At 35.6% G+C, this 144179-nt stretch overlaps 11 protein-coding genes and 1 long non-coding RNA gene across 13 annotated transcripts in view; 10 read left to right on the forward strand and 2 right to left on the reverse strand.

Moving 5' to 3' along the window:
* The window catches only part of LOC116142956, a 17302-nt gene extending 16618 nt beyond the window's left edge, over positions 1 to 684 (reverse strand). For both annotated transcript variants that reach the window (XM_031428370.1, XM_031428369.1), the window contains exon 1: positions 351 to 684. In XM_031428370.1, the coding sequence (XP_031284230.1) occupies positions 351 to 546 (196 nt within the window). In that variant the 5' untranslated portion in view covers positions 547 to 684. The remainder of the gene's footprint in view (positions 1 to 350) is intronic.
* A 17495-nt stretch (positions 685 to 18179) lies between these two features.
* On the forward strand, positions 18180 to 21181 carry LOC116142974 (trafficking protein particle complex subunit 1). The gene is made up of 5 exons (XM_031428389.1): positions 18180 to 18397; positions 18543 to 18771; positions 19058 to 19172; positions 20324 to 20442; positions 20931 to 21181. Exons 2-5 carry the CDS (start codon positions 18548 to 18550, stop codon positions 20992 to 20994), a joined length of 522 nt encoding a protein of 173 aa, XP_031284249.1. The 5' UTR covers positions 18180 to 18397; positions 18543 to 18547; the 3' UTR covers positions 20995 to 21181.
* A 3279-nt stretch (positions 21182 to 24460) lies between these two features.
* LOC116142989 (aspartate--tRNA ligase, chloroplastic/mitochondrial) lies at positions 24461 to 53425 on the forward strand. The gene is given in 21 exon segments (XM_031428410.1): positions 24461 to 24539; positions 25838 to 25892; positions 28077 to 28131; positions 39274 to 39577; positions 39580 to 39609; positions 39612 to 39652; positions 40173 to 40316; positions 40407 to 40516; positions 41535 to 41646; positions 41755 to 41836; positions 48021 to 48045; positions 48047 to 48100; positions 48438 to 48558; positions 49131 to 49253; positions 49381 to 49576; positions 50941 to 51128; positions 51233 to 51304; positions 51457 to 51555; positions 51656 to 51736; positions 52353 to 52410; positions 53051 to 53425. Coding segments are annotated over 21 exon segments (2217 nt in total). The 3' UTR covers positions 53239 to 53425.
* Positions 53426 to 57516: 4091 nt separating this feature from the next.
* LOC116142990 (agamous-like MADS-box protein AGL62) lies at positions 57517 to 58458 on the forward strand. Its single transcript, XM_031428411.1, has 2 exons — positions 57517 to 57834; positions 58117 to 58458. The coding sequence occupies exons 1-2, from the start codon at positions 57517 to 57519 to the stop codon at positions 58456 to 58458; spliced, it is 660 nt and encodes a 219-aa protein (XP_031284271.1).
* A 1346-nt stretch (positions 58459 to 59804) lies between these two features.
* Positions 59805 to 60434, forward strand: LOC116142991 (agamous-like MADS-box protein AGL62). The gene has a single exon (XM_031428412.1). The coding sequence runs from the start codon at positions 59805 to 59807 to the stop codon at positions 60432 to 60434; it is 630 nt and encodes a 209-aa protein (XP_031284272.1).
* Positions 60435 to 69529: 9095 nt separating this feature from the next.
* Positions 69530 to 70153, forward strand: LOC116142992 (agamous-like MADS-box protein AGL62). The gene has a single exon (XM_031428413.1). It carries the CDS (start codon positions 69530 to 69532, stop codon positions 70151 to 70153), a length of 624 nt encoding a protein of 207 aa, XP_031284273.1.
* A 13316-nt stretch (positions 70154 to 83469) lies between these two features.
* LOC116142968 lies at positions 83470 to 85419 on the forward strand. Its single transcript, XM_031428383.1, has 2 exons — positions 83470 to 84142; positions 84306 to 85419. The coding sequence occupies exons 1-2, from the start codon at positions 83523 to 83525 to the stop codon at positions 85036 to 85038; spliced, it is 1353 nt and encodes a 450-aa protein (XP_031284243.1). The 5' UTR covers positions 83470 to 83522; the 3' UTR covers positions 85039 to 85419.
* A 12419-nt stretch (positions 85420 to 97838) lies between these two features.
* LOC116142993 (ergosterol biosynthetic protein 28-like) lies at positions 97839 to 98994 on the forward strand. Its single transcript, XM_031428414.1, has 3 exons — positions 97839 to 97973; positions 98600 to 98800; positions 98957 to 98994. Exons 1-3 carry the CDS (start codon positions 97883 to 97885, stop codon positions 98992 to 98994), a joined length of 330 nt encoding a protein of 109 aa, XP_031284274.1. The 5' UTR covers positions 97839 to 97882.
* A 9971-nt stretch (positions 98995 to 108965) lies between these two features.
* On the forward strand, positions 108966 to 110401 carry LOC116142960 (ergosterol biosynthetic protein 28-like). Its single transcript, XM_031428372.1, has 3 exons — positions 108966 to 109100; positions 109727 to 109927; positions 110084 to 110401. Exons 1-3 carry the CDS (start codon positions 109010 to 109012, stop codon positions 110119 to 110121), a joined length of 330 nt encoding a protein of 109 aa, XP_031284232.1. The 5' UTR covers positions 108966 to 109009; the 3' UTR covers positions 110122 to 110401.
* A 2276-nt stretch (positions 110402 to 112677) lies between these two features.
* LOC116142969 (myb-like protein X) lies at positions 112678 to 116180 on the reverse strand. The gene is made up of 2 exons (XM_031428384.1): positions 116069 to 116180; positions 112678 to 114768 (listed from the first exon to the last, which is right to left on the reverse strand). The coding sequence occupies exon 2, from the start codon at positions 114715 to 114717 to the stop codon at positions 112933 to 112935; it is 1785 nt and encodes a 594-aa protein (XP_031284244.1). The 5' UTR covers positions 114718 to 114768; positions 116069 to 116180; the 3' UTR covers positions 112678 to 112932.
* An 18494-nt stretch (positions 116181 to 134674) lies between these two features.
* Positions 134675 to 136015, forward strand: LOC116142995 (probable xyloglucan endotransglucosylase/hydrolase protein 10). The gene is made up of 4 exons (XM_031428415.1): positions 134675 to 134864; positions 134957 to 135057; positions 135218 to 135411; positions 135507 to 136015. Exons 1-4 carry the CDS (start codon positions 134675 to 134677, stop codon positions 135907 to 135909), a joined length of 888 nt encoding a protein of 295 aa, XP_031284275.1. The 3' UTR covers positions 135910 to 136015.
* Positions 136016 to 137648: 1633 nt separating this feature from the next.
* LOC116142985 lies at positions 137649 to 139543 on the forward strand. Its single transcript, XR_004130074.1, has 5 exons — positions 137649 to 137797; positions 138300 to 138456; positions 138537 to 138635; positions 138994 to 139064; positions 139160 to 139543. It is a non-coding gene; the product is annotated as an uncharacterized LOC116142985 (long non-coding RNA).
* Positions 139544 to 144179: the final 4636 nt, after the last annotated feature.

Raw genomic sequence — 144179 nt, forward strand, 5'->3', positions numbered from 1 at the left:
ATTCATTTACATTTCTTTTCATTTTCTTTTCTTTTCATTTCATTTTCTTGGCATCCAAACATATGATTATCACAAAAACAAAAGAATTTCAAGAGTGTAAGATAATTAAAGAAAAATATTGTTTTCCTAGAAAATTCTCCGGTAAACCATTTTCCATCAACAGATTCAACTTAAAAAGAAAAACAGTTTTTAATCATGTAAGTTAATTTCCTGAAGTACCCAGAAACAAAACATTCATTTACATTTCTTTTCATTTCATTTCATTTTCTTGGCATCCAAACATATGATTATCACATAAAACAAACAAGAAAGAATACAAAAAGACAACGGGAAATTAAAGTAAAACTGACCTGAAGGACTGTTGGCAGGAGTGTTGGGGTTAAAGCCACCTCTAGAATTAGGCACAATTGAGGAGGGTTTGTTAAACGGATTACCAGTGAAACTCCTTCTCATGGGATCTTTAGTTTCAGAGTTTCTTGCACTAGGGTTTGGTCTAGTTGACGGTAGTGGTGAAGAAGAAGAGGGCTTGTTTGTAATTGTAGCCATTGTTAAAATTGAATCGATTTGTCAGATTGTGGAATTGATGGGATGGCGGTGTTTCTGAAATATGGAAAGAAAATGAAAGCTTTTGAGCATAAATGGTTCGGCTTTGAATGTGAAGGATCTTGAAAGATTTGGCGAGAAGAAAGAAGTGGTGTAGTAACGGCTAGTTTTTGAAATGGGGAGATATAAATGGTGGAAAATTTTGACCGTTGGGATAAAATAATTGAATAGTCAAAAAGTTTGGAGCCGTTGGATTATGTACTCGTTTGGAAGGTGGGGATTGAATTTGCAAAACCTAGCCGTTGAGGATCTTTTACTTGATTCTGGGGTTTAATTATATTAATCCCCTAGGTTTGACAAAATAACAAGAATTCCCTGAGGTATAATATAATAACACAATTCCCCATTTAGGTTGTAATTGTTAAAATAAACAATAAGTGGGTAATTTGGTAATATTTATTAACTCATAATAAAATAAATTTTAACGGCTTACTAATAATTTATTAACTACAAGATGATTTTTATTATTTTATAAACTTAGATAGATTTTTGTTATTATATCATGTTTTAGATTAATTAATATCATTAATTTTAAATTTTATAAGATGAAAAAGTAGAAAGAGGTTTTCCTTTATACGAACAAATCCAAATTTTTAAGAAAAACGTCAGCTGATATAGTCACTAGCCAGTACTTAAATAACATATTTGATGAAGGTTGAACCATACTAATTAATGGAAACCTTGATTATACTAAACTAAATATATTACTATTCCAATCATGATAATTGATTTTAATTGTAAATAAAATTAAACTACCAAACTTAGTTTTATTTTTAAATTAAAATAAAATTTGTTAGCTGTGGGTATAACAAATATTATGTGAATAAGACTTGTTTTCATTTGGATCATAAACTCGAGAGAAAACCGGAGATCAGTTTGTTAAATATTGTCATAGATAAGTTAGAGCTTTTGACGCAGAAGCTTGATAACTTAGACAAAAGAGTGAATTATACGGTGTATCGTATATTTACTCAAGAATTGACTCAGATAGGAAAACAGATTGAAAAGGTCAATTCTGCACTTCAAAAGGTCAAGACACTGGAACACATTCTAACTATTTTACTAAGCCAGTAAAATAGGAGATGTCCTTGGTTTTAAGTGACATTGAACAAGTGTGGCCTATTGAAGGGTATACGGAACAAGAGGTAAAACGGGTCGTGTTAGACCTCTATAACGGAAACCCAAATATTCGAGAAGAGTATCTGACTTGGCTAGGAGTAAAGTGACTTTTGGATGTTATCCAAAAGGCCTTTAGTCAAGGGTGCACAAAGATTATGCTTTATCTGCCGAATTTCAACCATTGAAGTTGCCAAGTTGGAACTTCAGAATAAGTGGTTGGAAAAGGCTGAGGCGGTAATTCCTTATTGGTACAACGAATCCCATCCGGATCCAGATCCTGAACCATATAAAGAGTCCGACTTTGCAGCTAGCTTAAGGATTGATTCAGATTGACCATGGGTGGTCAAGACATTTTGGATCAGTTTACGGCAAGTCTACAGGAAAAATATCTTGGATTACCTCTAGGGTATGCATAGTTCGTGGCCAAAGAAACCCAAGGTGATTGGGAAAAGGCAAACAAGCTCTTTACGAAATGAGTAAAGGAAGAAGACTTTGTTTCTAAAACGGATGGCAAACAGAAGGTTGATATTCCAGAAATTTCTACCTCTAATGCTGAAAGAATTAGCAGGTATTATGAGGAAGAAATGAAGAAACAAAGGAAAGGGGAAGAAACTAGAGGTTTGAAAATTACTCCAGGACCTAAAAAGGCGGAGCTCGATGAGCTAATTTCTAGACTCAGGGAATCTGAGTTTAAATATGACCCGCGTGAAGGAATTCGTAACCCTTTAAATTCTTTTGAAGGATTCCTTAAGGAAATCTCCAAACCCGAATATAAACAAACTTATCCCACAAAGATAAGGTTGGAGTTTATACCTAGGGGAATATCTAGAATGGTGGAGATACCGTCTAGTGGTAGTTTCTTGAACATCGATTGCGTCACAAATGTTACTGATGCAATTGAAGCATGGGAAACTGTTAATTGGGTTCATGTGCAAAATAAGGCTTTTGGACTTAGTGATACTTATATATTTCTAAGATCCACTCTATAGGGAGCTGTAGGAAGCTTCTAGAGAAGTTTAGAAGCTGGTACGGGTCTGTTAGATACTGTAAGGGACTTGAAGAATGTAGAGGCTATTTTTGCACTCTTCAAGGATATGCTCTGTCGAGAATTTACTAGGATAACCATAACTAGTAGGAATCTCACAGAGGTAGTTTCCATAGAAGCTTTGACAGAGCTTAGGCTTTGTGACATGTGTCTGTTTGAAAATTTTGTCTACGAATATAGACGATATTTCTATCAGTTGCCTGGTGGCACACAGGAAGTCATGAAGGATAAGGCAGCAAATGAGGCGTTTAAGCTTCTAGTCGAAAAGAATTAGGTTGTTGATTCTTTGGGAGGAAGAATAGAAGCTGTTTGACAACTCGTGAGAACAAGATGTTTGAACGCCAAATTGGATAAAAAGGCCAAAAGACTTGAGTTCAATAAATTTTGTTGTCAAAACTTTGATGGAGTGCCAAGACAATATGGCTGTGAGTCGAGAAATTCGACTAAACATCAAAGTTGGGAAAACCATATGAAATAGAAATGATCATTTGGTAAAAAGAATTTTAAGTCGAAACATTTCCGTAATATGGTAAAAAGACCTGTTACCAATAAATGGAATCTTCCAGATCATGGAAGGTTTATTAGGCGAACAGGGAAGGGTAGACTTAATGCTAAGGAACACAGAGTGTGTAAGTATTGTGCTACCTGCCCATCTGGCAAAAACGCAAAAGATTGTAATTGTTGCTGGATTTATGGTGACAAAAATCATTTTGTGGATAAATGCCCTCATAAGGGAAAGAAGAAGGCAACGATAAGATTTTTGGAATTCAAAGCTGAAAGCCAAACTTCTGAATTTGAGCCAGTGTGGGGATACAAACTTGATTCAGATGACGAGGTTTATGAATTAATTTCAGATTACTTTGAATGTTCGTATTCTTCGGAGGATGACTCAAAAGGTATGACTTTTGAGGAACAATCTTCAAATTTTCAATGCATAGGTATATTTATGCAAAGGACTAGAAGTCTTAGTGAATATCCTAGGAATAGCAGAATTGGTGATGAGGATGATCTTATCCCAATTAGAAATGAAGATGAAAATCCTAACTCAATAATTAGTTCGTCATCTAATTACAAGGATCACTCGGGTAACCTGGATAATTGGGTAATTCCGAGGTTAACACCTAGAGAAGTTTTCAAGAAACGCTCTAAGTGGTTATTTAAAGTTGAAGGCTTGGAAGATGTACATGAAAAACCTGTTCGTGTAGCTTTATCTCAATCTCAAGAAGGTGAATTGGTACTCTCGAATGATGAGTGGCTACGGAAGGTTAACAATCTTGCCAAACGGGCAAATGGAAAGTATAATTATGTACAACTTGGTGTTGTACAAATACGTGTACAAGGATTATTCCGTGGAGGAATGAATGTACTTGTTTAGGTTGCTTTACTGGACAGACGATGGCTTACGTTTAGAAAAGCTTTAGTTGGTAGTTTTCACACTAACCTGGCTTTAGAAGATGCATACGGGACTGTTACACCAGGATATATAGTTAGTCTCCAAGATCCAAATCTTAAACGGATTATGGTTCTTTGAATTCATACTTCAGGGCTAGAAGACTTAATGCCTTCTAGTGACAGAATAGCAATCTAGTATAGGTTAATTTATCGATTGATAAATTATGTTAATCCTATACGAATGAATTCTAGTGCAGATACTGAGGTTCATGGCCTGGGATAGGATTCTATAATTCCAATTTGACCTACGGTAGTCAATGCTAAGGCTCTTACGTGGCCGAAACGATGGGTTTTAGAATATTCGACGTAGCCCAACGTGGTGGAATTAAACCCAAATCGGGGAATTCAAATCCAGGAATCATAATGAGGTTGAGGTTACTCTTCCTACGCCTAGAAACTCGGTGTCTTTGGAGCAAAATAAGGAAATTCAACCCATCATATCAAGGAAAAATATACTGGAAACAGATGACACTACTAGTGATGTTGGGAGCAGCAGTAGCAGGAAAATAGTTGGATATAAATATGTACAAATTCCAGTATATGAAGACGAAACTCCGAGCACGAAAATGATGATGAGTTATGAAATGCATTGTCATGCGCTAGTTCAAGGAACTATTAACATTTGCATTCGTGCTAAACTGTGTTTTCCAGAATATGAGGAATATACTCTAGATGTTCTTATAGATACAAGAGCAACCAAATGTATTGCAAGAAAACAATGTTTTCCAGAAGAGCTTTGGAAATCATTGGAAAGACCAATCCTAAATACGGTTGCAGATGGAGGTCAAAGTATGATCACGGACGTGGTTGAAAACGTGGTTATACTGTTAAACGAGAAAAAATTTACTCTAAGGGAAATCTTAATAGTAAATTACTTAGAAGTAGATTTTATTCTCGGAAATAGCTTTCTATGAGGACAAGCAGAAGTTAGACTATTTACTCAGGATAATGACTACATTATCCTTGGAGGTCATAAAATCCGTATTCTTGCTAAGCCTGAAGTTTCAAAAATTAGAAATGGTTTTAGACCGGTGAAACTAAGGCAAGAAGTAGATCACATTGTTTTCCAAATTTTGGAAAAGGAAAATGGTAGTTGAAAACTTCTGAAGTAGAAGGAGTGGATAATGCTTGTAATGTTTTCTTTTAGAGATTATATCCTAGTTATCATACAAACCAGATCGCACGGGGTATATTGTAGGAGGTTAGTCCCTCTGGTGCATGCCCTAAGAGCACGGATAAATCAACACATAAGGAGATAATCTTGAAGGTTGAAAACAAGAGTCAAAAGAACTCTTTAAGGATTAAGGAACTTGTAAAATCCTTTAAAGAGGAACATTCTCCATGTTTTGATGATCAACCGTTAAAGCTATGAGAAATGAACGGTATATATGCTTCGCTTAAATTAAGGAAGGATGATGATACGATAACTACTAAATCCTATCCTTATACTCTTGATGCAGAGGAGGAATTTAGCAAGCAAATACCGGAATTGCTGGAAAAGCAACTCATACACGCTAGTGAAAGCCCACACTCTTCGCCGGCATTTGTGGTTATGAATAGAGTTGAGCGGGAAAGAGGAAATGTGTGGATTGTTATCGATTATAGGCAATTGAATGATAAAACTATTGATGACGCCTATAAGAGACCAAACAAATCAGCTTGTTTGAATAAAGCTAGATTTGGAAAAATCTTCTCAAAATTTGATCTAAAGTCAGGTTTCTAGCAGATCAGAATGGAGGAGTCAAGCATTCCTTTAACGACTTTCACCTATCTGAAAGGATTGCTTGAATGGATGGTTCTGCCTTTTGGGCTAAAACAGGCACCATCAATATTCCAGAGGAAAATGGATAAAGTCTTTGGAGACTTATTTAACTTTTGTGTAGTCTATATTGATGATGTTCTAGTTTTTAGTAAGACCAAAGAAGAACATGTAAGTCATCTTAGATTGGTGATCAAAAGGTTCCTTGATAATTGAATGATTCTATGTGAAAGAAAGGTAGAATGGTTTTAAGAACAAGGTGAAGTACTTAGGCGTTGAGATAGGTGAAAGAGGTATTCAACTCTAAGAACATATCTCGAAGAAGTTGCTGGAATTCCTAGATGTGCTGGAAGACAAGCACATGTTACAGCAATTTCTTGGATTAGCCAATTATATGAGCGAGTATGTTCCTAATCTCGCTAATGTAATCAATGGCTTGATGCTTAAGGTTAGTGATAAAATGCCCTGGGTTTGGACACTTGAAGATACTAACTGTGTTAAGTGGACCAAAGCCTTGACAAAGCAATTAAAACCTTTAAAACTCCCGAAAGGTGAGGATGCGCTTATTATAGAGAGCGATGCGTCCCACTTATACTGGGGAGGTGTGCTTAAGGCTAAGGGTACTGATAATATTGGATGGATTGTTCGATATGCATCAGGAAAATTCTCTCCTGCTGAGAAAAACTATCTTGTTCATGAAAAGGAAGTTTTACCAGCGAAAGAATGTATTGACCGATTTCAATTTTTCGTAATCAGTCAGGAATTTACTTTAAGGACAGACTCTAAATATTTAAAAACTTTTATGAAACTGCCTTTAAAGGATGACAAAGCTAGACTAATCAGATGGCAAATTTGGTTTGCAAATTATAGAATCAAATTTGAGTATATTTCTGGTAAATCTAACTTTGTTGCTGACTTTTGTCCAGACATTTCTCTGAAGAATTACAGGATGATGGCAGACAAGAAGGAAACTGAAAATCACTTCTCATGTTCTAAGTGTAAACAATGAGGACACTTGAGAAGGAATTATCCCTTGAATATAACTTCGGCTCTAAGGGTTATTGCTAAAAAGGAAAAATTTGCGGATAAGCAGGTGATCTCTACTCCTAAGCAGGTTACTATAGCACAACAGGTTAAAGAAGGAAAGAGTTGAGGCTATGACTCTGATACTTCGGAAAGAAGAAACCCAAAGTTTTAACGCTTGAAGGATACTTCTACAAAGGAAATTACTTCTGAAAAGGAGGTTACTCCTAAGAAGGAAAAGCAGAAAACTCAGAAGAAAGCAATGGTTTGCTGGTCTTGTAAACAGGAAGGACATGAACGGGCTTATTGTCCACTGCCAAAGACAAAAACTTCCGCGGATTCATCCTCTAGCACTGCAAGCGTGGTGATTCCACATGAGAGGTTTAACTTTCCAGAAGGCTTAAGATTAACTTCGGCTAGTCAAACACTCTAGGAGGATTTGGAAACCCAAATTAGAATCGCATTGGCGACAAGTCAAGGGGAAGTACAATTGCAGCGGTGTTTAGAGAAACTAGCAAGAAGGTTAGCTTGGCTGGAATCTGATAAAATGTTTTATGAAGACAAGGAGTTTAGAGGAACTGCTCTACTTTATGAAGCAGGAATTCAAAAAAATCGAGGTAATGAGAAAATGTCATTTGTTTGACATGATAAATCTCAAACTCGAGAATTTAAATGATTTAATAGTGAAATTAAGAAAAACTGACTTGGCGAATTTATGGAATTGTATCTTCCATGGAAAATCTTTAGAAAATGTTATTGCAAAAACTTTTTAAATAGAGGATGGATTGATACAATGGAAATTGATGTACAGGAAGCGATGGTGGACCCAAATATGCCAGACGCAGTTAAACAAACGCTCTGTGTATTGAATAGAAAGGTCGACACTTCCACTTGCATGATTACTTCCTCATTGCAAGAGAACTATAATGTTCAACCTGTACAGATATGGGAATTTCTTGTAGGAGAACCGTGGTACCGAATTATGTTAGATAACGAGGTAAGAATGGGATCTTACGCGCTAGAAGAAATTCAAAGGAAAGAAGAGGAAGATTGGACCAGGTTGTATATTGCAAAATTGCTACTGGTTAAATCCAAGCTGAAGGAGCTTGTTAAAGCAAATGCTACTGTCCATATCCATAATGGGATAGTGGTAGTTTTACCAGAAAAGTATGCGACAATCCAGGATATACTCTTCAAACATAACCAAGCCCAGTTAAGAACGCTACTAGAAGGGTTTGATTTAGCCCATTTATCAAAGGAGGCTTTAATGGCAAGGTCTATGGATCTTTTGAGGTTGGGCTTAGCCCACGACCAAAAATCTCAAGAAGATGAAACTCTAAAGGATTTTATTGATCTTTTAGAAGTGATAACTTCAAAAATTGATAAAATCTAGAGGATGGAATTTGGACAACTGAAAATGTCCAACACTAAAATGCGCTGACGTTATCAAACAAGCGAAAGATAAGTGTGGACATCCAGATTTTTAGACAAAATTCAACGACTAGATTAAAAAAAGCATTGGATGTTGTGTATTGTCGTTTGTAATAAATATATTTTGATATATAAAACGTGTAATGTAATAATTATATCTTTGTAAGACACGTGGGAGACATGTGGAACCCAGTGTCATTTCTTTGAGATAGGTGCTATTTCTTATTAGTTTATTAGTCTTTGTTTATAGTTAGTACCTTTAGTGTGTGTTGATTAGACTTTTTTTTTTGTTTTGGTTTACGGACTAATTGATTTGAAATCCAGACTTCTCTATATAAAGAGAAGCTTATGTACCTTTTATTTGAAGAAAAATCAAAATATTTCAATTTGTGAAAAAATCATTCTCTCAATCTCTTGTTTTACTTTTGAATTGCATACTCGAAGCAAAGAGAAAGGTTCATTCAAGAAGATCATTCAAGAAGATTGATACCCAGGTATGAATTAATCTTAAAACTGAATCTATGTGTTTTCTTTTCATTAATCAAGTAGGTGTTTAGTTTTAATTGTCATAATAGTTGTTAGATTGGTTATATTTTAATCATTAGAAATCACTATGGGTTCCACATCATATTCAACCGCATTCATTAGCAGTTGACAATTTTGTTACACATCATTTATTTTCTCCAACTTGTGTAGTTCAATCACATGATGTAAACTTGACTAAATGAAATGAGAGTGAACGACTTTTTCCCACCCAAGGTTGCCTAATGACACTTTCTCACCAAAAAAGTTTCTAAATAACACTTCCCACCAAAGTTTTATTCCGTTAATATCCAAAATACACTTTACTTTCTCAGCCGACGTTCAATGAGTTATTAGGAACCGAGGTAAGAGGTTGTAGAGTGGAGGCTGCTAGATCGAATGATGGTGATCGATTCAATATTTGCGCTGGAATCAACCGAAAATCAGTTAAGAATAGGAAACCTTAGCTTTGTGGTAACCGGCAATCGGTGAGAAATCAAGTGTCGGAGTGAAAGGGGTTTTAAAGAGGAGACGGAGGTTAAATAGCCGTGATGGATAGAATTTTTGCTGTCGAAATAGGCTAGAATTAGCTTTGGGTAGTAACGAAATATAAACCTTGGAAAGAAAAGTGGTATTTTGAAACTTTTTGGGAAGGAAAAAGTCATTTATCTAAAAATGATGCTAACTTTGTGAATTTGGTAATTAGATTTGAATTCTTGTTAAACTGCCCGTGAGGAGCCATAATGTGTGAAGGTCAACGAAATCAAACCGTGGTGTTGAGTCCATTGTTGTCGCTACCATTTTCAATCATTTAAAAAAATTATTTAAAGTAAATAAAATACTTATACAAGGGTATATATGTAATTTACATACAAAGCCAGCTTTGTAAATAATCTGATTTGAAATCATTTATAAATGTGATTATTTATAATTCAAATTTAATTAGTTTTAAAAATTGTTTATTAAACACTTTTATTGTTAGGTTAAAAATAAATGATTATTTTTTAAGCTACAACAATCCAAACACTAGGGTGTTCAAAAAAATGCAAAAACGAACCGAACTGAAAAACTGGTTAACCGAAAAAACGGTTTGGTTACCGGTTCGGGAAAAAATAAAAAGGTTAACCGAAACCGGTTTTTTGAAACGTTTACAATGATATATAAATAAAAATAATAATAATCTAACAAAATCCCTAAATTCACTCAACCTAAATCCCAACCAAATTCTGATATCCCTTCTCACTCTCAATTTCCAAAACTCTCCCACGTCATCGCATCACGGCAGCTTCGTCATCTCTTCCAGGCTTCGGCAACTTCGTCGTTTCTTCCAGCTCCAAGCTTTGTCGTCTTCTTCTAACTCCGGCAGCTCATCATCTTCTCTAGTAGATTCGTCGTCTTCTTCCACTCTACCAGTTTCATAATTTTCTTCGGCAGGCGTAGCTTTCTGTCTTCTTCTAGCAGCAGAACAAGTCATTTCTTCTCTGTAGTTTTCCGGCAGCGAGGAAAAGCCTTGATCTTCTTTAGCTTCGCTTCTTTGAGTTCTCTCTAGATTCGTCACACTTAATCACTCACAGAGACACACACAACAATCAGGTATCAGAGCAACTCTATCTCAACTTTCACTCTTTCAGTGGTTGATGATATGAATGTGTGATAAGATCTCATCTTTATGGTATAACTTCAGTATTTTATTGTTTTTTCATAATTATTTCCAAGAAAAAATTAAGAAACTTTATAATGTTTGCTTCAACTAAGTTAAATTTGTAGGGTTGTTTGTAGATTCGGTATCTGTAGAATGTGGACTTTTTCTTACATGTTGACGTTGCCTATTTTATGCTTTGTTTCTTGCAATCTTAGACTTGTAGGCTTGTTCTTTGAATTGCTAATCTAGTTAAGTTCACTTGTGTGTTGTTTATTTCTACCAGCTGAATTTGATGTGGGTTGGATTGTGTTTTATTTAGTTTCGGATGTTTGCTTCTTGAACAATGCGGCTTTTATTTAGTTTCGATGCTTACTTTATTATTCTTAATTTTCTGCCCAAAGATATGATGATTTATTCAGGAACTTGGTTTTTGGTTTTGGGGGAAAACTCAATTCATTTTTTTAGTTATAGGCATGTTCTTTGATCTACATAATGAATAAATAAGTTACATTTTTTTTAAGTAGAGATAAGAGGGTTGTAAGATACTTTGATTGGATTGTTTATTTGTTTATTATTTATTATGTTGTCTTTAGTTTTAATCATTTTCAATATTTCTTCTTTGTTGATGTTGCAGATGTCCAAATCCAATCCCATGGTCGTTGACCATTTTAATCTAATAAGAGTCCTGAGACACTAACTAGTAAGAATCCAACTCCAAAATCATTGTAGCCCCACAACCTTCTACGGATCCTGATCCACAACCACGACCCACGAGTCCCCAAACGTGTAAGTTTTCTAATACTCAAAGAATACTTTTGACATGTGGGATCACTTTTTAAATCCTTGTGAGTATAGATGTAGGACATCAACATGTGATCATTGTGGGAATGTGCTTGCATGTCTAAGTAAAAGTGATACCAGTTGTCTACGGAATCACTTAAGTCGATGTAAAAAGTACCATTGAATGTGATGGATACAAAACAAAGGATCTTAGTTTTTCAAAGAACACATTCACATGACCAATCAAGCGGTACTGCTGCCACCTCCACACATCTTCACTTACAACTTGGAAATTCAATCCATAGGCTTAGACGGTCTCTAGCTAGAAGTCATTGTTGATGAGTTGCCCTTTAGGCATGTAGAGCAGAGGGCGTGCGATATGTGAAGGATGCACAACCTCTATTTCAGTTCCCTCTCGTATTACTGTGGCGTAGAGATGTTTTAATATTTATGTTGAGAAGAGAATAAGTTGAAGCCTTTTTAGTAAGTTTAGTCAGAGAGTAAGTCTTACCACGGATACATGGACATCTTGCCAAAACCTAACTATATGTGTTTGAGGCTCACTTCATTGATGATGATTGGAAATTCACAAAAAGATCTAAACTTTTGTCCAATTGCTAGTCACAATGGTTTATTGATGTAAGGCAATTGAGAGGTGTTTGTTTGATTGGTGTATTTTAAGGTTTTCACGTTACGTTGATATGCATGTTTTGATGTTGGAATGAAATATCTCTAGAATTGGTTAAAGTTAGAAGGGTAGTTTTGAATGGTGACTTTCTGCACATGAGGTGTTGTGCACATATATTGAGTCTCACTGTAAAAGAGGGGTAAAAGACATGGAGGACTCTATTTGTAGCATTTGCTCTGTAATGAGATATGTGAGGTCTTCTCCAGCAAGATTACAAAGGTTTAAGGAGTGTGTAGAGCAAGAAAAGATTGAACAAAAAAATCTTTTGGTTCTTGATGTAGAAACATGGTGGAACTCTACGTAATTAATGTTAGATGTGGCTTTAAAATTTCAGAAAGCATTTGAGTTGTTGGAAATCTAAGACATTAAGTATAGAGATGAACTTACTAGAGGGGAAAAGTCAAGGGGTTTGCCTATGCCTAGTGATTAGGAGTATGCCCATTACTTGTTACCTTTTTTAAAAGTTTTTTATGATGCTACTCTACATGTGTCGGGCTCACTTTTTGTTACCAACAATGCATACATGTGTGAGATATTTGCCATTGGAATGCAGATTTCAACATGGTGTAGAAGTAATGATGTTGGCTTAAGTATTATGGCTAGGAGAATGAAGGGAAAACATGATAAATATTGGTCAAATATTGATAACATCAACTTAATGTTATTCATTGTAGTGGTGTTGGATCCTAGATTCAAGTTAGGATATGTGAATTAGGTTATTAGTAATTCATATGATGATGTTAATGCTAAACTTTTGAAGACAAAAGTGCATACGACTTTGTACTCTTTATTTGACCAATACAAGCTCATTTATACTTCTCCAAGTGGACAATCTAGTCAACAATCTCAACAAGCAAGTTAGGTTAATGTTGAAGATGTAAATGTTGATCTTGAAGAATTAATGTATTGTATGTATGATAAGGCAATGGCTGGACAGGAAGTTATGGTGACCAAATCTGAGATGGATAAATATTTAGAGGATCAATGTGAGTAGCGTCACAAGGACAAAATGTTTGATATCTTGAGTTGGTGGAAAGTCAATTCAAATAGATATCCAATTCTCTCTTCGATAGCAAGAGAGGTGTTGGCTATGCCGGTTTCTACTGTTGCATCTGAGTCAGTGTTTAGCACTGGGGGTTGTGTATTAGATCCATTTTGTAGCTCCCTCACTTCTAAGACGGTGGAGGCTCTTATTTATACAAAAGATTGGATTTAGGCTACACGTGTGTTAGTGTATGCCCTAGGAACCAATCGTGTTGTCGGTTTAAGGACATTATATCTTGTAAATGTATTATGAATAAAAGAAAGTGTTCTTATTTCACATGTTGATTTATTGCTTCATTTATATTATAATTAATATTGCATGTGAAATGTTTGGATGACACGGATCTTCAGAAGATCAGATCATCGAAGAATTCCCTACGCAAGTAATGTTAATTGGGCAATAACATTGCATAGTAGGCATGCTGAATGTCTCNAAGTAGGTGTTTAGTTATTAATTGTCATAATAGTTGTTAGATTGGTTATATTTTAATTCATTAGAAATCACTATGGGTTCCACATCATATTCAACCGCATTCATTAGCTAGTTGACAATTTTGTTACACATCATTTATTTTCTCCAACTTGTGTAGTTCAATCACATGATGTAAACTTGACTAAATGAAATGAGAGTGAACGACTTTTTCCCACCCAAGTTTTGCCTATATGACACTTTCTCACCAAAAAAGTTTCTAAATACCACTTTCCCACCCAAAGTTTATATCCCGTTAATACCCAAAATACACTTTACTTTCTCAGCCGACGTTCAATGAGTTATTAGGAACCGAGGTAAGAGGGTTTTGTAGAGTGGAGGCTGCTAGATCGAATGATGGTGATCGATTCAATATTTGCCGCTGGAATCAACCGAAAATCGGTTAAGAATAGGAAACCTTAGCTTTGTGGTAACCGGCAATCGGTGAGAAATCAAGTGTCGGAGTGAAAGGGGTTTTGTAAAGAGGAGACCGGAGGTTTAAATGGTCGTGATGGATAGAATTTTTGCTGTCGAAATAGGCTAGAATTGGCTTTGGGTAGTAACGAAATATAAACCTTGGATAGAAAAGTGGTATTTTGAAACTTTTTGGGAAGGAAAAAGTCATTTACTCATAAAATGATGCTAACTTTGTGNGATCAGGACCATATGAAATATGAAATAAATCTGGATTATTGTCTGGTAGTCTGAACTGGTATGCTTGCTTGGGCACACCAATAGAATTGGTTTAGGTGTATGCTTATTTAATTTCCTGTCTGGTGGCAGCCAATTTCTGTTAAGACAGATTGTGAGGAGAGATTCTATCATTTTTAGTCGTTGAGAAAGAAGTTATGTTCATGCATACAATTTTTTAAAGTATTTTAATTCCTTGCCCTTATATATGATGAATTTGCATTGACGTAGCCTATTGTTCGGTTAAACTTCCATCCCAGGTTACAAGGATGGAAGCAAAACCCCATCTATGAATCATTAGATATTTTAAAATTTGGATAGCTTCGATATGTTTGGTCAGTTAATCAATTGCATCTCTTTATTTGGTTGTTGAGGTTGATGATTGATTATAAATCCTTCGTAGGCAGTTGGCATGGGTTCTATCTGATTTTTGGTCTTTCTATTTGATGAGTAATTATACATTTACACCTTTAATTAAATGTTTTTGTTTAAATGAATAATGAAACATAACCCATCCAATACTTTCTCTCCAAACAAATTGGTAAAATTGCATGTGTCTTTCAAATCTCCCAACACCAAGTTCATGCATTTGATTTGATTTCAAGTCTCTCAATAAGAAGTTTTAAGTAGTGTTAGAATTGGAGCGCTCTTCCTCCAAATTTGTTCGATAAAAAGTGCCAAAACCACTGGGGTTGGAGCGTACTACTGTATTAATAATGCTAAACACTTTAAATGTCTTGATAAATTATAAGGTTTTTTTTGGATAGTATCAATTGAGGGACTTTCCGAATTTTTATTTTTTTTAATTAAATTTGTTTTCTAATTATTGATATTTTAATATTACTTTTATTTTATTTTTTGGTGACTTATAAATATTTTTGAAATAATAAAAGAAATTCAAATACTATCAAATCAATTACCAAATTACGTACTTATCCTTACTAAATGTTATGTCTAACTTATTATTGGATTATATATATATATATGTCAATATTTTCTCTTTAGTTTGACTGGGAGGTAAGAAAAGCAACCTTTTGGTTTAAATAATTTGAAAAATGTTATCTTTACAAAGACTTATACAAAGAGAGTTACAAAGTGACATGAGAGAGAAGAAAAAAACAAAGAAAGAATGGAAAAAGAGAGAGAGAGAGAGAGAGAAATTATGAAGATTAAGGGTAGTAATTGTCTTTGTATGTCTCTTTGTATTTGTCTTTGTAAGCCTAGCAATTCTCAAATAATTTTGTCCAAACGTCAAAACATAATGACATTTTTTGGGAGGAAATTTAACTCCGCGGACTTCCCAAGTTTGCATGTGGGGCTTTACATTTCACTGTCTTTTCTTTCAAACAAGCAGGCTTTCATTGAGTTGTACCATAATATTTTCATGGGAATCAAACAATTGGGATATGAAAATTATGGATAAAAATCAGATTTGACTAGCTTCCCATAGATAGAACAGATCAAATATTTATCATCAGATAAGGGGACATCCAGTGTGGCGTTGAACCTGCCCAGCAAATTTTTGGATTACCAAACTGCCTATGGATTCAGTCAGCTTTATAAATGATGCTTTGCCTTAAAGAAGTTCAAGGAAATTAGACGAAGAATTTTGGTATCTAATTAATTCCTTAGAATAAATAATTGATTTCTACAATGGGGATACATAGGAATCTGCTTAATCTTTAACATATCTGCATATTTTGGAATTGTTTTTTGGCTGGAAATCTTCAAGTCTTAGGTTGAACATTAAGGATGTGATTCAGAATTTGCTTTGTGGTCTGCTAATTGCTGGAAATTAAATTAAATTGGCAGAAATCCAGAAAGACCAAAATAAATTTGGTGAATAGCCAGCGCTTTTTATCTCAAACTTTATTGTTTTGGGTTTGATTGGGAAGAGTTGAGAAAAAAGTGCCACCTTGCATGAATAAATTAATTTGGAACTATTTAGTTTGTTGTAATAGCATCAGGATAACCACTTGACATTTTAGTAGTAGTTTTGTTGCTAATGATTCATATCAGGAATTTTGTCCACATATTTCTTAAGCTTTGTGCTCTTTAAATTTATGTTACATCATGCACATTCTCTTCGATGCAGCTTATATTGATCACCTATCCAGGACTGGTGATCTACGACAATCCCTAAAGTAATTTACATTATATGTTGAATGTGGTGCAAGAATCCTCTGTATACACAGGAGCTCCAATTAGGAACTTGGTAAATTGTTTTTAGTGGAGATTGAAATATATTATGGATTTTGATATGTCTCTTTTTACCAACACCCATCAACTCCCTGATAATGATGCATTTATAATTGTCAATTTGTTGAGCATGTCAAGTACATTGGCAGCTAGAGCAATTAAAAAGATTTAGGAAGTATTGTTATTATGAATCAATTGTTTAGAGATTTCCATTGGGAAAAAAAATCCTGCAAATGACATGTAATGCATCATTAATCTGGCTGAGTACGCTAGACTGAGGTTCTTTCAAGTTTATTTTTAGACTTTTTTGTTTTCTGACTCCTGATGCTCTTAGACACCTAAAAGTCTTGTGATATTGTTGGTAGCACTTTTTTTTTTTTTTTTTTTTTCTTTCTTTCTAATTTTTCATATTCAGACATGTTTTAGAAAGTAGAATGGCAGTTTATTTTATTCTTATGATTCAATGAATGATAATAAACTAATTACTTGCAGGTGTGAGCTGTTTAATACATCTCTGGATCAATATGTAAGGAGTATTGCCTAGTATTTCAGGTAGCATCCATGATCAGTTGAAGGTTTTGCAGCATTTAATTGAGGTTTGATTTCTTTAACAGTTTTGTTATTACAGGCAATGAAAAAAATATGATTTAATTTTTATAAACTTCTAACATTAATTTTTATTTGGGCAGAAATTGGGAGATCTACTTGTATTGACTTAATGTTGGTTTCCGCTTTCCACTTGTGGAGTTGTATTTACACAATTTCTTTTTTTGTTTTCCATTGGGACATATTTAGTTATTTTGTTGTTTTCCATTGGGACTTATTTAGTTATTTTGTTGTTTTATTATGAAATTTTATTTTTCTTTCATTTCAAACTTTTATTTGTATCAATTTTTAATGTATTGTTTGTAGTGGTCAATGATATGTATGAATGTTTAATTTTTATTTTGGATATGTATTGTTTATGTTTACAATTTAATCTATGAAAAAAAATAAGTTTTATCCCAAAAAAAGGGAAAACTGGTTCAAAACCGGTTAACCGGTTTTTCTCCTAAACCGATTCGGTTTAGGTTCAGGAATTTTCTTGAACCGAAAAACCAGTTTGATTAAGAAAAAACAGTTAACCAGTTCGGTTAACCACGTTTGAAAACCCCTACCAAACACACTCTTGATCATACCTAACCTAAAGCTTTTCTAAATTTTATTGCAAGTAATTTATCCTATGGGCTTTTTTATTGTCATACATGGCAAGTGTTTTTAAATATAATTAGGGTTTGTTTCTTATGCAACTCATTTGAATAAAGCTTATAAAAGAAGAGTTTTTTAAACTAGAATTTATGAAAATACATCTTTTATGAAAATTTTGTTAATCATTTGATTAGAAAGATGTAATTTTTTTCTATTATTAATTTATTTAAACATGTTTCGATATAAAGAATAGATCGAGTCAAAACTACAAAATAGAAAAAAAATTATTTTTATAATTTTAACGCTTTAAATAAATTCAAAAAGAATTTAGGAAAGAAATTTAAATATTTAATAAGCCATAGAATAGCTTTTTTTTTTTTTTTAAATTCGTATAAGACACTTTTAAATACAACCAATTAACTTAAAAAAAAAAAATAAGTGTAAGACAGCATTAAAACCGAGAGTGGCCGCAAGGGTACAACAGTAAAATCACGGTTGATTTTATCTACTTCTGTAAATTTTCTGAAATCCCCTCCTTCGAAGCGTCACCGGCTAAATCAATAAACAGTCGTAATTAAAGACAACCTTCTTAGCATTCCCTAATAATTTCCACAAAGTAGCTGAATTTGAGACCATTTAATCCCCAATCTTCACCCACGATCTCTAAACCCCAATCACTTGTTGATAATTTGAGTGATCTCAAACCTAATCACCACTCAAAGTAGACTCAAATTTCGGTTTCGGTAAGCATCGATCTCTGTTCTGATATAAATTAGACTTTCAATTATTCTGAAATTTCAATTTATCAATCTCTTATGTGATCTGGTTCAAGCGAAATCACCATTTGAGATATTATTTAGCGGACTTCTGAAGAAATTTATCGAACAGGCAAAATGCAGTTCTTTGGAAGCGCAGAGATCAGTCCATCACCGCCAGTGCCGACGACCTCCGGCAACAATGCTCACATGATGTACGTGTTTAATAGGAACGGTGTGTGCTTGCTTTACAGGGAATGGAATCGCCCTCTTCGCACACTCAACGCCCAACAAGATCATAAGCTCATGTTCGGTCTCCTCTTCTCTCTCAAATCATTGACGGCCAAAATGGATCCCACAAGGTATTTGTTTCTGTTTCCAATGAAATGGTAAATATGTATCATTTACATGTCTCTTAATCTACCAATTTATAATTTTCTGCTTCTAAGTTTAATTTTCTGTTTAGATTGATAAATGTTCATATACTTAGGATGATAGATGAGTGCTATATTGGTTTTATCTTATACCTCGAAGCTAATTATTGAAAACATCATGGACTTTATAATTTATGGATTCTTTGTATGATATTGGTATAATTTACTTCATCATTATCATCATCATCATTATTATTATTGTTATTATTTTCAGTGCAGAGAGGGGAAACCTGGGGGTGCCTCAATTACCTGGACAAGGTTGTTCGTTTCACAGTTTTCGTACTAATACATACAAACTTAGTTTTATGGAAAGTCCATCTGGTCTAAAGGTTAGTTGTAATATATCTGGTATTTATTACTTTTTATCAGAAAGAAATATATCTATTTTTTATTATTGAATCATAGGATGTGCTTAACTGTTGATTAATTTTTTGATATGATAATGTGCTTCAAACCTTCAATTGAAGATCTCAATTATGTGGGATTTACTGTTGTGCTTTTGTAGTTGAAACAGATTTGGGGCTTGATATTGGTTGAGATGGTGTCTGAAGAAATTTTAATATTTGAGTTGGGCTTGAAATTGTTAAAAAGTCAGTTGCTTTAGAGGAAGGGTTCTCCAATACCAGTGTTCTTGGCTATCTGCTTACACGATATTCCTAGTAATGCATTGTACAACTATTAAAGTTGGCTTTACATTTCACTGTCTTTTCTTTCAAACAAGCAAGGCTTTCATTGAGTTTTACCATAATATTTTCATGGGAATCAAACAATTGGGATATGAACATATATGGATAAAAATCAGATTTGCACTAGCTTCCCATAGACTAGAACAGATCAAATATTTATCATCAGATAAGGGGACATCCAGTGTTGGCGTTGAACCTGCCCAGCCCAAATTTTTGGATTACCAAACTGCCATATGGATTCAGTTAGCTTTATAAATGATGCTTTGCCTTAAAGAAGTTCAAGGAAATTAGACGAAGAATTTTGGTATCTAATTTAATTCCTTAGAATAAATAATTGATTTCTACAATGGGGATACATAGGAATCTGCTTAATCTTTAACATATCTGCATATTTTGGAATTGTTTTTTTGGCTGGTAAATCTTCAAGTCTTAGGTTGAACATTAAGGATGTGATTCAGAATTTGCTTTGTGGTCTGCTAATTGCTGGAAATTAAATTAAATTGGCAGAAATCCAGAAAGACCAAAATAAATTTGGTGAATAGCCAGCGCTTTTTATCTCAAACTTTATTGTTTTGGGTTTGATTGGGAAGAGTTGAGAAAAAGTTGCCACCTTGCATGAATAAATTAATTTGGACTATTTAGTTTGTTGTAATAGCATCAGGATAACCACTTGACATTTTAGTAGTAGTTTTGTTGCTAATGATTCATATCATGGAATTTTGTCCACATATTTCTTTAAGCTTTGTGCTCTTTAAATTTTATGTTATCATCATCGCACATTCTCTTCGATGCAGCTTATATTGATCACTCATCCTAGGACTGGTGATCTACGACAATCCCTAAAGTACATTTACAATTTATATGTTGAATATGTTGTCAAGAATCCTCTGTATACACCAGGAGCTCCAATTAGGTAACTTGGTAAATTGTTTTTAGTGGAGATTGAAATATATATTATGGATTTTGATATGTCTCTTTTTACCAACACCCATCCAACGTCCGTGATAATGATGCATTTATAATTGTCAATTTGTTGAGCATGTCAGGTACATTGGCACTAGAGCAATTAAAAGATTTAGGAAGTATTGTTATTATGAATCAATTGTTTAGAGACTTTCCATTGGAAAAAAAATCCTGCAAATGACATGTAATGCATCATTAATCTGGCTGAGTACCTAGACTGAGGTTCTTTCAAGTTTATTTTTACTTTTTTGTTTTTCTGACCTCATGATGCTCCTTAGACACCTAAAAGTCTTGTGATATTGTTGGTAGCACTTTTTTTTTTTTTTTTTTTTTCTTTCTTTCTAATTTTTTCATATTCGACATGTTTTAGAAAGTAGAATGGCAGTTTATTTTATTCTTATGACTCAATGATTTGATAAACTCATAATTACTTTGCAGGTGTGAGCTGTTTAATACATCTCTGGATCAATATGTAAGGAGTATTGCTAGTATTTCAAGGTAGCAATCCATGATCAGACCATATGAAATATGAAATATCTGGATTATTTCTGGTAGTCTGAACTGGTATGCTTGCTTGGGCACACCAATAGAATTGGTTTAGGTGTATGCTTATTTAATTTCCTGTCTGGTGGCAGCCAATTTCTGTTAAGACAGATTGTGAGGAGAGATTCTATCATTTTAGTTCGTTGAGAAAGAAGTTATGTTCATGCATACAATTTTTTAAAGTATTTTAATTCCTTGCCCTTATATATGATGAATTTGCATTGACGTAGCCTATTGTTCGGTTAACCTTCCTCCCAGGTTAAGGATGGAAGCAAAACCCCATCTATGAATCATTAGATATTTTAAAATTTGGATAGCTTCGATATGTTTGGTCAGTTAATCAATGTGCATCTCTTTATTGGTTGTTAGGTTGATGATTGATTATAAATCCTTCGTAGGCTTTGCGGGGTTCTATCTGATTTTTGGCTTTCTATTGATGAGTAATTATACATTTACACTTTAATTAAATGTTTTTGTTTAAATGAATAATGAAACAGAACCCATCCAATACTCTCTCCAAACAAATTGGTAAATTGCATGTGTCTTTCAAATCTCCCAACACCAAGTTCATGCATTTGATTTGATTTCAAGTCTCTCAATAAGAAGTTTTAAGTAGTGTTAAATTGGAGCGCTCTTCCTCCAAATTTGTTCGATAAAAAGTGCCAAAACCACTGGGGTTGGAGCGTACTACTGCTTAAATGCTAAACACTTAAAATGTCTTGATAAATTATAAGGTTTTTTTTGGATAGTATCAATTGAGGGACTTTCCAATTTTTATTTTTTTTAATTAAATTTTTTTTCTAATTATTGATATTTAATTTACTTTTATTTTATTTTTTGGTGCTTATAAATATTTTTGAAATAATAAAGAAATTCAATACTATCAAATCAGTTACCAAATTACGTACTTATCCTTACTAATGTTATGTCTAACTTATTATTGGATTATAATATATTTATTCTCTTTAGTTTGACTGGGAGGTAAGAAAGCAACCTTTTGGTTTAAATAATTTAAAAATGTTATCTTTACAAAGACTTATCCAAGAGAGTTACAAAGTGACGAGAAGAGAGAAAAAAAAAGAAAGAAGAAAAGAGAGAGAGAGAGAGAAATCATGAAGATTAAGAGTAAAATTGTCTTTGTATGCTCTTTTGTATTTGTCTTTGTAGCCTAGCAATTCTCAAATAATTTTGTCCAAACGTCAAAACATATGACATTTTTTGGGAGGAAATTTACACTCCGCGACTTCCCAAGTTTGCATTAAAAAAAATGACCTGAAATACTTTTCATTTTTTTTTTTAGTAAAAACTGACGTGCACACTTAGGATTCATTAAACATGTAAAACGGCTAAAGTGAAAGGATTTAAACATATGGGTAATACTATAATTAATGGAAGTTTGTTTAATTTTGAAAATAAAAAACCCCACCTTTCGAAATCACTTAATCGAGCAAATACCAAAAAAGACGAACGAACACCTTTGATTTCTCTACCATTTCCGACGACGAAAGTGCCTTATTCTGGCAAATATTCAATTCTAAAGCTTCCTTACACAAAATCATAGCTGTATTCAGAAGAGGAGGAAAACCCAACCCCACTCCAAATCCTAGACTCCGAGGGCGCGGCAGTTTCAAAGGGTGGATCATCCGATGAGTGAAGGTGGTCCAGATGCAGAGGAGATGACAACGAAACAAGAACAGAGAGAAGAATAAGAAAACGGTTTTGAAAGGAGGACGCCGACGAGAATTCAGGAGAGGAGAAGGATGTCGTGAAAATGATACGTTTTTTACTTGTTTTTTTTGAATTGGATGAGAAATTTGATTGATTTGTGCGAATTTGGGGAGATATAGTTAGTTTTATTGTTATGGTGGTTGTAGCGTTTTGTTGAGTAGTTGGCGGGCATTGGGGGTGCTTTTTTTGTGTTCAAGGATGAAGGAAAGCAAGGGAGGCCGTAGGGAGGTTGTTTGTGGGAGGTTGTGGGCTGATGGTAGGGGTGGCAAAATAGGGGCGCTAGACGGCTGCCCTACATATTGGCAAGGCTGGCCACGCACAACGTGCATACGCTGCGCGCGTTGTTCGTGGCAACCTTGCAATATGCAGGGCGCCCTCCAACCCCCCTATTCCGCCACCTCTTGCCCCATACCCCGGAAGCCATATCCCCCAAATTGGTAGCCTATTAGTTTTTTTTTTTTTTTTTTTTGCTGATATTTAGTCTATATTGATTGTGTAATTTTCCGAAGCGTAAATTACAAAGACTATGGGTTGGAGGTTGTAAGCGAAGGTACCGTACTTCCCTGTAAGGGTGATAGTTAAGTTGAGTTGGCAATGTTTTACGAAAATATTGTTTTTAAGGGAACAGAAGAAGGGTTTAGACTGATTCAAAGAGATTGATTCGTGTCATAATTGTGAACATCGAAGAAATTGGAAAAAGGCGTTCTGGGGCAAGGATCATTATATGTTGCTGCACTCAGTTAAAGCCAAAAAAAAAAAAACAAAAAAAAAAAAAAAAAGAAATGTGTTCTGGTGGATGGAAACCCACTACGTTTTGGGATGATGGAATATGCCCTTGATAGGCTTAAGATATGGGGAATTTCCAGATGCGGCAGAGCAAGAGAGAAAATAATAGTAAGGCAGCCAATAACTTTGCTAAAAGGTTTTTGGGGGGAAGGCGTTTATTATGGCGCCGCGTTTGGAGGAGAGTTAGAAAAAGGTGGGTATACCTCTTTAGAGAGGTTCAAGATATGTCTATTATGGTTCGTGCATTCGATCTTAATGGCTCCTGACTCAATAAAAGCCGGTAATATGGATGGGGTGAAGTTTGCAAGCAACAACTTCTTTAATGCTTATCCGTGGGGACGGGTATCATTTCAGCTACCATAGACTCCGTGCAAGAAGGACATGGCATAAAGTAGCGCCAATCTGTCGAGAAGAATAGACCAAGCATGTACAATTTGTTTGGCTTCCCATGGGCAATGCATGTAAATATTATAGTTTTTTGTTATATTTTTTGTGTTATATGTGTTTTAATTATGATATGACTTTGTTTTTTTACATATATACTTGGATGTATGAGGCCGTCCTTGTCTTGGCTAAGGCGGGGGGGGGGGGGGGGGGGGGGGGAGGATGAAGACTTCGGATGAGCGACCGCAATTTCCGTTTTTAATATGCATTGCTTTTTTAAATGTGGCTTAATTTGATTGATTTTTTTTTTCTTATTGCAGGGAGTGGTCCATCCCTTTCTCACCGCTACTAGGAGTGAAGCGAGAGAGGAGTATGTACATCATTCAAACCACTAGGGATGAAGCAGATGAGGATAGACCGCCTAATGAGAGCTAGAAGGGTTGTAGGCCACTGCTTGAGAATGTTGTTGACACCAGGATGATGAAGCTCCAATCGCAGGAGGGAGAGGAGGAGGATGATGAATAGGTATGCTGGAAAATCGGTACAACAAGTACCGCTTTGCCGAGGCGTTGGGGTCGGAGAATGAGGCAGTTGACCTCATAAACGGTATGTTTGAGAGTTTTACAACAACTGTTATGAGAGGTTTGAGAAGATGGAAAGCGAATGAAATGGTGGAGGAAAAGTTGTATGGGCGGAGAAAGTTAGTAGGGTGGAGGAATTTTGTGGGGTATTGAAAGTGGTTGAAGTGCAACCTAAGCATAAAGAGAGAGCCGAAGAGTAAGCATGTAATTTTTCCTTACACGACAGTAACGTAGGGAAAGAAGAGGAAAACGAAGAAAAAACAATGAAAGTTCGTGAAAGTGGAGAAGCAAAAATGGAGGCAGAGGGTAAGGAAAGGCGGAGGAAGTGGGGAAGTGAAAATGGAGGAGGAAGGCGGAGGAAGTGGGCAAGTGAAAACGGAAGAGTTAAAGGTCGATTTGTACAGTCAATAGATGAGGAAAAGAAAAAACTCTTCTATGCCTATTACAATGATTTGGAAGTGATGGGCATGCGAAGTGCAAGATCGGATTATCCCCGCAGTGGTTTGAAAAGATGTTGACAATGGGTAGGTGGGCTCGACAACTCGGTGAGTTATTTTCCCTTATTTTTCTTTCTGTTTTCTATGAGTATTGTATCTTATCACGTATTTTTATTGATGGCAGCACATCGTGTAATCCCACTTGAGGTACTTATTTAAGAGTTGTTTGTATTAGTTAAAAGTTTATGTTTTAACTTAAATTAGTTTGTATGTTGATTTGGTTGATTGTTGCCTTGAAATGGGTTGAGTTTTGGTGAAGTTGAAATTTAAACTTCGCCGGGGCGAAGAAGAAACTCGCCGCGGCGAGAGGAGATGTCATTGCGTAGGTTCTGCCCTATTTCGCCGAGGCGTCGAAAAGGCTTCGCCGCGCGAAGAGCCTAAAACAAAGATTCTTGAGTTTTCTAGGAATTCTTCTTTTGGGACACAATGACCATTCTACCCCTAATTAGTAGGAAAAGGTGGGAGTAAAATGAAAGGAAATTTAGTAGAGATTGTGTTTGAATGGGGGTGTAGTTGTAAAGAATCAAAGGATTAGATGGAATTTCCAAGAAAGGGCAGGGCAAAATGGAAATGAAGCTTTTAATATGAACTAAAAGAGTAAATGTAAGAAGCCCTTACTCATCTTTCATTCCCCTCTTCCATTGCCCATATTCTCTCAATTTCTCCACCCAATTTTCCAAGAGTTCTAAGGATTTAAAGGGGTTTTGAGTAGAGATTTCATCTAAAGCTTCCTAAGGTAAAATTCATGCTTTAGAGTGAATTTTCTTGTATTTATAGTGAGGTCTTATTGTGTTGTTGCTGCCCTTGTGGTTGTTTTGAGTTGTAGAGAAGAGACAAGTCCACAAAGGGAAGAAAATGCTAAGGACCCCATCTTGCACAAGGTAAGTAAATCCAACCATTGAGTTATGACTAAGCTTGAGTAGAGACGTATTTTAATTATGTATGTACATGGTATACCTACTGAAAATTGAGATGAGATGTGTGCTTGTCTTAGTAGTTGGGATTGATTAAATATGAGAAGTGTTTTGATATGTGTATTGAGAATGGATTTGAGATGAAGTTTGAGAGTTGTTGTGTAATCCTTTTGGAGTGCTTTTCTTGACAGGGATTATGAGTAATTGAGTGGTTTTTCCCCAATTTGGATGGCTAGAAAAATGAAGTTTAGTAGTATTTTTGTAGGGTGTTTATATGCACAGATGTTTTGAGGAAATGCCTAATGAAATCTGCCCTGTCACTGCCGTAACCTTTTCAGTAATTTTGAGTATCTTCGTTTCGAACTGGCTGAGACCAAAAAGAGAAGTTGTAGCCCTGTTTCTAAGCTTTGAAACGAGACGAAACCGTAGTAATCCGAGTGTATAGCATAAGTTTGGCCGTTTTAGTGTGACTGGTGCAGAATGACTGTTTTGAGGAAATCTTGTAATTGCATTTCATTAGTGCATTAGGGAGCAGTGATATCCTCTACACCTTTGTTTATACACTTGGAAGTAGCTTGAGATATATGTGAGAATGATATCAGCTACTTTAAGAGTTAGAGAAAGAGAATAGAGTAGGTTGTGCGATGGGGAACCCGTGAGTAATGGGTAGAGTATTCCGCATGTACGCCGCATTGAGGCGCGGCATGATACCAGATAGAGAGTGGGTGTAGCCCGTGAGAGTGCATGCGATGAGGGCTATACCCGAGTACCCGAGAGAGAGAGTTATACACTCACCTGCCAAGGGTTCGAATCCTGCATAACCGTTCGCGGCTAGAGTGAATGAGTCACGTAAGTGGGAGTGAGTCCCGGCCGTGCCCCCGGTAAGATGGGGTCGTTGATTCATGAAAGGTTATGATAAAACAGGAAAAAGAGAGAAGTGCCCAAAGAGAATTGAACGAGGAGTTGTAAGGAAGAATTAGAGAAAGAGAGTTACGGGGCTAGTATGAGTAAGAGGATTTACTTACTGAGCATTATTTTAGTGCTCACCCCGTTGTTTTCCCCATGTTTTGCAGGACCTAGGTGAGGCACGTCGTGGATGTCGGCGTGCGAGGAGATGGCTACACTGTCCCTGATTTTTTGATGACTTTTGTAACGTTACATACTTTTGTGTAAAAATTAAAGTATGTAATATATTTAATAAAGAAAAATTTGGGCCCATTTCTTATGTTATTTTATATGTATTTCATTATAAGTTTTTGAGGAGTATGGCTATTACACATCGATGATGTATTGGCACTTATGAGGCGAGACAGAGCAATAATTGTGATATTCTGTATTCGCACTGTGCCATCACTAATGTGGCTTTTGGCCAACGCTAGAATTACATATACATTTTAATGAAAAGACCATTGGTAGGTGCAACAAGGGAGGCAAGTGAAAGATTGGCCATAGATGACTTCGACGGTGTCCTTGATATTTTCAGTTTGTGACAGGATGATGCAGTATTTACGGGGAAAGGCCCAAACATGGCAACAGTTGGGCAAATGTTAAAAGTATACTGCATCATGAGCATCAAGGAATGCATTGGATAACCGTCGTCGCGTACTAGAGAGGCTTGCTGTAGATCTTTGACTGCAACCCTAATATTGTCGAGAGGGCAGTTGGAGATGGATGTGTAGCCACTGTGTGTATTGTTCCTACTACGTTGCACGACAGCGGGATGTTTCAACACCTCGGTGATGAACTATGGACGGGAAAGTGGCTACTCGAGCGCTTTTCCCGTCCCTACAAATGAGTCAAGGTAAATTTTGTATAAAACTCATAATACAATTGTTTATAAGCTGATTATAATGCTAATGTCTTCCTCCTATTGTAGTGCTGATTGCAGGGCATATGCACTGAAATTATTGAGTTCAACATGACTAACACCCTGATGGATGGCTTGAAGACAAACAATGAGTAACTGTCGGGAGCGTTAGGCGGTTAATGCTTCCTGGGCATATGAATCCCTTTTATAACCAGAACCTAATCCAAGTCATTGTTGATGCTGTCATCAAAGGTATGAAGTTGGACTTAGAATTTTGTAGTTTAGTGATGCTGCTATTGGTTGTCTTAATAATGGATTACTGAATTGATCACTGGTGTTGTTAGGCGTCAGGCTGTTGATACTTGGGTTGTGATGTTGTTGCTGATGTTGATGCTGAAGGTGTGTCGATAATTTTGGAGGATAGAAGTGGCTGAAGAGAATGATGAAGAGGGGGATGGACTACTGGCCCTGCTTTTTTTCGGTGTATATAGGAGATTTATTTGTTAATATAATGTTGTATTGAATGTGACTGACCAATTTTCATATTAATACAAAAGCAGTTCAGTTATTTCTCTCCCTTTTTTAGTTTGAGTTTATTAGTATTCTTTGTTACATGACATTGATGTGTTGATCAATTAGGTTGTCAAATTCAGAGGAAATATGGAATTAATATGTGTGGTGATTTTAGTTTGTCAAAATTCGGAGAAAAGCTGGAAAAAAATATGTATTGTCCATGATCGCTTAAGCGATATATAGCAACTACATATATCGCTTAAGCGACAAAAGGTTTTCTATAAGGATCGTTTAAGTGAGACAATAAATCGCTTAAGCGATCGTGCATCTGGATAGATTTTTTATACTGTCATAGACTAATCGCTTAAGCGACCAAAGTAAAAGCAAAGAATCGCTTAAGCAAGACCATAAATTGCTTAAGCGATCGTGCATCTGGGAAAATCTTGATTCTGCCTCGGACTTGATCGCTTAAGCGATTTGGTATCACTTAAGAGATCAATGGTAAAAGCGAAAATCGCTTAAGCGACCAAGGTAAAAGCGAAAATTGCTTAAGTGGAAAGTAAATCGCTTAAGCGATCGTGCATCTGGCATATTTGATTTTGCCTTTTACATGATCGCTTAAGCGACTAAGGATAAAAGTGAAGCTCGCTTAAGTGATCCTAATCTCGCTTGTATGTGATCGCTTAAGCGACTACATCTGAACATACTGGATTACTTAAGAGAGACCTAGGATCGCTTAAGCGATCCATTGTAGTCGGATTACCTTTATTCTCCTTTGACAAGATCACGTAAGCGATTATAATCGCTTAAGCGACTAAGCTAAATAGATAGGACTCTTAAGTAAACCCTATATCACTTAATGACCAAGGCTAAATAGACGGATCACCTTAAGCTACACCATATATCACTTAAGCGATTAAGGGTAATTTACTTGGTACTTTAAAACATTCTATAGTTTAATACTCTTTCCATGTTTATGTTACCATATTTAATACAGACGTAAAAGAACTAATTTAATTAAAATATAATTTTAAAAAAAATTGATTAAGTGATATAAATATCAATAAGTTGACACAAGACAGACCATGGTCCACTGAACTAATTACCAGTCAAATTGAAGCTTATTTCAATCTAATCATTCTTAATCTCATCCATATTTATGAAATCAGGTACATTTCTACTACATGTCATACTAGTGCGTTATGACATTCATCCATATATCATACGGTTGTAACCTTAATATGTGTTGATGGAATTAGGTTGCAAATAATCCTTCTTAATTGGCCTTAATAAGTGTTATTAACCGATGTCGCTTAACATTAACGTTAATAATTATGTGATGTTGTGAGCGTCTGAAGTTCACATTAACGTCACTTAATATAGGACAACCTATTCCAAAAAATAAATAAATAAATAAAAGGAATCGTTTAAGCGATCATGTCATCGCTTAAGCGATCCAATGTTGATAAGCTTTCATCGCTTAAGAAATAGTGTTAATCGCTTAAGCGATCTTATGAAAGGCAATAAAAATAATCCATATACATTGGATCACCTAAGAGATTTCATTTCTAGCTTAAGTGATCCTGTGTATTTAGCCTTAGTCGCTTAAGCTATCACGTACAAGCAAAACTCAAGATCACTTAAGCGATGCTTCACTTTTACCCTTGGTCGCTTAAGCGATCATGTACAAGGCAGAATCAATACCTGCCTAGATGCACGATCGCTTAAGCAATTTAATTTCTTGCTTAAGCCATTGTTCGCTTTTACTCTTGGTCGCTTAAGCGATCAAGTCTAAGGTAAAATCAAGATCTACCTAGATGCACGATCGCTTAAGCAATTTACGGTCTCGCTTAAGCGATTCTTCGCTTTTACCCTTGGTCGCTTAAGTAATTTTGGATCACTTAAGCGATCAAGTCCGAGACAGAATCAAGATCTACTCAGATGCACACTCGCTTAAGCGATTTATGGTCTGACTTAAGCGATTGTTCGCTTTTACCCTTGGTTGCTTAAGTGATTCTGGATCGCTTAAGCGATCAAGTCCGAGACATAGTCAAGATCTGCCTAGATGCACGATCACTTAAGCGATTTATGGTCTCGCTTAAGAGATTTTTCGGTTTTACCCTTGGTCGCTTAAGCGATACCAAATCGCTTAAGCGATCAAGTTCGAGGCAGAATCAAGATTTGCCAAGATGCACGATCGCTTAAGCGATTTGTGTTCTCGCTTTAGCGATTCTTTGCTTTTACCCTTGGTTGCTTAAGCCATTTTGAATCGCTTAAGCAATCAAGTCCATGACAGTATAAACATCTATCCAAATGCACGATCGCTTAAACGATCCTTTATAGAAAACCCTTTGTCGCTTAAGCGATATATGTAGTCGCTTATATATCACTTAAGCGATCATGGGCAACACATATTTTTTCCAGCTTTTCTCCTGAATTTTGACAAACTAAAATCACTAACATATATTAATTCCATATTTTCTCCTGAATTTGACAACCTAATTGCATCAACACATCAATGCCATGTATGAAGAATACTAAATAAACTCAAACTCAAAAAAAGGAGAGAAATACTGAATTGCTTTTGTATTAATCTGAAATGTGTCAATTACAACATTATATACAACAAATAAATCTCCTATATATATCAAAAACAAAAGCAGGGCCAACTGATGCCTAACAACACCAGTTGATCCAATTATTCAAGACAACCCAATAAGCCAGCATCACATAAACTACAAAATTCTAAGTCCAACTTCCATACCTTTTGATGACATCATCAAGAATGACTTGGATTGAGTTTTGGTCAGTCAAAAGGGATCCATATGCCCATAGAAGCACTCAACAGCCCAACGCTTCGGACAATTACTCATTGTTTCATCAATCAAGCCGTCCATCGGGGTGTTAGTCATGTCGAACTCAATAAATTTCAATGCATATGCTCTACAATCAGCACTACAATAGGAGGAAGACATTGGCATTATAATTAGCTTATAGAATATTTGTATTATGTAAGTTTTATACAAAATTTACCTTGAGTCATTTGTCGGGACAAGAAGGCGCTCGAGTAGCCACTTTCCCATCAGTAGTTCATCACCCAAGTGCTAAAACATCCCGCTATTATGCAACAGCCGCAAGAACAATACACACAGTGGCTGTAACTCCGTCTCCAACTGCCTCTCTCAACAAATACTGGGATTGCAGTCAAGGATTTGCAGCAAGCCCTCCTCTAGTAGCATGACGACGGTTATCCAATGCATATCCTTGATGTTCATGATGCAGTATACTCTTTTAACGTTTTCCCAACTGTTGCCATGTTTGGGCCTTTCCCCTCGTACATACTGCATCATCCTGTCATCAAAATTGAAGCTTATTTCAATCTAATCATTCTTAAATACATCATCCATATTTATGAAATCAGTACATTTCTACTAACAGATTTTAGTGCTCACCCCGTTGTTTTCCCATGTTTTGCAGGACCTAGGTGAGGGCACTGTCGGATGGATGTCGGCGTGCGAGGAGGAGTGGCTACACTGTCCCTGATGTTTTGATGACTTTTTGTATACGTTATATATATTTTGTGTAAAAATGCATATGTTTGTAAAGAGTATATATATATGTTTAATAAAAGAAAAATTTGGGCCCAATTTCTTTATGTTATTTTATATGTATTTCATTATAAGTTTTTGAGGAGTAGTGGCTATTACACATCGATGATGTATTGGCACTTATGAGGCGACGACAGAGCAATAATTGTGATATTCTGTATTCGCACTGTGCCATCACTAATGTGGCTTTTGGCCAAACGCTAGTAATTACATATGACAGTTTAATGAAAAGACCATTGGTAGAGGTGCAACAAGGGGAGGCAAGTGGAAAAGATTGGCCATAGATGACTTCGACGGTGTCCTTGATGATTTTCAGTTTGATGACAGGATGATGCAGTATTTACGGGGGAAAGGCCCAAACATGGCAACAGTTGGGCAAATGTTAAAAGAGTATACTGCATCATGAGCATCAAGGATATGCATTGGATAACCGTCGTCGCGTTACTAGAGGAGGGCTTGCTGTAGATCTTTGACTGCAACCCTAATATTTGTCGAGAGAGGCAGTTGGAGATGGAGTTGTAGCCACTGTGTGTATTGTTCCTACTACTGTTGCACGACAGCGGGATGTTTCAACACCTCGGTGATGAACTATTGACGGGAAAGTGGCTACTCGAGCGCCTTCCCGTCCCTACAAATGAGTCAAGGTAAATTTTGTATAAAACTTACATAATACAATTGTTTTATAAGCTGATTATAATGCTAATGTCTTCCTCCTATTGTAGTGCTGATTGCAGGGCATATGCACTGAAATTTATTGAGTTCAACATGACTAACACCCTGATGGATGGCTTGAATGACGAAACAATGAGTAACTGTCGGGAGCGTTAGGCTGTTAAGTGCTTCCATGGGCATATGAATCCCTTTTAACTAACCAGAACCTAATCCAAGTCATTGTTGATGCTGTCATCAAAAGGTATGAAAGTTGGACTTAGAATTTTGTAGTTTATGTGATGCTGCCTATTGGGTTGTCTTAAATAATTGGATTATCTTGAATTGGATCAGCTGGTGTTGTTAGGCGTCAGGCTGTTGATACTTGGGTTGTGATGTTGTTGCTGATGTTGATGCTGAAGGTGTGTCGGATAATTTTGGAGGATAGGGAAGTGGCTGAAGAGAATGATGAAGAGGGGGATGGAGGCTACTGGCCCTGCTTTTGTTTTCGGTGTATATAGGAGATTTATTTGTTATATATAATGTTGTAATTGAATGTGACTGACATATTTCATATTAATACAAAAGCAGTTCAGTATTTCTCTCCCTTTTTTTAGTTTGAGTTTATTTAGTATTCTTGTTACATGACATTGATGTGTTGATGCAATTAGGTTGTCAAATTCAAGAGGAAATATGGAATTAATATGTGTTGGTGATTTTAGTTTGTCAAAATTCAGGAGAAAAGCTGGAAAAAATATGTATTGTCCATGATCGCTTAAGCGATATATAAGCAACTACATATATCGCTTAAGCGACAAAAGGTTTTCTATAAAGGATCGTTTAAGTGAGACAATAAATCGCTTAAGCGATCGTGCATCTGGATAGATTTTTATACTGTCATAGACTTAATCGCTTAAGCGACCAAAGGTAAAAGCAAAGAATCGCTTAAGCAAGACCATAAATTGCTTAAGCGATCGTGCATCTGGGAAAATCTTGATTCTGCCTCGGACTTGATCGCTTAAGCGATTTGGTATCACTTAAGAGATCAATGGTAAAAGCGAAGAATCGCTTAAGCGACCAAAGGTAAAAGCGAAAATTGCTTAAGTGAGAAAGTAAATCGCTTAAGCGATCGTGCATCTGGGCATATTTTGATTTTGCCTTTTACATGATCGCTTAAGCGACTAAGGATAAAAGTGAAGCATCGCTTAAGTGATCCTAATCCTCGCTTGTATGTGATCGCTTAAGCGACTACATCTGAACATACTGGATTACTTAAGAGAGACCTAGGATCGCTTAAGCGATCCATTGTAGTCGGATTACCTTTATTCTGCCTTTGACAAGATCACGTAAGCGATTTATAATCGCTTAAGCGACTAATGCTAAATAGATAGGATCTCTTAAGTAAAACCCTATATCACTTAAGTGACCAAGGCTAAATAGACGGGATCACTTAAGCTACACCATATATCACTTAAGCGATTAAGGGTAATTTACTTTGGTACTTTAAAAACATTCTATAGTTTAATACTTCTTTTCCATGTTTATGTACCATATTTAATACAGACGTAAAAGAACTAATTTAATTAAAATATAATTTTGAAAAAAATTGATTAAGTGATATAAATAATCAAATAAGTTGACACAAGACAGATCATGGTCCACTGAACTAATTATACAGTCAAAATTGAAGCTTATTTCAATCTAATCATTCTTAAATACATCATCCATATTTATGAAATCAGGTACATTTCTACTAACATGTCATACTAGTGCGTTATGACATTCATCCATATATCATACAGTTGTAACCTTAATATGTGTTGATAGAATTAGGTTGCAAATAATCCTTCTTAATTGGCCTTAATAAGTGTTATTAACTGATGTCGCTTAACATTAACGTTAATAATCATGTGATGTTTTGAGCGTCTGAAGTTTACATTAACGTCACTTAATATAGGACAACCTATTCCAAAAAAAAAAATAAATAAATAAAAGGAATCGTTTAAGCGATCATGTCATCGCTTAAGTGGTCCAGTGTTGATAAGCTTTCATCGCTTAAGCGATAGTGTTAATCGCTTAAGCGATCTTATGAAAGGCAATAAAAATAATCCATATACATTGGATCACCTAAGAGATTTCATTTCTAGCTTAAGCGATCCTGTGTATTTAGCCTTAGTCGCTTAAGCTATCACGTACAAGCAAAACTCAAGATCACTTAAGCGATGCTTCACTTTTACCCTTGGTTGCTTAAGCGATCATGTATAAGGCAGAATCAATACCTGCCTAGATGCACGATCGCTTAAGCAATTTAATTTCTTGCTTAAGCCATTGTTCGCTTTTACTCTTGGTCGCTTAAGCGATCAAGTCTAAGGCAGAATCAAGATCTACCTAGATGCACGATCGCTTAAGCAATTTACGGTCTCGCTTAAGCGATTCTTCGCTTTTACCCTTGGTCGCTTAAGTAATTTTGGATCGCTTAAGCGATCAAGTCCGAGACAGAATCAAGATCTACTCAGATGCACACTCGCTTAAGCGATTTATGGTCTCACTTAAGCGATTGTTCGCTTTTACCCTTGGTTGCTTAAGTGATTCTGGATCGCTTAAGCGATCAAGTCCGAGACAGAGTCAAGATCTGCCTAGATGCACGATCACTTAAGCGATTTATGGTCTCGCTTAAGAGATTTTTCGGTTTACCCTTGGTCGCTTAAGCGATACCAAATCGCTTAAGCGATCAAGTTTGAGGCAGAATCAAGATTTGCCAAGATGCACGATCGCTTAAGCGATTTGTGTTCTCGCTTTAGCGATTCTTTGCTTTTACCCTTGGTCACTTAAGCCATTTTGAATCGCTTAAGCAATCAAGTCCATGACAGTATAAACATCTATCCAAATGCACGATCGCTTAAGCGATCCTTTATAGAAAACCCTTTGTCGCTTAAGCGATATATGTAGTCGCTCATATATCACTTAGGCGATCATGGGCAACACATATTTTTTCCAGCTTTTCTCCTGAATTTTGACAAACTAAAATCACTAACACATATTAATTCCATATTTTCTCCTGAATTTGACAACCTAATTGCATCAACACATCAATGCCATTTATCAAGAATACTAAATAAACTCAAACTCAAAAAAAGGAGAGAAATACTTAATTGCTTTTGTATTAATCTGAAATGTGTCAATTACAACATTATATACAACAAATAAATCTCCTATATATACCGAAAACAAAAGCACGGCCAGCCTGATGCCTAACAACACCAGCTGATCCAATTATTCAAGACAATCCAATAAGCCAGCATCACATAAACTACAAAATTCTAAGTCCAACTTCCATACCTTTTGATGACATCATCAAGAATGACTTGGATTGGGTTTTGGTCAGTCAAAAGGGATCTATATGCCCATGGAAGCACTCAACAGCCCAACGCTCCCGACAGTTACTCATTGTTTCATCATTCAAGCTGTCCATCGGGGTGTTGGTCATGTCGAACTCAATAAATTTCAATGCATATGCTCTACAATCAGCACTACAATAGGAGGAAGACATTAGCATTATAATCAGCTTATAGAATAATTGTATTATGTAAGTTTTATACAAAATTTACCTTGAGTCATTTGTCGGGACGGGAAGGCGCTCGAGTAGCCACTTTCCCATCAGTAGTTCATCACCCAAGTGCTGAAACATCCCGCTATTATGCAACAGCCGCAAGAACAACACACACAGTGGCTGCAACTCCGTCTCCAACTGCCTCTCTCAACAAATACTGGGATTGCAGTCAAGGATTTGCAGCAAGCCCTCCTCTAGTAGCACGACGACGGTTATCCAATGCATATCCTTGATGTTCATGATGCAGTATACTCTTTTAACGTTTTCCCAACTGTTGCCATGTTTGGGCCTTTCCCCTCGTACATACTGCATCATCCTGTCATCAAACTGAAAATCATCAGAAGCTATTAGGATCGAATGCACGAACCATACCAGCACATCTTGAACCTTTCTAAAGAGGTATACCCATATTCTTCTAACCTTTCCTCTAAATCGCATCCCATAATAGATGTCTTCCTCCCCCTCCCCCACGCCCCCCCCCCCCCCCCCCCCCCAAAAAAAAAAAAAAAAACCTTTTTAGTCAAGTTATCGGCTGCCATACTCTTCTTTATTCTCTCTTACTCTGCTGCATCTGGAAATGCCCACATCTTAACCTGTCATCAGGACATATTCCATCATCCCAAAACGTAGTGGCTTTCCATCACCCACGAACCACATTTTTTTTTTTTTTTTTTTGGCTTTTACCTAAGTCAACACATATAGTACACTCTTTGCCCCTAGAATGCCTTTTTCTATTTTCTCCAATGTTCACAAAATGACCTAAACAACTCTCTTTGAATCATTCTATACCCTTCTTATGTTCCCGTAAAATCTCCATTATTCTCGTAAAAACTTGCCAACTCGACCTAACTGTCACCCTTACGGGGAAGTACGGTACCTTATCGCTTCAACCTCCAACCCATGTCTTTATTATTTACGCTTCAAAAAACAGCACAATCATATAAACTAAATATCAGCAAAAAAAAAAAAAACCAATATGCTGCCAATTTGGGGATATGGCTTCGAGGGCATCGGGCATGAGTTTTTTTGGCCTTGAGAGGACTGGGGAAGCAAATGCAAGCCCTACAAGGCTATTGTGGTAGGTTCCATGAGGTTAGAGGGCTGAGGATGGAAGGAGGTGGCGGAATAGGGAGGTTGGAGGTTGCCTTGCATATTACATGGTTGGCCACGCACAGCGCATGTAGCGCTAAGCGTGCTGTCGTGGCCAGCCCTGTAATATCACAGCAGCCCTCTAGTCCCCCTTTCCGCCCCTATTTCCATCACCAACCCACCAACCTCCCACAAACAACCTCCTTACGGCTCCCCTTGCCTTTCTCCCATCCTTTGGAACCCAAACAAAGCACTCCCCCAATGCTCGCCAACTACTCTGACAAAACGACACAGCCACCATAACATAAAACCAACTACAATATCTCCCAAATTCGCACAAATCAATCAATTTCTCATCCAATTAAAAAAAAAAAAGTAAAAACGTACCCTTTTTTCACCGACGTCTTCCTCCTCACTTGAATTCTCGCTGGCGTCCTCCTCTTTAGAACCATTTTCTGATTCTTCTCTCTGTTCTTGTGCCGCCATCATCTCCTCTACCTCTAATCACCTTCACTCATCGGATTCAACTAGAGCTTCTTCTTCGACACCTTTGAACTGCCACTGCCGCCAGAGTCTAGGATTGAAGTGGGGTTGGGTTTTCCTCCTCTTTCTGATATCAGCCATGATTTTGTATAAGGAAGCTTTAGGATCGAATATTTGCCGAATAGGGCACTTTCGTCGTCAGAAAAGACAAAGAAATCAAAGGTGGTCTTTAATCGTTTTTTGGGTATTTGGCTTGATTAAACGATTTTGAAGGGTGTGGGTTGTTTTTATTTTTCAAAATTTAACGAACTTCCATTAATTATAATATTACCCACATATGTTTAAATCCTTTCACTTTAACCCGTTTTACATGTTTAATGAATCCTAAGTGTGCCACATCAGTTTTTTCTAAATATAAAATATTGAAAAATATTTTTAAGGTCATTTTTTTAAATCCAAACTTGGGAGGTCTAGGGAGTTAAATTTCCTCCATTTTTTTGGATGACGATGTTTAGACAAATTTAAGTATATCTCAACTAATCTTCGAGATCTATTAACACGCTACATACTAATGTTTCAAAGTAAGTCACAAATATGATAGGTGGTCCCAAAGAGTTCGAACCCAAGAAATCAATGAAAGGAGAAAACTTTCTTGACTGCCAAACCACCTCCTTGAGGTTCTCCTTGGTTCATAACGACATTTTTTTCAAAGGTGTCTGACATTAGTCTAATCTATCATATGCAGCGATAAATTGAAAATTGTGAAAATTACACCAATATAAACCAAATTATTATATTTAGGGAGGGAGTTTTGTTCTTTTTGTTTATTTTGATTACATTATTTTATTTTACTTTCTTATTTTATAATTTGCATCTCTTATATATTATTTTTAATATTATATCATAAAATTCTATGATAAAGATTTCTTTGATTTAAATACTTATAGTTTTAATTTATTAAATAAAAGATAACACTATTATGAAAAGCATTTTTAGGATTTTTCTTATATTTTTACACCTAATTTATCTTTTGCTCTTTATTTATAATGAAATGAAAAAAGGGCTTTTATGTCTTTTTACAAGTTTTTATGGGTTAGATAACGGTTTGAGTAACCACTTGCTTTTAGAAGAAAATATCGGCTCTGTTTGGTTCACATTTTGTGTTTTTAGAAAAAGTTTTTTGAAAAAAGTTAAAAAAAGTTGAATTGGGCGTGTATTACGATGTAGGATTTACAAATTAAAATACCCCCTATGTTTGTTTTTTTACAAAACACCCCTTATAATAAAACATTAAAGTTAACAAAAACACCCCCAATCCACCCTCAAATAGGACAGCCGACCACCACCCGCCGGGGTGGCCGGAGTCGCCGTAACAAAAACATTAAAAATATTTAAGGGTATTTATTGAATTAACAATTTGGAGTTTTAAAAATATTGAATAAAGTTGAATAATTTGGTGTTTTTGAGTATTTTACTATTTAACTTTTTGGGAATACTAAAAGAGTATTCCCAAAATCCAACCAACGAGCCATCATATTTGGACTTATAAGTTACTCTTTAATTGAACTGAAAGCCTTAACATCTTAGCAGTCTGAGCACGGTAGGCCACGCTTTCCTGGAACTCAACCATGTCCCTCCTCATCAAATCTCCTCCTCTCTCTCTCTCCGCACCACGAGAACTCTCTCTTGCTTTCTCTTCAAACCCTCCGCAACAACAAAAGCACTTCCAGAAAACAAAAGATTTTCTCCTCTGTTTCTGCTTCCGCTGAAACTACCACCAACGCTACTGCCATTAAGCCACAATTGCCTCTCAATGACGCCGCCCTCGATTGGGTCTCCCCCCCGGGTACGGGGGAGTTAACGCCTGATGATGGGGGTAAACGGGTCAGGCTTTGCGGTGGGTTGCCCTCCACCGGGTCCATGGTGGCTCACTTTTCTTAACCTCAGAGACCATACTGGAATTGTCCAGGTACTATTAATCTTTTGTTTTTTTATTTGTTTGTGTGCTTGTAAATTCTTTTTAAGAAGGGTAGCGTTATTGTTATGAAAATTATGAGAATTTTAGTTTTGGGGGCGGTTTTATTTTGACTCTATTAAAATTTAAATATTCTTTTAGATTTTCCCAAGTGTTTTTTTAGGTGCTAGAGGTTTAAGAAATCAATTTTTAGATACAATGCGCTTGAAAAACTGTTTCTTTTACCAAAATAACTTTTTTACCATGTGATATTTTTCATATAGGCACATATTGATGTTGCTGCAATGATTAGAAACCACTTGAAATAAAGGCTTGGTTTATTGAAATTAAGTGTTTCCAGGGGCCATAGGTCTTTTTTTTTTTTTTTTTTTTTTTTTTTGTTTTTTTTTTTTTTTTTTTTTAAAGAAATGTGGACGGGGTGATTTTCTAGTAGGCATGTATTGAATTTTCAATTTTCCTATTTTTAAAATATTTTTTTAGTTAAAATTTTGTTGTTTGTATTGTTGAATTATAGGTTACGACGTTGCCTGATCAGTTTCCTGATGCTCATTCCACTGTGAATGATTTGAGGTTGGAATATGTGATTGCTGTGGAGGGTGTGATTCGGTCCCGGCCAAGTGAGTCGGTTAATAAGAAAATGAAAACTGGCTTCATTGAGGTATTTTATTGCTTGTCGTTACTTCATTGGCTCCATTTATTTTGGTATATAGTCCAATTTGAATTATGTTTCTGACTACCTGTGCCTTAGGTTGCTGCAGAGGATGTTCAGGTATTGAATTCTGTGAAATCAAAGTTGCCCTTCCTAGTTACTACTTCTGATGATGCAAATGATTTTGCCAAAGAGGAGATTCGCTTGAGGTGATTGGTTTTAAGACTATTCAAGTGTTTTTGATATTGTCTTAGGTTGGACTAGACTGGATAGAAAGGTATTCTTATATTGTATTCGGTCCAGTATTATATCAAACAAGATTATACATGAAATCAATAAGTTTAAATTTTGGTCATGCAAACTAAATTAAGCTAATTTAAATAATTATTAATTAAATATTTAAATATCAATTTAAGTTTAATTATAAAATTTTATTTATATTTATTTTTAATAATATCTATATTTACTATAATAGTTAAATTTAATATTTAATATTTGTAGTCGTAAAATAATCTTAGTTAATTAATTATAAAATTATACTCAATTACTTTATTAAATTGCTCCGTCAATGCAAGGAACAAAGCATACAGCATAAGTGCATAACCAGAGGTGTAACTAAAAAGACTTGTGGTTGTCCTCGGGTCTCGTTTATGCACTGTCTACTCACTACTGGACTGGTAAAAATTAATGGAACACAGAAAAATAATACTTGGACTCTCCAAACATGGGTCAAAGACATGTATTACTGTGCTTCCTTTTCCGTATCCTGTACTGTGGTGCAATTATACTCTTCTTACTCAAGATTTTGAGTCATATTCTCATGTTAACCATATCATTTGGATAATTGTTAAGTTTTGTTTTGTCCAGCACCATAGAATGTAATTCTTCTTTCCTTATGGCACTGCCGCCACTACTTTTTCTGATTTCTGCTGTCACTCTATTATGGTATCAAGCATGTTATCATAAAATTGACATTTACTTTTATATTAAATTTGATTGATGGAGGCATTTAATTTGATTGTTTAATTACTCATTCTTTTGTGAAAACATTGTGCTTAACGTTCTTTCTGCTCCGGTCTTTGATTGAAAGCTTTTTTTTATCTCAATCATTTTATGCATCATTGATTGCAGACATCTCTTGTTACATGAATCATTTTTTGGGGTTTCAATATAATTTTTTATTTGATAAAATTTCTTTATTTTTTTGACTCAAGTACATGTTAACAGATATCGTTGCCTTGATTTGCGCCGGCAGCAAATGCATTATAACATATTGTTGCGGCATAAAGTAGTGAAACTCTTTCGAAGACATCTGGAGGATGTACATGGATTTGTGGAGGTATTATCTATGGAAGCTTCTTTATTGTTTATTTGATTTTTTTCTTGCTTCAAGTTATTTATATTTATTCTATGTTTTGGTTCTTACTTTTTCATGGTTTTAAGGTAGATTGAGACTCCAATACTCTCTAGGTCTACTCCAGAAGGCGCTCGTGATTATTTGGTTCCCTCAAGAGTTCAGGTATTTACCCATACTACGAGCTTCTGTTTATTCAATAGCAATTGTGTTTCTTGTACTTGTGATTCTGGAAAGACCGAAACCTTAATTCTAGAGTCTGTTGCAAGTTTGATATAGAATTGGATTCAGATCTCAGGAGTTAGAATGCTAGCTTGTTTTTATATTTTTGAAGGGGGAGGGCTCCCTTATCTTTTTGTGTTAATTATGCTGAGCGATGCAGAAAGCTCATGCTTTTAGTGAAACTGACATTTGTGCTAGCAACATATAACTATCATTCAGCTCTATGTGGACTCTTATTGTTGTTTCCTATGAAATTTATGATACTTCTTATATAAGAATTGGTGTATCCATTATATGTTTATCTATGTCCAACACTCACTAGTTAACTTTAAAGGAAATCACTTACATGTATTAAGTAAAATTGGTAAGATTATGAGCTACAATGCATGGCTATTAACAAATATGCAAAAATTACTATTTTCATAATTGTCCCTGGGTTATGATTTATCAAGGAACAACAACTGATTATAGTTTATTACACTTCAATATATTGGAAATTCACAAATACACTTATTTGGCTATGTGTCTCCATGACTAAATTTCAGGAAGTTTCTATGACACCCTGTGTCCATGTCAAAACATTAAACTCATGTCTTTGTCTACTGATGTATCCTTCCTGCTCTTTCTGGTTTTTTTTTTTTTTAATTTATTTATTCTCCCAAAATCTCAATAATGATTTAGTTCAATATAAATGATAAATAAATACTTTAATGATTTTACTTTTCTTCTGATTTTAGTTTAAGATATAAATTTTCTATATGAATGAAGTGTTACAATCAAATAGGATGAATATTTGTTCAATAAGTTAAAGTGGTGAAAATACATATAGGGCTTTGTTTTTTTGTTTCTTTGTTTATTATATTCAATTTTGGGTTCTTTTCCAATGACAGCTTATTTTGTTAATGTTACAAACAGAGAACTGATTGTAATTTTCTTATATTGTATTGACAAATTATACATCAATATATAGGAAAATAAAGAACTAATCTAGGAAATAAATAATCTAATCTAGGAAATAAAAAATCTAACTTCCTATTTTATAGATTTGTTCCTATTATGTATTGATTACAATCCTAATATCCTATTATAGATTTATACACTCTTATTTTACAGATTTGTTCCTATTATGTATTGATTACAATCCTAATATCCTATTATAGATTTATACACTTAATCATGCAATATCTGTAAGATTTTGCATGATTATCTACAACCTCCCCCTCAAGAGGAGCATAGATTGTTAATCATGCCCAGCTTGTTTCAAATATAAATCAATCCGAACCCCATTCAAAGCTTAGTAAAAACATCTCTAGTTGCTCCCAGTCTTCACATATCCTGTAAAATTAAACCTTGCGGTATTTTCTCACGAATGAAATGACGGTCAATTTCAATGGGCTTAGTTCGTTCATGAAATACGGATTAGAAGCAATATGAACGCGCTTGGTTATCACACCACAATTTTGCTGGCAAAGAGGCCATAAGACCAACTTCGTCAAAAACTGATATATCCATATTACTTCACACACAGACTGGGCCATAGCCCTATATTCGATTCGGCACTAGATCGGGACACAACGTTTGCTTCTTACTTCTCCATGAGACCAAATTTCCACCAATAAAAACACATTAGCCCGTAGTGGATCCCTATCTCTTGGAACCCGCCCAATCTGCATCAGAGAAGCACTCAATATATTATGTCCATGATTTCCGTACAAAATACCACGTCCTGGAGCTCCTTTCAGATAACACAGAATCTGTTCTAACGCTGCCCATGATCAACAGTAGAGAAACATGATTGACTTACTACACTGACAGAGTCCAATATCAGGACGAGTGACCGTTAGATAGTTCAACTTTCCAACCAATCTTCTGTACCTCGTCAGGATCTTCAAATAGTTCACCATCTTTGGTAAGCTGCGAATTATGAAACATTGGCGTACTACATGCTTAGCACTCAATTTTCCTGTCTCAGTTAATAAGTCAAGTACATATTTTTCTTGAGAGAGGAAGATGCTTCTTGCTCCTTGTTACCATCAACCCCTAAGAAATACTTCAACACTCCTAAATCTTTTGTATGAAACTGATGTGAAGAATGACTTAAGTAATGAAATCCTGTAGTGTCACTCCAGTGATGATAATGTCATAACATATACAACAAGAGAATAATGCCAACTGCCGATTGTTGTAAAAGACTGAGTGATCAGACTTGCTCTTTGTCATTCCGAACTTTGCAACTACCTCACTAAACTTTCCCAACCAAGCACGTGGACTCTGTTTCAAACCTACAACGATTTGCGAAGATGACAAACTTTCCCATACTCCCCCTGAGCAACAATCCAGGTGGTTGCTCCATATAGATCTCTTCTGAAGGTCACCATGTAAAAAGGCATTTTTTATGTCCAACTGATGTAATGGCCAGGAATGAGTAGCTGCCATAGAGATAATAAGACGAAAAATTAATTTAGCCACAGGGGAAAAAGTGTGTCAGAATAATCCACTCCATAAGTTTAGCATAGCCTTTAGCTACAAGACGCTTTAAGCCTAGCCACTGACCCATCAAGATTTACTTAACAGCAAACAACCATTTGCATCAATAGGCTTCTTTCCAATAGGTAAGTCAACAAGTTCCAGGTCCAAGTACCATTAACATCTAAAGCTTCATTCTTCTATCATAGCATCATGCCAACCAGGATGAGATAAGGCTTTCTGGACAGTTCAGGAAGGGAGACAGAGTCTAGTGATGCCACAAAGAACCAAGAGAAGATTAGGTGATCATAAGAAACAAATGAAGAGATGGATAAGTACATTGACGTTTACCTTTCCGAAGAGCATGGAAGATCAAGATCATTCAGGTTGGATCCAACGACGAAGAGTCCTTGGGTAGGCACTGAAGTCTGAGTGTCTTTTGACGAGGACACAGGTATCGGGAATCACTGGAGACTGGTTTTAACGATGAAGGGACCGGTACAGGAGGTTCTGGTCGACGAGAAGAACAATGCCGAAATGGAGTTGTGGACGGACAAGTGGGTGCCGTGGAGGAACAGTATGTGGGGAAGACTCAGGTGGTGGGAGTAGCTGGTAGGGATGTGACAGTATAGATTAGTAAGTCATCGTCCTCCCCCTGACGTGTATAGGTAGACAAGTGGGGAAAAAAGGGGTGTTTTTAGAAAGTAACATCAGGTGACACCAGATATCTATTAGACTAGACAATAACATCGATATCCCTTCTGAGAGCGAAGTAACCTAGAAAAACACATTTAAGAGATTGGGATCTAACGGTTTTACTTGGGTCGAACATCACAACAAAACAAGTACTACCAATATCTTTGGGGCAATAGGAAACAAAGGCTTAACGAAGGGAGAGAAGAACACTGTAAGGAGTGGAACCATTCAGAATAGAGGAAGGCATGCGGGTAATTAGAAAACAGGCCGTGGAAACTGCATCGGCCCAAAACTTTTAGGAACTTGCATTTGAATAGGGTCTCGGCGGTTTCAAGAAGGCCCTATTTTTCCTCTCGGCTACTCCATTTTGGGAGGTTTGTCAACACAAGAGGATTGATGAAGAATGCCATGCTGCTCATTAAGACGAAAAGAACTCGAAAAATATTCTTTGGCATTATCGCTTCTTAATTTCTGGACAGAAGTATTAAATTGAGTTTTAACTTCAGCACAAAAGGCACAAAAAATGAGAAACAACTCAAAAACATTTTTTCATTAAATAGCCAAGTTACACGAGAGTTGTCATCAACAAAGGTAACAAAATATAAATCCAGGTTTAGACATACTAGAACACGACCCCAAACATCTGAAGTAGACAATCATTCAAAAGGGCACCTAGCTCGTTTATTGACTCTTGGACTTGAAGAAAGATGGTGGTGTTTGGCAATTGACATGACTCACAATCTAACGAAGATAATGTATATTAATAATGAGGACATAGTTCTCTTAACAATGGTAAAGAAGGATGCCAACCGACAATGCGCCTCAAAAGGGGTCGAAATATTGGAACATGCAATGGTTCTGGCACCTGTGTGTCAAGGATGTAAGCCCTCCAGATTCAGTCCTTTACCAATAATCTGCTTCGTCGTAAGATCCTGAAACAGGCAATGATCAGGGAAAAATGAGATGCAAAATTTAAGAGCACGAGTGAGTTTACTCACAGAAATTAAATTAAAAGCAACTGTGGAGACTCAATACAGAGGATAGGGAAATTACGGAGTAGGGTTAACAGACCCAGACCCAAGAACACAAGAGTTGATCCATCAGCTAAAGTAACATTAGACGAGGAATTATGTGACTGATATGAGAAAAAGACTAGGATTACCTGTCTATGATCGTGCACCAGAATCAATGACCCATTTGGAGGATGGGAATAAGACATATTTGGTTTACTTGAGTCGGCAAGAGCAGTGATAGAAGTAGATGAGGACTTCAATGATCTTGATACTGAGAAACTTGGCAAACATCATCAGCTGAAATCATAACCTTTTTTAGAAGTATCATAGTGGCAACATGAGTGACTGAGGTTTCTGGGCCTTATTTTGCAACTTTCTACACGTGCGCTTGGATATGATCAGGTTCATGACAATAGTAGCACACAATCCTCCTGACTCCTGACTTCGATCTCACGATAATTCGAACCCCCTCCTCTATTTGCTCCTGTATATATGAACGCCCAGTGTCATGATTCTAGATTATAGAGCACTACTATTGAATGACAGATGGAGTGCTTTCTGTACGAAGAACCCTAGTAATATGTCTTGGAGGGCGGTGATCTCAGAACTAGCAAGAACCTGAGATTTAGCAGATTCAAACTCAGAAGGGAGTCCAGCTAGAAAACTCATAATCGCCATTTCTCTCGTTGAGCTGTTGAACTTTCACATCAGCACTCACCGGTAGAGAATGTTAAGTTCTTCATATATCTTTTAAAATCCATAAAATAGGCCGTAAGAGACCTATCTGTTTCTCAGCTCGATAAAAAGCTTTGCATACATCAAAAATACGAGAAACATTCCCTTTCCAGAATAACAAAAATCTAGATAGTCCTCAATTCCTTCACATATCACAATGATAATTAAACCAAGTACCTCACTTGTTATGGAGTTCCGTATTGCAAGAACAAACCGGGCATCCTCTTCTCAACCATGTTGTGTTTTGAATCGTCTTCAGATGAATCTTTGGTGAGATGTCATCTTACCAATGCTTCGCAAATAAAGACGAATTGTCTTACTACCAATCAAAATAGTTATCAGACCCATTAAGCTTAGGTTCCGTAATTTTGACATTACAAGAACCCTATCAATTATAGACTTATCACTATGGTAAGAAGACGAAAAATAGCCAACAAAAAAAACTCTTCAAGAACGACTCTATTATCAACGAAACCACAAAACTGATACCAATAGAAACCGACAAAACTGTTCTGAACCTGCGAGAGAAACTGAGGAACTCTGCTGGTGACCGGACTCAGAGTGAAGGCTCGATCGCGCAGACGAGGCTTCTCCAGGCAGGCGGTGAGAAAAAACAAATGGCCACTCTCAGGGTAACTCACAAATATGCTCACTTGGCAGCAGAAAAAAAAACGAATGTGAAAAAAAACAAACCTAGAAATTGCTTCGAGTCTGAGATAGCGTCAGGGCTGTTACACACTTAGAGAACTATTGTATTTCTTATATTGTATTGCAAACTATACTCAATATATAGGGAAAAATACAAACTAATGCGTTTCGGAGACCACGAGGGAACCCGATCTGGTCCGTGATCACCGTACGGGACTGTGATGAAAAAATCTTACTTCTATTTTACAGTCGCACACTTGGTTGTGCACGGGGGTTATATGCGTATTCGGGATGGAGTCTAACTGTCTTGTATATGCCATACGAGGCGGCTGCGACTGGGAATATAGATTTATACACTCTTATTTGCAGATTTGTTCCCTATTTATTGGATTACATCCTAATATCCATTATGATTATACACTTAATCATGCATATCTGTAAGATTTTGCATGATATCTACAACGTTAAAAATAGCAAACCAGGTATCTACATTTTATCTTATTGCTATCTGTTAGTTATATGCTTCTTCATGGCTTGGTGGGGTCTGTTCATTCTAATGTGTATTTTGAAGCCAGGAACTTTATGCTTTGCCTCAAAGTCCACACTTTTTAGCAAATGTTAATGGTCTCGGTTTTTGATAAATATTACCAAATAGCAAGGTATTTTTTTTTGCTTCTTGACTGTTTGATTATATTAATGCGGGTGTTGCTATATCGACTATGCACTGCTTCTGCTTTTCATGATGCTTACTATTTAAGACCAGTGCATATTTTGCCCTGGACTCCTTAAGATTTGAAGTTAAAATTTTATTCCAACTTTAATGAACCCTAATGGCTAATTTTCTTTTTCTAGGAAATGACAAATGACCTATTCCCTTGAGGATTCTTTTTTTTTTTTTTTTTTTTTTTTTTTTTGAATTCCCTTGAGGATTCTTCCAATTTCAAATTGTCTACTTTTAGCTTTTGAGTGCTAAAATTTCAAAATTTGTCTTTACAGGTGCTTTAGAGATGAAGATCTAAGAGCAGATAGACAACCTGAGTTCACTCAACTTGATATGGAAATGGCTTTTACTCCTTTAGAGGACATGTTGAGGCTCAATGAAGATTTGATTAGAAAAGTTAGTATATTTTGTTTCCTTCAATTATTATTATTATTATTTTTTTTTTATTTTTTTTTTTTTGTAAGTAGACAGTATGAATTTATGAATGAAGAACGGCTATATTCCTAATTTCTGCCTTTGTTTCTTGTTTCATTTTGTTTTTCTCTGATTCTCCTCTTTCTTACTTTACTTATTTTATCCTTTCTGATCTGTATCATTTGTTTGTCATTAGAAGGAGCATTGGAAGGAGATTATGGTGATGACTATTGATTTATGATATTATGTTTTCTCTCCCTATTCTAATTGTTTCTTCCCCTAATTCTTCTTGATTTCTCCCTTTTCCATTCTTCTGGTTCATCTCCCATTACTTTCCCTTCTTTCTTTCTATATCTCTCTCTCCCTTAATTTCTAGAACTATTGGTCTTACTTCGGTTGTACACTTGCAATTTGTTATACAGTCGGAGGATATTCAAGCTTGTTATTCATGTCTTTATTTCATTTCTGCTCTGCAATTGCAGAAATTTGACATGTTGAAAACATCTCTATTATGAATGAGCACACATTTGATTAGATACTTTTGTTTGCTGCAGGTATTTCTGGAGATTAAAGGTGTCCAGCTACCAAACCCTTTTCCAAGGCTAACATATGCTGAAGCAATGAATAGATATGGTTCCGACAGGCCAGATACTAGATTCAATCTTGAGTTGAATGATGTAATCATCTGCCTTTTCTTATGTACTGATGAGGAACTTTTAGTTTCAAAGGCTTTCAGATTTATATATGTATATATTTTTAATTTTGCATTGTTATTACAGAAAGGGATTTTTTATTGGAATGCAGGTATCAGATCTATTTTTAGAGTCTCCCTTCAGAGTTTTCTCAGATACCTTGAAAAATGGGGGAATTGTCAAAGCATTATGTGTTCCTTCAGGAGCCAAAAGATATTCAAACACTGCTCTTAAGAAAGGTGATATCTACAATGAAGCAATAAAGTCTGGAGCAAAGGGTTTGCCTTTCCTGAAGGTTATGGATGGTGGTAAATGGAGACAATTGTTATCCTTTCTCTCTTTATCAAATTGAAGATCTTATAGTTTTTGTGTTTTACCATTGATGGGTTTAATATTTCCTTTCAGGAGAGTTTGAGGGAATTGCTTCACTGGTATCAAGTTTGGATCCAACAAATAAAGAGCAATTGCTGAAGCGATGCTCTGCAGGGCCAGGTGATCTAATCTTTTTTGCAGTGGGCCATCCTGCATCAGTTAATAAAACTCTAGACTGGCTTAGAATTTTTGTTGCCCATCAGTTGGGCTTAATTGATCATGTAAGTTTTTTTACCAGTCTTCAAATTTATATAATTATTTGTCTACAGGTATTATTTAACGTTTTTACCTTTTTTTATTTTTTTTTTTATTTTGGGATATCTAGTCCAAGCATTCAATTCTATGGGTGACTGATTTTCCAATGTTTGAATGGAATGAACCAGAGCAGAGGTTTGAGGTTTGTCTCTTTTTCCTTTTTCACCTGCAATATTAGTTCTATAGAGATTATATCCTGTTCATTAACATGTCCCATAAAAGTTATAGTCTGCAATAATGCTGTTTTACATCTTCTGTTTTTTTCCTTTAACATGGATTTGATATTCTTTGCAGGCCTTGCATCATCCATTTACTGCACCAAACCCTGAGGACATGGAAGATCTCCCCTCTGCTCGTGCCCTTGCTTATGACGTGGTTTACAATGGAGTTGAGGTTAATTCATTTATCCAGATTTCTGCATTTTTAAAGCTTTCTACTACATAAAAATCAATAATAAAGTTGTGTTGTTACTTGTTTCCTGTGATATTGTCAGATTGGTGGAGGAAGTTTGAGAATTTATAAACGTGAGGTCCAACAAAAAGTTTTAGAAATTGTTGGCATCTCATCTGAGCAGGTGAGGAGACTCTTTGGCTTTTAGCTGTTGTGCTCTTTGATTGAATTGTTTGCTTTAAAGTTTATTATGGCCATTGTTTGGGTGTTGTATGATTCTAGGAAGTTACAACAGTGTTCTAGCTATTTGGTCATTGGCAGAAGGTGTTTATCACCCATGAATTATGATATCTTTATGGGCCCAGCCAAGAGTCAATGGTCTGGATATCATGTTATGCATTTGAAGACCTTTTTTAAACCCTTCCACAGAGTCCAACAGAACAAAGAAAAAAAAAAAAANAAGATATTCAAACACTGCTCTTAAGAAAGGTGATATCTACAATGAAGCAATAAAGTCTGGAGCAAAGGGTTTGCCTTTCCTGAAGGTTATGGATGGTGGTAAATGGAGACAATTGTTATCCTTTCTCTCTTTATCAAATTGAAGATCTTATAGTTTTTGTGTTTTACCATTGATGGGTTTAATATTTCCTTTCAGGAGAGTTTGAGGGAATTGCTTCACTGGTATCAAGTTTGGATCCAACAAATAAAGAGCAATTGCTGAAGCGATGCTCTGCAGGGCCAGGTGATCTAATCTTGTTTGCAGTGGGCCATCCTGCATCAGTTAACAAAACTCTAGACTGGCTTAGAATTTTTGTTGCCCATCAGTTGGGCTTAATTGATCATGTAAGTTTTTTTACCAGTCTTCAAATTTATATAATTATTTGTCTACAGGTATTATTTAACGTTTTTACCTTTTTTTATTTTTTTTTTTATTTTGGGATATCTAGTCCAAGCATTCAATTCTATGGGTGACTGATTTTCCAATGTTTGAATGGAATGAACCAGAGCAGAGGTTTGAGGTTTGTCTCTTTTTCCTTTTTCACCTGCAATATTAGTTCTATAGAGATTATATCCTGTTCATTAACATGTCCCATAAAAGTTATAGTCTGCAATAATGCTGTTTTACATCTTCTGTTTTTTTCCTTTAACATGGATTTGATATTCTTTGCAGGCCTTGCATCATCCATTTACTGCACCAAACCCTGAGGACATGGAAGATCTCCCCTCTGCTCGTGCCCTTGCTTATGACGTGGTTTACAATGGAGTTGAGGTTAATTCATTTATCCAGATTTCTGCATTTTTAAAGCTTTCTACTACATAAAAATCAATAATAAAGTTGTGTTGTTACTTGTTTCCTGTGATATTGTCAGATTGGTGGAGGAAGTTTGAGAATTTATAAACGTGAGGTCCAACAAAAAGTTTTAGAAATTGTTGGCATCTCATCTGAGCAGGTGAGGAGACTCTTTGGCTTTTAGCTGTTGTGCTCTTTGATTGAATTGTTTGCTTTAAAGTTTATTATGGCCATTGTTTGGGTGTTGTATGATTCTAGGAAGTTACAACAGTGTTCTAGCTATTTGGTCATTGGCAGAAGGTGTTTATCACCCATGAATTATGATATCTTTATGGGCCCAGCCAAGAGTCAATGGTCTGGATATCATGTTATGCATTTGAAGACCTTTTTTAAACCCTTCCACAGAGTCCAACAGAACAAAGAAAAAAAAAAAAAATATTGGATCATGGCATTACTTTTGTTTTATCTTTACAAAGATAAGTTTCACATTCATAATTTTATTGGTTTTATTGGAACCTTAAAAGGGGACAGTAGAACTTATACATTTAGTTCATGAAGAACTTTAGTTCTAGTTAACAGATCTTAAGTGTTTACACTCCATGCTTTGAACATTTGGTAGCTTGAATTTCAACCTTGAAACTTGAGGGCTCTATGAAGTATGCTTGTCGCCGTAAGGCCTTGAGACTTGGGTTTATTCCGTTTATAGCACATTCTTGGTTTTTAAATACCTTTGCATTGTTTTGAGCATGGGGACTATATGTTATTTTTGTCTGCAGGCTGAAGCAAAGTTTGGCTACCTTCTGGAGGCTTTAGACATGGGTGCTCCACCTCATGGTAACTCTTAGCTTGCCCACACTTTTTGTTGTCCGTTTTGTGGTAAATACTTGCACACATGAAGCATATATTTCATGCACATCCTTGTAGTTTGTATCCCCAATTCTGTTGAGACATTATGGAATTAATAGGTATTTAGCTTTCTGTCCCAAATGTCAACAGAATATAATTAACTGTGGTTAACCAAATGTCATTTGTTCAATTCAGGCATGACTTTAGTGGGCATGTTGAGTTATTAAATGTGGAGGAGATATTTTTTATGATAGACTTTGAATTGCTAGTCTTGAGATTAAAGATGTGCTTGCTTTAGCTGCACAGGCTTTCGATTCACTGCTTAGGGACAGCATAGGCAGACCTGTAAGGGAATGACTAGCTGCAAGAAATGCCTATTATTTGGATATAGTCTGATGTATTGAAAGGTCTTTCATCGAAATAGCATGTGCACTAGCTAGTCAAGTATTGTCTCTGTAGACTTCTTTTGCTTAGACAGCAGTTTTTGTGGGGTTTTTTGGCTTCTCTAGTACTTGTAGTATACATTTTTTCCTGTAGCAATCTCATTGCGTTAATTTGCCTGCCTTGACTCTGATGGTGAACTTTTATTTTTTATATTTTTCAACAGTCTACTTTTTCTTCATTGCAGGAGGCATTGCTTATGGTTTGGATAGACTGGTTATGTTATTGGCCGGCGCCAATTCCATTAGGGATGTCATAGCATTCCCAAAGACAACGACGGCTCAGTGTGCCCTCACTAGAGCTCCATCAGAGGTGGATCCTCAGCAGCTTAAAGAACTTTCATTTCAGACCGAATGGTTGCCCGCCCGTAGTTAGTCTTCACATCAATGCATAGAGTCGACTTTGGTTAGCAAGCAACTAATTTCTTGATCACTCGTTCGGATCATTTGAGTTTGTTTTAACCGCCATGTATATTAATGTTGTGTTTTCATGTTCTTTTTTCTCATATGAATTATGTGGAAGAATTTAACTTACTATTTATAAACATGAATAGATGATTTTGTTATAGCTTTCTTTCCATATTCTTGGAAGTTTTACTCCCATGAATAGATGATTTTGATTTATCATTTACCTCTATAATTCACCGAAACAAAATCTATTCTGATGAAATTTAATTTAAACTAAATACAAATTCATAATAATATGTATATACGTATAAATATGAATCTTTTAAAGAATTTATAGGTTGTAAATTATGAAAAACAAGCCAACAATAGTGTATATCTTCTATATATGAATATTAAAATGATTATATGGTAATGTTGCCATTTATGTGAGTCATTATTATATGCCTCTTAAAATTTTATTTTTTATTCATGCATGGAAATTAAGTGCCAAAACCAGAATAATCCAGTGACTCCAGTCTGATTTTTTATTCATGTATGGTAATTAATTGCCAAAACCAGAATAATCCAGTAACTCCAGTCTGTAAGAGGACAACTTTGCTGCCATATACATCTGTAAGGCTTGAAATTAATAATTTTGAAAGAAAAAAAAAAAAAAAAAACATTTTTTGAATTCTTGGCATTGAGCAATTACATTTTTCAAGTATGATTGATAGTAGTTGGACAGAGCCAGTTTTATTTTAGCAAACTTTCATATTTAAATATTTTGTAAATTCTCTAGCATATAATCAGAAAAGCTCAAAAATTTTGCAAAATTTTGTGGGCTGAAAAATAAAAATCTTTAATCTTTATAGGTTTTGATGGTTGGTCAAACTCAAATTAGGCCATAGTTTACCTACTTAATTAGTCTTGAAACCTAGAAACATTCTTATTCATATACTGTATCTCTTGATGAAATTCTAATTCTATATAATTGCATTCAAGTGGGATATTGTAGTTCTTCAACTACAAAATTAATTAATATGAATAAGATGTTATTATTATTTTTATTATTAACAATATTAATTTTTAAAACTAACTTAGAAAATATGATCATCAATTGATCTTATTGAAGTTCATTTTTACCATAGTGAAAGTATTTTTAGCTAGAATAAAATCTAATTTCTCGATTGTTTTAATTTAATTGTGTCAAAAATTTTATAAAGATTATAGTTGGTGATAAAACTTTAGATTGCTCTAATAGCTCAATTTCTTGATCAAGTTACTATTTTTTCTGAGTTCATTCTCCTTCCACTTACCCAAAATTTCCAATGTTGTTCTGTATTTTCTTATCAAATTTAATTTTATTAAAATTCTTTTACTAAGTGAATTGTATTTAGTCAGTTGGGGTTAGGGTTCATCTACATGAATATTTTACTATTTAAAACTTCAATAATTTCAATTTCCCCAAATATAAATCTGTTTAAGATTTTGCAAAGTTGTAACTTACGTTAAAAACAGCCAACAATAACTTTTATTTTATGGAAACTATATATGATTTATGATTATGTGTTATTTTGTCATTTATATGAGTCATTATTATATGCCTCTAAAATTAAATCATTACCAGAGTAATCCAGTCTGTAAGAAGAACAACTCAGAAAAATTATGCTGCATCCATATAAATCAATAAGGCTTAATAAAAATAAAACAAGAATTGGATTTGAGATATCATCCCTATACCTAAATAAACAACATAACAAAATGCTAGATCGACTTCATAAATACCTCCATGACGAAATACTTTTGCAAATTCTAATTTATGTGTAATATTAAGGAGCTTTTGATTTACCATATAATGATGACAAAAATATCCGTAGGAACGGCCTTGCAGCCTCATCCCATTCATTCAGGGATGAGCTGGGGACAAAGCCAAGGATGAGTTTTCATCCTTGAATTATTTTTTGGGCCGCGGTTGGAGATTAATGTCTTGGTCTGGCCGGCTCGAAACCCCCAAAACTTAATAAAAAAAGTCTTCAATAAGTTAAAACCACTAATGTCAAAAGACATCAATAACCACCGAAAATGTAACATATAATGTTGTTTAATAATATAATTCATTCCATTTTATCCTGCCCGAATCACATGCTAGGTTTAGATTACTTTATAATGTTAAAAAAAAAAGAAAAAAAAAATCAATCCATCAAAATTTTTACTTTGTTGATCTAATTATTTCTTCGTTTTCCTATTAAAATCTAATATAAATTTCTTACTCGGTATATTAACTCGATCTTAATAACAATAAGCATTTATAGGTAAAAAGATGTAAACAAAATATTATTATAGTTTATATGAACAAGAAAATTGAGAGATTCAAGACAAAACTAGGATTGACTTTCAATTTTGGGGACTCCCTACCCAATCTCCACTTAAACTAAGCAAGAATTGGGCTGTGGACGTCCCTTCTCGTAGGAAACATATTTAGATATGATATTTAATCATTTCCAACAATTTTTTTTAGGTTAATTCATCACATGTACAAATTACTGGGGTAAAAAGTTATTTCACACTATTTTATGACTCAATTTTTAACGTCATTAGTTTCAAGGATTGGTTTTTACTAATTTTTCCAAAATAGAGATGATATATTTATAGCACACCAGAAGTCGACATCTAGTTGACGCTTTTTGAAACCTTATGAATCGTTGTTCAAATGAACCCTAATTGGTCTTCAAACCAACTAGCAGTGGTCTCCATCTTATGTAGAAATTGCAATTGAATGATTATTTTCACTCACTCAAGTGGGAAAATGCATTACTTTTATACTAGATAATTTATTAATATGAAATTGGATTTGATATTGCATCCCTATACCTAATAATTTTGATTAATATACAAAATAATATAACGGTAAATACACTTCCTATATACTATATATTGATAATTGATTTATGGTTAAAATGTTAAAATAGAATATTAAAGTTCATCAACGAGTTTGAATTAATTAGTTAGTTAATATGTATATGTTACCAATCTTAAAAACATAATCATGGATCGATCTCATTGAAGTTCATTTTAAGTTACTATATAATAAAAATGTTTTTGACAAGGATGAAATCTAATTTCTCCCCCGTTTATCGGATTGCTTTTATTATATCATTCTTGTAGGAAACATATTTAGATATGTATTTAATCATGTAAGACAATCTTTGAAGATTAAACATTTAACTTGGAATTTCAATTGATTAACTCGCGACAAAAATTTAGATTTCCCTACTAATATAGTACAAATTTTGTTTACACCCTATTTTGAAAACATTATATTTAGCATCTAGGGTTTTTTTTTTTTCTTATTTTTTCTTAAATAAAATATAATTATATAAGTGTTTTTAGTTAATTATATAGCTAGTTATTTATCTATATATACTTTTCTGAGTTCATTTACCCTACCACTTGCCTAAAATTTTCCAATGTTGTTCTATATATATAGAAAAAGAAGAAGTAAGAAAGTATAAATTGAAAAAGGATAGATATAAATTCTTTAATTGGAAATTAAAAGATTCCAACCAAGCAATTCAACAGTGCATGTAAGAGGTATTTATCAAATATATTTTATGGATGAAATTAATGCTCAAAAGAGAAATAAAATAATGGATTAAAAAACGGAGAGTTCTACAATACTATCTCATTAGAGAATGGAAAAACCTAATTAATTAGGAATAACAATAAATTACAATGTATGGCATTTCTTTCTGGTATAATCGTCTCCCTAGACAAGACAACATCTCAATAAAAATGTAATTCAAATAGAAACAGTGAGGGGTTTGATTAACAGAATCAAATTCACAAATAATTTTGATTTTTGATGAGTGTGAGTGGAATTATAAAGTTGTAAAACAAATACTCATCCTGTGTGTGTACAGAAATTTCCAGGAAACTTCATGTCTAATCTGTATTGTATCTGGTCATGATGAAACGAAGAGAAGGCTGTAACTGATGAGAAGAGTTGCATTAATCTTTAATTATTCATCAAGTTCATACCATATAAATAAAAGATTTTAAAATCACCAAAACTAGTAAAAAATTGAATTGAAACAAAGCCCTATGAATTTCCACCATGAACTGAGTTATATTGGACAGCTCAAAACTGTTAAATTCTAAACCTACAAACCCCCTATAAAAACCCATTTATTTCTTCTTATTCCGTGCACTTATTCATACCCCAAATCTCTTAATTTTCTCTCCATTTTTTTCCTTCTTATCTTTAACCATGGTAAGAAAGAGCAAGGGCCGCCAAAAGGTGGAGATGGTGAAAATGCCTAATGAAAGCAATCTCCAAGTGACCTTCTCGAAACGCCGGTCTGGCCTCTTCAAAAAGGCCAGTGAACTTTGCACTCTTTGCGGTGCTGAAGTCGCCCTGGTCGTTTTTTCTCCCGGCAAGAAGGTCTTCTCTTTTGGCCACCCCTGTGTTGATTCGGTCATTGATCATTATCTCACCCGAGCCCCCCCTCAAATCTCCGGCACCATGCAACTCATCGAGGCTCACCGCAACGCTAGCGTTCGGGAGCTCAACATGCAACTCACTCAGGTATATATATAATCCAGAAATCTTCGTTCGAAACTAGACTTCTTATTGAACCCTATCATCTTTGGAACATGGTTAAATATGACATATTTGGCCATGAAGGGGCTTAAACCCTGATTATTCCAAAATTTTGCTTGTTTGTATTTGATCATATAATAAAAGTTAAAACATGGTTAATTTTACTTGTTTGGGTAAGATTGAATATATAGCATAAATAATTTTGCTTTGAGAAATAACTTTAATGAAATGATTCCAAAATTTAACTAAACGGTTGATTTCTTTCAGGTGCTTGGTGAATTGGAGGCCGAAAAGAAGCGAGGTGAAGAGCTTATTCAGATGAGGAAGGCTTCTCAGGCTCAGTGCTGGTGGGAGAATCTGATTGAAGAGCTTAGTTTGCCACAGCTTGAGCAGTTAAAAGCGGCGCTAGAGGAGCTGAAGAAGAATGTGGCAAAGCAAGCTGAGAAGATTATGATCCAGAATTCTGGTCCTCCACAGTTTCTTGGAGCGAGTTCATCAAGTGGTGGAGGGATTAATCTTCCATTTGATCTTCAGTCTGCTGGCTTCAATCCGAATATGATGCCTCCTCATGGATATAATAATCCTGGATTTGGACGTGGATTTTACTGAAATCCTTGATGGTTTAGAATGTTGAAAAGGTTGTCTGCCAGAACACAGTTTGTTTAGTTTATTCATGCCTCAGGGTTTGAGTCTTTAATTTTATTTATCATAATGTGTCTGTCAATTGGGTTGAAACATGTTTGGTTTCTTTTAATATTTTATTTATTTGCAGCATTGTATGCCATGAGGTTAGTCTCATGGTTATGTTTAAGTATGGTATGAATAAAAGGCATCTTATCTATCTTATATTTGCTTCATATATATACAGGTAAAAAATTTAACAGCTCACTTACCAATTAAATCAGTGAACAAAAACGAATGGCTTTGGCCCGCTGCTATGGCAATTGCTAGTCCATATCACAAAAATATTAACAAAGAGACTAGAATTGACACAGAATGACTTTCCATGCAGATATGTCTTGGTGGTACAGTAATAAATAAATATATAGAAGGTTGCAGGCCTCAAACAGTGAAGGTCAAAAAGAATTTTCAGTTTTTGAAGCAAAAAGTTATCCATTGCCGTTATTGTGAAGAAACTGAGAAAGAGCGAGCTTCAACTACTACAAAAATAATATTCCATGTATATCCAAGAAGGTAAGAACATCGTGGCGTCACTGTCGACTGAGTTCTTAAGACAACATGCTCAAGCCTCTTATCTGCATGAAAACGTTAATAAATGTAGAAAAATTAGATTAAATTAAACCACCAATTATAACGTAAATAATCATGACAGGAAGTCTCCCCGCAAGAAAAATAAATTTATCTGTAAATGGGTTTTGATTTGATCTATTAATTATTTTTATGTATTGAGTATTAAAATTAAGTAACTGGCTAGATTTCATGTATACGCACATTCTTCTTCATGGAGACGGTATATATTACGATATGTAAAAGGGACAGAAATTAATGATTGATTTAACTGGTCCTGATTAGAAAAACATAATTAATTAGCAACATTCATAGTTTAATATTCTTAAGTAATTTGAAGTGAATTGATCATCAAATGTCTATACTATTATTTAGAGACCTGAAACTGAATGTTTGATGATTATATCTTTATAATTACAATAACTGATATAGATAATTAGTTCCATATAATAACATTCATTCATACATGAAAAGACTGAGATTTGGTAACTTCCAAATCTTTGCATTAATCAAATATAATTATGTAATTGGGAGTTAAAAAGAAACCAGTGGCCAATAATTTTGTCCACCTTAATTTCAAGAGATTGACCACCCTATAAATACTCTCATATGTTTCCCTAGCAGACCACAATACTCGTCTCAAAAAAGAAAATATTACAAGCATTTCATAAATTTTTCTTCTCCGATCTTCTTTAGTATCTTCAGCAATGGCGAAGAAACCTTGTATGGGTCGCCAAAAGATTGCAATCTCAAAAATACCGAAGAAAAATAATCTGCAGGTCACCTTCTCTAAACGTCGCGCTGGGGTCTTCAAAAAGGCTAGTGAGCTCAGCACACTTTGCGGCGTTGAGATTGCTATAATAGTCTTCTCCCCAGCCAACAAAGTCTTCTCTTTCGGCCACCCTAATGTTGATTCCATTGTTGATCGCTTTCTTGCTCGAAATCCACCGTCCAATTCAGGCGTTCAGTACCAACTCATCGAAGCTCATCGAAACGCTAATATCCGTGAGCTCAACGTGCAACTGACACAAGTTCTTAATCAACAAGAAGTTGAGAAGAAGAGGGGAGAATTTCTTAATGACATTAGGAAAGCAAGCCGGAAATTTTGTTGGTGGGAAGCTCCTATCGATGAACTCGAGTTGCATCAGCTCGAACAATTGAGAACAGCGATGGAAGAGCTGAAGAAGAATGTTGCAAATGAAGCTAAGAGGATTTTGGTTGAGTCCAACAATCCTTCTCCGTTTGATGCAGTTAATAATTATAATATCGAACACGATTGCAAGCCTAAAGATATTAGTGTTGCTTCAAGTAGTCTTCCTGCCTGGAAATGGCCATAAGCTTCTATGAGTTTAATTGGCAGTTACAACTAGTAGCTTGCTAGTCATTGCTGTCGACTATATACTATTTTTTTTTCTTATTATTTCGGTTATAGTTGAAATATTGAAGTGTTATGAATTTGCAAATAAAGTTTGCAACAGTCGATTTAATTTTTGGTGCATTGTTTAGAGGATGAGATAATGAAGTTAATTAATTAAGAGGTTTAACATTTAGATAATGAAAATGGAAAAAAATAATAATCTAGAATATCATCTGTGTGTATAGCAAATCATTGGCACTCACACCATGAAAATAAGCATGGAAATTTGTGTTTAATTACCGACAGTCACTTGCTTTTATTTCATCAGTTTCAGATTTAGACACAACTCGGAAATGATGATAATTAATTGCAAACCATGCAAGAAATATAAATTAATTGATTAATGAACTCCCTTTGTCGTCAATTTATCATCACCAAATGACAAGTAAATAATGTAAAGTAATTGAGTTCGAATTTCCTAGGTGTCTGGGAGTTTCAATGCTCCGAAAGATTAGTTGAGATACGTACAATCTGGTATAGATAGTCCGTTGATGAAAAAAAAATTCCAAATTAATCTGAGATATGATGGAAAAAAAAAAAAATATGCTTTACTTTTATAAACTTATTCTTGGAAACGAAACTCCAAATTCCAGCTTATATGTATCATGATAATTGCCAGTGGGAGGTTCTAGACGAGATTTATTCAAGTAAATATAATCACACACAAATGATATGTTTTAAGGAAATTTAATACATATTTTTTTTTTTTTTTTTTTGGTAACTGCCTATAATTGAAACTACAAACCCATTAATGGATTCTCTAGGTCAGACCGATGGTTTCCCCATTACGTGCTTAATGACGTTTGAAGTAGATTTTGATAGAATTAATTTCCAAATCTTGAATGTATATATATCATTCAAGTGATTAAAAATTAAGATAGAAAATGACAATAATTAAAGTTAATAGAACAAACAACGAAGGGATCGACTAATATAACCCAATAAATACTACATGCTTCCCCTTAAAACCTTCACAACTTCTCAATAAATTGAATTTACTTTTATCAAATCTTTGATCAACGTAATCAAGCCATTGTAAAGGACCGTTGAGGTTTGAAATTAATATGTAGAGGAGTTGAAGAATATATAATGTGGGAATATATCATTTTTGCGTGCAAATCTGTAAATTGTATGAAAATTCTTAATTAGCCCTCATGGTTAATGAACAGGAATGAGCTAGGTTAATTTTGATCATAGACATGGAATTTTTATTCAGTTTCCCCTGTCCATTAATTCAATGTGGTTCCAATCTAGCTAATATTATTACTATCAATATAAATATCTCACCAGCTAGATTATTATTGTCTAATAAATAATTTTTTAATTTCAGTTATGGTTGAATGTGAATAAATATAAATAGTGTTGTGCGGTCAATCACCAGAGCACGGATTCACATCTCATGCCATTCCATTTAGGTTACCTTTATATATTTATAAATTTGTCATTGTAACCGTATATAACCGTGTCATTCCATTAGGGTTACATTTATATATTTATAAGTTTGTTATTGTAATCGTACATAAGTTTATTTTTTACCTAAATGAGGGACCTCTTTCTGACAAGCCACACTTGTGCGTGAAAAAAGAAAAAGACAAACACAGAAAGCAATATAAAAACAATAGATGTAGGGTTTGCATTAAATATCCAAATCATTTTAAAAATCTCTTGTTATTTGCGTTTCCAATTAATTTATTGATTCTTGCATTGTGGATTTCATACAAATTTCTTATGTAGATTTTATCACGAAATTTACATACCTTTTGTTGGTGTAAATCGCTGTATCAAACTTTCAGTTTGCCTGCAATAACCATCATTGGGAAAGCTTTTTCAATTAACGGTGTTCAATTTTGGCATATCGTGTCTTTTTTTTTTTCGGCCCATCGTGTCTTTCATTCCTTGTAAAACTTTTTTATTAGAAGGATTGGAATTCGATTGCTAAGTAGATGTGAATCAAATGTGATCTCTTTAAACCTTTTATTATATTCAAGAGCAAAGGTGAGATTGAGAAGCTTTTACCGGATGCAAAGGTGACTCCATCAAAGATATGTGAGCTGCTCATGAAGGATGGGGCCGTGAAAGACACACACGGAGGCTTAATTGAGTTCTTGAAAATAGGTAGAGAGAAGATGATGAATTATAGCCAGTGAAAGCTGAAAAATCATAACAGTGGAAGGAGGTATGGAACAAGTTGACGGCACGTTTCAAACTTTAAAAAGAAAAAAAATAACTCCTTTGAAATATAAGATGAATGCCTTAGCAAGGGCAGAATATTCATTTACTGAAAAGCATGTACCTCTCTATGAAATAATCTAAATTGCGCTATATCTCATATAAATAAAATAATAGGATGGCCAGTTCCTGAAGGTTCGATCAGGACACATAATCTTAGGACGATAATAATAAATAAACCCTACACAAACCTGAATCATAAATTTGCAATGCCAAAGGATTTCATAGCCCCAAGCACACAGCCCTTATGCACATGCTTTGAAACCAATTAACCAGTGGAAATGGAGGCTAGAAGAATTAAAAGAGATCAAATAATTTTCTATGAAGAAGGAAAAATCCTTCATCAACGGATAAGAACCATTCTATTAAACTATGGAAGGTTAATTCTAATAACCCAAAAAAAAAAAAATTGCAAGCTTCCTTGCGAGACATGTGGTAGTATTTCAAATTCAAGGAGGAAAATAAAATAAATAAATACTTGACCTTATTAAAATTTTTAATTATATCTGAATTTCTAAGTAAACCCCATCCATTTACAATATAATCCTTATATTTATTTATATTTTCACTACTCATTTTATACTTTCTCACTTTGTTTTGTACATACTCTTCATCTTTTATCTTCATTTACTCTATCAATCAAGCATATAATCGTTACTTTTGTTAAGCCACACTCAGGGATTCATTGGACACGAATTTTTTTTTCATAATAATAATAATAATTATTACAAACTTATAAATTATGGAAAACTGCAAATCAATTGAAGGTAAGAAACAACCAAAAAGAATAAAATGAAGCCAACGAATTTAACACATATATGTTGTTGCCCAAATCTTTCAATTGTAGATATTTGATCTCTATTATTTTAAAATTAGTGTTTAATCAGTAGAAAAGAAATTTACAGCAAACGATTAATTCTAGATCTAGATGGGTTGTGCATAAAATATTTTACGTTATGTCTAATTTAGTAATTTTTGAAGAGTAGACTTTTTCCCACCTAAATAATAGTTTAATTACACTTTTCCACTTACAGACTTTTAAAATACCACTTTAATATCTAAATTTATATTGCATTTCTGATTTCGACACTGTTGCTATTTTACACCACCACCATTCTCTTTCCTGATCACTTATCAAAATCTCTCAAACTCTACTCCTGCCAATCCCTTAAATCATCAACAATTGAGTGATTAGGATTTGCGCAGTTGCCCCTTCAAGTCAAATTTCATTAATCCTAACCACCAAAATCCAAACTTCCACCATTAAAAGACTCATCGGCCTCTCCTCTTCAAAAGTCACAATAGCTTGGACCAAGTTTGCTCTCTGTTTGCCACACGAATATAAATTTAGATAATAAAGTGGTATTCTAAAAGTCTATGAACGAGAAAGTATATTGTAGATGCAAAAAATCTACCGTCATGAAAATAGGGTATGATTCTGTGAGGTTGAGGCCACTGACAATCCGTTAGACCTGCACACATGAAAGGGCAAGCGTGAAGCTTCCGGAAAACACCGGGGTGGTGTTTGCCGTAGGCACTCCGACGCTCAAGCCAGCAAGCCTGAAAGAGATTATTTGATAAGATTAAGGAGATGAAGAATTACCAGGAGTCTTGTCGGAAGCTAGGACTACGACGGAGGCGTCGGGTTCTTGGGAGCAAGAACTTAGGAGCAAATAAATGGTTTTGAGTAATATAGATTGATTGTGGGAGATTGCATGCATAATGAGAGGGCAAGCCTCTGTTTTTATAGGAACACAGGGGTTGGAATCTTAGTAGAACACTAAGTCCTATTTTGGGAGATAATCTCTATCCTAAAGAGATATGATTATTAACCTTATCAGATTAAGTTTAATAGTTTAATAAAGTTTGAAATCTTAGAGGACACTAAGTCCTATTTTAGGAGATAATCCCTATCATGAAAAAGATATGATTTATTGATTTAACAGATCAAGTTAATAGTTTGATAAGATTTGGAATCTTAGTAAAAGAGGAAATATATGAGATTCTGATTTCCTATTTTTAGATTGTTGTAGGCTAATGGGTTGAAACCCAGTTTAGCTTAACTTATAAGAACCAACTCATGAGTGAGTAGTTCACAAGGTGATTTTAAGCATAGGCCCAATCGGGATTAGGTTGGGCCTGGGTCATGACATGTTTATTTCGTTATTGGGCCGTCAAGCCCAAGATGATTTTTGGCCCTAACAGTTAGCCCCCCACTTTAAGATAAAGATATTTAGCTTAGACAGTAGATTTAATCGAATGAGGTGTAGACTGAGCGGATTAGTGATGGCAGCTCGTTAGGTCGATGGATCATTATGTGGATTGGGTCGATGACTTGTCAATTTGAGGTGCAAGTCCTTCAATCAGTTTGGGCCGATTGAATGTGTAAATTCATGAATCGGGCAGGGCCATCAAAGGTGTAAACTATGAATAGGACAGAGCCGATCGAAGCTATAAACTTGTGAATCGGGCAGGGCTAATCGAAGGTGTAAACTCATGAATCAGGCTAGGCCGATGGAAGGTGTAAACCATGAATCGGGCAGGGCCGATCGAAGGGTGTAAATTCTTGAATCAGGCAAGGCCGATTCGAGGTGTAAACTCGTGAATTGGGTAGGGCCGATTTAAAGGTCGTGAATCGGGCAAAGCCGATTCGAATGTGTAAGTCTATGAATCAGGCAGGGCCGATTCGAAGGTGTAAGTCCGTGAATCAGGCAGAGGCCGATCCGAAGTGTAAATCCGTGAATCGGGCAGGGCCCTTTCGATGGTGTAAATCCATGAATCGAGCAAGGTCGATCCGAAGTGTAAATCCGTAGAGCGGCAAGGCCGATCGAGTGTAAATCCGTGAATCAAGCAGGGTCAATCCGAAGTGTAAATCCGTGGATTGAGCAGGGTTGATCGAAGGTGTAAATCCGTGGATCGGGCAAGGCCGATCCGAAGGTGTAAATCTGTGAATCGAGCAGGGTCGATCGAAGTGTAAATTGTTAATCGAGCAGGGTCGATCGAATGTGTAAATCCGTGAATCGATCAAGGTCGATTCGAAGGTGTAAATCCGTGGATCGGGCAAGGTCGTCCGAGAAGGTGTAAATTTGTGAATCGAGCAGGGTCGATCCGAATGTGTAAATCTGTGAATCGAGCAGGGTCGATCCGAAGGTGTAAATCCGTGGATGGGCAGGGCCAATCGAAGGTGTAAATCTGTGAATCGAGCAGGGTCGATCCGAAGGTGTAAATCCGTGGATCGGGCAAGGCCGATCCGAAGGTGTAAATCTGTGAATCGAGCAGGGTCGATTCGAATGCGTAAATCTGTGAATCGAGCATGGTCAATCCGAAGGTGTAAATCCGTGGATCGGGCAAGGCCGATCTGAAGGTGTAATCCGTGAATCGAGCAGGGTCGATCCGAAGGTGTTAAATCATTGATCGGGCAGGGCGATCCGAAGGTGTAAATCTGTGAATCGAGCAGGGTCGATCCGAAGGTGTAAATCTGTGAATCGAGCAGGGTTGATCCGAAGGTGTAAATCTGTGGATAAGCAGGCCGATCCGAAGGTGTAAATCCGTGAATCGAGCGGGGTCGATCCGAAGGTGTAAATCCGTGAATCGAGCAGGTCGATCCGAAGGTGCAAATCCGTGAATCGAGCAGGGTCGATCCAAAGGTGTAAATCCATGGATCGGGCAGGGTCGATCCGAAGGTGTAAATCTGTGGATCGGGCAGGGCCATCCGAGGCTGTAATCTGGGATCGGGCAGGCCAATCCGAAGCTGTAAATCTGTGGCCGGGCAGGGCTGACCGAAGGTGTATGCCAAGTGGAGCTTGTATAGAGCTTGCAGTCGTCGAAGTGATCGACTTGTAGTTGAAACCTTTGAGGGCTATGTGGCCCAGTCGGCGTGACCGATTTGTAGTTGAAAACATTTGATTGAAGCTGGAGCAGTGACATGCATGACAGCATTTTTCAGCAAAGAGCCGAATGGAGAGTCAATTGCATGATGTGCATGTGTTATGGATTGAATGAATAGTGAGCTAAATGGAAAAAATGGGTTGCATGTATTTAAGTAATGGGCCTAATAGAGAAAGATTTAACCAATAAAGTGGTAGTTAAAAGGAGACAATGACACATACCTTTCCCCTTCAAATGCTGCCACCCATGTTGTTGGACCGAGTGGAGAGAGGGGTGTTACTTTCTATGTTGAAGCTGAACAATTGAAGTTGAGTGGGCACGTGTTCACTTTTGGGTTGATCCGAATGGGCACGTTGATATTGTATGTGCAAACCCAAATATCATTGAGTGGACTACTCGTGTTGTTTAGTGGTGCTGAGTTGTAGTGGGAGTAGAAAGTTTGCAAATAGCGGGGAGCGTGAGGGCTTTTGTGACAGGTGTGCTGGAGATTGTGATGTGAAGGTGGTTTGAGTGATTTGTATTGGTTGGGAAGGGGCGATGGTTCGAGTTTGGAGTTTTGGAATACGGTGGGGTAAGGAGATTAGGCGAGAGTGGGGTGGCGTCACTAATAGGTTTTGTTGGGGAGTTTCTCTTCGTGTTTAGTAGATGACTTTAGGTGTTTTGAGAGGATTACTGCTATGTTTTTAGGATTTTACTGTGTGATTGGAGAAGCTGTTAGGGCGATTTTAGGAGACAGATGGAGGGTTTTGGGTTTCAAGTGGTGGCAAATCTCCGTGAAGTTGAATTGGGATTGGATCAAGGCTGGTCAAGTTTGAGTTACCTTCTAATGGAGCGGAGGTCCTGGAGATGATGGCGTATTGTGGCATCTCTTGAACGAACAAATTGACGTTTTTTTGGCAGGTAATGCATTGCAAAGCTCTGATGACGCTGGCGGACCACTGGTGGTTTGATGATTGAAGTGAAAAGGCGCGTGGCAAAGAGGTTCGAGACAGAAGCTATTGCCTATCTGAACAAAGGATTAGAGAAGAGAGATGTTGAAGCAAAGTCAATGAATCAAGTGGTTTAGGAACACCACTTTAAACTCTGACACATTATTATTCTATTATAATTTAGAACAATATATGAAGCTATTATTAATTTAGAATAATAATATGAGCTTCAAGGTCTTATACTACCCGCTGAATGGATATAATATAGAATAAATTACGATAGCCGAATAGATATAATATGGCATGGATAGATAAAACAAACGAAGAAAAATAAAGAAAAAAATTCTTATTGTGATGAGATTTTCTGATTAACATTGTCAGTCAAAGGAGTTTCGTGTCGCCTCCCATGTTGTAAGTCATCGTTGGCAGATGATTGTTAGGGCCCCACGGTGGGCACCAAATTGTAGATGCAAAAAATCTACCGTCATGAAAATAAGGTATGATCCCGTGAGGTTGAGGCCACAACAATCCGCTAGACCTGACACACATGAAAGGGCAAGCGTGAAGCTTTCGGAAAACACCGGGGTGGTGTTTGCCGTAGGCACTTCGATGCTCAAGTCAGCAAGGTGAAAGAGATATTTTATAAGAATTAAGGAGATGAAGAATTACCAAGAGTTTTGTCGGAAGCTAGGACTACGGTGGAGGCGTCGGGTTCTTGGGAGCAAGAACTTAGGAGCAATAAATGGTTTTGAGTAGTGTAGATTGATTGTGGGAGATTGCATGCATAATAAGAGGGCAAGCCTCTGTTTTTATAGTGACCCAAGGGGTTAGATCTTAGTAGAACACTAAGTCCTATTTTGGAGTAATCCCTATCCTAAAGAGATATAATTTATTGACCTTATCAGATTAAGTTTAATGTTTAAATAAGGTTTGGAATCTTAGTAGGACACTAAGTCCTATTTTAGGAGATAATCTCTATCAGAAAGAGATATGATTTATTGACTTTATCAGATCAAGTTTAATAGTTTGAGTAAGATTTGGAATCTTATAAAAGAGGAAATATTATGAGATTCTGATTTCCTATTTTAGATTGTTGTAGGCTAATGGGCTGAAACCCAGTTTAGCTAACTTATAAGATAACCCAACTCATAGAGTGAGTAGTTCACAAGGTGATTTTTAGCATAGGCCCAATCGGGATTGGATTGAGGCCTTGGGTCATGACATGTTTATTTCGTTATTGGGCCTCGTCAAGCCCAAGACGATTTTTGGCCCTAACAATTATTAAGCTATTATTTGGGTGGAAAAAAAGTCTTTAACTCTTTTATAAAGGTTAAGTTTGTAACAAAGAAGAAAATAAATGGGTTAGTAAGATTATATGGGTGTTACTAGCATCACTCTAAATAAATAAACACATTTCCCGATTTGAATGAGTTTCTTTCTGATATTTATCTTAATATTCCTCCCCTTTTATTTTTTACCATGTTGAATAATAGAATACTATGGAGTACTTTAAGCCTCCAATTCCATATTTAAAAAATAAAAAAAAAAAAATTATGATAAATATGAGTATTACTCATAATAATTTCGTGTTAAGTGGCACATATGATATTACGATTGAATAGTGATAAGGAGAGTTTTAAATTTTATTCAAAAATAAAGAAAAAAAATTGATGTCACAAACAAAATTATTTTGTACCTCATTAAATTTTAAAGAATAATTTTTACCATATCTAGTATCATGTTAATATATTTACGATTTTCAAAGACTTACAATGAATGATAATGGCAATAAATCAATATGGTAATTACCTTTTTCCTGGTGCTAAATTTTAGAAATGGACACCAAAAGGAAAAAAAAAAAAAAAAAAAAAAAAAAACCTTCGAAACGTAGTGACCATTCACTTATAAACACTCAAAACAAAAACAAAAGTCTTCTCACATTACAAAAATCAAAACCATATCAATCACCATGAACAACAACAACAATGGAGTCAATCACAGTAAAACTAAAACAACAAAAGGTCGGCAGAAGATTGAAATAAAGAAATTAGAAAACAAAAACAGCCTGCAAGTGACATTCTCCAAGCGCCGGTCAGGCCTCTTCAGTAAAGCCATGGAGCTCAGCGTTCTATGCGGTGCAGAAGTGGGCATGGTGGTGTTTTCTCCCAACGGAAAAATCTATCTCCTCGGCCACCCAAACTTTGAGACCGTCTTGAACCGCTTTCTCAACGAAGACGAGTCTTCGTCTTTCGATTATCATCATCAAGAGGTTAATTCTGAAGGTTTCATCGCGTTTGTGCAAGAGCACAACAGGCAATACGAGCAGGCGTTGAAGGAGTTGGAGAGGGAAAAGGTTCGGTCCAAGAAGATCGAACAGGAGAATAATATGAATGAAATAATGGGGAGGAATTGGTGGGAACATTCGGTGGAAGAAATGAGTCTTGAAGAGGTTGAAGAGTTTGAAAAGGCTCTGCAGAATTTGAGGACGACTGCAGCCATGAAGCTTAACGACAGAATGATGAATGAATATTTGGTGCCTCACGTTGAAGCTAATCAAGATCATCATCAGCATCATCAACATGATGGTTTGTAAGAGATTAATTAATGCTTCTGTTAATGGTACTTTAGAAGAATAATAATTGTTCTTCTTGTTTCAAATTATGCTTCTTTTTCTTTGATGTTATGAATAATAAGTTACTGTATAATGTAGTGTTATATATTTTTTTTTTTTCTTTTTCACAAATAATTTTTGCAAGTTTTATTGGGTAGATATATGGTAGAATTTGATTAAAAGCCAAGGACACACACACACAAAAAAAAATAATATATATATAATAAATCTCAAGATCCTTTTCATGATTTTAGTGATTTTTCTTTGATTTTCCTTACTGCTTTTTTCACTATGTTGAAGAAATTCTGATAAAAAAAAAAACCTTTAATTTTATGTTTATTAAATTTGTGTTAAAGGCTACACATATGATATGAATATATTTGTAGTTCTATCGGTGGTCTTTTTGTGTTCTATTCGACTAAAAAAAGTGATGTCAATATGTGAAACTATTTTTGTACTTCTTAGTAGTCTTAAATAATATTGTTTTTAATATGTATATATGATTCATAATTATAGTATGATGTTTTTTTATTTTTTCCATAGAATAAAGTAAAACTTTTCTATAATGATACTGCATACATCATGTAATTATAACAAATTTTAATCTCAACTTGGGCCAGTTATAAATAAAAATAAATTTAATATCATAAGAGATTATAATTTTTCTAGGCCTCGTCATAAGAAACTCGCCTCTACATAATAATAATTATATGTATATTTCAAAAAAAAAAAAATATGTTATGTTATATTAAATGTTTAAAATGAAATAAATTATTTATCTAAAGTTGTTTGAGACAATGATTTATGATTTGAAGTTATAACCACATCTTTTATCTTATAGATAGGTAATAAGTCACTAGCATGAACACCTTCTTATTAAAGCCAAAATATTTCTAACTCTCGAGCATGTTTAGAGCTTTTTAGCACGAAATTTTCGGTATTTCCGTACTATCATCCTCAAGATTATTTTCTTCCCCTTTTTTACTAATTCCAGTAATGATTTTTCTTAAGTAATTAAAACATACATGACTTGTTGCTGATTTGGATAATTGAAAAAGACATTGATATCCATTTGATTAGTATAGTAAAGTTGTCGAATTTGATCACACAATTTTGCAATGACTCTTTGATATCTATTTTCGTACTATCCTAATGTTACTAAAACAATGAATTGAAATCATAATACTAATAAAATATAGAGTATAAAATAATAAATCAAAACAATAATTTTTGTAGTTAAACTTCTATTAAACTAGAACCTCCTCATAGTAATAAATTTAATTGGTCCCAATATTATGATTATAGAGAGGTTCTACTGTAATATGATTTCTTTGTTTAATTTGAGTCTGATATATTTACATTTCTTATGAAATTGTTTGCTAATAGGAAAATAATTAAATTAAAAATAGTCATTATCATAAAACTCTGACTTTCATCCAAGAAATTTCACTCTGTTAAGCCCAGTCCAAACTTTGGGCTTCTTTGATGTGCTACTCACCCAGGCCTACTCAATTTCTTCCGTAAAATTTCACTCTGTTCAACTCTACTAAATTCCATCCATAAAAGTTCACTCTGTTAAGCCCAGCCCAAACTTTAGGCTTCACCAAAAAGCTAGTTTAAAATTGATATATTTTTTTTAACGGCGGTATTTAAGATTTCTTTCTAAACCTCAATAAATAATTAAAATCATTTTAAAAATTTAATTTATAAATATCTTATATTTCATTCAATAATTGTCCTTCCCTAATATTTTTTATTTCAAATTTCTTTGTTCACCCATCAGCCGTATCCGTATTTTTTCTCCTGAGTTAAATTTTTAATGGCCATCCCAGATTCTTATTAGACAATATTTTTATTCAAGTCAATTTCAACTTCCAAGAGAATTAAGAAAATAAAAAGACTTTTTACCTACACCATGGATGAATGTTAAAGTAATTTTTTTTTTTTTTTTTTTTTGATATCTAAAAATTACACAGTTGTTTAAATATGTTAAACTAAAATTGCTAAATCAACAGTAAGCAAGGACAATTACTGGGAATATTTCCATTGTTTGAATCCATCTTCCATCTCTTCAAAAAGATTTTAATCATATTACATATTTCCGAACGAAGAACTTAATTTACAAATATTAAAGGGTTTAGGAATTTAGAAAAAGGTTCTTTAATACATGGGTGTACTAAAAATAAATGCCCTTTTTGGTAATACTAGTTTATAAAAATTTAAAAAAATTATTATTGGGGCTTAGAAAGAATATATATTGTTTTTAAGCTCCGCTAAATACTTTTCTAACTCCAAACCAATTAAAAATTTAATTTATATTATTATATCTATTTCCAAAATTACTTCAAACTAATATTTCTCATTCTAATGTAAACTTACGTTTCATTACGTTCACTGAGTAACGTAAATAATCTTTGATTTTCATTAGTTTTAAACTTGATGGTCCACATTGGTTGTTCAGTTTTCAAACGCTTCAGTTTTCAACGTTTGGGATTTATGGCAGCCATTAAGCATGCCTTAAGCTTGATGGAAGTTTGGTTATGAATATATTATTTTGGTCCCTAAGCTCAAACACGAATATACAAAAAATACACCATCAATAGAGTGTCTGAGGAGCTTAGAAGATCCAAAATACTGCTCGTGAGTTTGTTTCAATGGCTGGAGGTAATTCTTGATCCTCTGGTTTATAGTTGAAGAATATTATATCTTTTGTATTTCCGTCTAGATTACAGATAAAATATCTTACAGTTGGTATCAGAGCCATATAATACCTCTGTCTTGATGTTTTGCAAAAGTTATTTTTTAAGCTCTCTGTTCATGGCCGTTTGAAATTTTTTTAAAAAATCAAAGTTGCCTTTTAGTTGTTTTCTAACAAAATAAATGATATAATCATTAGGAAATTGTTTCTATCATTTCTGGGTTTTGAAACAATTATTGTGAGTTTAAATAGTGGATTTCCACCTGTGTTGCTATTGTTCGTTTTCGGGTCGGGTATCCAGTTTAGATCCGATCAAGGTTGAAGACGACTATAGATGATATGTCGTTTTTCCTTCAGTTTTGAAAACGACATGTCGTTTTCTTGTCAATTAAAAAAAAAAATTTAAGATCTGGCGTGATTGAACCCGTGATCTGATGGAAAGAGATCTGCTACTGGCCAAACAGGCCACTTTACGTTTCTGTCATGTGATTAGTAAAATAATATTAATATTGTTTCTATTCTGCTCTTTTTAATTATGCCTATTATATTATTTGGTTTAATTATATGCATTTTTGGATAAGTTAAATTGTGCAGAATCCTAAATTAATTATGCTCATATTTATCTTTCATGATTGATTATATCTTTCTATTTGCAATTTTTGAATGGGTATATATGGATAAAGGCATAATATTAAATGTTAGCATAATATTATAGTTTTCATTATGCAATATTTTTTATGCTATTGAGAATTTTTTGTGCATAATATAACATATTAGTATTTGATTTGTAATTCGTAATATTAAGCTAGTCTTTATGAGATTTAATGTCTAGTGATCCATATAATTTTAATTAATTAGAGAATAGCCACAACATCTTTAATTAATAAATTATATATATGATTAATTAGGATCACATAAAATATTAGACATTAATTGTAATTAATTATACTTATAATAATAAATTTTTTCCCACAGAATTTTTATTATTTTATATTTTAATTGGATAAAATATCAAGTTATTCATTTTACCCACAGGAATTATGAATTTAGTAAATAATTTGTATTTTTATCATAAAGTTTAATCATAAGGAATAAATGAATCTGCTTGAATATAAATTTAGCCACAGGTATTTTTATGTCATTAGATTCAATTTTTTTAACATAATTACATTGGTAAAGTATGTATTTTGTTTAGGCCTCGTTTTTAACATAGCATGTAATCTATAATTTTATGCAGTCGTACAACCTACAATTTTCTCTGATATCGTTTTGATATCCCTGCCTTAGGGAGATAACTATAAGGTTTGGAAGGAGAGAGTTCTTCTTTAATTTGGGGTGGATGGACATAGACATGCTATTAGGAAAGACGACCACCAGCACTCACTGATACTAGTACTGCAGCAGACATCACGCTTTATGAATGATGGGAGCGATCTAACGTCTCAACGTGATGTTCATTAAGACTAGAATCTCTGCTATTCCGTGGTTCTTGTGATCAGCATGAAAAGGTCAAAGACTTGCTAAAAGCCATTGTGATCAATTTGTCACTTCGGATAAGGCACTAGCAAGCACCCTGATCATGAAGCTCTCATCCCAAGCTCACCGGTGTGAGAGGTGTGCGCGAGCACATCATGCAAATGAGGGATATTGTGGCTCAATTGAAGAATCTCGAGGTTGAAATGTCGGATTCCTTCTTGGTGCACTACTCTTAACACCCTTCCGCATCAATATGGACCCTTCAAAATCTCATAAAACACACATAAAGATAAATGGTCATTAATGAACTATTGACCTGTTGTTCAAGAGGAAGGGATTGGTGATGGAAAATGGAGAAGTGCAATGCTTGCATGCATGAAAGGGAAAATCAAGCCAATAAGAAAGGGAAAGGTAAAATGCCTCCTCCCCAAGTGGTATCAAGAAAGATTCCAAGTGTTTCTTCTGTAAAACAAGGGACACATGAAGAAGGAATGCGCCAAATTTCAAAATGGCTTGCGACAAGGTAATCCAACCTCATTTGTTTGTATGAATCTAATATGGTTAATGTCATATTACACATGGTGGATTTATTCTGGATCAACAACCACATTTCAAATTCCTTGCAGGGTTTGCAAAACCTAAGGAAGCCAGTGGGAAGTGAGCAAAGCATCTTATCAGGAAACAAGATGGGCTCGCATGTGGAAGCTATAGGAACTTGCTATTTAATTTTAAGTAGTGGCTTTGTTTTAATGTTAGAAAAGACCTTTTATGTTCCAAGTTTTTCTAGAAACTTGATTTCAGTTTCAAGGCTTGTACCCTTGTGATATTCCTTTAATTTTTCAGATTCATCTTTCAACTTATTTTATAAATCTGATTGTGTTGGGAATGGTACTTTGTTCTGATGGTCTTTATTGCATTAATTACAAAACAATGCCACTTATGATTCAATGCATGTTCACATTGGCACTAAAAGATGTATTATTAATGAGGACTCCTCTAAATTATGCACCGAGATTAGGACATATCTCCATAGATGAATTAAAAGATTAGTAAATGAAGGAGTACTTAATACTCTGGATTTTACTGATTTTGAGACTTGTGTGGACTGCATAAAGGGAAAGCAGACCACAAGTCAAAGAAAGGTGCCAATAGAGTTCGGACATATTAGAGATCATACATACTGATATATGTAGTCCAACATGGACTCACATGTCAGAAATACTTCACTCTTTTATAGATGATTGCTCACGATATAGTATCTCTACTGCTTCATAACAAGTACGAAGCATTAGATCTTTAAAATCTTTAAGCTGAGTAGAGAACATGTGGTAAGCAAATTAAGATCGTAAGATCATGAGGTGAGAATATTAGGGTAGATACACAGAGGATGGACAGCACCTGGACCTTTGTAAGTTTTCTCAAGATCATGGGATTGTTGCCCAATACACCATGCCTGGTTCACCACCAGAATGGTGTAGCAGAAAGAAGAAATCGAACATTGTTGGACATGGTGCGGAGTATGCTTAGCAGCTCTAATCTTCCTAAATCCTTGTGGGCTGAACACTTAAACGGCAGTGTAATATGGACCGTTCCAACCAAGGCTGTTCCTAAAACACCATTTGAATTATGGAAAGGTTGGAAACCGAGTTTGCGACATTGCGCGTTTGGGGATGCCCTTCTGAGGTGAGAATTTATAATCCACAAAGAAGAACTGGACCCAAGGACCATTACTGGGTTTTCATTGGATATGCTGAAAGGTCTAAAGGTTACAGATTTTATTTTCCATCTCATAGCACTAGGATTGTGGAATCAGAAATGCAAAGTTTCTTGAAATGACTTGATCAGTGGGAGCGATCAAACCAGAAATAGTTTCGGAGAATGATCATTCAGAATCTCAACCTTCCACCTCAAGTGATAAATTGGTCATTGTTTATAGCACCCCTCAGTACAAACTGGTGTTGAACAACCAATCATGTGAAGTTCCACAAGCTGCTGACAACTTCCAGTAGATCAGTTAGTTCAAGAGTTGCCAAGAACTTTTGAACAACGAGTTGAACCACATACTTCTTCGAATATGATGGTACAACATTAAAAGATCTACTAGACAAGAGATCAGCAATTCCTAATGATTATATTGTGTATCTGCAGAATCTGACTATACATTGGAGCCGAAAATGATCCGAGTTCTTTTCACACCATGAGTTGCAAAGAATCAGAATTTGGTACAATGCCATGAAGGAAGAGATGAATTCTATGAAGAGTAACGAAGTCTGGATCTTGTTGATTGCCTAATGTTGTAAAAGCCATTGGTGTAAATGGGTCTTTAAGACAAAGAAGGACTCATTGGCAACATTGAGAGATACAAACAAGACTCGTTGCTAAGGGATTCACTCAGAAAGAAGGAATCGATTACACGGAAGACTTTCTCTCCTGTATCTAAGAAGAGTTCTTTGCGTGTGATTTTGGCATTAGTAGCCCATTTTGACTTAATTTGCAACAAATGGATGTGAAAACGGCATTTCTCAATGGAGACCTAGAGGAGGAGTTTATATGAAACAACTTGAAGGATTTTCCTCTAGTGATGGTGAGCACTTGTTTGTAGCTCAAGAAATCTATATACGGTCTAAAACAGCATCCCGCCAATGGTATTTAAATTCCATGGGGCATTCGTTTGGTTGAAACCCCATGGATCAATGTATATACCAGAAGGTTAGTGGGAGTAAGATATGCTTTCTTATTTTATATGTAGATGATATTTTGCTTGCAACCAATAGGGTTTGCTACTGAGGTGAACAATTCCTTTCTAAGAATTTTGTATGAAGGATATGGTGCGCATCTTATGTCATTGGCATTAAGATCCATAGACAGATTTCGAGTATTTTGGGTATGTCTCAAGAAACCTATATCAATAAGGTTTTGGAGAGATTTCGAATGAAAGATTGTTCACCAAGTGGTGGCCCCATTGTGAAGGCGATAAGTTCAATTTGAACCAATGCCCAAAGAACGATTTTAAAGGGAACAAATAAGAACATTCCATATGCTTCTGCTGTCGGAAGCCGATGTATGCTCAGGTCTGTACAAGGCCTGACATTGCATTTATTGTTGGAATGTTGGACGATATCAAAGTAATCCAGGTTTAACCACTGGAAGCTGCAAGAAAGTGATGTACCTTCAAGGAACCAAAAAAACTACATGCTTATGTATAGACACAGGACAATCTGGAGTAATCGGTTATCAGATTCAGACTTGCTGGCTGTGTTGATTCACGCAATCAACATCAGGATATGTTTTCATAATGGCTAGTGGAGCTGTATCTTGGAGAAGTGTAAAGCAGTCCTTGACTGCTACTTCCACTATGGAAGCTGAGTTCGTTTCTTTGTTTGAGGCTACTTCACATGGTGTATGGTTAAAGAGTTTCATAGCTGGACTTAAATTATGGATTCCATTCTAAACCATTGAGAATATACTGCGATAATTCACTGCTGTCTTTATGCTAAGAACAATAAAAGTCGAAGTCGAAGTAACAACTTGACATTAAGTACTTAGCCATAAGAGACGTATTAAGGAAAGAAAGTGGTCATTGAGCACATAAGTACTGAATTGATGATCGCTGATCCTTTGACCAAAGCAGCCACCACTGAAATTCAAGGATCATGTAGAGGAAATGGGACTTCATTCCACTATGTAGTTGTATATATAATGTTTGAATAAAACTCTTATTTACTGTGATGTTTTCTCATATTCATGTGCACCTAATTTCATTTGAGAAATTCATCTGTAGGACAAGAATAAACATAGGGTTTATTCATTAAGTAAGGTTGTCATATATAAGTAAACTGAGAAATCAATGCATTGTAATACATGGAAGATATACTCATTTTATTTTGAGGACTTGTCGCCATGATTCGTGTATTTATTTCTTAATAAATAATGGTTAAAATGTGGACAAGTGGGAGAATGTAAACTTACGTTTCATTACGTTACATGAACGTAAAAATCTTTTGATTTTTCTAGTTTAACCTTGATGGTCCACATTATGTTTCAGTTTTCAAACGCTTCAGTTTTCAAACGTTTGGGATTTATGGCAGCCATTAAGCATGCCATTAAGCTTGATGGAAGCTTGGTTATGATAATTTATTTTGGTCCCTAAGCTCAAGAACACGAATATACAGAAAAATACACATCATAGAGTGTCTTGAGAGCTTAGAAGATCCAAAATACTGCTCTTGAGTTTGTTTCAATGGCTGGAGGTAATTCTTGATTCTGATTTATAGTTTAAGAATATTATATTCTTTGTATTTCCGTCTAGATTACAGATAAAAAATACTGCTCGTGAGTTTGTTTCAATGGCTAGGGTAATTCTTGATTCCTGGTTTATAGTTTAGAATATTATATTCTTTATTTCCGTCTAGATTACGATAAAATATCTTACATCTAAATCTCTTTGATAATCATATCATCTCACATTAGTAGTCATTTTTTTGTCCAACTTCTCTGTTACAAACCGGTCGAGGGAGGTTAATGAGGAAATGGGAAACCTAGGGGAGGTAGTGAGTATTTCTGTAACAATTAGTGGGAGATGGATTTTCTGAAACCTCAAGGGAGGTATGTGATATAGGCCATATAGTGAGCCCCTTTTAAAGAATTCCTTCCCTCCTCTTAGTCAGTCCAGTCCAGTCCGCAGGATAAAGGCCTGCGAAAAATCTCGCGGGCTTTAAATTTCAAGCTATTTTTATAGATATTGAAATATTTTATCTTAATAACAAAATTTAAAATTTTTAACGTAGTTTAAAATAAAATAAAAGTAAGATTCCAATTTTAACATAGTTTAAAATTACCAACCATTTAGGGAGTATAAATAGATAGTATTTAGTATAAGGTTCCAATTTATGGTGGACAAGCGTCTCACATTTTGTAAAGACTAAGTATTGGTTGAGCGCCAATTATAAGCCCAATTGGTTAACTGGGTATAAATTCTCAATGCATTTAATTATAAAGCTAAAGAATATCTTAAACCTTTAATGGGAATTGGAATGACAAGTGCACACTGAGTAGACAATTGAATAGTCTTCTTGATGGCCTGATGGTATCGAAAATAGAATATTTTATTCTTACAAAAAGGGTTTGCAAAAGAAAAATAATATCATTTTGAGATCTAATAGATATAAATTGCTAAAATATCCTTATAATATAAACTATTACAGACTACAACTTCATTAAATTAGAATTTTTATTAATATTATATATATTTTTGTTTTTGTTTATAGATTATACATTTTGAGAGGTAAAGTTTCTCATTTGATCACATTAGCATATATATATATGTTTTCCAATGACACTTTCTCATATTAACACTCGAACTAAAATTTCTGGTTACGTCTTTCAGTATTTAGGTTGACAATTTTTAAGAGTAGGGCAAAGGATTCAAACCCAATAAGGTCGGGTTTGTCCGGTTGCTCACTCCACCAAATATTATTGTTCAAAAATTCCCAATCTAAAATATTGACGAAGTAGCTTTCAATATTGTTACATTTGAAATGTAATATGATTTATGATTAATAATTAAAAAATAATAATCTTTTTTAGGTATTTTCAGAAATTAAAAATTTAATTAATTAATTACCAAAATGCATTTTTTTTATAGTGACATTTTGATCCCCAATCTATTGTATAAGAAAAAGTTTCCCCCTTGGTTCAGAAACACCAAATATTACTCTCTTTTTTGCATTTAAGACGATATAACTTAACCTTGAAAGGGAAATCTTATTAATCACCTCACATATATAACAACATTAGGGAGGTTGGAAACCCAATCTAGCATCATGAATTGATAATGTTATCTGTTGTTATGAAAACTTGCAAAAATGAGAGATACTCAGCCGATCTCAGTAGAATTGGGTAAGATGTGTACGTGATCAAAATTAACAAACTATGGATAGATTGGAGAATCCACAACGTGAAAACAAAATAGATTTTTAAAGTGGTTCGACATGTTAAAACCGAGCCTATGTCTGCTGTTATATTATTGTTTAGTATTTGCTTTACATACAAGGTGATTACAAGACGATAACATGTAATAACGAGCTAAAACTCTCTTTCTAAGTGGTTTCCTCTGCTTGTATGATAATCAATCTTCCAAAATCGAGGTGGTGCCTTCTTTTTATACACACTGTCTGACAGTGGTTGTTGGGTTATAGGGTGGATTACACACATAATCTCCTATAATCTGGATATGAGTTAGCGTCGTCAATGTCTATACTTAATACTAACGAACTTGTTTGTGAAGTCATATGTTGTTGAAGCGACACGTGAAACGGTTTTGACTGTTAGATCTCGGTATGATGTATGGATAGTAGGCATAAATATGGCCGTTGAAAAATCATGCACAACATTACCCTTTCATGATTAAGTTTTAATGCCTAAAATCGAAAAATGAGAGTAATATTGAGTGCTCTGAAATCGAGGGGGAAAATAGTTATTTTGTGATAGATTGGGGGTGAAAAAAACCAGGGGCTGGAGCATTGGGTTTGAATGATGCACGTGTAAGTATAGAAGGAAAAAGAGTTAATATAAAAGTGTGAATCTCAGATTTCCCAAAGACGTGATTGGTAAAATGAAGTTGTAAAGTAGGACCCATATCTGTCAGGGTCCACTTCCTGGTCAATCCCCCATAATCCAACCAGCGTCTCAGTGGCCACAGCTGTGCACCAGTTGTGACCCGCTCTCTCCCATTCGTCTCATTGTCTGTATTTCCTCTGCCTATGACTACGTTAACTACTTTCCCTTAAACCCTTTTTCTTTCTTTTATTTAATAATTTATTTGTTGGTGGCCATTCTTCACATCATCATCAAAATCTGTCACTCTATCCATCTGTTTATATCAATAATTGGTCAGACATTACTTAATTCACTTTCTATTTCTTTGTCCATTTTTCAACTTCCACATTAGTCTTCCATTTTTTTATATCTTAATTTTATTTTCAAATTTTAAAATAATTTTGCACTCATAAATTTATTACTACAATATTTTATTCTTCGTTTTGTCAATAAACTTAAATTTTGAGAGTTTGGTCAACATTAACAAGTTTAATTAATTGTGAAGAGTATCTGTTTTGTTCAATTTTTTTTTTTTTATTTATCACTGAGGTGTTTAAGTTAGTTTGTACGTACTTCAACTAATCTCTGAAGCTCTAAAACTATTGTCTAAAAAAAGTTTTAATAACTACCCTTATTAACAGTAGTAAAAGGCTTGAACGTAAGAGTTCATGAAATATTTTTTTTTTTTTTTTTTATCATCTGGCTATCAGTGATGTTTTGAAAAAAAAAAATATTGAATACTCCCTTATTACGGGTTTTTGATATTTTTGTAAAAATATTTGATATTTCAAGAGGGTAGTTCCATATAAAGTTTCTGATAATTTTGATAAAAGGTGTTTGATATTTATAAAAGGATTTTTGATATTGTGGAGGAATTTTTTATTTTCAAATGACTCACACTTTATGAAATATAATCTCAATATGACTTTATAATATTAAGATTTATAGTAAAAGAAGTTATATAATAGAATTTATGGATGGGAAGACGGCAAGGAGATGAAAAATAAAAAAATGGAATAAGAGAAGAAGAAGGGACAAAGAGTTGGAATATTTTTTGACATTGATGCTCCTGGTTGGCATCTTGTGTACGTCGCATTGTGTGCCAGCATGCATTATCTTCCTTTCAGCATCCATTGCATGTGGATATTCCTATATCCCTATCCTACAATCCATTCTCCCTCGCTCGATATAACATCTATATGAGCACCGGCCACACACACCATCATCATCGGATTCTGAAATGAAATATTTAAATAAAATACAATCTTAAAATTTTATATTATAACTACAGTTTACAGCACATTTTTCTCAAAAAAAAAAAAAAAAAAAAAAAAAAAAAAATCAACACATACGTAATGAACCAATGATTTGTGAATGATATACATTGAATCACCACTCGGTGTTCTGATGGTAAAAGAGTAAAAGGAGATCTAATATAGTTTCTTAAGTTTGAGCTCCCTTAAGGGTAAAAAAGCAAGAAGGAGATCTAACATTGTCTTTTACGAGGAGGATCTAACATAATCTTCTAAGTTCGAGTCCCATGATGTAAAAGAGCAAGAAAAAAATCTAACATGGTCTCCCGACTCACAACTACTTAATAGAGATAGTCACTAGAACTCTTATCTAGCCAGTAAGCAATGATTTGTGATTGATATAACACTGGGTGGTCACAAGAGGTCTTACTTGGCCAGTAAGCAATGAGTTGTGAATGATATAACACTGAACTATCACTGGGTGGATCTGATGTTAAAAGAGCAAAAAGAAGATCTAAAATGGTCTCTCAAGTTTGAATCCCCGTAATGGTAAAAGAGCAAGTGAAAAATCTAATATGCTCTTCTAAGTAAACGATCTAATATAGTCTTCCAAGTTTGAGTCTTCACAACCTCTATTAGGAGTGGCCTCTGAAGTTCTTACCTGACCGATAGTTTTATAATCTTAGGAGATTATTTGAGGTATACACAAAATGACCCGAGCAGTCCTAGTCATAAAAAAAATAAAAATAATAACACTGCCAAGTAACATGATGTGTAATATAATTTTTAATGGATTTAAGTACAGTTGTAAAGTTTATTGATATATACTATATTTAGTCATTATGATTAATACTTTATTTAAAATTGAATACATAATCTAATTATCATCATAATTAGTGGTTATGTTATATGTTGTAGTTTAATGCCACCACACTATTAGTTAAGTTAGGCTATAAATAATTTTATAGTTACAATTATAAATTGGTTTTAGCAAATTTTTAATTTACAAGTACACTAAGAAATAAATATTGATTTTTTTGATAAGATAGGGAGATTCCTTAATAGGAAAGGAAGACACATAGAATAGTAATGATACCGACCTCATGACAGTAATACTCATGGATATCACACACCAGCTATTTGACAGCCTGTTTCCTTCTTCGTATCTATTTCTCCTACTTTCCCCCACTTCCTTTCTCTTTTATTCTAACTATTCCCTTCCCTCTTAACTCTTTTAAAACCATTTCCCTCTTCATTCTTCTCCTCAATCTTACTCTTCTCATCTCCACTTCACTGTTTCTCATCAAACAAGATTAATCCAATAGTTATGGATCCGTGCCCGTTTGTGCGGATTCTTGTAGGCAACTTAGCTTTGAAATTTCTTGTTTCATCTAAGTCCTCCTCATCGTCGGATTGTTATTGTAGGATCAAGTTGAAGAACTTCCCCGATCAGGATGCTCAAATCCCTTTGATCCAACAGCAAAACTCAACACAAGAACCCAACGTTTCTTCTCTGTCAAACTCTCTCGCCGCTTGTTTTAGTTTTAACAAGTCTCAGATTGAAAAGCTTCTTCAGAAGAATAAAGGGTCGTCGAAAAGCTCTACTTTGATGATTGATGTGTATTCCGGCGGTTCCAGTGCGTCGTGTGTGACTGGGCACAAACTGTTGGGGCGGGTTTCGGTGCCTCTGGATCTACGTGGAGCTGACGCTAAGGTTTCCACCCTCCACAACCGGTGGATGGCTATCGGAGGGAACAAGAAATCATCGTCCCCGGAATTGTATTTGACTGTTAAAGCTGAACCTGATCCGAGATTTGTTTTTCAGTTCGGCGGTGAGCCGGAGTGCAGTCCACAAGTTTTCCAGGTTCAAGGAAGTGTAAAACAGGCCGTCTTCACTTGCAAGTTCGGGTTCAGAATCTCCGGTGGCGACAGAAACTTGGTTTCTAGGTCAGTCTCTTCAGTTTTCTGTTTAAACTAATTAATTGAATGTTGAAACCGTTAATTACTAAAAATGTGAAAATCAATCTAAAGATTCAGTTTTGCTTTTCGTTTCATTAATGAACTGCTTTGAACATCACTTAACGTTCAACTTTTTAAACCATTAATGCAGATCATCAATGAACGAACCGAGCTCTCCAAGGAACTGGCTGCCGACATTCGGAGGCGAAAAGGATCAATCTTCAAAAGAGAGAAAAGGATGGTCGATCACAGTCCACGACCTTTCAGGTTCACCTGTTGCAATGGCGTCAATGGTGACACCGTTCGTTCCGTCCCCCGGGTCGGACCGGGTTAGCCGATCCAACCCCGGTGCCTGGCTTATTCTTCGCCCCGGTAACTGCACCTGGAAACCCTGGGGCCGTCTGGAGGCCTGGCGGGAACCCGGATGCTCCGACGCCCTCGGATACAAATTTGATATCTTCCAAGACGCCGCCACCACGACCTCCGCCTCCACAACCGTCGCCAACTCAACTCTCAGTTGTACAAAAGGCGGTAAATTCATAATCGACAGGACTACAAGTCTCTGTGCAACCCCAGTGACAAGCCCACATAGTAGTATCGACTTCGGGTCCGGGTCATGGTCAGGATCCGGTTCAGGATCCGATTTCTCGTTCTGTTTCTTGCCGCCTCAGTCGATATACAAGGGTTTCGTGATGTCATCGACGGTGGGGAAGAGTAGTAAACCGGAGGTGGAGGTAGGGGTGCAGCACGTGACATGCACGGAGGATGCTGCTGCATTCGTGGCACTGGCGGCGGCGATGGATCTGAGCATGGATGCATGCAGGCTGTTTTCTCAGAAACTAAGGAAGGAGTTGAGACAGCAGAGTCAGCAGTGTGTAGTTTAATGTGGGATTGGGATGTCGTTTTGCGTAGGGAAGTTAGTGCCTAGTTAGGTGTTGGATTCTTTTGGTAGATAAATTATTAACTAACAAGGGTAACAGCAGTTTTTGAGCTGGATTGTTTTTGAGATCTGATTATTTTGTAAAGTGAGAAATGATAAAACAGGCAGGCCTTTTTTTGGAAGAAATTTGTTTATATTATTAATTGGAGTTTGTGTTGTTAGGTTGTGATATGAGAATCCTATGTTGAAGTGGGGATTCATTTTTATGGATTCGACTCAAGTATTAGTAAATTCCTGTCAGATTAACTGTCAAAAGAATTATGCAGTGAAACTATAACTGTAATTCTCCTACCAGAAATGGAAATTTGGGAACAGCTAATTCAATTATCGAAGTATTATTAATCTGTACTGTTGATTGGTCAGCTCCAGTTATTAACTTGTTATTCTGTTTTTGATCTGGCAAGAGAAGCAATGATGCATTTTCAGGACGATAATTAAAGGGATAATCTGATATTATAATTAAACATAATTGATGTGGTCGGTATTTGCTTGTAGTAGGTAAAGAGATGGAGGAATATAATAAACCATGAGGCAATGGTGGACTTCTTCCAAAAGACGAACACTAAAAGTCGCTTCTTGCCGTTACAATTATAATTAATATAATTTGATGTGACTTATCTTGAATTTTCTCTACATATAATCTATAGTTTCTCATCTTTTGACAGAATCAAATGGATAAAAAAAAAAAAAAAAAATCTACTACTGGGATGGTGGTTAATATTATTTGGCCTACTTCGGTTAGCTTCTTTTGGTTCGGTTTCTTCAACATCCGGACTCTTTGCAGATGGGCCTATTCCAAATAGGGATGGGCACCGGCCAGGTTGGCGTTGGGGACCCAGTTCCCCGTTCTTGTCCCAAGCCCGTTCCCACTGGCGGGGAAAACTTTCATGACCGTTCCTAGGCCGTGGAGATGGAATCACTCCCATCCCTGTTCCGTCCTAGCCCAATGAACAGGGCCTCACAGGGAAATTTCCCCCACAGGGATTTATTCCCAAATGGGGAATTTTTTATGCGCGGATTTTAGCCTCGTAGGGATGAAAACTTTTCGCATGTTCTTATGACAATAATGTTAAATTATTGTAATTATTTTAATTGTGAGAAACTAGCATGTTGGTAGGTACTATATTTAACAATTTGATTGTTTAATTTCAGTAATTAATTCATTAAAAATGTAGAATTTAAGTTAAGAAAATATAAAATTAACAATTTCTTGTAAAATTTAAATAAGAGTTAAAAAACAATACATAACTACCATCATAAATTAATTTAATTGTTACTAAGTTAGTTAACCCTGTTAATTAATTAATTTTTCATAAAATTAATATAACTAAATTCAATCTTAACATAATTTATTAGGTAAACTGATTACTTATTTAATTGTATGAAGGCTTAGCCGATTGGGCTTAATCAACCCTGTTAGTTAATTAATTTTTCGTAAAATAAATATATCTATATCTAATTTTAACATAATTTATTAGATAAATTGATTAATTATTCAATTGTATGGAGGCTTAGACTTAGTTAACCCTATTAATTAATTAATTTTTCACAAAATTAAGATAATTAAATTCAATCTTAACATAATTTACTAGTTACATTGATGAATTAATTCATAAAACACTATCTCCACTACAACTAATAAAATGTCAATTCGTGAAAGGGACTAATCTCATTATCCCAAGTTCTCAACATTGATTAAATTTAATATCATATTTAATTGATCAATTAATTAATTACATTGATATGAATTTGTGTAATTTAAAAGTCGTTAAACAATTGTGTATATTCTTATATGGTTTGTTAAATTGTAATAATCTAATCAAATTTATTTTGGGTTATGTATTATTATTTTGTGAATTCACAAAGTAATAATACATATATTTAATTATTGATTCCCTCGTTCAAATTATTTTTTCTATAAATTAATACAAACATTAAAAGTATTATAAAGTAAATATCATAATTTGATACATTACTTAAAACTATGATTTAAACTCTAACTTTATATACAATCTCGCAAGAAAAAAAAAATCTCACAAAAGAAGGCGGGGCGGAGTTGATGGGCTAAGATTTTTACAAGGACCATCCCCGACTTTATCCCCAATATTTCGGGATTCTCGCTCCTTTCGAGCCAGGTCAGGCTGGATCTTCGCCGAGCCAGGGCAACACCCATCCCTAATTCCAAATCACCAAGTAACCCCCATAATTTGCCTGCTTTAAAAAGTTTTCAGATTTTTTATTTATTTTATTTATTCGGGGTTAACTTTTATTTTTCACCTTTTTTATGTAGTTAGTGATGTTCAACGAAAGTGTTAGAAGATTGTACAATGAAAAACATACATTTGAGATTAACAAATAAATAAAATCACACTATATAAGAAACACAATATTTACGTGGTTTAACATAACTCGTTTATATCCATGAAGAGAAAAATTCTCTATAATTTTATGAACACATATAAGGTATATAACACCACAAACCCAATACTATTTAATAGACCGGAAACTAGATTAACTCTTAGTTGCTAACCACTCTTAACCCGTACCTAGAGCGGGAACAACAGAAATATTCCCGTTTTTAAGACACTCTACGTGTTTAATAACCTTACATCAAATACCTTGTGTTCTCACATTCTCTCATATCCTTAAATTGGTTCTTACCCTTAGCAAGTATATGAGACATTTTGTTTTTAATAAGATTCATATTTTAATTCTTAATAGCACTCACATAATTCTATTCCTAATTACAATTGTATTCTTTATTAAATAGTTTTTATAAAGATATAGACTTTTACACGGCAACAAATGAGAAAACGAGTCACAATATCTGTACACGAAAGACATTTGGTATTTGGACTTTGCTCACAAGCACACTTTTGCTTTCTTTGTGCATTTAACATGGAAGAAAAACCTTTCTACACGATAGCTACTTTTCTATCATTCTTCTACGCGCTTGGTCATTTCATTGCATGAATACCTCATCTATGGAACAAGGGCCATCAGGGATATCTCACCAGTTACTTTCTTTGCAGGTAACAACATATTTTCAAATTCTTCTTTGCCTGAATTGACATCCTCATCTTAGATTTTCAGATGAATCATCATAATTTCGTTTGTTTAGTGTATCTCATATTTATGTTTAATAATGTTATGCCTAAAAAATCAGGCCTGACGTTGGCCTACATCAGCAAGCAATCAGAGTTCCGGAAGGCTTTGCATCGTTTAAGAGCTGCCACGTCGCTCTATGAAAGAAAGAATATGGTTGTCACCAACTTGACAGATTCAGGTTTTGTCTATGAGTGATTGAGGGCTGCACACCTGTCCAAGCCCTAGGTAATTTGAGGATATTTCCTAAGTTACCAACCAATGTGAGGCAAGGAAGGACTTGCACGACACCTACCTATTTGCAGATTTGTAATCATTACCTTGAATTCCTCTATTATAAATATAGGTTTACCCCTATCATTTTCGGGATTCTGATTCTGAACCTTCATTTTGATTTTAATCTTTATTTTCGAAGCAAAGATAACCTATGAGAAAGAGACTAACTTGATATTCTCTTTGAATACTCAATTATTGTACCTTTACCCACTGTTCACTATATGCGACCTCTTGTAATCTCTCACATATAAAAGAAACAGTGGGCGTAGGATTTGCTTTAACCATCTAAGTCACTTTAAAAACCATCTCTCATTCATCATTTAGTCTTTGCATTCGATTATCACAATCATTCATGTGTAATTTCTAAGAGCAGCTTAACACTTTGCATGTGTGAGTCGTTGGTGTGAAAATCACACATTAATAGTTTGGCGCTAGAAGAAGGGCATATTTAGTATCCGCTCTTCATCAAGAATCTTTGATCAATCAGTTTTACTCACGAACAAATGGCTCGTGATCTTGAAACCAAGCGAACTAGCACCAACAATGAGGATATTCCCCCGACCTCTTAACTTGATCCTGCTGTGATGAGTTACTTGGAGAGGTTCAATAATACTCTCCAAACGGTTAGTTGAAGGCTAGATTGTTTAGATCAGGTCGTACCACCCAATTCCAACAAGGTGGTGTCGCCACCAAAGACGCTTGTAGGTCACGCTAAAACGCGAAAATGGGCGAAAGCCTATGCCGCGCACACTACAGGGCATAAAGATAAAGTAATATAACTCGTTTATATCCATGAAAGAGAAAAATTCTCTATAATTTTATGAACACCATATAGAAGAGTATATAACACCACAAACCCAATACATAATTAATAGACCGGAAACTAGATTAACAATCTTAGTTGCTAACCACTCTTAACCCGATACCTAGAGTGGGAACAATAGAAATAATTCCAGTTTTTAAGACACTCTACGTGTTTAATAACCTTACATCAAATACCTTGTGTTCTCACATTCTCTCATATCCTTGAATTGGTTCTTACCCTTAGCAAGTATATGAGACATTTTGTTTTTAATAAGATTCATATTTTAATTCTTAATAGCACTCACATAATTCTATTCCTAATTACAATTGTATTATTTATTAAATAGTTTTTATAAAGATATAGACTTTTACACGGCAACAAATGAGAAAACGAGTCACAATATCTGTACACGAAAGACATTTGGTATTTGGACTTTGCTCACAAGCACACTTTTGCTTTCTTTGTGCATTTAACATGGAAGAAAAACCTTTCTACACGCTAGCTACTTTTCTATCATTCTTCTACGCGCTTGGTCATTTCATTGCATGAATACCTCATCTATGGAACAATGGCCATCAGGGATATCTCACCAGTTACTTTCTTTGCAGGTAACAACATATTTTCAAATTCTTCTTTGCCTGAATTGACATCCTCATCTTAGATTTTCAGATGAATCATCATAATTTCGTTTGTTTAGTGTATCTCATATTTATGTTTAATAATGTTATGCCTAAAAAATCAGGCCTGACGTTGGCCTACATCAGCAAGCAATCAGAGTTCCGGAAGGCTTTGCATCGTTTAAGAGCTGCCACGTCGCTCTATGAAAGAAAGAATATGGTTGTCACCAACTTGACAGATTCAGGTTTTGTCTATGAGTGATTGAGGGCTGCACACCTGTCCAAGCCCTAGGTAATTTGNCCAAGTGTAGGATCGAACCGACGTAGTCCACACGAAGACAATCACAAAGAACTAAAGAGGGATTTGCTAGACCCTCTTTAGCTTTAAGATCAAAGAAGAAAAATCAAATAGATTGATTTTAGACAAAAATGAATTCTGCCGTGGGAGAGGAAATGGGGCTGATGTGTTTTTCTCTTTACAATGAAAATGAACTAATAAAAAATCTATTTACTTTCAATTAACACTTTTCTTTTATAGTGTTATTTTAATTGCCCTATTCCCATATAGAATAGGATTGGGCTCCAACCCAAACACCTCATGTTACCAAACACTCCCAATTAGATATTTATCTTATTTCATCATTATCTCAATTAAAAATCAATTAATATATATTTAATCTATATATATATATATATTAACATTTAACAATAATGATGATTTAATTAAATATATGCGATCACATATTTAAACGTAGTTTCACTTATTTAATTTTTCTAATAAATTAAATAAAGGCTACGACCTCAGCAAATTTAATTGCACTATGAAATTACCAAATACCCTTTCGCTAAAAAGACGAAAATGCCCTTCTTTCTTCCTGAGTCTTAAATTATCTTCTATGTGTGTGACCCATAGGCTCCTCATCATACCAGTAGTGTATAGTATCGCGATTAACACCAATTAATCATCTCACTAATACACAGAGCAAGATTGGCCCCTAGCAAGGCATCGTGGCCACCTAATAGATTCGGATTCAGCAAAGTAGCTACCTGTCAACGATATGGTTACCGTACAATTTGATCCTTTCATCATACGTTATCTCGACAAGACGAAGGCATAGAAATAGTGTCAACCTTCGGTTGCTCTCGATATTATGTATTTAGTTTCTGGACCAATGACCTGTATTATAATCTAGATAGAGCAATAACTCAATCTCACAGTGGCCACAGTTTTAGTGTCATTGCCATATACTGAATTGCGCTGTGAGATAACTTCTCCTGTACCCGGGAGTGATGAATCCTTTGTCAATCCACCATAGTCTTGATACACTTCTTGATGCAGCCAATCACCACCGTATTGACTACTCTGACTAGAACTGCGTTAGGCTAGTGTCAAATTGCACCAATTGGTGCGTAAGGTACTCCTGTGATCTCAAGTCTAAGGATCATATGCACCACCATTCGTTAGAGGTTTGTTCCATAGACACTAGGGTTACCATCCATATGGAATCCTCTGGTGGGTCTGTCCAGTGAACTTACTACGGTGTCTTCGCCTACAGCAGCACCCATGTGTTGTACCAGGTTGTGCTTGAAAGTAAGATCAGTCACTGCCTTTCGATAGGGTCATTCAATACTATGATAGTCTTACCGTATTATCTATGCCCTTACTTCAAAATAATACTGGGCCTATGAACGTTTCTAGAATGGCCACCATATGTGATCATAGGGTTCTCACTATCAAGATTTGAAATACTTGATAGCCTCGTCACGGTTCTACCATTCTAAGGACATATATCAATACATATTGTAATAATAGTGATTTACGCGACATAGAATAAAATGCCTTTTATTGATTAATGAACATTATCACAAAGAGTCAATTCTACAATAATTGATTGACTCTAGGGCATCTACTCTAACATAAGTTGAAGCTGTCAACAAGACTATTAAGTACACATTGAAGGCCAAGCTTGGTGCAGCCAAGGGTAATTAGGCCGATGATCTCCTAGAAGTTCTATAGGCATATAGAACGACTCCAAATACCTCTTCTTCGGAAACACCTTTCTCGCTGGTATATGGCTGCGAAGAAATGATCCTAGTGGAAGTAGGAGCTGGTTCACTTCGGAGTGAATTTTACAATGAAATAAACAATGAAGCACTCTTATGTGCAAGTCTGGACTTAGTTGAAGAACACCACGACAAGGCTTGGTTAATGATAGCTTCCTATTAGTAGTGGGCAAAAAGATTCTTCGACTCTAAAGTTAGGAGAATAAACTTTTAGGTTGGCGACCTGGTTTTGAAAGAAGTCCTTCTTGGTACAAGAGAACCAAGTGCGGGGGTATTGGGACCTAACTAGGAAGGTCCATATCGTGTCGCTAAGGTGATACGACTTGGAACATGTTACCTCAAGAGGCTTAATGGTTCTGAAGTGCTGCGAGCTTGTAATGCTGAACATCTTCACCCTTATTATTAGTAATTCCGAACTCACTTATAGCTTGATCATTTTTACTTGTACAATTTTCATTGTTGTAAATACTATGAATAAGATTATTCCAATTCCCCTTAAAGAATTACTTGTGTCGTAATCTCAAGTTTTTAATAACCTGACTATTTATAACATTTTACAAGTTTGATGATCAAATATGCTATATTTGTTTTGTGAATTACTTAAGTTATAAAAGTGCTATCACAAGTGGTCAAAGGTTCCTTTTTATATATCTCAAAAATATGTACAAGAGACGACTAGGAGCTACATCAGAAAAGAATAAGTACAAAAGACTATATTCAAGCAGAAAAGAGACGATCACTGGTCTTGATCACCAAGATCCTTGACTTTAGCTACCTAGGCCTCTAGGTCGTCCAGTTGATTGCTGACCTCTAGGTCGCCTACTCGATCTTCAGGGATTCCTGCTTCCTGCTAATCGACCTCTGGGGCAGGCTCTTGTTTTTCTCGATCTTTGGCCTCGGCCATAGAAGCGAGAGCAACTTGATAATCCTGAAGGAGATCGGAGATGTCCATGTTCAGATTGCTCAGCAGCAAGCTGAAAATAGCTTGCAGCCCCTAGTGGGCAGCTTTCCTCTCTATTTCGAGGTTCTATTACTTCATTTGCTCGGTCAGTGAAGCGATTTGCCCATGAGCTAGTTTAAGGTCTGTTTGCAGTGCCCTCTTCCCTTTCTCTGAGTTTTCCCATAACTCAGCTCGAGTATTTTTTGTTGCTGCGCTCTAAGCTCGCTTGCAACTCCTTTTCTCTTTGGCCCAACTCTTTGGTGAGCCTCGCCACTATTCGTTGGAGCTCTTTATTGTTGTCATTCTTCTTTTCGAGCTCGATCCTTTGAAAGTCTGATGCTCGCAAAGCAAAATTCCTTTTAGTCATATATATATTCGCTTGAATGTGGGCAGCCTTTGCCTCTGTGTCTGAGGCCGCAAGATCTTGCTTTAGTTTGGCAATCTCTTCCTTCATTTCGTGGAGCTTGCCAGCAAAGTTGATCTTCTTCTTATTGTGGGATACACTCAAGGCGAGCAAAGACGACAAGCAAAGGAATAATAAGTTAGTTTTTTTCTAAAAAGATCTACTTATGTAAAAGAGTTTTCGGAGAGAACGAATCTTACATGACTTTGCATCTAGAGAGCAGTGGCTACAAGGTCAATAGACCAAGAAACCACATACATGTCAAAGGTTGTGGCCAGTTGGCATTCTAGAAGGTTGTAAACTACCGACTGCAAGTGATCCGATAGTTGCCCTAGAAGGTCCAACATGGATGGGTCAAGCCTGGTTGTAGTAGGGACATCTTCGACCTGCTCTTTGCCTGTCCCTCCTGAGTAGTCATATTTGCTCCTTCCTTCCCTTGCGAGCTCCTGGGGGCTTTCGAAGTCCCGAGAGCATCCTTTGAGGTCGTCCTCGCGGTGAAGAGTTGATAGGGTTGTAACCTAACTAGCAATATCCTGAAACCTTTTGGCTTAGATTCGATTTCCTCTCTTCTTAAACTTCTGGCCCACGGTCTTGTTCTTCGATGGATGAGCAGTAGCAAACCAAGGAGCTTCTTCACGCCGCTCAACGGGTTATTGCCTTTCGGCACCAATTTATTTCTCCCTCGTAAGGATATCACTAGAGGTTGCTCCAGCAGGTTTAATTGGGTTAATCTTGGGGAATGTGAACCCCCAAGCTTCTTCGCCATCTTCGGGATAAAGATGCATCAGCAAGCAAAGTCTTCTTTTGTTAAAAAGATTTAGAATTTCTTTATACAAGACATACTTATGAGTTGAACCTTCCAAAGAGGCACCAAGAGTGAAAAACTCGTACTTCCAAAGGCTGGTGGTAGTCACGAGTAGCCTTGTGTCACAACTCTGGTCGGGCAGTCGACCAAACGCTTCGATGCGACTGAGATCAATTAGCAATCTAGTCGTTTTGTTTTATGCAAGAAAGCAAAATGTTTGTTAGCCTAGTATGATAAGGAAAAGTTAAAAGATGAGTAATCTGCAAATTAAATGGATACTCAAAGAAAAATACTTGGTTTCGTAAGCCTCGACGTTATTGGGGTAACCAAATATCCCTCCCTCGATCGTTGATCGTTTGGAGAGACAATATGATTCCTTGTCTTTACTCTTCTTTAAATAATAGGTGTAGTTGAGCTCTTCTGCTGTTGGCTCATTGAGGTTGTGCTTGTCAAATGTGATATAAATAGTGACCGTTATCATATATGCATTCGGTGTTAGCTGGAATGGCGCGATTAGGAAATGATCGAGAATCGACTTGATGTAGGAATGGAGGGGTATCCTCACTCCACATTTGAAGATCGCTTCCGAGATCGCGACCATTGTCTTGAGGGATTCCTGAGCAGTGTGCGACCTGTACTGATACATGTTTACGTTGATCGCGTACTAGTCTATTGCTTTTTGGATTTTATCCTTCATGACTATTGATTGTATCACCTTTTCGGGACCCGTCGAGGTGCCCGGTGGTTGCGAGCTTCCCTTTCTGGCTGTTCTCGCCTTAGGGGTGTCCATTGCTCTTCGAGTCTATAAAGAGGTGACATGTTGGGATGACTCAGTCTTCTATACATTACCTCGTATGATGACTCAGAAGAGTAAAAGAACCTTGGTTTCTCTTCTAGAGTCGCCAAAACTGTAAAAACCCTAAAAATTCCTAAGAAAGAATTTCTAAAGATTTATGTCCTAAGTTTCGACTCTTGAAAGTGTTTCTTTCCAAACACTACCCAAGAATGTTCACCATCTAAGCCTAGCAGATGTCCACACCCACCATTACTGTAAAAACTATGTTTTTGATAGAAATGAAAAAGAGAAAAAGAGAAGAAATTTCTTTACTGCTTTATTGTTGGGAATAGACACTTTGTTGTAGCTTCAAGTGCGCATTAACTGGAAAAAAGGTGAACTGATCTCTAGAGTGCAAAAATACTATTTTTCTCTCTAAAAGTTTGAGTTTTGTGAAAAAACTTGGAATGGGCTTCAGGTTTTATAGGGTGGAAGACAACGCTTGGTTTCTTTTGTAAGTGACGTTTGAGTAAGAACACGTTTCCAACCATTGATTGTGACCACATGTCATTAATCCGCACAAAAAGTAACTTTCACGCTTCGTGAAGATCAACCGGCATTTCTCTTTATTGGAATCGTCAAATGCCGGCGTGATTATCTCCTCCACATTAAATGCGCTCTCATCTGCATTTAATGCTTTCAAAGGGAATGTCGTTTTAGCATGACTTGCATTTAATGCTCATGGCTGACACTTATTATGCAGAGACACGTCTGTCAGATAAAGCTTATTTTATTGATCAAGTTAGCTGTCAAGCACAACGGATAACATTTGAGGAGGTCATTCGAATAAGACACTTTTCTCCACGTGTCAAATTCGAGCAAGGTGATCCTCAGTTTTCGGCAATAAAACGCTCTGAATGTTTTCAGGTCGTGAATAATGGATAGAGTTCAAAATGCATTTTTATAGCATTGAGCAGGATCTGCCATGGGTCATTGAACCATTTGGAAAGATCACCTCAGGTCGCTTGTGTAACTCTCGAAAATCCATGTCGAGATCTCTACTTAGTTCTTTGGTCAAGTTAGGCCATTGGTCTCATGTCGTTTGTAACAATGTGGCTGTCCCCAATTGTTAGTTCAGGCAAAGGCTCTTTGAGACAAGTTCGGTCACGTCATAATCATGAAGTTCTCAAGATTTAATCTTTGAACCTTAAGAACTGGGGAGCTTCTGTTATGCCTAAAAAATCAGGGCTGACGTTGGCCTACATTAGCAAGCACCAATTAGAGTTCAGGAAGGTTTTGCACTGCCTAGGAGCTTCCGCGTTGCTCCATGACAAAAAGAATATGGTTGTCACCAACTTGATAGATTCAGGTTTTGTCTATGAGTGATTGAGGGTTGCACACCTGTCCAAGGCCCAGGTAATTTGAGGATATTTCCGAAGTTACCAGCCAACGGGAGGCAAGGAAGGGCTTGCATGACACTTATCCACCTGCAGATTTGTAATCATTACCTTGAATTCCTCTATTATAAATAGAGGACTCCCTCTTTCATTTTCAGGATTCTGATCTTGAACCTTCATTTTGATTGTAATCTTTATTTTCGGAGCAAAGATAACCTATGAGAAAGAGACTGACTTGATATTCTCTCTAAATATTTAGTTATTGTACCTCTGCCTACTGTTCGCTATACGTGACCTCTTGTAATCTCTCACATATAAAATAAACAGTGGACGTAAGATTCGCTTTAAGCATCTGAACCACTTTAAAAACCATCTCTCATTTATCATTTAGTCTTTGCATTTGATTATCATAATCATTCACGTGTAATTTCTAAGAGCAGCTTACCATTTTGCACGTGTGAGTCGTTAGTGTCAAAATCACACATCAACAAATAAAAATCTGACATAAATTATAATCAGGAACATCGATAATATGGATGTTGCTGCAATAGCAAGTTGAAGCAATGGTGAAAGCTGATTAAAATGTTCAACAACTTCTCTGGGATTTCTGTTAGTTTTAACATCAATAATTTTACAATGCTTACTTCCTAAACCTGGAATTTGGTCTGATTCTCTTTCAGCAGATTATGCCAGTACCATATACATATTACTTTTGTTTAGCCATATAAATTAATGGGTACCCAACATTTTGTCAAAGTGTCCGGACCCTGAATTATTTATTTTTGTTATGAAAAACTATGCCCAACAAGAAACTCTCAGAACATGATGCAACAAATTTCATGTTTTGATTTCATTATTGGTGAAAGATGCACAAAAGAACCACGCACTTAATTTGGAATGTGTGATCATGTTTCTGTCATTGGAGCATCAATGAGAAAATAAAAGCCAGTCAGCAAGTGACAAAAGAAATGTCACCCAGGGAAAGAACAATTACAAGCAGAAAATCAAATACTTAATGAAGTTGACATAGAGTATACACATTAAAAAACAGATTATACTGTAAATTTATCTGCAAAGTTGGATTTGTATTCTCAAAACATTGGATAAATACAGTCATGCACAAACAGTCTAAAAACATTACCAGTGTTTGTATCAAAACCAAGTCAGATAATTACCGTCAAGGCCGGCTTTTTTGTTGTTTCATGGCATTTATTTATTTGTTCTCTTGTTTGAATTTTGTATTATTATGGGGTTCTGATCTGAGAATCCTATGTGTTTTTTGGGTAGGATAAGGAGATGATAATATAATAATTTAGTAAAACAAGCATAATCTGACAGCTAAAACCTGAAGACAGAACAAATTCCATCTCAAGAAAAAAGAAAATTAAAATGATCCTAATTTCGCTATGACGGCATTGTGGAAAAACTGAAAAAAAACAAAGAAACAAAGGTGGACCTTTTCCAATAGGAGAAACAATAAGAGTCAAAGAAGTAGTGCCTGCTTTACTTTTGATAATCCATCTCTCTATTCATATAAATTGCTCTTGAATCTAAAGATTTTGATCTTTTGAAAGAGAATAGGTCAGATCAGATATAAAGAAATGAATCTTATGTGGCTTGGTTTACTTCGGTTAGTTCCCGTTTGGTTTAATTTCTTGAAAAGCTGGGTTGGAGCCTGCTCCATATACCATTGTAACTTTCCTCTTCATCTAGTTGTCTTGTCTTGTTTAGTTATGATGAATCCAATTTTGTATATTCAACTCAATTCTGTTTGTTGTGGGTGCTTGCTATTCCTTTGGTAACTTGTTCTTTTGTTTACCTTATGGAATTTTAGTTAGTTCTTAGGGAGAGACCATGAAGCTCACCAATACTAAGAGTCGTTTGTTTTGGGGTCTAGTCCCAATATTTGAGGGGAATTTCAATGGATGTTTATTGAAGGATCTTCGAAAGAAAATCATGATATTTTTTGTTCTGAGTGTGAACATTTTATCTCTGAATGGTTGAGTACTACATGTTGAAGTGCCACGTTATTTGAATCCGTTTATCGCTTAATTTACTTCGATCAACTTCATTGTGATGTTTTGTGCAGCTGGAATTTAACAAAATAATTCTTTAACAGTGTAGTTGTAATGCTTTAAGTTGTAAATGATGGTCCATTTATTGTCTTCCCCCTCTAGTTTATTCAATAAATTGGTAGGAGTATGCAATCTGGATGCCATTCTGATGAAGATTTTACTTTATTTTTTAGTCTGCAAACATTTCACTTATTGATATTGTTTCTCATTCTCTCTTTCTTTTCAAAATTCTCTTTCTTGTAGTTTCTGATGAGCGTGGTAGACGGCTTGCTATCTGGAGTCTGATCACTAGCACGGTGTGCTTTATTTTTGCATTTAAACTTGAAGACGGATTCCTTTCCAGGTTTCTGTCATTCACCTTAGTGGTTTCTCTTTTCACAACTGAATACCTAATCTATGGTAGATTGGGCATCCAGGATGTCTCACCTGTTAGTTTCTTTGAAGGTAGGAATATTTTCAGAATTACACATTTACTTGAACAAATGAAAACCTCTAAATGTCAATTAAGATTATGAAATGTTACGAATTTTAACTTCTCAGTGGAATCTTCATTCTAAGTTTCTTACATGGCTTTGGAAACTGATTATGGATTTTAATCAGGCATTGTAGCACGATGGACGATGCTGTTCCTGCAATAGAATGCACGTCAACTTCAAGCTTTCAAGGATTTAGCACTGTTGTATATTTTCTGTCACATTAGTATTTTTGGCTGCTAAAGAAGGGCATATTTAGTACCGCTCTTCATCAAGAATCTTTGATCAATCAGTTTTAACTCACGAACAATGGCTCGTGATCTTGAAACCAAGCGATAGCACCAACAATGAGGATATTCCCCTGACCTCTTAACTTGATCCTGTTTGATGAGTTACTTGGAGAGGTTCAATAATACCTCCAAACTTAGTTGAAGGCTATTGTTTAGATCAGGTCGTACCACCCAATTCCAACAAGGTGTGTCGCCACCAAAGACGCTTTTAGTCACGCTAAAACGCGAAAATGGGCGAAAGCCTATGCCGCGCACACTACAGGCATAAAGATAAGGAAAACAGGTGGTATATAATTAGCTAAAAGGCTCGAAGGGACCAGTGAATACCGGTGTGAAGTTGGTAGAAACCTATAGCTTTGCGACTTGACGGTATGTCCAATCATGAACCGTCTCACGCCACATCGCATGGGCACCACCACAAGAGTGCAAGGCAGGGAACTCTTATTATCGCCAGAATGATGGTTCTGACCATCACTACGAGGGAAATGCCCACCATCCATGGTTGATTCTGACCACGTGGAGTCGAGATAACTCCCTTAGCCATTAGTGCTTTCACATGGCTTCAGCCAGCGGGTGCCAGATGTCGAAGGTTCCGGCCAAGGCAGGGAAGGTTTGATCTGCAGTCTTTCCTCAATTGCAATCATGAGAGGTGAACCCACGTTACGAAGTGATCCCCAGGTAACTCCACTTCCTTAGATCGGGAGTGTTACATAGCTCTGATCAACTTAGAGCTTAGCAAAAGAAGCGAGGAGGTCATTGGGGCATCTCCCTTTTCTCCTATATGTATTGACTGCTCTCTCCTGTCAAGGTTTAGAATGCCCGATATGCAACATTCGATGAATTCTGATCCGCAGATCATCTCTATGAGTTTACAACCTTGTAAAGCTCCATCAAGTTCCAACTTGGCGAAATGTCATGTCTAGCAGTGCTCTGACTATCCATGCCAAGCACTAGTTTAGATCTTCCACCAGATCGATCTATTAACTCGTGGTAGCATATAGTTGTTATTTTTGAGACACTTCCAGACTAATAGGAAGTTCTCAATGCTGTAGCTATCTAAGCAACATCCGACACGAGAGAATGAGTCCCTCTAGTCCTATATTGACAGGTTCCACAGAGAGCTGAAAAGTGGCTAATACATCAAAAGATTCAATTCGGACTCTTTTATACAAGGTTTGCCCGCAAACCAACATGTGGAAAAACTACAATCTGAGATGATATTTTCCTCACTTGTTTTCTACAATCTACCAAGAATCTCCGAATTGAGAATTTTCTGGTTGCTCTGAATCGCCACAATCTTGGTCTTCGACTAGTGCTCCCAATTGGAGGGAGGAAAACCAGAGAATAGTAAAGACATGATCCCAGTGGGTTAATGATAATCAGCAAAGGGAAAGAAACACGATTTGAGCCCAAAAAGTCTTATGCTCAGGTCCCTCATCGAATCGCGACAGAATTAGTATACTCGGCTAAATGCATCGTTATCAGCTATTCTGGTAAATCAGAAGAGACTATCTGCTGCGAAACCAGAGGCCATGATAATCCCCCTTCAACAAGAAATAGCAAGAAATATTGCCGTTATTATCGAGATAATGGCACTATACCGATGAATGCCGAGCTCTTAAGTAGGCAATTGAGACTTCATTAAAATGGGAAATTCAAGTAAATTTGATGGTCTAACTCCCGTTAGGGAGAAGGATCAAGGGGAGCGGAAAGAATGCCGTGGTCGCAAGGGTTTCCATTTTGTTGGGATCATTTTTGGAGGACCACACCTCATAGGAATTCTCAAGGCGCTCAAGAGAAGTACGCTTGAGAACTTGTCATGACCCTGTGAGTGTGATGAACATGGTGTCGCACTTGCCAAGGTGCGTAGAGAGGATGAGATTACATTCTAAGAGAAAGACGTGATACATTGCATCACCCTCATGAGGATGCACTCTCATCATAATTGATGTCTTTGACTTTTTTGTAGTGATCGCGCCAAGCACTACACACGGATTATTTCACTATCACTACAAAGAGTTCAAAGACTTTGTCTTCAAGATATAGTGTGCCGATATGGAATTCCTCATACACTCATATCTGATAACGAAAACAGTTCATAATGAGAATTCAAGTAATTTTGCGAAGAGCTAAAGATTCATAAGAATTCGCCTCAGTAGCAAGATCCGGGCTAATGGTTAAGTTGTTACAAACGATCACTATACACAGCGGAAAACAAAAACATAATACAAGGACGTTCCAAAGAGCCAAGATCAAAGGTATAATTTTACAGTATATTAAAGTAGAAAGCGCAAAAATAATCTAGAGTTTAAGAAACCATACGCACTTTTGGAGGCTCCTCCAAATTTGTCTTGAACGTTTTGCTACGACCGTGTAGGATCAACCGACGTAGTCCACACGAAGACAATCACAAAGAACTAAGAGGGATTTGCTAGACCACTCTTAGCTTTAAGATCAAAGAAGAAAAATCAAATAGATTGATTTTAGACAAAAATGAATCTTCCGTGGGAGAGGAAATGGGGCTGATGTGTTTTTCTCTTTACAATGAAAATGAACTATAAAAAATCTATTTACTTCAATTAACACTTTTCTTTTATAGTGTTATTTTAATTGCCCTATTCCCATATAGATAGGATGGGCTCCAACCCAAACACCCATGTTACCAAACACTCCCAATTAGATATTATCTTATTTCATCATTATCTCAATAAAAATCAATTAATATATATTTAATCTATTATATATATATATTAACATTTAACAATAATGATGATTTAATTAAATATATGCGATCACATATTTAAACGTATTTTTCACTTATTTAATTTTTCTAATAAATTAAATAAAGGCTACGACCTCAGCAAATTTAATTGCACTATGAAATTACCAAATACCCTTTCGCTAAAAAGACAAAATGCCTTCTTTCTTCCTGAGTCTAAATTATCTTCTATGTGTGTGACCCTATGGCTCTCATCATACCAGTATTGTAGTATCGCGATTAACACCAATTAATCTCTCACTAATACACAGAGCAAGATTGGCCCCTAGCAAGGCATCGTCCCCACTAATAATTCGGATTCAGCAAAGTAGCTACCTGTCAACGATATGGTTACCGTACAATTTGATCCTTTCATCATCGTTATCTCGACAGACGAAGGCATAGAAATAGTGTCAACCTCGGTTGCTCTCGATATTATGTATTTAGTTTCTGGACCAATGACCTGTATTATAATCTAGATAGAGCAATAACTCAATCTCACATGGCCACAGTTTTAGTGTCATTGCCATATACTGAATTGCGCGTGAGATAACTCTCCTGTACCCGAGTGATGAATCCTTTGTCAATCCACCATAGTCTTGATACACTTCTTGATGCAGCCAATCACCACCGTATTGACTACTCTGACTAGAACTGCGTTAGGCTAGTGTCAAATTGCACCAATGGTGCGTAAGGTACCTCCTGTGATCTCAAGTCTAAGGATCATATGCACCACCATTCGTTAGAGGTTTGTTCCATAGACACTAGGGTTACCATCCTATGGAATCCTCTGGGGGTCGTGTCCATGAACTTACTACGGTGTCTTCGCCTACAGCAGCACCCATGTGTTGTAACCAGTTGTGCTTGAAAGTAATCAGTCACTGCCTTTCGATAGGGTCATTCATACTATGATAGTCTTACCGTATTATCTTGCCCTTACTTCAAAATAATACTGGGCCTATGAACGTTTCTAGAATGGCCACCATATGTGATCATAGGGTTCTCACTATCAAGATTTGAAAACTTGATAGCCTCGTCACGGTTTACCATTCTAAGACATATATCAATACATATTGTAATAATATGATTTACGCGCATAGAATAAAAGCCTTTTATTGATTAATGAACATTATCACAAAGAGTCAATTCTACAATAATTGATTGACTCTAGGGCATCTACTCTAACATAAGTTGAAGCTGTCAACAAGACTATTAAGTACACATTGAAGGCCAAGCTTGGTGCAGCCAAGGGTAATTAGGCCGTGATCTCCTAGAAGTTCTATAGCATATAGACGACTCCAAATACCTCTTCTTCGAAACACCTTTCTCGCGCTGGTATATGGCTAAGAAATAATCCTAGTGGAGTAGGAGCTGGTTCACTTCGGAGTGAATTTTACAATGAAATAACACGAAGCACTCTATGTGCAAGTCTGGACTTAGTTGAAGAACACCACGACAAGCTTGGTTAATGATAGCTTCCTATTAGTAGTGGGCAAAAGATTCTTCGACTCTAAAGTTAGGAGAATAACTTTAGGTTGGCGACCTGGTGTTGAAAGAAGTCCTTCTTGTAAAAGAACCAAGTGGGGGGTATTGGGCCCTAACTAGGAAGGTCCATATCGTGTCGCAAGGTGTATACGACCTTGGAACATATTACCTCAAGAGCTTAATGGTTCTAGAGTACGGCGAGCTTGTAATGCTGATCTTCGCCCTTATTATTAGTATTCAAACTCACTTATAGCTTGATCATTTTTACTGTACAATTTTCATTGTTGTAAATACTATGAATAGATTATTCCAATTCCCCTTAAAGAATTACTTGTGTCGTAATCTCAAGTTTTTAATAATCTGACTGTTTATAACATTTAACAAGTTTGATATCAAATATGCTATATTTGTTTTGTGAATACTTAAGTTATAAAGTGCTATCACAACTGGTCAAAGGTTCCTTTTTATATATCTAAAAAATATGTACAAGAGACGACTAGACTACTCAGAAAGAATAAGTACAAAAACTATATTCAAGCAGAAAAGAGACGATCACTATGGTCTTGATCACCAAGATCCTTGACTTTAGCTACCTGCCTCTGGTCGTCCAGTTGATTGCTGACCTCTAGGTCGCCTACTCGATCTTCAGGGATTCCTGCTTCCAGCTGATCGACCTCTAGGGCAGCTCTTGTTTTTCTCGATCTTTGGCCTCGCCATAGAGCGAGAGCAACTTGATAATCCTGAAGGAGATCGAGATGTCCATGTTCAGATGTTCAGCAGCACCTGAAAATAGCTTGCAGCCCTATGGGGCAGCTTTCCTCTCTATTTGAGGTTCTATTACTTCATTTGCTCGGTCAGTGAACGATTTGCCCATGAGCTAGTTTAAGGTCTGTTTGCAGTGCCCTCTTCCCTTTCTCTGAGTTTTCCCATACTCAGCTCGAGTCTTTTTTGTTGCTGCGCTCTAGCTCGCTTGCAACTCCTTTTCTCTTTGGCCCAACTCTTTGGTGAGCCTCGCCACTATTCGTTGGAGCTCTTTATGTTGTCATTCTTCTTTTCGAGCTCGATCCTTTGAAATTCTGATGCTCGCAAAGCAAAATCCTTTTTAGTCATATATATATATCGCTTGAATTGTGGCAGCCTTTGCCTCTGTGTCTGAGGCCGCAAGACTTGCTTTAGTTGCAATCTCTTCCTTCATTTCGTGGAGCTTGCCAGCAAAGTGATCTTCTTCTTATTGTGGGATACACTCAAGGCGGCAAAGACGACAACAAAGGAATAATAGTTAGTTTTTTTCTAAAAAGTCTACTTATGTAAAAGAGTTTTCGGAGAGAACGAATCTTACTTGACTTTGCATCTAGAGAGTAGTGGCTCCAAGGTCAATAGACCGAAAACCACATACATGCCAAAGGTTTGGGCCAGTTGGCATCTAGAAGGTTGTAACTACCGCCGCAAGTGATCCGATAGTTGCCCTAGGTCCAACATGGATGGGTCAAGCCTAGTTGTAGTAGGGACATCTTCGACCTGCTCTTTGCCTATCCCTCCTGATAGTCATATTTGCTCCTTCCTTCCCTTGCGAGCTCCTGGGGCTTTCGAAGTCCCGAGAGCATCCTTTGAGGTCGTCCTCGCGGTGAAGAGTTATAGGGTTGTAACCTAACTAGCAATATCCATCTGAAACTTTTGGCTTAGATTCGATTTCCTCTCTTCTTAAACTTCTGGCCCCGGTCTTGTTCTTCGATGGATGAGCAAGACAACCAAGGAGCTTCTTCACGCCGCTCAACGGGTTTTGCCTTTCGGCACCAATTTATTTCTCCCTCGCAAGGATATCACTAAGAGTTGCTCCACAGTTATATTGGTTAATCTTGGGGAATGTGAACCCCCAAGCTTCTTCGCCATCTTCGGGATAAAGATGCATCGCAAGCAAAGTCTTCTTTTGTTAAAAGATTAGAGAATTTCTTTATACAAGACATACTTATGAGTTGAACTCTCAAAGAGGCACCAAGAGTGAAAACTCGTACTTCCAAGGCTGGTGGTAGCACGAGTAGCCTTGTGTCACAACTCTGGTCGGGCAGTCGACCAAACCTTCGATGCGACTGAGATCAATTAGCATCTAGTCGTTTTGTTTTATGCAAGAAAGCAAAATGTTTGTTAGCCTAGTATGATAAGGAAAAGTTAAAAGATGAGTAATCTGCAATAAATGGATACTCAAAGAAAAATACTTGGTTTCGTAACCCCCGACGTTATTGGGGTAACCAAATATCCCTCCCTCGATCGTTGATCGTTTGGAGAGCAATATGATTCCTTGTCTTTACTCTTCTTTAAATAATAGTGTAGTGACGTCTTCTGCTGTTGGCTCATGAGGTTGTGCTTGTCAAATGTGATATAATAGTGACCGTTATCATATATGCATTCGGTGTTTGCTGGAATGGCGCATTAGGAAATGATCGAGAATCGACTTGATGTAGGAATGGAGGGTACCTCACTCCACATTTGAAGATCGCTTCCGAGATCGCGCCATTGTCTTGAGGGATTCCTGAGCAGTGTGCGACCTGTACTGATCCATGTTTACGTTGATCGCGTACTAGTCTATTGCTTTTTGATTTCATCCTTCATGACTATTGATTGTATCACCTTTTCGGGACCCTCGAGGTGCCGCGTGGTTGCGAGCTTCCCTCTGGCTGTTCTCGCCTTAGGGTGTCCATTGCTCTTCGAGTCTATAAAGAGGTGACATGTGGATGACTCAGTTCTTCTATCAATTACCTCGTATGATGACTCAGAAGAGTAAAAGAACCTTGGTTTCTCTTCTAGAGTCGCCAAAACTGTAAAAACCCAAAATTCCTAAGAAAGAATTTCTAAAGATTTATGTCCTAAGTTTCGACTCTTGAAAGTGTTTCTTTCCAAACACTACCCAGAATGTTCACCATCTAAGCCTAGCAGAGTCCACACCCCCATTACTGTAAAAACTATGTTTTTGATAGAAATGAAAAAGAGAAAAAGAGAAGAAATTTCTTTACTGCTTATTGTTGAATAGACACTTTGTTGTAGCTCAAGTGCGCATTAACGAAAAAAGGTGAACTGATCTCTAGAGGTGCAAAAATACTATTTTTCTCTCTAAAATTTGAGTTTTGTGAAAAAACTTGGAATGGGCTTCAGGTTTTATAGTGGAAGACAACGCTTGGTTTCTTTTGTAAGTGACGTTTGAGTAGGAACACTTTTCCAACCATTGATTGTGACCACATGTCATTAATCTGCGAAAAAGACTTTCACGCTTCTTGAAGATCAACCGGCGTTTCTCTTTATTGGAATCGTCAAATGCCGGCGTGATTATCTCCTCCACATAATGCGCTCTCTTGCATTTAATGCTTTCAAAGGGAATCGTTTTAGCATGACTTGCATTTAATGCTCATGGCTGACACTTATTATGCAGAGACACGTCTGTCAGATAAAACTTATTTTATTGATCAGTCAGCTGTCAAGCACAACGGATAACATTTGAGGAGGTCATTCGAATGAACACTTTTCTCCACGTGTCATTCGAGCAAGGTGATCCTCATTTTTTCGGCAATAAACGCTCTGAATGTTTTCAGGTCGTGAATAATGGATAGAGTTCAAAATGCATTTTTATAGCATTGAGCAGGATCTGCCATGGTCATTGAACCATTTGGAAAGATCACCTCAGGTCGCTTGTTGAACTCTCGAAATCCATGTCGAGATCTCTACTTAGTTCTTGGTCAAGTTAGGCCATTGGTCTCATGTCTTTTGTAACAATGTGGCTGTCCCCAATTGCTAGTTCAGGCAAAGGCTCTTTGAGACAAGTTCGGTCACGTCATAATCATGAAGTTCTCAAGATTTAATCTTTGAACCTTAAACTGGGGACTTCTGTTATGCCTAAAAAATCAGGGCTGACGTTGGCCTCATTAGCAAGCACCAATGAAGTTCAGGAAGGTTTTGCACTGCCTAGAGCTTCCGCTTTGCTCATGACAAAAAGAATATGGTTTCACCAACTTGATAGATTCAGGTTTTGTCTATGGTGATTGAGGGTTGCACACCTGTCCAAGGCCCAGGTAATTTGAGGATATTTCCGAAGTTACCAGCCAACGGGAGGCAAGGAAGGGCTTGCATGCACTTATCCACCTGCAGATTTGTAATCATTACCTTGAATTCCTCTATTATAAATAGAGGACTCCCTCTTTCATTTTCAGGATCTGATCTTGAACCTTCATTTGATTGTAATCTTTATTTTCGGAGCAAAGATAACCTATGAGAAAAGAGATGACTTGATATTCTCTCTAAATATTTAGTTATTGTACTCTTTTGTACCTCTGCCTACTGTTCGCTATACGTGACCTCTTGTAATCTCTCACATATAAAATAAACAGTGGACGTAAGATTCGCTTTAAGCATCTGAACCACTTTAAAAACCATCTCTCATTTATCATTTAGTCTTTGCATTTGATTATCATAATCATTCACGTGTAATTTCTAAGAGCAGCTTACCATTTTGCACGTGTGAGTCGTTAGTGTCAAAATCACACATCAACAAATAAAAATCTGACATAAATTATAATCAGGAACATCGATAATATGGATGTTGCTGCAATAGCAAGTTGAAGCAATGGTGAAAGCTGATTAAAATGTTCAACAACTTCTCTGGGATTTCTGTTAGTTTTAACATCAATAATTTTACAATGCTTACTTCCTAAACCTGGAATTTGGTCTGATTCTCTTTCAGCAGATTATGCCAGTACCATATACATATTACTTTTGTTTAGCCATATAAATTAATGGGTACCCAACATTTTGTCAAAGTGTCCGGACCCTGAATTATTTATTTTTGTTATGAAAAACTATGCCCAACAAGAAACTCTCAGAACATGATGCAACAAATTTCATGTTTTGATTTCATTATTGGTGAAAGATGCACAAAAGAACCACGCACTTAATTTGGAATGTGTGATCATGTTTCTGTCATTGGAGCATCAATGAGAAAATAAAAGCCAGTCAGCAAGTGACAAAAGAAATGTCACCCAGGGAAAGAACAATTACAAGCAGAAAATCAAATACTTAATGAAGTTGACATAGAGTATACACATTAAAAAACAGATTATACTGTAAATTTATCTGCAAAGTTGGATTTGTATTCTCAAAACATTGGATAAATACAGTCATGCACAAACAGTCTAAAAACATTACCAGTGTTTGTATCAAAACCAAGTCAGATAATTACCGTCAAGGCCGGCTTTTTTGTTGTTTCATGGCATTTATTTATTTGTTCTCTTGTTTGAATTTTGTATTATTATGGGGTTCTGATCTGAGAATCCTATGTGTTTTTTGGGTAGGATAAGGAGATGATAATATAATAATTTAGTAAAACAAGCATAATCTGACAGCTAAAACCTGAAGACAGAACAAATTCCATCTCAAGAAAAAAGAAAATTAAAATGATCCTAATTTCGCTATGACGGCATTGTGGAAAAACTGAAAAAAAACAAAGAAACAAAGGTGGACCTTTTCCAATAGGAGAAACAATAAGAGTCAAAGAAGTAGTGCCTGCTTTACTTTTGATAATCCATCTCTCTATTCATATAAATTGCTCTTGAATCTAAAGATTTTGATCTTTTGAAAGAGAATAGGTCAGATCAGATATAAAGAAATGAATCTTATGTGGCTTGGTTTACTTCGGTTAGTTCCCGTTTGGTTTAATTTCTTGAAAAGCTGGGTTGGAGCCTGCTCCATATACCATTGTAACTTTCCTCTTCATCTAGTTGTCTTGTCTTGTTTAGTTATGATGAATCCAATTTTGTATATTCAACTCAATTCTGTTTGTTGTGGGTGCTTGCTATTCCTTTGGTAACTTGTTCTTTTGTTTACCTTATGGAATTTTAGTTAGTTCTTAGGGAGAGACCATGAAGCTCACCAATACTAAGAGTCGTTTGTTTTGGGGTCTAGTCCCAATATTTGAGGGGAATTTCAATGGATGTTTATTGAAGGATCTTCGAAAGAAAATCATGATATTTTTTGTTCTGAGTGTGAACATTTTATCTCTGAATGGTTGAGTACTACATGTTGAAGTGCCACGTTATTTGAATCCGTTTATCGCTTAATTTACTTCGATCAACTTCATTGTGATGTTTTGTGCAGCTGGAATTTAACAAAATAATTCTTTAACAGTGTAGTTGTAATGCTTTAAGTTGTAAATGATGGTCCATTTATTGTCTTCCCCCTCTAGTTTATTCAATAAATTGGTAGGAGTATGCAATCTGGATGCCATTCTGATGAAGATTTTACTTTATTTTTTAGTCTGCAAACATTTCACTTATTGATATTGTTTCTCATTCTCTCTTTCTTTTCAAAATTCTCTTTCTTGTAGTTTCTGATGAGCGTGGTAGACGGCTTGCTATCTGGAGTCTGATCACTAGCACGGTGTGCTTTATTTTTGCATTTAAACTTGAAGACGGATTCCTTTCCAGGTTTCTGTCATTCACCTTAGTGGTTTCTCTTTTCACAACTGAATACCTAATCTATGGTAGATTGGGCATCCAGGATGTCTCACCTGTTAGTTTCTTTGAAGGTAGGAATATTTTCAGAATAACACATTTACTTGAACAAATGAAAACCTCTAAATGTCAATTAAGATTATGAAATGTTACGAATTTTAACTTCTCAGTGGAATCTTCATTCTAAGTTTCTTACATGGCTTTGGAAACTGATTATGGATTTTAATCAGGCATTGTAGCACGATGGATGATGCTGTTCCTGCAATAGAATGCACGTCAACTTCAAGCTTTCAAGGATTTAGCACTGTTGTATATTTTCTGTCGAGTAATACTAGCCTTACAAAAAAGAATACAAAGAACTATATAAAGAGTCATATCCAACCCTTGAAAAAAGGGAAAAAAAAGAGAGAGAAAGAGACAATGATGAATTTCAAGGGTTAGATTTGACTTTTTATATGCCTCTTTATAAGGTTAGTATTGCCCTTTTCTGTTAGGGCACTAGAAACGCAAGTTTATATACAATCAATGCTTTGGTCTCAGGACTGCTAAGGGCTTCATTAGAGTGATATCTGGGCATGACTCTTTCATGGTAATAAACCTTCAGTGTCTGTTATATTTATGTTTCAGTATTTAGTTTCTCGGGCAGCACTTGCCGCCACTTTGTTGTTGATTTGATCAGACACGACTTAGAACAGAAGAATAGATGAAATTACTTGTTTATACATTATGAGCACATGGGTTGGGCTAGGTTAATGGGTTTCAAGTAGACCTGACAAAGTGTAACCCGTATCTGCGGGTAAACGAGTACCCAGTCCAAACGGACGGGTACGAATAATATCATTAATTACCCATGCCTGGCCTGTCTGTGAAAATTGCGGGTGATACCTACAGGTGCCTGCGAGTACCTGCATTTTACTTTAAAAAATAAAAAATAAAAAACTGTAAAGCATTTCTCTCTCAGGCTGCGCAGTCACCACTCATTAAACGCCACCACTTTTTTCATCAATCCTTCTGTCGCTTCCATTAAACTCCACCTCTCTTTTTCTCTCTCTTTCTTCATCAATGCTTCTAACACTTCCATAAACTCCAACTCTCTTTTTTTCTCTTTTTTCATCAATCCTCCAACCAAACAAGTCTGCCTCTCTTTCTCTCTGTTTATAGCCAAAAACAAAAACTCAAAATATCTGAGAATGGACTCACAGCACAGCAACAACAATACTAGTACAACTACAACTCCTACAAGCAAAACAAGTGAGCTCTTCATTTGTTTTACTTCTCGCCTTGCCTCTTCTGCCTCGATGAAATCACTTCTAAATCAATCTTGAGTCCTGACAATGCTAGAGATTCTTCCCAAATCTCCCTCTCTACTTCTCTCAGTCAGAGATTAAGAAACAGTGGTAGTATCAAAGGCGGCCAAGCTTCACCCATGTTCCTGCTTCCAATGGCAAGACGTGGGTGTTCTTTTGAGAACGCTGAACTTTCTTCTCCCAAGAAACCAAAAATTTTAAAAACATGGCAGGAAAAATAAGAGCTAGATCCAAGAATAGGGAGGTTAGTTTTAGAAACGGGTGACCCACGAGTCACCCTGTACTCGTATGGGCGGGTACGAGTCATGTGTTTTCCAACCCACAAAAAATTTTTCACCCATGGACCCGTACCCGTTACTCGACTTGCCTGTTTGCCAGATCTACTTGCAAGTGAGGATTTAGATTGAACTGAGTAAATTGACTTGATTTGAGCGGCTACTTAATAAAATTGCACTTACTAGATATGCTTTGAGCTTATGCTATGAACAATTGTAGTCCACAAGACTAGAGCTGTATACGAGCCGAGCCGAGCCGAGTCAAGTTTTCGACTTATCGAGTTCGGCTCGTTTGCTACAGGATTGAGCTCGAGCCTGTCGAGTCAGAGAAAAGGGATTTGAACTCGAGCTCGATCGAGTTCGAGCCGACTCGACTTCATGTTCATCATTTGCATCTTTATCTCCATCATCTTCATCATCTGCATATCTTTATCTTCATCATCTTAATCTTTATCTCCATCATCTTCATCTTCATCTTCGTCTCCATCTCATCTTCATTTTGCAGAACATCACGATTTATGCTGCTTCCATCTCCATCCCCATCTTCTTCATCTTCATCCTCGACACAACCTTATGTGGATTTTGATTTTGATTTTTGATTATAAAAATTTGCAAGAACAAACTTAGGGGTTAGGGTTTGTCAATTTGGGAAATCTGATTTGGGGGTTTAATTTTGTGTTTTATTACATTGGGGGGTTAAAATTTTTAAAACTAAGGAATAAAGATAACACTTCAATCCCCACAGTTTATAAAATATAACAAATGAAACCCTGCTTAGCCTATCCACATCAAGCTCGTGAGCCTACGAGCCGAGCCGAGCCTCTCCATGTTTGAACTCGGATCATTTTATATAGCGAGCTGGAACTGAGTTGACTTAGCTAATCACGAGCCGAGTCATAAACGAGCTTCAGATGAGCCGAGCTGAGCCGACTCGCGAGCCGCTTGGCTCTGACAGCCCTACACAGGACCACATGGCAGCTTTTTCGGTAATAAAGAACATCACAATGGAATTTCATTTGCACTAGTTCTGTCATTGGATAAACTTTTACAGAGTTTTCTGAGCCTGGTTTTATTACCTTATATGCATATCAAACTAAATCTAGAGTGTTGTTCCTCTTTTATGCGCCAACTCAAAACACTCGCTTGCAAATCTGTAAAAATGGGGACTGCATCGATACTAACATATTTTGCATTCTATTTTGTTTTGGTTAGATTGACAAATGCCATGCCACACAGGAAAAAGAACTAACAGAAGCATGAATAAAAAACTATACAAGGCTATCATAAGAAGTTGACATAAATTATACAGTCAAAAACTCGCCACAATAAGACCTGCCTACACTCTTTGCCTGCAGAGTTGGCACTGTATTCTCTAACATGGATCAATTCAGTAAAGCAGCACTCTGAAAACGTTACCTTTTTCTGTATTGAAACCAAGTGAGAAACAACTAACACTTTCGAGCACCAACAAAAAGCCAAAAGATTTCATCAGAATTTCTATTCTGATGCAGCATCTTCATTGTGATCCACATTTGTTCTGATATCAGACAACGTTTCCAGATCTATCAGAGACTCTTTCTCATCATGGATAATAGAGAAATCTGAAGAATCAATGTGGTCCTCTTTAGCCACATCCACAGTCCCACTCATGCTTTCATTTGTTTCACTTGATCCGTTGTCTTCATGCTTAACATGCGCATCCCCAGTTCCATTTGTGCTTATATTTGTTTCACTGTCACTATGTGCATCTCCGGTCCTGTCCGTCGAGGAAGACTGTGAGGTTTCATTTGTTCCACCAGATTCACCGCCACTATTTAATGTTTCATTCTGAGCAGCATCAGTCGTCTCCTTTGTTGCTAAAGACCCAGAGCTGACCTTTCCAACTACTGTTGCATTTGAGCTCATGATTTTTTCTGATAAAGCGAGGTTTGAATTATTAAAGGAATTTCCCAAGGCTGCATCTGCATTTATGGTTTCAGTAGAAACACTGGAATTAGAATTAGATTGATTCCCGTCCGAAATTGTGTTAGAGTTGTTGACTTGTTGCAATACAGTGATTTGAAAGTTAATGGCTTCTAAGTTAGTTGCACCATCGACTGCTGCATTTTGAGCTTGATTTGAAACCACTGTAGTCTCTGTTTCACTCTTCAGAGAATAAGCAGAAATTTGGGTACTCAATCCAGTTGAATTGTTGCTTGTTTCTGTACCTGTTTCAGTCAAATTAGTTCTTGCATTTGAATGCAAGCTAATATCAGGGTTGTTTGATCTAGTGCCATGATCCTTTTCTTCAGTAGTAATTACATTCAACAGACTACCACTTTCAGCCATTTCACCTTCTCCAGATTTTAACTCCGTACTGTTTTGAATCCCATTACTTTCCTCAATATTATTTGTTTTACTCCCATTTTCTAAAATATTCCTCTCCTTCTCGTTTGAATTTTCCAAACTTCCTTTATCAGTCTCAGTGATTGTAATTTGGTTATCATGCGACACAGCACTAGAAGCATCGTCCGCCTTATAATGTTCTTCTCTTGCCACATGAGCGTTTGTATCACCATCATTATCATGATCATCGGATGAATTCTCATTTTCTACTTGATTGTCTTTCTCTTCAATCTCTTTATCATCACCCTCATCTTCACTCTCTTTACCATCAACCTCTCCTTCATTCTCTTTATCATCACCATCTCCTTCCCTCTCTTTCTCTTCATCTAAAAATTCGTCCTCACGATCACCCTCAGATTCTGTTCTTTCTTGATCTTGTTCATCTGTCTCTTCATCTTCACCTCCTCTTCTCTCCTCTTCAGTCTTAGTTTCTTCTTCTTGCTCCTCTTCTTCATGCTTACCAGCTTCTTCTTCTTGCTTGTTTGCTCCTTGCCTTTCATCTTCATGCTTGTTCTCTTCGTCTTCCTGCTCTTCTTCTTCATGCTTTGCTTCTTCTTGATCCTCTTCTACATGCATTCTTATTTCTTTTTGTTCTTCCTCGGGCTTATTCTCTTCCTCCTCCACAGCATCTTCCTCTTCTTCCTCATGCTTCTCATTCTTATCTACTTCCTGCAATTTAGGGAGGTCCTTCCTCCCCAGTTTCAAAATCTCATTATCACTTTGTGCTTTAACTGAGGCTTTTGAGTCTTTCTCATCAAATTCCCTCTTCTTATCATGGGAATGCTTGACTTGGTAGATTAACCAAAAGCAAACACCAAGCAGCAGACAGATCTGCAGAACATGTTTTACCCTGACTCCTTTAGATCTTTGGTTTCTACTTGGTAACCGCTTGATCATTGTGTAATCAATCTAAACCCTTCTAGTATCTACTCGAAATGAAAATGCCGCCTGTGTTCCAACAGGTAACATCAAATAAATAAACAACAAAAATCACTATTCAAAGAATTCAAATAATAGATCTGAATAAAAATTCAATTCAAATTCAACTTTTAAGAACTTAAACAGTTTAATTTTCCAATAACTGTGACCAACACATGATCTAAAATTGAAACCAGCAAATAAATGTCGCTTAGCTGCTGCTTCAATAGGAAATGCAATTCATATAAAGTGCCTAAAACCAAATACCTAAAGATCCATGGCCACAAGTACCTACTGGAAAAAAGGTACAAGAATGAATTCAACCAACTGCTTGTGATCTAGCATGAACTCATAAAATCTATGAAAGCGAGAAACAGTAAATTATTAAAACAATGTTCATAAAACAACCACTTCAACTGAGCCTAGCAATTAGCATGCCACAAATGACTCACTTTCGACAAGTCAATCCAACAAACAGAACTGAGAGGCAGCGTTGTCATAAGAACGAGAGCAAACAATCTATTTAATGCAAGATCTCCAAATTGTTTAGTTACTTAATCTGGATCACTGACACACAACACTGAACTATTATAATTTCTAAAAGCACTCTGTTTTGAGGAAAATACCTATCAGCACAGCTCTAAACTGCTGAGCCGATAGCTTACCATTCAATAATTATAATTGTGCCCGTATCAACATTCTTATGAGTTTTCAATTTCTCGTCCTCAGTTATCATAGAAACAAACAATAGTTTAATTAGTGAATTCGTCTCAGATTCACAAACAACTCATCTCACTTCAATCAGTTATAGGAATCCACAGTCGTTCGATTACTTCCCAACTAGTCATAGTAAATATTAAACAAACAAAACATAATTTACTACACCGCCAAATATAAAAAAAAAAAAAAAAAAAAAAAAAATCAAAAATCAAAAATCAAAACTTTCCAACTGAAATCAAAACTTTCCAACTGAAATCAAAACCATTTAGCAAAACATCAAATCAATGATGATTATGATGATAATAGTAATATAAAACCATATAAACCTTAACCAAAAAAAAAAAAAAAAAAAGCAACCACAAAAAAAACCCTAGAAATGCATGAATCCACCCCACCCCACACCAAATCCAATCTATTCAGATGCAAAACCCCAAACCCATTTGGGAAAAGAGATGATTACCAGTTACGAAGTGAGAAAACACAAACCCACAAAGGAAACTAAACCAGGATGATGAGTTTTAATATTTGAAGCGGAGTAAAAGGAAAACGAAACCCATTAGTTTAAACGAAGGAAAGTGAAGTTGAAGATGAGATAAGTAAAAGAAAGTACCTGAAGCTCAAGTAGTAGAAGTAGAAGTGAAAGTAGGAGTAGAAGTGATGTCAAAGAGGTTTCTTTGAGGAAGAGAGACTCGGGCATACACAGCTTTTCTTACTCTCTTTCATCGTCTAAGTATCGGATCTAATTCTACGCCATTTATGTACTCACGCTCAAGTAGGGAACTCTATGTACTCGCCTCCTTATTTTTTCCTTTTTTTTTATTAGTTTTATTTTAATTGTTCTAATTTGATTTTAATTTATTGAATCCAATTTTTTTAGATAAATGATTTGATTTTGATTTTGATTTTGATTTTTTGTTTTATGTATGAGTGAATTATAATTTAATATTATTGATAAAATTTATAAAAAAATACTCAACTTTATCTTGATTGATTGTCCATTTAATTTATTACATATACAATCAATTAATTGTTTTAAAAATTATATATATATATAGTATGTGTGTGTGTGTGTGTTAGTTAGTTATACCGTGTCCAACTTATGTACAAAGTTCTATTAATTTTCATAAATAATTATATTAAAAAATATATAAATAGGAAATAACCACAAAATTGTTATAAATAGCCTAATATAATATTATCCGATTTAGCACTATAGGGCCTCATGGTTTTGTTTTTGAGTTTTTGAGTTAGGCTCCAAACGTGTCATATTGGGTTAAGGCTATAACCCCATACATACACACACCCCCGCTCACACGGAAGCGATGTAGGATTTCACAACAAAAATGAGATTACCTTTTTCTTTTTACTAATAATACACTAAACAAATCATAGTTTTTTGAAGGTTAAATTGTAAAGTGAGTTGATATGATATATTTAATTAACAACATCATATTGATCAATTGAAGGAGTGAAAATGATTCATGTTATTAATATGTCGATCTATTGAAGTTCAACCTTCATCCCATTGATTTGATTTTATGTTCATGTTGTTTTAGCATATGTGTTATAAACAGTTACACCTTTTTAGCTCTTTTTATTTCCAATTACATGGGAGATATTGCACTTTTTTTTTTATTATTATTATTTTTTTATGATAAGGGTGTTCAATCCAACTTATGCACACTTCAACTAATTCCTAAGACTTAAAACTACTGATCGAGTAAGAACTTCAATGGCCACCTCTGCTGTATTTCTTATCATGTCTTAATTGTCATTTCTTTTTTTCAATTATCTTATTATTACTTCAAATAAAAAGAAAAGTAAAAAGAAAAAAAGACACAGTTGCTGCATGTTTGAAATTTGAATTACCAAACACATTATTGGCATTATTCACACTAAAAATAATATTATCAATGATTTCCTATATCTAATTTATGAATATTATGTTAACAAAAAGTGATATGATTTAGTTGAGATGTTTTTGATGCTTCACACGTGGTTGATGAGGGTGAAGACTTAGGGACATGTTAAATTAAAATTTTTTAATTTTTTTTTATATTACTTATAGACTTTAATTCTTAACCATTAGATCAAATAAAATAAATAATTAAAAAATGTGTCAATTATTTATAACAACATTTTAAGTTAGAAGATGACAACAGAGCCCGATTGATAATTACAGTAAGATAATGAGAATTGCAATATAAATGTATGTAAGACTATATATAATAATTATAATCAATTTATTGTGCTTATGCGACTAGTATGTAAAGAATTGTAGTCGATGAAAGCATTAGATTAGAATGATGAAGCCCGATTAGAATCAGCAGAAATAAAAAATTAAGAACTAGTATGAGTGAATTTATTTCATGAACAAGCCCCTAAGTGATCGAGTGCTTCGATATAGACTCTTTAATATATTATTCAAGAGGTCTCAAGTTTGAGTTTCTCTTCGATTCCTAATAGAGGTGACTACTAAAACTTTTACTTGATTGATAATTCTAAGGTCATAAGAGATTAGTTGAGGTACGTGTAAACGGACCTAAATACCCCCCGTCATAAACAAAAATAATAAAAAAAGAGAAGTTATTTTCACGTATTCTCACATGAAATCGTAAAGGTGGTAGGTGTAGCAAAGACAGGACTGAGAAGTTTGGTTAAGTGAATATGATAGGAAGTTTAGTGGCACTAATCACATTTTTAATCAATAGCTAATTAACCATGATCAACATCAAAATCAGAGTGGGAAATGAAATATATAGATATGTTTGTTTTTCATGCTGATTTCAGAATGGAAACTCATTAATGTGAAGTAAAGTCTTTGGCTAGCTTGTGGAGGCGACACCATTCTGCATTGTGTAGCTTTAGAATTAAAAACAGGTTGGATTTTAAGCTTACAAAGTTACTATCAGATGGTCTAAATTAAGCTGGTGAGGTTGCATGGCAACAAGCCTGATAACTATTCCAGTATCAGAAAATGTAGTTTGTGATTCTAATGTTATTATCACAGCTTCAAGTTCTGTAGTTTCATGGCCATAATTTGAAAGAAAGAAAGAAAGAAAGAAAGAATTGTATAAATTGGGAGAGATTATATAAGAGCAATGGTGGTGAGATTTATCATTTTAGACGAGCGGGTGTGGTGGGTGCAGGCAGCACTACATGTTAATAATAATGGTTCACACATTTCTCAAACCAAAAAATCAATTTCTAATTAGCACAGTGGTGTGCTGTCGTAGGTACCTAGAATTAAAACCCTAAAAATACACGTAGTAGTGTGAGTAGGGATCGTTCCCACAGAGAGTGTCTAGCTGAGTTTTATGTTACGTGAACCAATATGGGGGGGATTTTAGTAAAAACAGAAACAATTTCAGGAAAAGATATTCAACCTAAATTACCGAAATCAATCAAAATAACGAAACGTGGTCTAAGTCAACATTCATCATCGAAATCTTACAACTGATCATTGATGCAAAAATAAATCAATTCTTACTTTAAGTATTCACCGTTGGAGCTATTTTCCTATCTTTCCTTAGTTGTAGTTAATTAGAAAACAAACGATCTAATTAATTTTACTACTAAACAACCCTAGACAAGCGTTAAAGATTTAATCTAGTGGCAGCGTTAAGAACTAGAGAGATCGATGAAGCTAAACAATACAAACTCAAGTGGTTGTATTTAATTTAGTTGAATGTTCTTCTTAAGACTTAATAATTCCTAACGCAGCAAATTCTTAAACCCTAATTGCTTCATAAGTTAAAGGGATCAAACAATTACAGATTTGATATCTAACTTAGCAGTAGATTGCAACAAATAATAAACTAGTAGGCCTCGTAGTAATTAAACACAACAATCATGACAATATGCATAGAAGAACATCCAATACTCAAAACATAAATTGAACACTAAAAGCAGATAGATCTCACAGTTTTATTGATTCCGAGGTCTCCGTTTTCTTCGACTAAGTTATGAAAGTTTAGCCGCTCATGGGCATGAAAAACTCAAAAGAAAACGAAGAAGAAAGACAGAAAGAGAGGCATGTGTGATTCCCCAATCTCAATTTGATCTCTCTCTCTCTCTCTCCCCTCTTAAAGATATCCAATTCAAATTGAAGTATTTGAATCTACTAAATCTCCTCAAATTATTCTAATATCCTAAAATAACATTTATACTAATCTGATTCTAATTAATTGAAAATAAAATAAGGTCCTAAAATAAAATAGGAAAGTGGTGTGTCCAGCTGTAACTTGCGTGCAACAGGTCTTCAAATCTTCTAATAATAAACTGCCTATTTGAATTGCATGACAAGGCCGAATGTTCTAGAACGTCGGCAGTGCAGGTGTATCAACTTCAAGCCCAATTATAACCTTGATTCAGCAAGTATCTCTCCAAACTCAAAACATGAAAGTTGTAGAGATTTTCCTTCTAGTTCCACAGAATTTTGAATCGCCTCAATCGGAGCTCGGATGAGAGAGTTATGCCTAGATTACGAAGCGATGTCAAAACTGTCCGAATTCACCTAATTAGTTTCGTTTTGCATTTAACTCCTCCATTTGCATCCTAAATCAAAATAGAATAATAATGAGTACATTTAGGCAACAAATAAGTATAAAAGACTAGACATTAAAGGGGATAAATATGACATTTTGCATTCTCATCACACAGCACCTTTGTGTTTTCAACCAATGTTTTGAAACCCAACCCGGGGTGTCACCCGGCCAAGGGGTTGGGTCCCGAATGTTATAAAATGAAGAGCAGAGCAATTTGGGAAGAAAGAATGCTTTTGATATTATTTCATTGTTTGAGAATATGCTTACAACTCAATACACTTCTAGTCTTTATATCTTTTATTCACTAAGCAACAGTATGCTAACTAACCAACTATTTAACCATAGTAATACAATTGACAAACTATAGTTAATCCAACTGTCTCCAACTAATTCTGTAATTACTCAAACTAAATAGGCTACAGCACACTTAACAGTTTATCCTCCAATACCTCCCCTCAAGTTGGAGGGTGATAGATATTCAACACGCCCAACTTGCTTAATAGATGATGATGCACTTTACTTCCAAGAGCTTTGGTGAAGAGGTTAGCTGGTTGATCACGAGTAGAAACATGAGCTATCTTGATTAAACCATCTTTGAGTTTGGCTCGAACTATATGACAATCAATATCAATATGTTTTGTGCATTCATGAAACATGGGATTAGATGCTAGGTGAAGTGCTGATTGATTGTCGCAACATAAAGTAGCAGGAGCCAAATTATTGAATCCAAGTAAAAAAGAAGTTGGACAAGCCAAACAATTTCACAAACAGTTGAAGTCATTGCCCTATATTCGGCCTCAGAATAAGACTTTGAAACAGTAGCTTGCCTCTTAGATTTCTAAGATAACAAAGACTTACCAAGTAAAACACAATAACCTATGACTGATTTTCTGGTCATTAGCAATGAAGCCCAATCTGAGTCACTATAAGCCATTAATTGGATAGAGTTATCAGAAGGAAAAAACAAACCAAGTCCAGGGGCACTTTTCATATACCTGACTATCTTCAAAGCAACAGTCATATGAGATTGCTTTGGAGACTACATGAATTGGCTTAAAATGTTGACTGAATAATTGATGTCAGACTTGGTCATACAAAGATATAAAAGCTTGCCCACAAGTCTATGATAAGAGGTGAGATTAGATCAAAGAGGATCGACAAAAAGATTGAAGAGCTTATCATACTGATGTAATATACTATCTAGCTAGTAATTCTTTAAGAAATATATGATAAAATCCACTAAATAACTTTTGCAAACATATATACATAGAGGTATATAATGTAAAATCTGAAAATTCTAATTCTAATTAATATAAATATATACACAAAATAACTGATAGTGCAAGGTAGACTTGGACAGTGCCACCAAACTCCTCCGCTTCTTGACATCCCACCCAATCGTAAATCATCAAGTAACTGCAAAACAGTAGAACAACGAAGTGAGCACTAATTGCTCAGTAAGTAAACCAGACTATACTATTGTTCTTCCTCTGTTACTCATGTTTTGATTTTCTTTTTTCTCACTTTAATCTTGCTAATATTCTTCGTTCTTTTCTGATATTCTGCATTGTTTTCTGATACTCTGATATGCTACTTACCAACGTGCAAAGACAATGAATAAACTTGTACATCGTCGAGCACATACGAAATACTGAATCATGTAAGTAGCATGATACTCTGATTTGCTACTTATCAACATGCGAAGACAATGAATAAAACTGTACATTGTCGAGCACATAAGAAATACTAAATCATGTAAGTAGCATAATACATATGCAGAATAATAAACTTTCCTGAGAAAAGAACTTTCTTTTCTTTTCTATTATCCATCTCTTATGTTGTATCTCTTTCTTTTCTTCTCTGTTTCTCTTTCTTTTATTTTCTTTCTGGTTTGCTAATTGGACTAGGTTGATCATGGATTTGGAACCCTAGCCATGTGAGTGGGTACAGTCCTCATCTACATGCACTGCTGACGGACTGTGCAAATACTGTATCTCTCTGCTATGGCTGCTCGCTCGTGGCAGCATGCATGTAGGTATGCTCTGCTAGGTATAGTCCTCATCCACATACACTACTGACGGACTGTACAAATACTGTATCTCTCTACTGTGGCCGCTCGCTTATGGCGGTGTGTATGTAGGCATCTCTGTCACTCACGGGTTCCCCATCGCAAAAACCTTATAACATAGCATGCTACAGAAAGAGAATAGAAAGAGATACTATACACATTTCAACATGAATTTCCAAGCTATGGAAATTCTACACTTGCATTCTTTAGTAAATGAGAAAATATACATACTTGCATGTTAGCTTTAAAGAAAACTACAAGCCATTTTCTTTTCTTTCTTTCTCATTCTTTGCTAACATATTCTTTCATATTCTCATTTACTAAATCAAGGCTATATATATATCATATGCACAATATATGCATGATCAAGCCCATTCTTTAATATGCTTTCCAAGTTCACATATACAAACTTGAAAATTCACTATCTCATAATGGTATGTCATGACATATTCTACCATTCTCTACTATCACAATTGTCATATCAAAGTAACACTTTAACTTGCAATTCTTTTCTAACACTTTCATGCGCTATTCAAAAAGTAATAAAGGTTCAAGTATCTAGAACCAAACACTAAGGGTCATTTCTCTCATGGAACTAACATGACCAAGTGATATTCTAAATTTTGGCATAACAATATGCACTTTTGAATACTAACATTTACACTTGGTTAAGCCCTAACATAATCTTCATACTTCAATTCTTGCATTTCTCTAACCCTTTCTTCATTAGGGTTTAGCCAATTCATGCATGCATTTTCCCTTTGGATTTTCATAAACACTTCATATGCACGTACAACTACTAAGTTGGCTACACTTCCACATCTCCCTAAATCCACCAAAATGTGAGCAAAAAACTCACTAACTTTAGTATCAAACCTGGCCAAGTTCAACAATTCTCTACACTTCAAAATTTCAACACTAATTCTTCCATAACTTCACCAAATCATCACATAACCATACACTACTTCTCATGGCTAGAATTTACACATCATTCATCTTAAAAAACAGCCAACAATTCTCACATAAAATCACATAAAACATACAAGAATCATACATAAGTCTTGCTCAAATCAAGGCTAAAATTGGGATTTACTTACCTTGAATGTGTGATATCACCTCATTTTGCTAAAAGTCTCTTCCTCTTGGACCGAGATCATATAAAAACCATAAGAATTTAAAACTTTAAAGTTAATCACACTCCTTGTGCTAGAATCTTACCTTTGGATGCTTTAGGATTGAAAATCTATAAAAATCCTAGCTAAATCCTATGATTTCCCTTTGAAATTTAGTGAAGAAAATTGAGAGAAAATGGGGTGAAGGTGGCATGAACAAGGGCTGAATATATGGCTAGGGTTTCTTCAATGAAACCTTACATCTAATATTATACCCATGTATTCTCATTTTGCCCTTGCACTTTCTATGAAATTCCATCTATATCCTTTAGTCAATTACTAAAACACCCTCATTTTTATTATCTTCTTCACATTATTTTGCTTCCTTTCACTTCCCACTTTTCATATAATTATGAGTGAAAATGCCATTTTAGCCCTAATGAAGTTTCAAGGAATTTTCCTTCACATTTGTCTAAGGTAACATCAAAGAAATCCAACTAAAGGTATTAGAGCATAAATAAAATTACGTACCTTGATGTGGGTGTTACAATTGAGCAGAAGTAAACTTCATATTCTGGTCTAATGGAATAATGGCAGGTTTATATCCAGATAAACCAGAAGAGGGAATTAACTCAAGGGCATACTTCCTTTGACAGATGCCAATGCCCTTTGTTGACCTAGCTACTTCAAACCCCAAAAAAATATCTTAAGGACCTTAAATCCTTGATCTAGAAATGTGAATGCAGTAGTGTCGTAGTGTTGGAGATGAGTTTCATATCATTGCCTGTTATAACTATGTCATTAACATAAACAAGTAAGATGACAAGTTGAGAATGATGTCTTTTGATAAAAAGAGAGTGATCTGATTGAGATTGTTGAAACCACCAGAGAGAAAGGCTGAAGTGAGCTTATGATTCCAAGCTATAGAAGCTTGTTTCAAGCCATAAAGTGATTTATGAAGCTTGCAAACTAAATTTTGTTTCCCAGTTTGAACAAAGCCTTATGGAAGAGTCATATAAGTATCCTTTTGTAAATCACCTTGTAAAAAGACATTATTCACATCCATTTGAAATAGAGGCCAATCGTACATGGAAGCTAATGACAAAATAACAACAGGGGAAAAAGTCTCATCGTAATCAATTCCAACCTATTGTGTGTATTATTTGGCTACTAATCGAGCCTTATATCTCTCTAGAGAACCATCAGATTTATATTTTAGTTTATAAACTCATTTACAACCAATAGTATCTTGCCAGGAGGCAAAGGAACCAAAGACCATGTAACATTATGTTTTAAAGCTTAAATCTCCTTTTACATGGCATCAACCCAATGAGGATCCTTAAAAGCTTGGGTAAAGTTTGGAGGTTCACTAAGAGATGAGAATTTAGACAAACATGCTTGATATGAAGACGAAAGATGAGAATAGGATAAATTAATATAGATGGGATGCTTGATAGACTTAGCTAAACTGAGCTTTGAGATGGTTAGGCAAATGAAATCTGATGTCCAAATGGGAGGTTTGGATGATCTGGAAGATTTTCTAATTGGAGGAGAAGTAATATGTGTCTTGGTTGGAAAAAGACTCAACTATAGGTGGAGTAGGAGCTAGTTCTGTAGTTTGAACAAATGAAATTTCTCTAGATGGATGAGAAGAATCTATTAAGGAAGAGGGTTGTGTAATAGAATCAAGTTCTATAAATAGTTCAGATAAAAAGAGAGGCTGTGATGATTTTGACCAAGCAAATGGAAAAATATTTTCATAAAAGACTACATCCTTGGTAACATGAATAGAATTTGCTTTTAAATCATACAAAGAATACCTATTTTGTGTGGGTGAATAACCTAAGAATACACATGGAGTACACCTTGGAGATAGCTTGTCTTTAGGAGATAGAGTAGTAGCATAAGCTAGGGAACCAAATACCTTCAAGTGATCCAAGTTAGGTTTTTTGGTGACAACCCTTGAAGAACCATAGTTGGTAATCTATTTATGATATAAGCTACAGTTTTGACATAATTACCCCCAAAGATGATTTGGAACATGTGATTGAAATTTTAAGGCCCTTGCTACTTCTAAGATGTGTCTGTGTTTTCTCTTAACAATTTCATTTTGTTGAGGTGAATAGGCACAGGTGCTTTGATTATCTATTCCTTTATCATGCAGCAAATCAAAATAATTTTTATTAAAAAACTCTAACCATTATTAGTTCTTATGCATTTAAGAGTCTTTGCAAACTGATTTTGAACCATGGACAATTTTTTTTTTTAATGATTTGGAAAACGTCAAATTTGAACTGCATAAGAAAAAGCCTAGTGATCCTAGAATAGTCACTACAACAGTGAGAAAAAATTAGGCATTTCCATGAGTAGGTACCTTATATGGACCCCAAACATCTATATGTAGTAAATCAAAAGTATTTGCAGTAGTGGAATGACTTAAAAGAAATGGTATTCTAGTTTGTTTATCTAAAGGACATATTGAACAATGAGGTGTGTGTGATGTAGGTAGCTTATTATGTACCAACTTTAATACATGAGAAGGAACATGACCTGATCTTTGATGTCAAATTTCTGGACTATTATGCAAAGAAGATGCTAATGAAGAAAAAGAAATACAATCTTTATTAATTTGTGAACCAAAAGATACAGTTTGATTGTAACACGAAGTTTGTGAAACATTGTTATCTATTACTCTTAATTCTGGTACATGAGATTTTATTTTTGAAATGGGTACAAAATAGTATACCCCTTGACTATGTTTAGTAATCTCCTTCAACTTGCCATTCCAAAGGTCCTGAATCAAACGGATATCAGGATAAAATGTGATAGAACAATTTTTGGAAGTAGTTAATTTGGACATTGAAAGAAGATTATATTTAAAATCTAGTAAATGACGCACATTATCTAGACAAATTTCTTTATCCAAACTAACATAACTAGTGTTGTATGTTGATTTTGGTACCATTAGGAAGACTTACAAGTGTGTTTTGAGATGATCTAATATCAACAGGATTTTCTAAGCCAAAGAAATCATGTGTCATGTGATTTGTGGCACCAGAGTCTATAATCTAACTATTAACAGTATGACATGAGTATAAGGAGACAAAGTTACCTGCAAGGTTGGCTGCTAGAGCTGCAATATTCTCCTTTCGTAGCAATTGCAAAAGCTGATTATATTGCTCTACCGAAAGGATATTACCAAGATTTGCACCAGGCTTGGTTTCAGTGGTCAAAGGTGAAGATTGAACTTGCATTTGTGGAGACTGCACCTGATTAGCCTTAGCTTTTGTAATAGCTTTTCCTTTTGTGAATTGAAAATCTGTAGGATAACCATGTATTTTGTACAGGTATCTTTTTTATATCCAAGTAGATGGCAATGTTCACACTCGATATATGGCCTTTTTCCTTTATACTTCGGATTCTGATTTTGTCCTTTTTGATTGTTCTATGCATAAAGTGCTGTTGAAACTTCTAAATTGATATTAACTCCAGTCAACATTTTCTGACTTTTATCTTTATTTACCACTAAGTAAGCTTGCTTTGCTGATGGTAGTGAAGACATTAAAAGTATCTGACTATGCACCATTGAGTAAGAATCATTAAGCCCAATCAAGAATTGCATGTAACACCCACAATGAGGTATGAAATTTTATTTATTTCTTAAATTCTTTATGCCTGTATTTCAAGAGGAATGCTTGAGAAAAGTTTTGCATACTCTGCCCAACTTCATGGCAAAAAAATGTAGCTATGCCAAGATGAAGAAAGAGCTTCACTGGGGCGAATAACTCCCTGGAAATTTTAGTGAATTTGGGGAAAAACTTGCTCAAGGGAAAAATGGTCATTCCACCCATAATTAGTTGAAAGTGTGGGGAGTGAAAAGAGATAGAATGTCATGGAGAATGCAATGGAATGAGGACTTTTTGGTAATTGACTAAGGGACATAGATGAAATTTCATGGAAATTGTAAGGGTAAAATGTGAAGCTATGAGTAACTTTTTGTTATATTAAGAGATTAAGATGAAACCCTAGCCATTCTTCTTTGCCTTTCACGCCACTCTCTGCCTAAATTCTCTCAGGTTCCTTCAATCAATTTTCAAAGGAAATTCATAGATTTTGGGCTAAGTTGGGTTGATTTTCAATCATAAGCCTGATGGTAAGACTTTTGCACCAAGATATGAGTTTTAATTTTTGTTAAGTGTTGAATTCTTATGGTTGTTGTTGATAGGGTGTAAGAGAAAGAAAGTTGTGTCAAGAGAAGACTATAGTGTTGAGTTGCTCACTTTCAAGGTAAGTAAATCCAATCCAAGTTATGATTTGAGAAATCAATTAAGTAGAGAATTTTTACATGTATGTATGTGCTTATTATTTTGAGAATTGTTGATGAGATTGATGTTGATTGATGAGTAGAATTCAGCCATGAGAAGTGGAATTTGTTGTATGGTGATTGATGGAAGTTTGGTTGAATTTAGAAAGAGTTTGAGTAGAATTTATGGAGTGTATTTTCCTGGCCAGGTTTAGTATTGCTTTAAGGGAGTTTTACTCCAAATATTTGTGGCTTGAGAAAGAAGTAGAAGTGTAGCCAAATTAGAGTTTGAGTGTGCATGCAATATGTTTGATGAAATGTCCAAGAGAAGTGTATGCATGAGTTTTATCACTTATTATTTTGATATGAGTTTGTAGATGGCAGAGAAAGACTTATTTTTATGCTACATGGCATTCTTGCATTTAAACATTTGCATTTAGAAAGAATAATAAGCATGAGCTATCTACATGCATACATATACATATGTATGAGAACTTAAAGAATAAAGAGAAAGAAAGAAAAAATATTAAAGAATGCTTTAAAAGAAGAAAAGAACAGGTTGTTGCGATGGGGAACTCGTGAGTGACAAAAGAGAATAGCCCCACATGCACACCGCCTTCAGTGAGCAGCCTCAGAATCAGAAAGAAGAAAGTGTACAGTTCGTTAGAAGTGCATGTGGATGAGAACTGTTCCAACAGAATATACCTACATGCACGCCGTTTTCAATGAGCGGCTACATAATAGAAAAAAGAGTTGTACAGTTCGTTAGAAGTGCATGTAGATGAGGACTGCACCCATTCACATGGCCAGGGTTCTAAATCCATGCCTCAACCGAGTCTGATCGGCAAAGAAAGAATATAAAGAATAGAAAGAAAGAACATAAAGAATAGAAAAAAAGAACAGAAAGAAAGAACAGAAAGAAAGAAAGAAAAAAAATAGAATAGAGAAAGAAAGCATAGAACACAGAAAAGAAAGAAAGAAGAGCAACAGAAAATAGAAAATAGAAAAGAAATGCATTCTTGTATGCATTTATGCACATGCATCATGTCATTTATATTATTCAGAATTAGTTCTTCTAGTGGTGCTTACATGTCAGTAAGTGAGAAACTAAAACACAAAAAGAACAGAAAAAGAATAGAGAAAGAACAGATAGAAAAGAAATGCATTCTTGTATGCATTTATGCACATGCATCATGTCATTTATATTATTCAGAATTAGTTCTTCTAGTGGTGCTTACATGTCAGTAAGTGAGAAACTAAAACACAAAAAGAACAGAAAAAGAATAGAGAAAGAACAGAAAAAGAATAGAGAAAGAACAGAGAGAAAGAATAGAGAAGAAGAGAGAAAAGTTTGTAAGGAAAGAAATTCAGAATCTGAACAACGGAAAGAGAGGAGTAGCATAGCGGGTTTACTTACTGAGCAATTAGTGCTCACCCCGTTGTTTTCAATGTTTTTCTAGGTAGGAGGTAAGATGCGGTCGGAGGGAACGTTATGAGCGGAAGGGTTTGGCAACCACTGTCAAGTTTATTTTGAGCACTTTTATTTCTTAATGTATAGTTTTGTGCACAAATCGAGAAATGGACCCAACTTTTGTATACTCATTTACATGTATAGATTTTCCTATCTATATGAGTTTTACTGTTTATTTTACGAGTATACTAGCTAGAGAGGGAAAACATTACATTGCAACAATTTTTGCTGATTAAGATGATCAAGATAAGCCTTTGCTAAGACACTATCTGGAGTTGGTAAGCTTACTAGAGCATTCAATTCATCACATAACGATTTAAGCTTGTTATAATAAACCGCCACAATATTCGTACCTTGAACTAGATTTACACTCTCTTGATGAATGCTAAAAACTCTCGTTCCATTCACATCATGATATTGCTCCTGCAAATCTTGCCAAACTTGAGAAGCATTTTTAGAATACACGATTCCACAAAAAATGTCTTTTGGGACCGTGTTGAAGATCCAAGCTAATACCAAAGACTTACATCTCTCACATTGTCTATGTAAAGAAGAACCAAAGAGAGAATTTTTGCAAGTTCCATCTACAAACCCGAACTTGTTTTTAGCGCGCAAGGATACTGTCATTGCTCGACTCCAAATTCCATAATTTTCAGTCCCAATAAGTTGTTNAAGTGTATGCATGAGTTTATTCACTTGTGATCTTGATATGAGCTTGTAGATGGTGGAGAATGACTTATTTTTATGCTACATGGCATTCTTGCATTTAAACATTTGCATTTAGAAAGAATAATAAGCATGAGCTATATACATGCATACATATACATATGTATGAGAACTTAAAGAATAAAGAGAAAGAAAGAAAAACTATTAAAGAATGCTTTAAAAGAAGAAAAGAACAGGTTGTTGCGATGGGGAACTCGTGAGTGACAGAAGAGAATAGCCCCACATGCATGCCACCTTCAGTAAGCGGCCTCAGAATCAGAAAGAAGAAAGTGTATAGTTCGTTAGAAGTGCATGTGGATGAGAACTGTACCAACAGAATATACCTACATGCACGCCGTTTTCAATGAGCGGCTACAGAATAGAAAGAAGAGTTGTACAGTCCATTAGAAGTGCATGTAGATGAGGACTGCACCCACTCACATGGCCAGGGTTCTAAATCCATGCCTCAACTGAGTCTGATCGGCAAAAAAAGAATATAAAGAATAGAAAGAAAGAACATAAAGAATAGAAAGAAAGAGCGTAAAAAATAGAAAGAAAGAACAGAAAGAAAGAAAAAAAAAAAAAAAGAATACAGAAAGAAAGCATAGAACACAGAAAATAAAGAAAGAAAGAAGAGCAACAGAAAATAGAAAACAGAAAAGAAAATGCATTCTTGTATGCATTTATGCACATGCATCATGTCATTTATATTATTCAGAATTAGTTCTTCTAGTGGTGCTTACATGTTAGTAAGTGAGAAACTAAAACACAAAAAGAACAGAAAAAGAATAGAGAAAGAACAGAGAGAAAGAATAGAGAAAGAATAGAGAGAAAGAATAGAGAAGAAGAGAGAAATGTTTGTAAGAAAAGAAATTCAGAATCTGAACAATGGAAAGAGAGGAGTAGCTTAGCGGGTTTACTTACTGAGCAATTAGTGCTCACCTCGTTGTTTTCAATGTTTTTGTAGGTAGGAGGTAAGATGCGGTCGGAGGGAACGTTATGAGTAGAAGGGTCTGGCAACCACTGTCAAGTTCATTTTGAGCACTTTTATTTCTTAATGTATAGTTTTGTGCACAAATCGAGAAATGGACCCGACTTTTGTATACTCATTTACATGTATAGATTTTCCTATCTATATGAGTTTTACTGTTTATTTTACGAGTATACTAGCTAAAGAGAGAAAACATTACATTGCAACAATTTTTGCTGATTAAGATGATCAAGATAAGCCTTTGCTAAGACACTATCTGGAGTTGGTAAGCTTACTAGAGCATTCAATTCATCACATAACGATTTAAGCTTGTTATAATAAACCGCCACAATATTCGTACCTTGAACTAGATTTACACTCTCTTGATGAATGCTAAAAACTCTCGTTCCATTCACATTGTGATATTGCTCCTGCAAATCTTGCCAAACTTGAGAAGCATTTTTAGAATACACTATTCCACAAAAAATGTCTTTTGGGACCGTGTTGAAGATCCAAGCTAATACCAAAGACTTACATCTCTCACATTGTGTATGTAAAGAAGAACCGAAGGGAGAATTTTTGCAAGTTCCATCTACAAACCCGAACTTGTTTTTAGCGCGCAAGGATACTGTCATTGCTCGACTCCAAATTCCATAATTTTCAGTCCCAATAAGTTGTTCTAAGACTAGTATTGAACCAGGAGTATCAGATGGATGAATGTAGAACAATGAATTAGAATCAATTGCAGCTATGACTGATTCTCCATTAACGTTTGCCATGACTTCACAAACAGCTCCAAAAATTAGCTCTTTAGCTCAAGTGTAAAAGAAGAAATTCGATTCAAATTAATTTGAATGGAAAATGTGAAGCTTAGATTGAATCAAGAAGCGGAAGCATATAGACACAGTTCTGATACCATGTAATAAAATGAAGAGCAGAGCAATTTGGGAAGAAATAGTGCTTTTGATATTATTTCATTGTTTGAGAATCTGCTTACAACTCAATACACTTTTAGTCTTTATATCTTTTACTCACTAAGAAATAGTGTGCTAACTAACCAACTATTTAACTATAGTAATACAATTGACTAACTATAGTTAATCCAGCTGTCTCTAACTAATTTTTAATTACTCAAACTAAACAAGCTATAGCACACTTAACAGTTTATCCTCCAATACTAGATTGACTAATCCAATTGGTTAGACCGGTGGTCTACTGGTGATCTAGCAAGTTTGAAATCTAGTAAACACACTCTTGATAAATACCCTCAGTCCCTACATGTTTGAAATCTAGCAAACACACCTCTATGATCTGACCGTACAATTACACTTTTGCTTTTCTAGGGCAAATTTTCACTTATTTTGGTAGTCAAAATTCAATCCGAGCACTACCACCTAAACCACTGGCCTCCACTTTACAAAACCCATCTAACCCCGACACTTGGTAGGTCCCCGTTCATCGATCGTGACTCACATATAACGTCACGATTGTGTTGATTTTTCCAGCCAAATTTTGGTGTCCAAAATTCAATTTGACATCACTACCTGACCCACTAGCCTTTACTCTATAAAATGCCTCTAACCCCAACATTTGGTAGCCCCCGTTCGTTAGTTGTGCCTTGCGTATGCCGCTGTGATTAGGTTGATTTTTCCACTCAGATTCCTGTCGCTATTGACACCAAGGGAGGGCGACGGTCATGTGAGAGTGGGGGGTGAGTGGGAGGGGACAAGGGGCGTCGGAAAGTAGCCAGAAGTGGCTGGCAGTCAGGTTAGGGATTTTGAAACAATGGAAAGTGATAACCTGGCACGGAGAAGGCCCGTAGTCCCCATCCAACTGGTTAAACCGGTCGAGCTGGGTCGGGTTTCAGAATAGTAGTTTAAACTATGACCCACTGATTTAAATAAAACGACCCATATTACGTTAATGAATTGAAAACAATATAAAAGTTAAAAAAAAAAAAAAAAAAACAATACTTAATATCAATAAATTTTTTACTTCAACATATCTAATAGGGCTTTCTTAGTTTATAACACTTCTAACAAAATAGATCACTAAACAAATTATTAATCATTTGGGTAATGATTTGAAGTTGGATTAAAGCTACAGTGAGCTAATTAATGTTTTTTGGGTAGCAGATAAAAGCAAGTATTAAGAGTAATGATGTTAAGTGTGAAAGATAATTAACCACTCACCACAAATCTTAATGTAAACGTAAAAATTCATCTTCTTTGGTTCACCTTGCTTTCAAAGATACTCAACCCTCACCTTATGTAATCCTAGTCAATAGTCATCATTCATATATAAGTCTTTCATTATGATCATATTCTTTATTATTATTATTGTGCTAATAATAAATAATTGTTAGATTCACTTAAATAAAAGCTTACAATAGTAAATTAAACAATACAGGTACACCACTGAATCCATAAACTAACAAATCCTCTAATTGTTAAACCGTGAAAGAGGTTGTTGGGTATGAACAACTTTTATGTGTTTGATAATATATATTTTTTTAATTTTTATTTTTGGCATGTACTCTTATATCATAATTAATCTTGGTCACGTAAAGGAATTTAGTTATTTTTTATTATATAAATTCACCTAAGTTTTGAATAATATATATGTTCTTATGTAAAGAATAGATTAAGAAAGAATGATCAATGCCCCATAATTTATAACTAAGCCCACTTCATATTTTAATTTGAATTTAAGCAAAGTTTAACCGTTTATGAGAAAAGATCCAAACTTTTTATATTTTCAAATGATGTCTCTTGTTGTTCACCCTTAATGAAACTTTGGCTAACTCAACTACTGTTTCCTTTACCAATCAGGTAAAATTATGGGCAGAATCTGCAATGCATGAAATTTAATCCAGCCTAGCTAGCTGACACAGCTTTAGAAAAAGGATGAGGTAAAGAATAAACTTAAAAGCTTGATAAGGGCGGTAGTTGAAAGACCCAAGTTTTCTTGAAAAGAAAAGCACAATATCGTTCACTGTCTCACTACTTTCCTTAACTTTCTGCAAACCAGACACACAAAAATTTTCTCTCTTGTACAGAAACATAGAAAGCCTAAGGGTATTCACAAAGCTTCGAATATTATTTAAATATGTCCAATTAATTTAATATTCATTCATAAATTAAGCATACATTACAAAATTAACCAAAGTCGTGTTATATTATTAAGTTAAGAGTAAACAACTTTTTCCCACCCAAATAATGGTTTAATGACACTTTCATACCCACAAACTTTTAAAATACCATTTTATTACCCAAATATGGATTTCGTTTCTGATTCCAACATCGTTGCGATCCCACACCACCACTATTATCTTCCTTGATCATCACTCACCAAAACCTCTCAAACCTTACTCTCGTCGACCCCACCAATTGTGAGTAATCGAGTGATTAGGGTTTGCGTAACCATCCCTTCCAAGTCAAATTTCGATCAATCTCAACCACCAAAATACAACCTTCCACTACCAAAAGACTCATTAGCCTCCCCTCTTCAAAAGCTCAACAGTCTGGACCAAGTTTGCTCTTTGTTTGTTGTCGGAATATAAATTTGTGTAGTAAAATAATATTTTAAGAGTCTGTGGGTGGAAAAGTGTCATTAATCCATTATTTGGGTGGGGAAAAAGTAGTTAACTCTTAGGGGGCGTTTGGGTCATATATTGTTTTATTATAAGGGTATGTTATATTAACGGAAAGAAAAATCACCTTGAAGATTACTAGAAATGTTTAAAAAATGCGTTTGATTGATTAGAATAAATTGGTAAATAATATGTTTGGTTGAAAGGATAAATGGATGGGTATGTTATGTAGATTACTAAATTACCCTCCTTTTTAAATATTAATATAATAAAATTTTTTATTATTATTTTTGGAACCATTTCTTTGCTTACTTCTAAAGATATTCTTGCTTCAAATAACTTTGCTTCTATCTATAAATCCTTTGGTTTAATTTCCCATGCAATACCTATATATATGCTATCTCTTTCCCGTCCTCTTAACCTGTCTCCTTTCCTCTTAACAATAACCATGTTGACCAATTACTTCAAATTCATTGCGTTCATCTGGTTTCTCAATCAATATGCGCTTCAAATCTCAACAGCTTCCGTCGTTTCTACCGGAGATTTTAACAAGGACTTCTTCGTCTCCTGGTCCCCTAGCCATGTAAACACTTCTGCAGATGGCTTATCAAGAAGCTTGAAGCTCGACCAAGAATCTGGTATGCCATATAATTTATTACACACTCATGAACATTGAAAAATCTCTAATTTTCATACTATTATATATTATTAATTATTTTATTTCTGGCAGGGTCTGCTTTTGATTCAAATCAAATGTTCTTATTCGGACAAATAGATATGGAAATCAAGCTAGTACCAGGAGATTCTGCTGGCACAGTTCTGGCCTTTTATGTAAGTGAAGTAACTTATTAGTTTATATATCTATATGAAAATTATTTTGCGCGGATGTTCTAAAGTTTTTGAGGTGTGGATTAAAGTTGAGCAAAGGCTCGTTGGCTTTTCATTTTGCTTTCTCCATTTCGTTGTTTGATTGATATATATTTCAATGCAGTTGGCCTCGGATCAACCTAACAGAGATGAATTGGACTTTGAATTCCTGGGAAATGTGAGTGGCCAACCTTACATTCTTCAAACTAATGTTTTTGCCGACGGGTTTGACGACCGTGAAGAGAGAATTTATCTGTGGTTTGATCCAACCGCCGACTTTCATACATACTCTGTGCTCTGGAATCTTCACCAAATTGTGTAAGCCACTGTTAAACATTTAGGTTATTTTCAAACATTTATATTTTATTTCAAATGATTAATCCTTACAAATTTTTGCGTGTTAAATTTCTCAGTTTCATGGTGGATAATAAACCTATCAGAACGTACAGAAACCATGCAGACAAAGGAGTGGCATATCCACGATGGCAACCGATGAGCATAAAGGCCAGCTTATGGAATGGAGACAGCTGGGCGACACGCGGCGGAAAGGACAAAACCGATTGGTCGAAAGCACCCTTCATTGCCTCGTTCAGAAACTACAAGACTGACGCCTGCGTTTGGAATGGAAATCCGAGGTTTTGCAGGGCGGATAGCTCGGATAATTGGTGGAACAAAGAGAGATACAGCAGTCTTGATCGTGATCAGAAACGATGGTTCAAATGGGTGAGGAAATACCACATGATTTATGATTACTGCCTGGATAACCAGAGATTCCAAAACAATCTTCCCAAGGAATGCTCTCTTCCCAAATATTGATTTTGATTTATATATACGGAGGATTCATCCAATTTCCATTTCAATTTTTTCCTTATGTTATTATTTTTATTTTTTATTGTTTCTTTATGTTATAAATATGTGTAAATTAAAGGTATTTTTTCAGCAATTAATGAATGCATATTCTTGTATGTCGTTCCAACTAAAGCAATCTCTGTTCAGACCTCTTTAATTTTAGGAAGGTGGACCTAAATATAGATAATTATTTTATTTTATTTTATTTTGTTGATATAAAAGATAATTTTTTTTTTTTTTTTTTAAATAGAGAAAGAAAAATGTCAAAAAAAGAGAAAAGAAGTGTATGATGAATTTTTATCAGAAAGTGATTAAAAAATTTAGAGAATTCAATTATATATTATGACGAAGTTATACAACTAAATTAAAAATTTATATATAAGTAAAACATTTCAAAAATAATAATTCTAACTCTGTATATAATATTTGTTTATAAGCAAAAATGAATAAAAAAGACAAGTGTTTTTAGAAAGGATATTGTTTTAGATAAATTGGAAAATCGAAATTCTATTAATACATAATGGTTTTGAAAGAATTTAAGTGGGTTCAAATAAGAACACTTTAATTTGTAACATATGATTTCTATCATAAATGTGGATGTTCCCATACTCAATTTCTTTTTCAATTTAGAAATATTTTTCTGTTTTAGATTCTAAATTTAATTTAAATCTGCAATTTTATATATTAAAAATGATTGAAAACATTATCTCAAATTAACTACTTCTAAAGGGTTGAATGGTTCGATAGAGACTTTTGGGTGTATTAATCTTGAGTTTGAGTCCCTCCTCAGTTGCTAATAGAGGTAATCATAGTAGTTATTACCTGATCAGTAGTTTCAAGATCCAAGAAATTCATTAAGGTACGCGTAAGTTGATTTGGACACTCATGATCATTTAAAAAAAAAAAACATTGTGATTGAAATTTAGAAGTTAATTTTTTAGACTAGATGGTTTTCCAATCCAAGATTAGGGAAGACCCGGGTAGACCTGGACAAGGATTGATCCCAACTGGGTCTGGGCCTGATTGGGACTGGTCCCATTTGGGACTAGCCACTCATGGGCCTAGGAAGAAATTTCAGGGCATGGACCGGTCCCATGAGCTTGAAAAATTTTGTTCCACCCCTAACTTTTTTTTTTTTTTTTTATATTTAAGGGATTAAATAAAATTATATAGGGGGGTCTATGTAATTTTTAGGGGTCTTGGAAGATTTTTTGCAACCCATAAATTTGGTAAAATGTCAATTTAACCTTCAATATTTTTGTCTATTCCAAAATTACAAGAGGTTTTTGGATATTTTTCAGGAGACTTTTTAAAAAAAATGCAAAGGAGTTTGGGCTCAGGCTGGGATTGATCCCAGGCCCGGGTCTTCAAGGAGCTCTCGATCCCTCCTTCATGGGCCTGGTCCGGGTTTAGGACCAAACCTCATAAGACTGGTTTTTTGGGATTGGTCCAAAATGCCCAGGTCTAAACCCGGGTCTTCTTTTTTCCCCTAATTCCTAAATCTGAAGAAAAATGTTATCCTTACGAAAACTTATACAAAGAAGACTACAAAATAAAGAAAAAAACAAAGAAAAAACAGAAAAAGAGAAAGAAATAGAGAGATATCATGAAGATCAAGATAACAATTGTTTTTGTATACCCTTTGTATTTGTCATTGTGAGATTAGCACTTCTCAAATCTGAAAATCTATTTCAGAATTTTAAACCCTTAAAACCACAACGCCAACTCAGTCGCCACTCTCAGCTGCCGTGACTTTCGCCGCTCATCACTGTCGCAACCTCGCCTTTTCAAGCGGAAATCCACCACGCAAACCTCGCTGAAACTGACTGCCGCTCCATACATTACGACGGAATATGTATTTGTTTCCTCTTTCTTAATTTTTTTTTGTTTTTTTATGTCATAGATTTTATACAGTTTTGCTGGCCTATACTGAAGCTGAACTTAAATTTGAAGTGTTGTTTCGTTATGATGTAGAATTGAATTTAATTAAAACTCTAGTTAACTGAGGAAGATAAGTATGTGAAGTTATGTCTTTCTATAATTGAAGGAAATTTATCACATTTATTATGTTGAATGTTGATGATGATTAGAAGAAAATTTTAATATTCTTGAATCCTTTGAATGAATTAGGTGTATATTGTTCATATTTGTCTATTCATTACTTATAGTTTCCCAAAAGTATGGAAAGACAATTTTTGATGAAACTATTATGCTAAATTCATCTATTTTGTATTTGAACTAAATCCAAAAGGGTTGAAATTATTAATGGATTCTTTAATACTGGGGTTCAAATTTCAAAAGCTTATCTATCACATCAGGCATGCTTTTTAGACAATTCGTTATTAATGTATATGTAGGATATAAGTGGTTATTTTCGGAAAGAGTGTTTTACTGCTTCTGAGTTGCTGCGTTTCTGGTTCCTTGCACAACCCTTACCTTAATCTGAAGAGATGGCAGAAACAAGTAAAGATCTTTTGCAGTTAGAGGACAACAATTCCACTTCCTCATCCATAGGTACATGTTTGCCTTTTCTTTCTCTCTTCTCTTTATGTGTATTATAATTGTAATTTCACTGTTTGTGTTTGTGTTTTCAGAATCTGCACTTCTTGTTTGCAACAAGTAGTCCCATTCTTAGTTGAAGAAACCAAACCCAGATGAAAAACCTGTGTTTAATCCTCTTCTCCGAAGCCAAGGTACTCTCACTCTTGAAGTCTGTTTCAGTTTTTCTTAATTTTATTAATAAAGTGGCAAATTTCTCTTTTTAGCAATGCAGTTTTACTGAAGAAGAAATGCTCTATTTTTGTGAATTGAAGAACTATAAAAACCCATATCACATAGTTCTTTCATTTTGCTAATTATTGATGTAAAGTTTCTAAGATGTTTGGTTCCTTACTGTAAATCGTGTGAATCATGTATGGAAATGTATACTTGATATTTATTGTAGAGTTGGTGTTTCCCACATGTAAGGCCTGTTTGTTAAACATTAGGAACTGGAAGTAAGGAATTATTTTTTAATCGCAGTTGGTTCTAAATTCTTAGCTATTTTTGCAGTTCTAGGAAAAGTGAAGGATTTCTTGGGAATGATGTCAGAAGCTAATAAAAGGCTCCAGCTTGATGCAAAGGTTTGCATATTGATCATATTAAAATATCTAGTTTATTAATAGATCCAAACAAGCTCTCTCGATCACTAACCTGTGCTTAAATTTACTAAATGTAGGAAAAAGCTCAAGATTATGATATTGAAGTACTCACTGGAAATGAATCTGAAGTTATTGAGATGGTAACTGAGGGTTTCTCACTTTCTGTCTCTCTTCATACTTTGTTATGGCTTACAACATGTGGCAGCCAAGTTATAGCATGATTTCGGGGTGCATCTTAGTGACAGGATCTAATGCTAGGTGTAGCTGATCTTCATACACCAGAAACTGTAATGGCTGCTGAATCAGCTATTGCCGGTAACCAGCCAATGATTCCTTTTGCTGCCAGCAGAAGTGGAACAGACTCTGAAGGTAGCAGTGAAGATAGTGGCGACGACGATGACGACTAAGACGAAGATGATGACCACAACGATGATGACGATGAAGATGATGAATATAGTGACAATGATGACAAGTCCGTCTCAAGAACATTTGTGATCCTAGACAAGAGTTACTTTAAGGCATTTTTAATAATATAAGCATATATTAAAAAATTATTTCAAATTCATTTTTTCTTACCTTTTGAGATGCAAAATCATTAATTAAATTTTTATATTTCAAGTTTAGAAAAAATCTTTTCAATTGATAATATAACCAAATTCTTAATCTTCTTGTGAGGGCAAGAGGTGGACGTCAGGCATCTAGGATCAGGTAAGTGAGGCGTTTTGGGAGGGGGTTGAGGGGACGAAGATGGTGGTTTCGGGAAGGTCAACGCAGCGATGTATTGGAAATGCTGTCGCACGCTGTGAAGAAAATGGGTTGCGAAAATTAGCAAAAACGGCCAAATTAGGGGTTGTCAAGGTTGGAAAATGTTTGGGAAATGATTAAGTGATGAATCCGATCGATTTTGAGAAAAATTGATCAAATCATCACTTTAACGACGACAGCGACACTACAGTGGTGTGGAGGGGTGGATATCAATGTTTTCATTATTTTAGGGATTGAATGGGTGTTTTGAATTTTAGACATTTAAATAACTAGTTTAGTTAATTTGGGTGTGAGATGGAAAATATGAAACATGGTTTTTTTTTTTTTGGTAAATTTAAGTAAAAAATATAATGAATTTGAGGCTTTGGCTTTTGGGGCCCTTTGGACCAGTTTGGAAAAAAAAATTATAAACTTTTTTTAGGCATAATGGTATTTTTGTAATCTATTTAAAAATCTTAAAATAATTTTGAGCCTCTTTTGGGCATTTTCTTTGAGGGTCCTAGGCAGATGCCTCACCTGCCTACCCCTTGGCCCCGCCCCCGCCCTGACTGATGATGCCAGTGGGGCAAGAGGAAACATGTTCCCAACAAAGTTAAAAGATCTAAGACCATCAAAGATGAAAGTGAAACTTATGAGTCACAGAAGTGGCCAAAGATTGTTGAGCTCTCATGCAAACATCTCTCTCTTTGTCTCTGTCTCTCATTTTTTTTTTTTTTTTTTTGCTTGAAAGAAGTTGATTAGGAAATCAGTTGAGTGAATTGTCTGTTGGAACACCTTTAGGGACTTGCCATGTCTTCTACAGTTGCAACAAAGCTTGTCTACTCTATGCTTGAAATTTTAATGATGATTGGGCAATTTCTGCTGAGAGTTTAAGTTACGGTGTGGACGAGATTTTCTTGTCCATTAATCTTTGAAACTTCCTTAAGACAACTTTCACTAAAGAAATAGTGACATAATGTATGTAAAATTTTGTTTATGTTATAAGAATCGTTATTAAGAGTGTTTAATCTGTGTAGACTGGATTTTTCTTCCTATCACCTTTCAGAAATTATCTATTTTGTATATGCACGAAAATAATAATCCAACCTTAAATTTTCTAGAGGTGAGCTGCTGTTTGCTTAATTTTGAAATTAATTTCTCTTTTACTTCGAGATTTGAAGTTTTATAGGTAGTGGTAGTGCTTAGTGATAAACAGATAATGAGTAGGCAATAAGTTGAAGGTGTATAAGCAGCATTATATCTATGATGCACAATTGCACATAACTTGATCACGAGATCATTTGCTTTTTGAATATACTTCTCTACTATCGATTGTAGTGAACCTTTCTTAACTTTCATTCCCGACCGAAGCCTGAGTTTCGTGCATAGTACACATGTTTGTTTCCTTGATTATTGCAGGTATCATAGAGCTGCAAAATAACTACTGTCATGTTTAGCTGAAATATATAATGGAAATTAACATACTGTCATTAATAACTGATCTGAGGATCGTTTAATTAATGGTAAAATTATTCTTTGTTTTAGGCTGTGATTTTTCCAATGGCCAAGTAAAAAAACATGAATAACTTTAGAGGAAGTTTTCTCGTGTTACACGGTTTCCCTAGTTTGGGTTTGACTTTGACTTTAAATTGGTGGAGATTTACCATTCTGTGAGTATTTCCTCTCCTTCTTGGAAGAAACCCAATCCAATTCTGTTCACTCTCCCAATTTTTTAGCTGTTATTTGTATCAATTATGATCCTCTTTTCGGATGAACTTACATGAAACTTGAAAGCTGTTTTAATTCGTATCCATTTCTATCATATCTGCTTAGATTTATTTTTAATTTCATTTTATTAGCTGTCTGTTGTATTGTTACAGTTGCTTAGTAAAATGCTCAAGATCCTGGCACAGGCTATTGGCTATTAACAAAGCATCAACCTCCTTATGACAACAGATTCTTGTCATGTCAGAGAAGTAAGGATACTTGCTTTGATTAGGATCACAGATCACAACTCCATGTCCTGGACATTTCTTATGTTTGTGGAACCATGAAGTTTTTTAAACACATAAACTGGTAAGAACTGTTGAAGTAGGTGCCTTAGAGCCAATCAATTATGTGAAATTGACTCTCTGTAATAATGTTTATTAATCAATAAAGACATTATTTATATATCATATAAACAATAGTTGTATGTATGATATATGTCCTTAAAATGGTAGAACCATGACGAGAGTATCAAGTGTTTCAAATCTTGATAGTGAGAATCCTATAAGCACATAGTGGCATTCTAGAAACGTCTGTTAGCCACATATTGTTCTGAAGTAAGGACACTTATACTGTAAAGCTATCATAGTGTTGAACGACCCTGTCGAAAGGCATTGACTGATCTTACATGTCAATGTTGTTTGGTGGACAACCTGGTGCAACATATGGGTGTTTGCTGTAGGCAAGTTCATTGGACTGACCTACTAGAGGATCCATATGGATGGTAACCCTAGTACTATGAAACAAATCCTCTAATGAATGGTGGTGCATGTGATCCTTAGACTGAGATCACCGGAGCGCCTTTTTACACCGATTGGTGTAATTTGACACTAGTCCAACGCAGTTCTATTCAGAGCTGTCAATGTGGTGTGATTGGTTGTATCGAAGAGTGTATCAAGACTATGGTGGATCGACACAGAGGATCATCACTTCCGGTTACGGGAGAATTATCTCACGGCTGTAACCCCCACATGAGGTACGTCGTGTTGTTGTTCTTCCTTTCTCTTTTGAGTTGGTTTTTGGTAAATTGTTTTTGATTGTTTGCCCTGAAATTGGTTGGAAATAGAAGAAATTCAGTGTGCCAAGCTTCGCCGGGCGAGAGAATCTTCGTCGCGGCGAAAGGTGTTGAAGCCACGGGGAAGCTGCTGGACATTTCGCCGCGGCGACAGAAGTTCCTCCATCGCCGCGCGACAGGCCGATTAAATGTTTGTTAAGTTTTAGATATTTTTCTTCCCTAAGGGCTATTTGACCATTCTACCCTAATTAGCAGGAAAAGTGGGGAGTTAATTGTAAGGATTTTTCATGGAGAATATGTTGATATGGGGGTGAGTTTGTAATGAATCAAAGGATATGATGGAATTCCAAAGGAGAGTAAGGGCAAAATGGGAATGCTTTGTGTATAATTTCATTAAAGAATTAAGAGTTAGCAAACCCCTCATCTTCTTCTCAAAAACGCACTCTCTATTCTGTTCCTCTCAACTTCTCTTTTCTTTTGATCAAGGAGTTCCAAGGGGTTTTTGAAGTGATTGGGGTGAAAATCAACCTAAGGCTTCCTAAGGTAAGGATTCCTACTTAAGTTGTGTGATTTGTGAGTTTTAGTTTATATTGAAGTTTGAGGGTTTTTGTTCTTTTGGTTAAGAGTAGAGAAAAAGTCAAGCAAAACAAGTGAAAGGAAGAGTTGGTGAAGTCTCTCCATAACAAGGTAAGTAAATCCCAACCCAAGTTGAGATTTAAGAATTTTCTTGATTAGGGTTTTGATAGAAATGATGTATGTATGTGATATACATGTGATATGCCATGTATGAAGGCTTAAATAGAGATTTCTATGCCTTGTGATTGTTTATTCCTTGCAAATATGAGAAATGAGTTGTTGGGTTGGAAAGGTAGTTTGAGATGGAATTGAAGGGGTATTGTGGATCCCTTTTTGGAAGTGTTTTATTTGACAGGTTTTATGGTTATGTGAAGGGGTTTCTCCCCATTTTGGATGATGAGAAAAAGTTTTAGAATCATTGCTATAGTAGAGTTTTATAGTGCACTTGAGTTGTTTGATGAAATGCCTAATAGAGGTTTGAGTATGATTAGTGAACCTTAATTCTTGCAACATTGCATGTTGGCATCTCATGAGTGCATTAGTGGAGATGAACCATCCATAGGCACTAGTTGTGCATTGAAAAGTGACCTAAGAAAGAGTAGGAAACTTTGTGTATGGAATCACTCCATGAGTAGAGAGCTTGGTGGATGTAATTACTCTAAGGGTAGAAAGAATGAAAATGCTAGAATAGAGTGAATTAGAAGAGTAGTAGAGATGGGTTGATGCTCTGTGATCATCACCCAACAGTTATGGGAATCGGATTAGTGCTTTGTGATCACCACCCGAATAGCCCTTAGAGATGGGTCGATGCTTTGTGATCGTCACCCGATAAGTATTAGACACGGATGGATGCTTTGTGACCACCACCCGGTTAGTTAATAGATAAGTAGGTTGATGCTTTGTGATCATCATCCGACATTTAGTAGAAGTGGGTTGATGCTTTGTGACCATCACCCGACAGTGACTAGAGACGGGTTAATGCTTGGTGATTGTTA

This window comes from Pistacia vera, unplaced genomic scaffold, assembly GCF_008641045.1.
Source record: "Pistacia vera cultivar Batoury unplaced genomic scaffold, PisVer_v2 Contig423, whole genome shotgun sequence".
NCBI classification, from domain to species: domain Eukaryota; kingdom Viridiplantae; phylum Streptophyta; class Magnoliopsida; order Sapindales; family Anacardiaceae; genus Pistacia; species Pistacia vera.

Bases quoted from the DNA above. Each gene is read 5' to 3' on its own strand.
- LOC116142974 (XM_031428389.1), top strand. From the start codon at position 18,548: ATGCAGTTCTTTGGAAGCGCAGAGATCAGTCCATCACCGCCAGTGCCG. The intron at 18,772-19,057 runs GTATTTGTTTCT...TATTATTTTCAG, and splicing joins GCCAAAATGGATCCCACAAG to TGCAGAGAGGGGAAACCTGG. The intron at 20,443-20,930 runs GTAACTTGGTAA...ATTACTTTGCAG, and splicing joins ACACCAGGAGCTCCAATTAG to GTGTGAGCTGTTTAATACAT.
- LOC116142993 (XM_031428414.1), top strand. From the start codon at position 97,883: ATGAATCTTATGTGGCTTGGTTTACTTCGGTTAGTTCCCGTTTGGTTT. The intron at 97,974-98,599 runs GTAACTTTCCTC...TCTTTCTTGTAG, and splicing joins AGCCTGCTCCATATACCATT to TTTCTGATGAGCGTGGTAGA. The intron at 98,801-98,956 runs GTAGGAATATTT...GATTTTAATCAG, and splicing joins ACCTGTTAGTTTCTTTGAAG to GCATTGTAGCACGATGGACG.
- LOC116142969 (XM_031428384.1), bottom strand. From the start codon at position 114,717: ATGATCAAGCGGTTACCAAGTAGAAACCAAAGATCTAAAGGAGTCAGG.
- LOC116142990 (XM_031428411.1), top strand. From the start codon at position 57,517: ATGGTAAGAAAGAGCAAGGGCCGCCAAAAGGTGGAGATGGTGAAAATG. The intron at 57,835-58,116 runs GTATATATATAA...GATTTCTTTCAG, and splicing joins TCAACATGCAACTCACTCAG to GTGCTTGGTGAATTGGAGGC.
- LOC116142995 (XM_031428415.1), top strand. From the start codon at position 134,675: ATGTTGACCAATTACTTCAAATTCATTGCGTTCATCTGGTTTCTCAAT. The intron at 134,865-134,956 runs GTATGCCATATA...TATTTCTGGCAG, and splicing joins GAAGCTCGACCAAGAATCTG to GGTCTGCTTTTGATTCAAAT. The intron at 135,058-135,217 runs GTAAGTGAAGTA...ATTTCAATGCAG, and splicing joins GCACAGTTCTGGCCTTTTAT to TTGGCCTCGGATCAACCTAA.
- LOC116142992 (XM_031428413.1), top strand. From the start codon at position 69,530: ATGAACAACAACAACAATGGAGTCAATCACAGTAAAACTAAAACAACA.
- LOC116142991 (XM_031428412.1), top strand. From the start codon at position 59,805: ATGGCGAAGAAACCTTGTATGGGTCGCCAAAAGATTGCAATCTCAAAA.
- LOC116142960 (XM_031428372.1), top strand. From the start codon at position 109,010: ATGAATCTTATGTGGCTTGGTTTACTTCGGTTAGTTCCCGTTTGGTTT. The intron at 109,101-109,726 runs GTAACTTTCCTC...TCTTTCTTGTAG, and splicing joins AGCCTGCTCCATATACCATT to TTTCTGATGAGCGTGGTAGA. The intron at 109,928-110,083 runs GTAGGAATATTT...GATTTTAATCAG, and splicing joins ACCTGTTAGTTTCTTTGAAG to GCATTGTAGCACGATGGATG.
- LOC116142968 (XM_031428383.1), top strand. From the start codon at position 83,523: ATGGATCCGTGCCCGTTTGTGCGGATTCTTGTAGGCAACTTAGCTTTG. The intron at 84,143-84,305 runs GTCAGTCTCTTC...CCATTAATGCAG, and splicing joins GACAGAAACTTGGTTTCTAG to ATCATCAATGAACGAACCGA.